Source organism: Hyperolius riggenbachi, chromosome 12 (assembly GCF_040937935.1).
Source record: "Hyperolius riggenbachi isolate aHypRig1 chromosome 12, aHypRig1.pri, whole genome shotgun sequence".
Lineage (NCBI taxonomy): Eukaryota > Metazoa > Chordata > Amphibia > Anura > Hyperoliidae > Hyperolius > Hyperolius riggenbachi.
In genome coordinates this window covers 11,760,757-11,904,935 of record NC_090657.1, presented here as the reverse complement: position 1 = coordinate 11,904,935, position 144,179 = coordinate 11,760,757, and the positions used below count along the sequence as shown (strand labels likewise).

The window sequence follows — 144,179 nt, the reverse complement described above, 5'->3', positions numbered from 1 at the left end:
TGGTATAGCATGGGGGGGAGGGGTGTTACTTAATTGAAGTAGAAGGGTGAGATTGTTTGTTAGATGGTTAATAATTACTTAAATATTCTTTCAATTAGGCTGTATGACACTTACAGTGGGATGCGAAAGTTTAGGCAACCTGTTAATCATCATGATTTTCCTATATAAATCTTTGGTTGTTAATGATAAAAAATGTCAGTTAAATACATCATATAGGAGACACAGACAGTGATATTTGAGAAGTGAAATTAAGTTTATTGGATTTACAGAAAGTGCGCAATAATTGTTTAAACAATATTAGGCAGGTGCATAAATTTGGGCACCACAAAAAAGAAATGAAATCAATATTTAGTAGATCCTCCTTTTGCTGAAATTACAGCCTCTAAACGCTTCCTGTGGGTTCCAATGAGAGTCTGGATTCTGGCTGAAGGTATTTTGGACCATTCCTCTTTACAAAACCTCTCTAGTTCATTCATGCTTGATGGCTTCTGAGCATGGACCGCTCTCTTTAACTCACACCACAGATTTTCAATTATATTCAGGTTTGGGGACTGAGATGGCCATTCCAGAACGTTGTACTTGTTCCTCTGCATGAATGCCTTAGTGGATTTTGAGCAGTGTTTAGGGTCGTTGTCTTGTTGAAAGATGCAACCCCGGCGCAGCTTCAGCTTTGTCACTGATTCCTGGACATTGGTCTCCAGAATCTACCAATACTGAGTGGAATCCATGCACCCCTCAACTTTGACACGATTCCCAGTCCCTGCACTGGTCACACAGCCCCACAGCATGATGGAACACCACCATATTTTACTGTAGGTAGCGGGTGTTTTTCTTGGAATGCTGTGTACTTTTTCACAGGGGGCACTGGAACCAACGCGAGGGACGCCAGGGAGAGGAAGTAGAAAGAGGTTGCAGGATCCCAGAAGGTGAATTACTGCGCTATGCCCGCTTTCCCCCACTGCTGCGCCTATACCTAGATAACCTACAGTATACTGGAGGCAACTATACTGGCTACCTATACTGTAGGCACCTACCTAGCTAACCTATACTGGGGGCAACTTTACTGGCTACCTATACTGCGAGCAACTATACTGGCTACCTATACTGGGGGCAACTATACTGGCTACCTATACTGGAGGCACCTACCTGCCTAACCTATACTGGGGCTAACTATACTGGCTACCTATACTGGGGGCAACTATACTTGCTACCTATACTGGAGGCCATATTCTGTATACAGGGAAAAAGAAATGATGATGATATCCTCTCAGGTGTGCCACAACACCTACATAGACTTTATACTAGTAAAAAGGATATATGTAGCAAAAGACTGAAGAAACTTGAAGAGTTTATATGCAAAAATACAAAAGATTTTTATTGAAGACAACACTTGTGCAAAAATATGTATAAAAAGTATCCATCAGGGAACATTTTCCATAGCAGAGAATGGCAAAAATGCATCAGTTGTTAACATCAAGATTAGTGCAGTTGTGCAAATTGAGGCGACAACGTCGACTTGTTTCGGGATAGACCCTTCATCAGGCCTCCAAAAATAGAGACAAATCTGTATAGTTAACACATGTTCTTAATAAATATCTGGACAACATCAAGCCAGGATTAACCACTCATCCAATTTTCAGACACAGGAACCGCACAAGGCAGGAGCTGGAGAGGAATGGCCATTGGCCACTGCACTAATCTTGATGTTAACAACTGATGCATTTTTGCCATTCTCTGCTATGGAAAATGTTCCCTGATGGATACTTTTTATACATATTTTTGCACAAGTGTTGTCTTCAATAAAAATCCTTTGTATTTTTGCATATAAACTCTTCAAGTTTCTTCAGTCTTTTGCTACATATATCCTTTTTACTAGTATAATACCTATACTGGAGGCACCTACCTGCCTAACCTATACTGGGGGCAACTATACTGGCTACCTATACTGTAGGCAACTATACTAGCGAACCTAAACTGTAAGCAACTATACTGGCTACCTCTACTGTAGACACCTACCTAGCTAACCTATACTTGGGGCAACTATACTGGCTACCTGTATTGGAGACACCTACATAGCTAACCTTTACTGGAGGCAACTATACTGGCTACCTATACTGGAGACACCTACCTACCTAACCTATACTAACCTATACTGGGGGCAACTATACTGGCTACCTATACTGGAGGCAACTATACTAGCTAACCTTAACTGGGGGCAACTATACTGGCTACCTCTACTGTAGACACCTACCTAGCTAACCTATACTTGGGGCAACTATACTGGCTACCTGTATTGGAGACACCTACCTAGCTAACCTATACTGGAGGCAACTATACTGGCTACCTATACTGGAGGCACCTACATAGCTAACCTATACTGGAGGCAAGTATACTGGCTACCTATACTGGAGGCACCTACCTAGCTAACCTATACTGGAGGCAACTATACTGGCTACCTAGACTGGAGGCACCTACCTAGCTAACCTATACTGGGGGCCACTATACTGACTACCTATACTGGGAGCAACTATACTGGCTTCCTATACTGGGGGCAACTATACTGGCTACCTATACTAGAGGCAACTATACTAGCTAACCTAAACTGGGGGCAACTATACTGGCTACCTCTACTGGAGACACCTACCTAGCTAGCCTATACTTGGGGCAACTATACTGGCTACCTATACTGAAGGCACCTACCAACCTAACCTATACTGGAGGCAACTATACTGGCTACCTATACTGGGGGCAACTATACTGGCTACCTATACTGGAGGCACCTACCTACCTAACCTATACTGGGGGCAACTATACTGGCTACCAATACTGGAGGCAACTATACTAGCTAACCTAAACTGGGGGCAACTATACTGGCTACCTATACTGAAGGCACCTACCAACCTAACCTATACTGGAGGCAACTATACTGGCTACCTCTACTGTAGACACCTACCTAGCTAATCTATACTGGAGGCAACTATACTGGCTACCTGTATTGGAGACACCTACCTAGCTAACCTATACTGGAGGCAGTAGCGTTCCTACCTAAGGGCGCAGGGGGGCGGGGCGCACCGGGTACCAGTCAGCCAGGGGGGTGTCGCCACGACCCCCCTACACCTGACTAAGGAGGGGAAGAGCAGCGCTAGGAGGAGGGGTGACAGCAGGGATAGCAGCGGGGAGGGGGAAATATCCCCCCCTCCCTCACCTGGGTCCCCTCCTTCTGCCTATCTTCTCCCCCCAAAAATGCGGGCAGCGGGCCGGTGGCAGTGAGCAGGCGAGCGCGGAGTATATACTCACGTTACTTCCGCGTATCAGCCTGGAACGCTGCGTCACCGTCACGTGCCTCTTCTGCGCCTCCAATCATTGGAGGCGCAGTAGAGGCACGTGACGGCGACGCAGCGTTCCAGGCTGATACGCGGAAGTAACGTGAGTATACTCCGCGCTCGCCTGCTCGCTGCCCACTGCCCACTGCCACCGGCCCGCTGCCCGCATTTTTGGGGGGAGAAGAGAGGCAGAAGGAGGGGACCCAGGTGAGGGAGGGGGGGATATTTCCCCCTCCCCGCCGCTATCCCTGCTGTCACCCCTCCTTCTAGCTACACGGGGGGGGGGGAGGAGCACTATACTACCTAAACTGGGGGCCACTATACTAGCCGGGGGCCACTATACTGGGGGCAGCTAAACGGGGGGGGCACTATACTAGCTACACTGGGGGCATCTATGGGGGCCACTATATTACCTATACTGGGGGGGGGGGCACCATACCAGCTACAATGGAGGCAACTATACTATCTAAACTGTGGACCACTATACTAGCTATACTGGGGCAACTATGGGGGCCACTATACTAGCTATACTGGAGGGCAGCTGTACGGGGGCCACTATACAAACTACACTGGGGGCAGCAACACTACCTACATTGGGGGCAGCAGCTGTGCTGCCTATCCTGGGGGCAACTATACTAGCTATATTGGGGCAACTATACTACCTTCACTGGGGGCAACTAGCTACCTATACTGGGGGCAACTGCTAGCTACCTATACTGGGGGCAGTGGCGGCACGGGGGGGGGGGTGCTTTGGGTGCTGAAGCACCCCTTAAAATTCTCCAAGCACCCCCCAGCGTGAACTGACTTTCGGCATCTAATAGACGCCGTATCAGTTCACCGCAGCGGCAGAGCAGGGCTATAGTAAAATGTCCGAAGCCCTGCTCTGGAGACTTTGGGAGTTGCTGGCTGCAGAGGATCGTGGGAGCTGCGCACTGGACGGAGGCCGAAACAGGAGCTCTGCTGCAGGCGAGTAAATGTTTTTTTTTTTTTCTTTTTAATTTATATTAGCAGCCAGGGGTAGCATTTATGTTCTGGCCAGGTCTGCTACACGATTGAAGTGTTTTCTGGACAGGTCTGCCACACGATTGCATGTATTTTCTGGGCAAATCTGCCGACGTGATTGAACGTATTCTCTGGGCAAATCTGCCGACATGATTGCATGTATTTTCTGGGCAAATCTGCCGACATGATTGAACGTATTCTCTGGGCAAATCTGCAGACATGATTGAACGTATTCTCTGGGCAAATCTGCCGACATGATTGAACGTATTCTCTGGGCAAATCTGCAGACATGATTGAACGTATTCTCTGGGCAAATCTGCCGACATGATTGAACGTATTCTCTGGGCAAATCTGCCGACATGATTGAACGTATTCTCTGGGCAAATCTGCCGACATGATTGAACGTATTCCCTGGGCAAATCTGCCGACATGATTGAACGTATTCTCTGGGCAAATCTGCCGACATGATTGAACGTATTCTCTGGGCAAATCTGCCGACATGATTGAACGTATTCTCTGGGCAAATCTGCCGACATGATTGAACGTATTCTCTGGGCAAATCTGCCAACATGATTGAACGTATTCTCTGGGCAAATCTGCCGACATGATTGCATGTATTTTCTGGGCAAATCTGCCGACATGATTGCATGTATTTTCTGGGCAAATCTGCCGACATGATTGCATGTATTTTCTGGGCAAATCTGCCGACATGATTGAACGTATTCTCTGGGCAAATCTGCAGACATGATTGAACGTATTCTCTGGGCAAATCTGCAGACATGATTGAACGTATTCTCTGGGCAAATCTGCACACATTACGTGTATTTTCACCCGGGTTCACGGCAAATTACAGTTAGCTCCGCCCTCATCCGGTCATGGCCACGCCCATTTTTGTTATAGCGCCACCCATTTTTTGCCTCTTTACTTTTTTGGGGGGTGGGGGGTGTGTGTCTTATAATACCCAGCACCGGGTGTCAAATGCCCTAGGTACGCCACTGACTGGAGGCAACTATACTGGCTACCTATACTGGAGGCACCTACCTAGCTAACCTATACTGGAGGCAACTATACTGGCTACATATACTGGAGGCACCTACCTAGCTAACCTATACTGGGAGCAACTATACTGGCTACCTATACTGGAGGCACCTACCTACCCATGGATGCAACTATACTAGCTACCTGTACTGGATACACCTACCTAGCTAACCTATACTTGGGGCACGTATACTGGCTACCAATATTGGAGGCAACCACCTGGCTAACATATACTGGTAAATGGTGGAGGGCACAGGGGTGGGGTGGGGTGGCTAGTGGGCAGGCACAGCAGCCAGTGGGTGGGCCTAGGGAGGAGGGGAAGGACTGGTGATGTGTGAGGGGCCCCAAAATTTCGGATGGCGTCCCTGTTCCCATCTCTCTGTGCCTCTATAGGAAACATTCATCCCACCCCAGTAGTAGAACTAGTGGGTGACCATTAGAGAGGAACCACACATCCTGACTGCATCCAGTAAGAAGGCAGCCCAGAGTATCTAGCCCTGAAGCATTTGAAGTAGTTGCCTGTTAGTGGTAACTAGGAAATTGTGGTTATATACACCATGTGAGATCATCGGGGCACTCATGGCTGTGGAACACCGAGGCTCAGGCTGAAGCGCAAGCTTTCTGGTTCTCGGCAGACCACTGACGTCACTGGAGCGCAGCCTGGTGCTCAGCTCCCGCCGCTGTAAACATTAGCCATGTGCGTGTGTTTTGCGTGTCAGCTGACCTGCTGACACGCTGGTATGTCATTGGTTACTTTCGATTCTGTTTGTTTGTGATTGGTGAGTCCTTGTATTTAAGCATGTGAGCGCCCCCAGACATCGCCTGTGATAGCATTTAGCTTTTGGCTCATTGCTGGGTATGCACTCACAAACTATTTGATTCCTGTTGCTGACTCTGCTTTGTATCTTGACCATGCTTGACTCCAGATTGATTCCCTGTTGCCGACTCTGCTTTGTATCCTGACCACGCTTTATTGGTATACCCGTTGCGGACTCTGCTATTGTACCTGGACTTTGCCTGTCTCCTGCCTGGATTGACCTCTGCCTGGATAAGTACTTGAATGAACGCTGCCTGGACTGACATCTGGCTAGTACTGACCATACTATCTCTTATGTGCCTGGACTGTGTAACCATTCTGCCTGCTTGCAGTCATCTGACTCTCATCTGGATTGCCTCATCCTCCAGGGCTCAGGTGACTATTATACTTGAATACTGGGTAATAAGTTTGGCGCTTTATAAATACAATAAATAAATAAATAAATAATAAATAAATACTGTGTCTTGTATTATCATTATTGGTTCTGTTCGGTGAATACTATCTGTCAGTATGTATGTTACATCTACCTGCAGGGTTATTGTAGTTCTGTGTTAAGCTGGCCACTAACGGTCCAATTTCTAGCGAAAAATCATTCGAGCGATCAGAAATTCTGACCGGATTGGTTGTAAATAATCTCCATTGGTGGACACAATCGATTATGAACGAGTGAAAAAAATGTTGCCCGAATGAATTCTCGTCGAACGAAAATTTGTATTTTCTTTTTTTTATAAAGACGAAGTTTATTGATGTGCATGAAATATACATATTACCAACATCAGATATTGTTAAAATTAGCTAGTGCAGAATAGCAGAAAAAAATTGACATTGCATCGAATAAGCACATCAAATAAGGAAATTGTAGAATATAATAGGCTAAATATAGCCTACAGAACAAGACAAAACAAAAGAACACAACACTTAAATCTCATGTGCGGTCAAACCTGTAAACAACTTTCCTTCCCTCTCCGCCCTCTCCAGGTGAATTTCCGAATAACATCCTGTAGTCCTGTTGATAAAATTCCTAACGTTGTCCCCTATATGTTAACCAAGCATCCCAGATTTTGTTAAAGCGGTCCATGTTTTCAACGCCTATGTAGAAAACCCGGTCTGTTAGTGCAATTAAATCTAGGCGATGTTTTACCGTGTCAATGTCAAGAGTAGGTGCTTTCCATTTAAAGGCAATGGTCCACTGCCCTGCACAAATTAAATATCTAAAAAAGGTCAGACGTGGGCCTGCAACTAATCCATCAGAAATGTATAAGAGAGCCTGGGAGGGACCTAGTATAATATGGGTTTTATAAATTTCAAAGAATAGGGTGCTGATACTGGACCAAAATTGCGCTGCTATTGGACACTCCCAAAAAATGTGATATAGTGTACCTGGCCCGCCACATCCACGGAAGCAAGTAGGGGATACCTGTGGATATATAGTATGCAACCGCGCAGGGGTGAAATACCATCTCAATAATAATTTTACCGGGGTATCCTTCAGAATATTGGATTTCACTACTTTTGAAACCGCCTCCCAACAGGAAGACCATTGGGAAGGGGTTAAGGTATAATTCAGGTCTTGCTCCCAGGCCCTCATATATGGCAATTTTTCGTTATCCTCTGTCCCTCTTGATAAAAGGGCATATAAAATTGATATAGTTCCTTTATGTCTAGCTGGATTGAAGTATAAATTTTCAAAGGTAGAAGGTTCCCAAGGTGGGGGAGTAGGAAATTGAGATTTATAAAAGTGTTTGATCTGGCAATAACGAAAGGCCTCTCTTAAAGGGGCATCAAAAGTATACCTTAAATGTTGAAATGGGACAAACGCATTGCCAGACCAAAAGCGGGAGGCTGTTATTAAGCCTTTTTCCATCCACCAGGCAAATTGAGAAGAGTTTTGAAACGCTGGAGCAAACCTGGGGTTACCCAAAAAGGATAATTTAGCAGGTAGAGACTTGATTAACTTAAACTTATAAGCAATGTCAGACCATAATTTAGCAAGCGAGGCCACAATCCTATTGAGTTTAACCAGAGAAGATATATCCCGACTGGTCACTACAGTGATCAAATGAGAAAGAAAATAAGGGCGGACAGCCACTGCTTCAAAATTCCACCAAAGTGGAGGGGAAATAGTAGTGCCCCAGTCTAGAATTTGATTTAGTTTAGCAGCAAGATAATAGTGCCATAAATTGGGTAGGCCTATGCCTCCCTGCGTGGGATGTCTATATAAAATTTGAGCCCTGACTCTGGCTGGCTTTGCATTCCAAATATATTTGTTAATCTGAGATTGCATAGGGGTTATGATTTTTTTGGGAAAGGTAAGGGGTAGCATACGGAATAAATAAAGAATTTTAGGAAGTATAATCATTTTACAGGCTAAGCTACGTCCCAACCAAGAGACCTTGTAATGGGACCAGTTTTTTAATAACGTGTTTAAAGAGCGAAATAGGGGGGGATAATTAGCTGCAAAAAGATTACTATATAATGGTGTAAGCAGAACACCCAAATATTTAAATGTCTTGCTGCACCATTTAAAATCAAAGTTTGCCTCCAGTAATTTTATAGTGTGTGGCAGTAGATTAATTGGCATGGCAGTTGATTTGGAAGTATTAACATAAAGTCCTGAAAAGGACGCAAATGTATTGAGTAGGGAAAATAGATTAGGGAGAGTAGTGACCAGCCGGGTTAAAAATAGGAGTGCATCGTCCGCATAGAGCACTAATTTGCAATTGTCATGACCGTATCCTGCAATATCAGGGTGTTGCCGGATCGCCTCTGCCAGTGGCTCAAGTGCAAGGGCAAAAAGCAGAGGCGATAGAGGGCAGCCCTGCCTTGTACCACGTTTGAGAGTTATGTTTGCAGAGGAGGCTCCAGGTATACGAATGATTGTAGTGGGGTCATTATACATAGAAAGGATTGCTGTGAGGAAAGGACCTGAGAAACCAAAGCGTTGTAAAGTTTTGGATAAATACTGCCAGCCCACCGAGTCGAAAGCCTTGCTGATGTCGAGCCCTAACATCAGCAGTCTATTATTATTTAACTCTGCGTCTTGAATTATATCGACTGCAAGCCTCACATTATCTGATCCCTGTCTTCCTGGAATAAAACCTGTTTGGTTATTCCCAACAAGGTAACCCACAATGAAACCCAGCCGCACAGCCAGGATCTTGGCAAAGATCTTAATGTCATTATTTAATATAGATATGGGGCGAAATCCTGCTGGGGTAGTGTGATCAGCCCCTGGTTTAGGGAGAAGAGTAAGAGAAGCTTCAAGCATCTCAGGGGGAAATTTACATCCTTTGAGAATATTATTAAAAAGGCTAGTAAGGGGGATAGATAGGAGATCTGAGAATTTTTTATAATATTGAGGGGAAAAGCCATCAGGTCCTGGCGCTGTGGAGGATTTGAGAGATTTTATAGTAGACTGAACTTCAGACATAGTAATGGGGGCATTTAACATATCTAATTGTTCATTGGATAATGTAGGGAGATTAAGTTGATCCAGCCAAGATCCAAGAGCAACCGAGTCAAAACCAGGAGACTGTCCCAGTAATCTAGAGTAGTAGTCCTCAAATATTTTTATCACACCAGAGGGCAATGTTTCCACAGCACCTTTTTTATTTCGTAGCTTATAGGTATGCGGGGGTTTGTAATATTCAGTGAGTTTACGGGCGAACTGAGTGGAGGGATTGTTTCCCTTTAGGAGGAATCTAGCTTTAGAAAATTTTAAGGCCTTCATATGTGTGGAGTTTAAAACTGTGTCCAACTCTGTCCTTTTAAGAGTAATAAGTTGTAGGATATCTGGATCAGGATTAGGAAAATGTCGTTTATAAAGAGCATCCAATTCTTTGGACAGGGACAAAATTTTAGCAGATCTTTGCTTTTTGGCCTGAATCGCCTTGTGGATAAGAACCCCTCTAATGACCGGTTTATGGGCAACCCAGCGTAGTGCTGGGGGAGTATTTCCTTCGTCATTAAATAGGAAGTACTCCTCTAAAGCACTGGCTACTTCGAGTCTACTTGCATGGTCGGCAATCAAGGAGTCATTTAATCTCCAATGTTTAAGCTGAAAGGGTAAACCAAATCCTTTGAGTGTGGAAGAGACCATGTGGTGATCTGACCAGGCGCAGGTGATGATATCCGAGGCAATTGAATTAGAAGCAATGATAGGGGAGAGGAAAATGTAATCAAGACGAGCATAGGATTGTCGCGGATGGGAGAAGAAAGTGTATTGCCGGCATCCTATATTATGTGCTCTCCAGACATCAATCACCCGCGCTCTGGCCAAAATCCCCGTCAGCCTTCTAGGAAAGCTATGTGCAAAAGGAGAGAGTGTGGAGCGGTCTAGGACTGGATTTGCTACAGAGTTAAAGTCGCCTGCTATTATCATATGAGGGGAATTAAATTTCTCAATTAGTGGGGCGAGTTTTTTAAGGAATTCAGTTTGTGAAGCATTTGGTGCATAGCAATTAATTAGTGTAACTAACTTGCCATCTAGTGTGCCTTTGAGGACTAAAACTCTCCCTTCAGGGTCTTTATAAGAGTCAAGCAAATTAAAGGAGACATAATTTGCAAAAAAAATTGCTACCCCTCTGGCCTTTCTACTAAATGTGGAGAAGTATCCCCTACGATATCTCTTATCAAAGTAAGCAGGGATTCTGTTATGCACAAAATGTGTTTCTTGTAGAAATAATAGAGAAGCATGCTCCTGAGCATAGTTATGAAAGGCTTTACGCCTCTTTACAGGATTATTTAGTCCTCTAACATTATGAGTAATGATTTTCAAATCAGAGGACATCATTCTGAAAGCATGTGTAGATACCCTGGGGAGCAAAGAGGGGAGGAAGCAGGCAGGACCGCACAAAATATACAAACTCAAATATAATCAAACACATGAAACAAAAGGCTAAACAAAACTACTAACAATAAAATTACTCTCTGGGCTATATGCCCTTTAATAACCACCTGACCACTTGCCCAGGAACCCTCAGTGGGAAAAATTGCTCACTGAGGGGGGGGGGGGGGGGGAGAGAAAACGCAGAGGCAGGCAGTCCAAGACAGGGAGATAATCTATCTACACCCGTCAAGGGCTGAATGCGTCAGATATGTAGCGAGGAGCTACAAAAATACTGGGACTGGGATTTCGCTAAGGAACTCCCGCCCAAGGATATCTAAATAGTACAGGAGAGGGGGAAATTGGAAAAACTACCTGAACCCCAAAAGCCGGAACCTGATAAGAAAAACATACCTATGAGTAGTGAACATTTATAATTCTTAACACATGCTATATATAGAACTGTTGTATTCTGGATTTTATCCTTATAAAGGAGAGAAAAGAGACCCAAAAACGACCTATTGATGTGCCTGTAGGGAGAAAAAGTGGTTAGATTTCAGCCTGCATGATGTACCAGGAGCAACAGCAGGAGATATAATGCGTAAGAATGTCAGAGCTGCAAAAATTCCAGTAACAAATAGGCCAAGCCATGAGCCTCTAGCCTAATACAGCATAAGTGCAGACCTTCTTTCAAAGGTAAAAGTGGAACAGGACGGGCTGTAAGCCTATATCAGAAAGGTCTTGTGATTGGAAATCCAGAGGATCAATTAGGAACATAATGGACCAGCGGAGCAAAGCATAAGAGTGTTAGTCCTCGGGTCTAGGGGAAGGACGAGAGGCCTTCGGTCTAGTGTCCAACCAGTCACGGACTTCCTTTGGAGTGGTAAAAAAGAGAGTTTGACCATCGGCGACCACACGCAACTTAGCAGGGTAGATCATGGCATAAGGGAGGGCAGAGTCACGTAATGCCCGCTTCACATTAGCAAATTGAGCTCGTTGTTTTTGTACTTCAATGGAGAAGTCTGGGTAAAATGAAAGTTTCGAGTTTTCATAAGAAACTTCACCCATTTCCCGGGCAGCACGGAGAACCGTATCTCTATCTCTGTAATTAAGTAATTTAAATATAAAGGTGCGGGCCGGGGCGCCTGGGTTGGGCATTTTTGCAGGGATTCTGTGGGCCCTCTCGATCACAAAAACAGATGAGAAGCGATCCCGCCCAAACAAATCAATAAGCAACTTCTCAGCGAAGTCTTCCGCGGATGTTCCCTCCGCCCTCTCAGGGAGCCCCACTAACCGTATGTTGGACCGCCGATTGCGGTTTTCTAAGTCCTCTTGTCTGGTTTTAATTACGCTGATATCACTGCGGACCTCTTTGACCGCTGGTGGGAGAGGCCGGACGTCATCTTCTAGTGTACTAATGCGGGCCTCGGCTTCTCCCACGCGTGCACGCAGGTTTTGTAAGTCGTGACGCAGAAGAGAGACATCGGTCTTAACTTCATCCAGGGTTGATGAAATAGATGTTAGGCTGCCCTGACATGTAGTAATGGCTTCCATAATCTGTTGCAGGGTAGGCCCAGAGGCTGGCGTCTCCTCCTCGGTGATCTCGTCATCATGGCCTGCGCGCTTGAATTGCCGGAGCTTCGCAGCAACCTCGGCCGCTTTGTCCCCGGTTTTCCCTTTGGTGTTTCTGGTATCCATCTGGTCCAGGGGAGCTTATAGAGCAAGTCCACCACTTCACAGACCGGAGCTGGGTGGGTAGTTAGTAGAAAATCGGATTCTTTAGGATGTTTCGGCGGGAGCTCAGAGCAAACACGTCCGCTCTACATGACTTCCGGCCACGCCCCCCCGAAAATTTGTATTTTCTTGGTGGTCGTGATAGATAGGAAGCAATGATTGGTTAGTTGATGGTGTAGTGAACGATTTTTCGTCCGATCTGAATTTCTGATCGCTCGAACGATTTTTCGCTAGAAATTGGACCGTTAGTGGCCAGCTTTAGGTAGGAGTTTGTGCAGGTATTATGGGCTGGGCTAGAGGTCAGTTATTTGGGCATACAGCCTGACCTATAGTCATTGACCAGACAAGCCTGACACACCACTCCTCTAACACATGATTCATAAATGTGATAAAACACCAGATCTGGCTTATGGGGGTGTCAGATAAATCAAGCTTCTAGTGGCAGTGGTCAAAATTATCCTGGCTGTTCACTCTGACACTTGTGCACACCGGCCTTGGATGAAGTTTGGCATACACCCTGCAAAACGGTCGTAAGGCTGTGCACCCTCCGGCACCCACAGCTGCCTCCCCACCACCCAGGTATAGCATGGATTGTTTCTTGCATTGAAGTTATTTTCTATCTGCAATTGCCACGATTCAAACCACTTGCATTGTCTACACACTGCACTGTTGTTTTTGTACCAATTTTTGCTATTATTAAGACTATAGTGCCAGACTGTTCCTGCCTCCTGGATCTTTTGCATTCACTTTGCTATTTTTGTCTTGAGCACATCGTTTGTACCGGGTGATATCATTGACAAGCACCCCTTTTTGGTACTATCCATCTGTCAATCACAACAAAAGCCCGAGTGCCTGCCAGCTCTCTCGATACAAATGCATGTCAAAATTACACAGGCACTGAGAAGCTAAAAAGCAGAACACAACTGCCACTGAATCATTTCTGGAGGTTGTGGGACGCTTGTCATGTGACAGCAAAACGCGGATCACTGTTTGTTCAGCAGCATTAACATAAAGGCCCCGATCCCTCCAACCAATAGGTGAGTAGTGTGATGCTACTACAACACATAGTTACATAGTTACATAGTTACATAGTTATTTTGGTTGAAAAAAGACATACGTCCATCGAGTTCAACCAGTACAAAGTACAACACCAGCCTGCTCCCTCACATATCCCTGTTGATCCAGAGGAAGGCGAAAAAACCCTTACAAGGCATGGTCCAATTAGCCCCTAAAGGGAAAAATTCCTTCCCGACTCCAGATGGCAATCAGATAAAATCCCTGGATCAACATCATTAGGCATTTCCTAGTAATTATAGCCATGGATGTCTTTCAACGCAAGGAAAGCATCTAAGCCCCCTTTAAATGCAGGTATAGAGTTTGCCATAACGACTTCCTGTGGCAATGCATTCCACATCTTAATCACTCTTACTGTAAAAAACCCTTTCCTAAATAAATGGCTAAAACGTTTTTCCTCCATGCGCAGATCATGTCCTCTAGTCCTTTGAGAAGGCCTAGGGACAAAAAGCTCATCCGCCAAGGTATTATATTGCCCTCTGATGTATTTATACATGTTAATTAGATCCCCTCTAAGGCGTCTTTTCTCTAGACTAAATAAACCCAGTTTATCTAACCTTTCTTGGTAAGTGAGACCTTCCATCCCACGTATCACTTTTGTTGCTCATCTCTGCACCTGCTCTAAAACTGCAATATCTTTTTTGTAATGTGGTGCCCAGAACTGAATTCCATATTCCAGATGTGGCCTTACTAGAGAGTTAAACAGGGGCAATATTATGCTAGCATCTCGAGTTTTTATTTCCCTTTTAATGCATCCCAAAATTTTGTTAGCTTTAGCTGCAGCGGCTTGGCATTGAGTACGATTATTTAACTTGTTGTCAATGAGTACTCCTAAGTCCTTCTCCAAGTTTGATGTCCCCAACTGTATCCCATTTATTTTGTATGGTGCTAGACCATTAGTACGTCCAAAATGCATGACTTTACATTTGTCAACATTGAATTTCATCTGCCATGTATGTGCCCATATAGCCATCCTATCCAGATCCTGTTGCAATATGACACTATCTTCCTGAGAGTTAATGATTCTGCACAATTTTGTATCATCTGCAAAAATAGCAACATTGCTCACTACTGCATCTACTAGGTCATTAATAAATAAATTGAAGAGCACTGGACCCAGAACAGACCCCTGTGGGACCCCACTGCTAACAGTCTCCCATTTTGAGTATGATCCATTGACCACAACTCTTTGTTTTCTGTCCATTAGCCAGTTCCCTATCCATGAACACACACTCTTCCCCAGTCCTTGCATCCTCAACTTTTGCACCAGACTTTTGTGGGGAACAGTGTCGAAGGCCTTTGCAAAGTCCAAGTATATCACATCTACAGCATTCCCAATATCCATATTAGCATTCACTACCTCATAAAAGCTGAGCATGTTTGTCAAACAGGACCTGTCTTTAGTAAACCCATGTTGATGCTGAGAAATAAGATTATTTTCTACTATGAAGTCATGTATAGTATCTCTTAGTAACCCCTCAAATAGTTTGCATACAACTGATGTTAAACTTACAGGTCTATAATTTCCTGGATCAGATTTTTTGCCCTTCTTAAATAATGGGAAAACGTGGGCTGTACGCCAATCCACTGGGACTCTGCCAGTTGCAAGAGAGTCACAAAAGATAAGATAAAGGGGTTTATCTATAACTGAACTTAATTCCCTTAGGACCCGAGGATGCATGCCATCCGGGCCAGGTGCCTTGTCTATTTGTAATTTATTTAGTCTTGCCTTCACTTCTTCCTGCGTTAAGTATTTAATATTACAGTTAGAAGATTGAGACTCTTCCGCCTCTGTAGTTTGCAACAGTGCTGTTTCTTTTGACAGAAGACAGAAGCAAAGAAAGCATTTAATAACTCTGCCTTACCTTGGTCATCCACCATTGAGTTCCCATCCTCATCCTTTAGGAGTCCTATACAGTCAACCTTTCTTTTTTTAGAGTTAATGTACTTGTAAAACTTTTTTGGGTTAGATTTGATATCCTTAGCGATTTGTTTTTCAGCTTCAATCTTTGCCTGCCTAATTTCTTTTTTACAATTTTTATTGCACTCCTTATAATTGCTTAGTGCAGCCTCGGTCCCCTCCTGTTTTAAAGAGACTCCGTAACAAAAATTGCATCCTGTTTTTTATCATCCTACAAGTTCCAAAAGCTATTCTAATGTGTTCTGGCTAACTGCAGCACTTTATACTATCACTGTCTCTGTAATAAATCAACTTATCTCTCTCTTGTCAGACTTGTCAGCCTGTGTCTGGAAGGCTGCCAAGTTCTTCAGTGTTGTGGTTCTGCTATGAACTCACCTTTCCAGGCCCCTCTCTGCACACTGCCTGTGTGTTATTTAGATTAGAGCAGCTTCTCTCTTCTCGCTTATCTTTTACAAGCTGGATAAATCGTCCTCTGAGCTGGCTGGGCTTTCACATACTGAGGAATTACAAACAAGGGCAAAGCTGTTTGCAGGAAGAAAAGAGCAGCCTGAAACTTCAGTGCATGGGGGAAAGAAACACACAAATTATCTCTTGAGATTCAAAAGGAAGGGTGTATACAGCCTGCTTGTGTATGGATGTATTTTCTATGTGTGGACATACTGTACATCAACCTACTTCCTGTTTTGGTGGCCATTTTGTTTGTTTATAAACAAACTTTTTAAAACTGTTTTTAACCACTTTTAATGCGGCGAGGAGCGGCGAAATTGTGACAGAGGGTAATAGGAGATGTCCCCTAACGCACTGGTATGTTTACTTTTGAGCGATTTTAACAATACAGATTCTCTTTAAGACCTTATAGGCATTCTTTTTCCTCTTCATTTTATCTTTAACCTTTCTATTCATCCATAGAGGCCTTTTTTTATTCCTAGACATTTTGTTTCCATATGGGATATACATACTACAGTATTGATTGAGTATAAGTTTAAAAGCTTGCCATTTCCCTTCAGTGTCTTCCCCTTGTAGTACATTATCCCAGTTCACCAAACTTAGTGCCTGCCTAATTTGAGTGAACTTTGCTTTTCTAAAGTTCATAGTTTTAGTGGTCCCGCTGCCCCTTGGCCTATCAGTCACCAGCTCAAACGTTATCATGTTGTGATCACTATTTCCCAAATGTTCTTGAACCTGCACATTTGATACATTATCTGGTCTATTAGAAATGATCAGATCCAGTAACGCATTCCCCCTAGCAGGGATTAAAAATCTTGTAAAAGATATGACAAATGCTTAAAGTACCCTTGAACTTGCTTTAATGTTTTTTCTATTTGTTGTGCTGTGACATAAGTCATAGCACCTTCCTCCCCATCCAGCAACCCCCGTGTCCCCCGTTCTGCTCAGCTGAAATATTCGACTTGAGCAAAATGTCGATGATGGGTGGGGAGGAAGTGTCAGTACTTCCTCTTCTCTCCCCATCCTCAAGAATGCCCCCTCCACTCGCTGCTAATGGTTCCTATATGCACAGCGCGCTGGGGAGCTGCGCTGTGTGCAGTCATATTGACACTTCCTTCCAGTCCATTATCGAGCTCTGCATTACGGCTGAGCAGAGCAGAGGACAGAAGGCGCTAAAAGGCTCCCCTTCATATGCCAAAGCACCACAAATAAAAAAGTATTAAAACATTTCATTAAAAAAAAAAGCGGTCAGGGGTACTTTAAGTAAAGGCAGGGGTGCAGCTAAGGTTTTGGTGGCCCCAAGCAGTCCATAACTTGAGACCCCCATCCATGGCAAAAAATGGATATCCACACCTCAAAACAAAGTGGTGTACGTAGCGCGCCGAGGAGTGGGCGTGACAAAAACATGATGTGCGTGGAGCCAAATACTAGCAATTTCTTGGCTAAATTGCACCCAGGTTGAGAACGTAAAATGCGCCCCCAACGTGTGGACAGGTATAGGTCCCCTCAGTATAGGTAGCCCATATAGTTGCCCCAGTATAGGTTAGATAGGTAAATTCTCCCATATAGGTTAGATAGTTAGGTGCCTCCAGTATAGGTTAGATAGGTAGGTGCCTCCAATATAGGTAGCCAGTATATTTACCCCAGTATAGGTTATTATTATTAATAATTAGATTTATATAGCGCCAACATATTACGCAGCGCTGTACAATAAATAGGGTTACAGACAATGATAACAGGGGTGACAGCACAATACAGGTAATAGACAATAGATACAACAATACAGGTAATAGCAAAAATTTACACAACACAATGCAGATAGTAGTACAATGCCAGATCATACACTGGAGTGGTAGTGGTAAACATTACAAGTTCCAAATTCGGGGTAAAGTGCAAACAGTCAAGTATGATACACAAGGGGAGAGGGCCCTGCCAAAGGCTTACAATCTAGAGGGAGGGGCTGGTGACACAAAAGGAAGGGGTGCAGCAAGAAGTTATTAGCAGAAAGGATTAGGGCAGTGTTGAGTTGATGTAGGCCTCCTTGAAGAAGTCAGTTTTGAGTGCTTTTTTGAAGGTGTTGAAGGTGGGAGCGAGCCTGATGGGCAGTGGGAGAGAGTTCCACAGGATGGGGGCAGCTCTAGTGGAGTCCTGCAGTCGTGCATGGGAGTGCAAGATGTGTGGGGGGGTTAAGAGGAGGTTGTTGGAGGAGCGAAGTGGGCGGCCAGGTGTATATCTGCTGACCAGGTCAGATGTAGGTTGGGCAGGACTTGTGTATGGATTTGTAGGCCAAACATAGGATCTTGAAGCTAATTCTGAAGTGAATTGGAAGCCAATGAAGGGATTTGCGTAGGGGAGTCGTGGAGACAGAGCGGTGGGAGGAGTAGATGAGTCTGGCTGCTGCGTTCATGATGGATTGTAGGGGGGGGGGGGGGCTATGCGGTTTTGAGGGAGGCCTGACAGGAGGGAGTTGCAGTAGTCCAGGCGGGAGATGATGAGGGCATGGACAAGGAGTTTGGCAGTGTCTGGGGTCAGGAAAGGCCAGATCTTGGAGATGTTGCGTAAGTGGAAATAGCAGGCTCTAGCTACGGTTTGGATGTGGGGAGTGAAGGAGAGGGCTGAGTCCAGGGTGACACCCAGGCAGCGGGCTTGTGTGGTTGGATGAATGATTGTGCCATTGACAGTGATGTAGAGGTCAGTGGGAGGTGAGGCAGTATGGGGTGGGAAGATTAGGAGTTCAGTCTTATCCAGGTTTAATTTTAGGAACCTGGCAGACATCCAGGATGAAATAGCCGAGAGGCCAGAGGATACCTTCTCCATGGTGGTGGTGGAGAGGTCAGTGGTATGGAGGTAAATCTGGGTGTCATCTGCATATAGGTGATAGTTGAAACCCAGAGAGGAGATGAGTTTTCCGATGGAGGCGGTGTAAATAGAGAACAGCAGGGGACCAAGAACAGAGCCTTGGGGGACCCCAACTGAAAGTGGGATGGAGGTTGAGGAGGAACCATTGAAGGAGGTCTTGAAGAAGCGATTTGAGAGGTAGGAGGAGAACCATGCTAGGGCAAGGTCTTAGATACCCACAGATTGCAGGGACTGGAGTAGCAGGGAGTGGTCAACAGTGTCGAATGCTGATGAGAGGTCTAGGAGGTTAGATAGGCATCTGCCCGCTCCCCCCGCTGCTGCGCACAACCTCTTGCCGCTTCGCCGGAACGAGCCCCCCCACAGTGTGAGGCCCCAAGCGGGGGCGTGCCTTGCCTGTATGCTGGCGGCGCCCCTGGAGGTGAATATGTAGAGAAATAATCAGAAGCTACAGTGCATCTAAAATAACATAAACAACATTTTTCCTTGATTGATTAAGTAAACTGAGCAACTGTAAACTAAACTATAGTCAGTAGAATCTCATAGTAAACTCTGTTATAGTAAATCTGTGGCTGAGTAAACTCATTCCTCATGTCCCAGCCATGCTCCTGTATAAATGTACAATGGGAGAAAACTTCTGATAATCTTCAGATTTAGTAAACTAATTGGCCAGGTCCTTTGAAGTTTACTATACAGAGTGTATCCATCTCCCGCTACTTGCCATTGAAGTTTACTATAAAGATTTCTACTGTAAAACAAGCTTCCCCCTGTGAGGCCTGGAGATGTAATAACTTTAATAGACTACATCTTCTGGCATACATGTAAGGGTCCATTCACATTAGGGCGATTCCCGCTAATTGCCAAAGCGCTAGTGCTATTCTACCCTATGGCAGTGTTCTCTGCCACGATTGGCGCCGATCGCAAACGCATTACCAGGAGCATTTTTGGAGCGATTCTGGAGCAATCGCGATACAGTGCTTATCTCACAGAGAGGTCCTTTTCACCAGTTACACTGTGTTTACACACATTGTAATGACATTGGAATGTAAACAAAGATACTGTTATCTACAGTTTGGATGCGGATTTGAAGATGAATAGCAGGACAAAGTGCTTTGTTTAACCATTTCAGTGATGTTCTGCTAAAAAGAATTTCTGGGATAGTAGCTTTCAAGCTGTGAGGAATCTTTTAGAGCAAAGTAGAAATGCTGGCTTTCAGAGCACTTTAAGGCAAGGTAGTATTGCTTTGTAGAGTTTAACTACTTTGCCCTCCTGGACATACTAGCTACGCCCAGGAGGCCATGTGCGCGTCCGCGCGCTCCCGCGGCCGATCGCGCGTGTGCACGCGCGCTCCCGGCCACGGTTCGTTAGCTTGGCAATCAGTGAATCGGGCTATGGTACCCGATCACTGATTCCTCTCCCCCGCTGAAAAAGTGACAGCTTCTCTCGAAAGCTGCGCTTTTTCTGGCTGTAACGTCCCCCATACGTCGCTCTAAGCGTATGTTACGCTTAGAGTGACGTCATGTAAACAAACTCATGGCCGCCATCTTGTGGCCAAAAAGTAAAACTACAACTAAAAGTGAAAAAAATAAAACTCAAGACACATTTACATTATAAAACTATGGCTTACATCCCACCCTCTCAAAAATACCCAAATAAAATGTTTAATACAAAAACAAAAAAAAACATTACAATAAAAAAAAGAACATTTAAATATTTACCTAAGGGTCTAAACTTTTTAAATATCAATGTAAAGATGAAATATTTCTAATTTTTTTTTATTTTAAACTTGTAAATAGTGATAGATGCAAAACGGAAAAAATGCACCTTTATTTCCAAATAAAATATTGTCGCCATACATTGTGATAGGGACATAATTTTAACGGTGTAATAACCGGGACATATGGGCAAATACAATACATGAGTTTTAATTATGGAGGCATGTATTATTTTAAAACTATAATGGCTGAAAACTGAGAAATAATGAATTTTTTCCGTTTTTTTCTTATTCTTCCTGTTAAAATGCATTTACAGTAAAGTGGCTCTTAGCAAAATGTACCCCCCCAAAGAAAGCCTAATTGGTGGCGGAAAAAACAAGATATAGATCAGTTCATTGTGATAAGTAGTGATAAAGTTATAGGCTAATGAATGGGAGGTGAAAATTGCTTGGATGCATAAAGTGAAAACGACTGAAGGCTGAAGTGGTTAAAGATCATCTCTTTCTCTCTGATCATTGTTATGTCCACTACATATTTAGCTGCTAAAAACATAAAAAACAATTGTAGAACTAATTGTCAGTATTCACTATCTAAATAATAAAAAAATGAACATAAAAGAAAAAAAACAAAAAAAACCTGTCCATTACCTGTTACACAAAATCAGCTCGACTGATCTTTTGAAGACGGAAAGTGCAGGCTTATGTGGAGATGAAAGGCCTACTGTAAATGCGCTGGAAAGTGCTTCTAATGCAAAGCCATTGTGCACTAATGACAGCGACATGTTAAATGTCTCCTCTGAAGCCGGAGCAAAGTGACCTAATGACAGAAATATTGTTCTCATCTCTCTAGGGAATATGACACACAGGGCCGTGAAGAAATCACATTTATGTATTTATGAAGACTTGACGATTGTTAGGGATCACTAGAGGAAATAGCGATTTGTTTCCATTAAGCATTGTGCTCGCCGTAGATTGACGCCCCCTCTTGGGGTAGTAATTGACCCTGAGGGCAATGTGTCCTAGATAAGTGTGAGGGATTACTAGGAAGATGTCATTTGAATGTCATTAACTGGAGTGCAGCACAATATGGAGTACTGTGGCGGGACAGAGAGTGTGAAATACTAAACAAGCCAGGAGAAACACAGCATATACAAGCAAGGAATAGTTGCTAGAATGCGACACAGGGAGGAAGGTAATGTGTGCTATTGCCCTTTGGGACAGGCCAGGGTCAGTATGAAGCAAGTAAGATCATCTGTAAGATCCTCTTTACAGGGAGCAAAGCTGCTGTTTGTCCCAAATTAAAAAAAAACAAACAGAAAATGCAAGCAAGTCTTTAAGAAAACAAAAATCTAACACCTTCTTTGTCAGTCCATCAAAGTCACTGAGTGTATGAGCCTTTTATTTTTACCTAAGCACCAGACTTGGGGAGAACACCAAATTCAAAAGTGGATTTTTTATAAATGGCAGCGCAAAAGACGGAAATCTGGGACATATATAAATAGCATCAATGACTTTTCCTGCAACTGCCACAAACGCTCTAATATTGGCAAAGCAACAGAGGCAATGGTAATAAACACACAAACTTAAAGGAATGGTCCAAGCAATTAAAAAAAAATCCACTTACCTGGGGCTTCCTCCAGCCTGTGGCAGCCGTCCTGTGCCCTCGCCGCATCTCCGGAGGCTCCCGGTCTTCCCCGCTGGTGCAGCCAACCTGGCCAGGTCGGGTTCCGGGTCTGCTTCTTCTGCACTCCAGCGCGCGGGTCACGTGGTCCCTCCGGTGTCATCAGGACGGTACTGCGCAGGCACAGAACTACTGCTACTACTGTGCAGTACCGTCCTGATGAGCCGAGAACAATTTTCACCTTTCAGCGCTGCCCACCCATTTAGCAATAGCTCTATCACTACTTTTAAAGTATGTATATATTGTTGGGGTTTTATTGTTTGTTTTTTTTTGTTTTTGTTAGAACAAATTAGGCTTTTTGTGTGTGATTTTTTTCCCTAGTAATTACTTCTCTATGTATTTTAAAGAGTAAAATAAGTATAAAAAGTATTATTTCTCCATTATAGTTCTCCATTCTCTCCTATAGTTTTAACCCCCTTGCACCGGCGTAACAATAGGGGATGCGACCCCTGCCCCCGCGGGGGGGGGGGGGGGGGGCGGAACCCCCCTAGGGCCCGCTTGGGGCCGTTTTGGGGGGCAGGAGGGGTCGCAGCATAAGAGAGCGTGGCATTCCCCCCTCCCCCCTCACCTCGGGCTCTCCTTTCAGCTCTCCCCCTCCTGCAATCTTAAGTGACAGCGGGCAGCAGCAGCGGCGGCTCCACCGATCTGTGGCGACGCTCTCCTCTTATGCTGCGACCCCTCCTGCCCCCCAAAAGTCCCTGAGCGGGCCCTGGGGGAGGGGACGGATTTTTTTTTTGCAGGGGGGTCGGGGAGTTCTAGTTACGCCCCTGCCCCCTTGACATTATGATTCTTTCTGGATTTAGGGTCTAAAAGTGGTACAATTCATTTGCACCCTTTCAGACCCTAAAACCTGGAAAAAATCATGCTGCTAGGGAGATCAGCAGCAGTTCTGCAATCACTTACCTCCCTGGCTCCATGGCTGCAATTATGCCTCCATCCTCCGGGTGGCGCAGCAACTCTAAAGTGAGATTGCCGGATGTCGTCAAGAGGAAGCAGAGGCTCGAAGGAGCTGAAGAAAAATGGCGGCCGATGTCGGGATCCCCTGGGTGGTATGTAGAAACGCCCGCTGCGTGCATTGCCCTGCACACAGCCTCCAGCGACTACCCTGAGCACAGGTCGGGATTACCGCTCTGAGCTGTAGTTTTCCACCCCGACCCTAGCTACCGCCAAGGAGGTTAAAATAAACAGTGCTACTGTAGATAAAATCCAAAATTTCATTTTATTCTAGTTATTAGAATATTTAAATTATGCACACAGTATGCATGCACAGCAGAGGGCTCACGTCCCTGTTGCCTAGTGATGTGTATACAGTTGATCCTCCAGGCAGCAGAAGTGTCAGACACGTCTTCAGCTTCTCCAGAGAGGAGAAATACCGACTAACAGCTTGTACAATTTAGCTAACTGACTTGGGGGTTGATTCACTTTGTAGGACAAGATTCCTGCACTTTGTTCCAATATGCTGCCTGTCAAGTGACAGGCAGCCTATTGGGCCAATCAAATCTCATCCTACAAAGTCACTGGACCTGGCAGGGTCCAGAATGGGACAATTGGAGCAGCTGTTCGTTTTGGGGGAGCGCAAGTATGTTAGTAGCGCATGCTACAGCAGTAACGTGCCTACTTTGAAAATGTTACTTGCGCTGCCACACTGAGCTGCGCTGCTTGAGCCGTGTAGCTTAGTGACTCAACTCCTACTGATTTGTATGTGAGCCAGATGCAGCCATCAAAAGAGCCACATCTGGCTCCCGATCCATAGGTACCGTACCCCTGACCTAGGCCTCGATTCATCATTGTAACGATTGTGGAATTATCTCCGTGGTCAGCGCACAGGATGCGCACTGACACTGCGGAAATCCTCCACAAGCGTATAATCTGAGAGAACCCAGCTATGGTGCTATGCACCTGTAGATGGAAATTCCCACTGGCAGATGGAGCTGTGGAGTGCACAGGAACGCAGCCTCTGCACTGCCACAGATGCCAGATGGGAATTGTACGAGTTGAAGCAATGCAGGGCAAGATAGCCCTTAAAGAGAGAGAGCACAGAGACAGAATGTATGTGTGTCCACCAATCTAGTCGCCACCCGGCGACGGTGAACACACAGTAGCGGAAACGAAGTGGGAACGCAATCGCAAGAGTGGCGATTGCCAAATAGTGACACAAGACCGAATTAGACAGAGCACAAGTGTAGTAAGAAAGACATAGCAAATAACAAAGATCAGAACATCGAGGAAAATAAAAAACACTAGCTAAACGCGAACACCGCACTCATTCGCAACAGCGAACGCGTTTAAGACACAATCACCGCGCGTTAGGCACCCAGTGATAAGCGTGCCACCCTAACTAACCAATGTAACACAAACACGAAATAGAGAGCGCGAACGCTTGCTAAAGGGTTACCTCACCGAGCCTACAGCGAGCGTTCGTACCAGACAAGACAGACAGAAGGAGTAGCCAGTAGCAACCGCAGCTCTGGCCTACACTCCCAGACAGAGTACAGAAGGAACCACCGCCACTACCGCTAGAGTCGGTGTTGATCTAGACAGACAGAACGATTTCCTGTCGACTGCCGCTGGCGACAAGACAATCGCTCCAAGATATGGACTAGAATGATCCACCGCCACTAACACTAGGGCAAAAGCGATCTAAGTTCAAGACAGAACGATTAACTATCGCCAACCGCTGGCGACCGTGCAATCGCACAGACAAGACAAGACAGAATAGGCAGTACAAATTATACACAAACTGACTGCACTAAATAGGAATGCAAAGACCACTCCCCAAGAATTAACTACACTAAGATAGCAATGGTTGACACTCCAGGTGAGATTAGCAGGAACAAACCTCTATGACCAGCAAGGAATTCTGGGAGCAAAAGGTATTTATACTGCAAGCCATCAAGGGAAGGAGCTAAGCAATTTGCATGACAAGTGTATGCAAATTCCTCACCCTCAGAGCAACTCTGTAACTTGCAAAGTGAAGACAGGTATCTTTTCCAGAGACCTGCAGTACTCAAACTTACAAAATGGTCAAAAAGCTGTCTGTCTGTGCAGACAGCAGAGCGGATCATTACAATCATTCTCTTTGAGATAACTTTTTCCAGTTTGTTAAATTACCGAATTCGAAGTTTTTCGATTTCTAGTTGTATTCATCAAGGTTTTTCCGCATTCGGTGTGAATTCGATAAAATATTGATAACAATTCGGTAACCATTCGGTAATGTGTCGATATTTCCATTTTACAGCGGTAATTTAACACAAGGCCATAAGATTCCCGTGGAATTGTGGGTAAAAGGCAGTCCTTTAAACACTACATAGCAACATTCTGAATAGGGCTTAACACCTGGACCAGGGTTCTGGAAGTGGCTTGGGACAATCCCACAATTTTGCCCGCTACGGCTTGATAGGAACCTTTTCTGAAAAATATAGTGCAGCTAGCAAATTACCCTGGCACTGCCTGTGTTCTCTTACAAGATGATTCAAGAGAAATGCAGATGTCCTGGTATAGCAAATAAATCTATTCTCTTGCAAATTGATATGGTTCTAGACCTTATTATTGCCCTTCTGTGCCTTTGAATCACTCTCAGCTGACACATAACCACTTCAAATGGCTCCATCTTCTCTGTCAGCAATGATCTGACAGCAATAACGAGAGAGCAGTGAAGGAGATAACTAATCCTAAATGTAACGCTAAACCACGCCACCCACTTTCATTTTCATGAATTGCACTTTCTTCCGTTTTAACGCATCACTAACGAATGATTACCGAATGCTCGCTAACAGCTGTAGATAAATTTGATGAATCCTGAAATCAACTTAACGAATTCGGTATTTTACCGAACTGTCATTAACCAATTCGATAAGTCTTGATGAATCGAGGCCAAAGTCCATTCTAGACACAATTTCTCAGGTAGTGAACTCTAGGGAAGACTGTTTGAAAGCAAATCTCTATCCCACCTTATCCGTACCAGAAACAGAGCGTTCATGCAAGCGGCCTGTGGCAGAGGCCGTTAATTCACCCTTGGCGCCGCCTCTGGCTGCAGCACTCCACATCCTGTTCCATCATTCTGATACTTCCTCTTTCATGGCTGGAAGGAGGAAGTATTGAAGTGATGAAACACAATGTGAAGTGCTGAGACAAGGGTGACTTAGCCCCCGGTCACACGGCTCGCAAGGAAATACAGGGCCACAATCAGACATGTCTGGCCCCATACCGGTCAAACCTACTGGGCCCCTCTTACTACCCTCTACCACCACAACACAAATCCAAGTGTATGCCTGAAACGCAGAGGGTTATGTTGCTATAATGCTGGGGGAAGGAGGAGCGATGGAGCAGCACTCGAGGAAAGTTACATGGTGAGAGGGGTGAGTGATGAAGAACAAATCCCTCGGCCTGCGCTCAGCCTAATAGATCCCCCTGGATGATTGCTGGTTGTTGAGGGGTGATCGGGGCCTGCTGTATACATGCTGATTTCTTCTTGGGCTGCCTCTGCCAAGAATCTAGGATGTGTTCGGTGACCCCTGACCCTGAGAGATCCTGATCATCTTGGCCGAACGTTAGGCTGGAGTGTATGAGTAACTATACATTCTATAGTTCTGATTAGAGTACAAAGGGTAAACACAAAGGGACCTTGTGCCAAGAAAAGAAAGAGATAATCATAATACTTTTCCACTCCATCCAAAATTAAATAAGTCAAAACCGTCTGTTTGCCCCCTTCTGTGCCTCCGCTTGTCACCCATCTGTGCCTCCTCCTCTGTACCTCTGTTTTTTCCCCTATGTGGTTCCGTTTTGTCCCCCCTGTGGCACCATTTTGTCCCCTCTGTGACTCCATTGTGTCCCCTCCGTGCCTTCGTTTTGTCCCCCCCCACCCCGTGCCTTCGTTTTGTCCCCCCATATGTGCCTCGGTTTGCCCCCCTCTCCAAGCAGCAGAGCCAGACTCACCTTTCAGCCCGAGTCCAACGCTGTCCATCTAGCCAGCCACTCTGCCCCCTGCTCCCTCTAGCATACAGCACCGCTTCCTGTATGTCATGTGACATACAGGAAATGATGCTGTGCAGAAGAGCCGGAAGGTGATGGAGAGAGGAGGACAGATAGCATTGGACTCGGTTCGGAGGCGAGTCCAGCCCTGCAGCTGCTATGGGGACACTCGCCAGCACTTGTGGAAAGTTTGAAGCCGCTTCTTTAAACTTCTCCATACGCAGAAATTATGTCATCGATACGGGATCGGGCCATTCATATCAGTGGGTCATTCGTAAGTCGGGTGTTCTTAAAGCGGATCCGAGATGAAAAACTAACTATAACAAGTAACTTGTCTATATATCTTATCTAAAGTTTAGATGCTTTAAGGCCCATACAAACGTCCCATCGTTTGGAAAAATCTGACGTCTGTATGGGCCTTTACACAGCAAATCTAGCTGCAAACAGTTTTAATAGAATATGATTATTTCTTCCTGTGATACAATGACAGCGGCCATGTTGTTTGTAAACATTACACAGAGGCAGGCGTATCTGTATCTTGAGCCATCAGCCTAATCCTCTCTCCTCCTCCCTCCTCCCCTCTGCCTCTGAAATCTCTGGCTAGTAACACCTCCCCCTCCTCCTGCCCACACTGAGCTCCCATGAGCCCTTGCTACTGCCAAGGCTCTCTGAACCTGTGGGCGTGGGCTGGCTTATTTAGTTTATAGGGAATTCGAGTATTAAAACAAAAACAAAAAAGTATTTGGCTTGAGGAATGCCCTATAAACAATAGGAAAGGAACACAATTATGCAATGTGTAAAAGTTCACCTCGGATCCACTTTAAGTCGGGGACTACCAGTACCATTGCTACTACACTTACAGTTGTGTTCAAAATTATTCAACCCCCAATGCTGTAAAGGGTTTTAGGGAATTTAGTGTACATTTGTAATTGTGTTCAGAATGAAATCTTACAAGGACTTTTTAAAGAACCAAATGCAAATAAAATGACATCAATTGTTTTTGTAATACAGTATTAAATGTTTTTTTTTTGGTGTGATTTCTTTAGTGACACAATTATTCAACCCCTTAACCTATTTTGGTTTCTGGACGTAGAAACTACGTCCAGAAACCATGTGCGCTACCGCGCGCCCCCGCGGCCGATCGCGCGCATGCACGCGCACTACCGGCCGCGGATTCGGTAGTCAGGGAATCAATATATCGGGCTATGAAGCCCGATTACTGATTCCTCTCCCCCGCTGAAAAAGCGACAGCTTCTCTTGGAAGCTGCGCCTTTTCTGGCCGTTCCCTTCCTGAAGCGCCACTCTAAGCGTGTGTTACGCTTAGAGTGACGTCATGTAAACAAACTCATGGCCGCCATCTTGTGGCCAAAAAGTAAAACTACACCTGAAAATGAAAATAAATTAAAATCAACACACATTTACATTATAAATCTATTGTTTACCCCCCACCCTCCCAAAACTACCCAAATAAAATGTTTACTACAAATAAAAAAAAATCATTACAATAAAAAAAAAAAAAAACATGTAAATATTTACCTAAGGGTCTAAACTTTTTAGATATCAATGTAAAGATGAAATATTTCTATATTTTTTTTATTTTAAACTTGTTAATAGTGATAGATGCAAAATGGAAAAAATGCACCTTTATTTCCAAATAAAATATTGTCGCCATACATTGTGATAGGGACATAATTTTAACGGTGTAATAACCGGGACATATGGGCATATACAATACGTGAGTTTTAATTATGGAGGCATGTATTATTTTAAAACTATAATGGCTGAAAACTGAGAAATAATGAATTTTTCCATTTTTTTCTTATTCTTCCTGTTAAAATGCGTTTACAGTAAAGTGGCTCTTAGCAAAATGTACCCCCCAAAGAAAGCCTAATTGGTGGCGGAAAAAACAAGATATAGATCAGTTCATTGTGATAAGTAGTGATAAAGTTATAGGCTAATGAATGGGAGGTGAACATTTCTCTCGTGAAAACCATGGAACCTGAATGGGTTAAAGACTACCACTCTTAAAGAGACACTGAAGCGAAAAAAAAATGATGATATTATGATTTGTATGTGTAGTACAGCTAAGAAATAAAACATTAAGATCAGATATATCAGTCTAATTGTTTCCAGTACAGGAAGAGTTAAGAAACTCTAGTTGTTATCTCTATGCAAAAAAGCCATAAGCTCTACGACTTTCAAAGTCGTGGAGAGGACTGTTTTCTGACTTTTATTATCTCAACTGTAAGTGAACTAATTACTTTTTATCTGCCAGAGGAGAGGTCATTAGTTCACAGACTGCTCTGAAAGAATCATTTTGAATGCTGAATGTTGTGTAATCTGCACATATTATAGAATGATGCAATGTTAGAAAAAACACTGTATACATGAAAATAAAAATATGAGAATATTTTCTTTGCTGCTAATCTTCTAGTAATTATTCATAGTACACAACCAATTCACTATATCATATATTTTTTTTCGCTTCAGTGTCTCTTTAAGAACAGAGGTTCATTCAAGTGTTTTTGATCAAGTGTTTTCTGCGAGGAAACCTTTGGAGATGTAATCACAGAGGATTGTGCAAGCAAAGGAGAAGAGTTTTGAACAGTTCTCACAAATAATGGTGTATTGTCTGTCTAATTTACAGATTGGGAGGTCTTTGAGTTTGCAGTGAATGCTGTGTGAGGATTGTGAGATAGTGTCCTCAGCTACCCCTTCCCTATACTAAATGTGTGCGAGCTCGGAAAGATAGTGTGTATGTTTCAGCAAAACATGATGAGAAAGCTGGAATTTGTTACTAGCTGTCGTTGGATGATCCAGGAAATTTAAAGTGCAGCCATACCTCCCAACTTTCTCGGATACAAAAGAGGGATACCTTTAGACACGCCCCTACGCACCTTTAGCTCTGCTCCCAACACGCCCCTAATCACTCATACCCAGGGCCGGTTTTGTACTCTTTACCACCCAAGGCCACTGTCACCAGCCGCCCCCCTTCGGTATAGGTAGCGAGATGACCCCTCCCCTCCAGTATAGGTAGCCTCATGACTCCAATAATCCCTCCCCCCCCCCCTTTCAGTATAGGTAGCCAGCTCACCTTCACACAGCAGCAGCCATCAGTGTCACTCATTTCTCCACTCCTCTCCAGTGCAGAAGCTTCCTCTTCCTTTCCGTCTCCAATGCTGCCCAAGTCCATAGCCGCCAGCCACAATGCAAACGTGCACAGAGAGCAAGGTGGCTGCTGCACAGGCGGCTAGCACCAGAGTACCGCGGTCAGGTGCTCGCCTGATCTCCCTGCATTGCAGCATTTCCAAGCTTGCAAATGCTGCACCAGTTTAGCCTCCTGTTTGGTGCCCTTGCTCCTGTGGGGCCTTAGACCATGGCCCCCACCTGGAACAGAATTCTCTTTATTTACTATATAACATTCACTGAAATCAAAATGTGGCCAGTACAATACATGTGTTATGTAAGTAGATCAAGTATTAATCTACATATATACAGTATGTGTTTTTTTTCCCTGGCATAGTATGGCTAATCCTACTGCTTTAATTGCAGACAGATAGTGATCCGCAGGTTCTAGTGGCAGGTAGGTAGTGACAGGCAGCCAGTAGTGACAGGTAGGTAGTGACAGGCAGCCAGCAGCGCGGCGCGGCAAAAAATAGGCGTGGCCATGACATTGTATGGGCGGAGCTAACGTAATGATGTAACAGCGAGGCATAAGACAAACGAGACTTTGCATCATGGGTGTGCAGAAACTGTGTGATGCTAATAGTATACCGTAAACACAAAGCAGCAAACATAGCCATCTATGACCATTAAATAATAAATGCAGTAACAGTTACCCCGGACACCAGAAAATAAACGCAATGGGCAACATGTCAGCACAAAATAAACGCAATGCGGGCAACATGTCAGTACAAAATAAATGCAATGCGGGCAAACATGTCAGTACAAAATAAACACAATGCGGGCAAACATGTCAGTACAAAATAAACTCAATGCGGGCAAACATTTCACCAGAAAATTAACGCAATGCGGGCAAACATTTCACCAGAAAATAAACGCAATGCGGGCAAACATTTCACCAGAAAATTTACGCAATGCGGGCAAACATTTCACCAGAAAATTAACCTCCTGGGCGATAATCCCGAGCTGAGCTCGGGGTATATCGCGCACATGAGGATTTCTTAGGCCCTGGTGGGCCGATTTGCATAATTTTTTTTTGTTACACGCAGCTAGCACTTTGTTAGCTGCGCGTAACTTCCGATCTCCACCGCTCCGCCGCTACCCGCCGTGCCGCGCAGCCCCCCCGACCCCTTGCGCAGCCTGGCCAATCAGTGCCAGGCAGCGCTGAGGGGTGGATCGTGACTCCCTCTGACGTCATCCCGCCTCGTCGCCATGGCGAACGGGGAAGCCCAGCAGGAAATCCTGTTCTGAATGGGATTTCCTGCTTACTCTGATCGCCGAAGGTGATCGGAGTGGGTGGGGGGATGCCGCTGCGCAGCGGCTATCATGTAGCGAGCCCAGGGCTCGCTACATGATTTAAAAAAGAAAATTTAAAAAAAAAGTGCTGCGCCCCCTCCTGGGCGATGCAATTGTATCGCCCAGAGGGTTAACGCAATGCGGGTAAACATTTCACCAGAAAATAAACGCAATGCGGGCAAACATTTCACCAGAAAAGAAACGCAATGCGGGCAAACATTTCACCAGAAAATGAACGCAATGCAAGCAAACATTTCACCAGAAAATAAACGCAATGCGGGCAAACATTTCACCAGAAAAGAAACGCAATGCGGTCAAACATTTCACCAGAAAAGAAACGCAATGCGGGCAAACATTTCACCAGAAAAGAAACGCAATGCGGGCAAACATTTCACCTGGAAAATAAACGCAATGCGGGCAAACATTTCACCAGAAAAGAAACGCAATGCGGTCAAACATTTCACCAGAAAAGAAACGCAATGCGGGCAAACATTTCACCAGAAAAGAAACGCAATGCGGACAAACATTTCATCTGGAAAAGAAAGCATTTACTCACCTGGCAGAAGTCTCCGGCCTCTGGTGCGCTGCTCCCGGGACCATCTTGCTGCTGGTCTTCTCTCCCGCGCTGATAGGGCTACGGCAAGATGGCGCCCGAAGCCCTGTACTGGAGACACAAATAGTCTCCAGTACAGGGCTCCAGCAGCCATCTTGCCGTAGCCCTGCTCGCCTGCCGGTGTCGGAACACCGGAAGACAGGCTGGAGCGGGGCTGCGGGCAATGAACTGGCACGGCGTCTATAGACACCGCTGCCAGTTCATGAGTATAGAGTGGCCAGAGTCCCGAGGCCGGGACGTCCCGCTGCTGAAAGCGGGACGTTTCCCGGGACCTCATGCTGCCTGGGACAGCGGACCCCGAATCCGGGACGCGTCCCGGGCAATCCGGGACGTCTGGTCACTCTACCTTAGGCCACAGTAATTCTTCAGTCATTGGATTAGTATTTCATGATCCACAGTATCAAATGCTGCTGACAAGTCAAGAAGAATCAGAATTGAGCAATCACCCTTGCAGTAAGTAGATCATTCATTACTCGGACTAATGCCGTTTCAGTGCTGTGCCTTTTCCTGAATCCTGACTGAAAAGTATCAAAGATGTTGTTATCTGTAAGCCTGGCTTCCAGCTGGTTGGCGACTACTTTCTCGATAACTTTTGATAGGAATGGTAAGTTCGCCACAGGTCTGTAGTTGGTTACAGAATCAGGATCTAGTGATGGTTTCTTCAAGAGGGGTTTTATGATCGCTTTCTTTAGTTCTTCTGGGAAAAGTCCACTTTGCAAGGAGCACTGAGTGATTTTGTGAAGTGCTGGCCTGATCAGCTCTGGGCACTGCATTAAGGATCCAGTTGGGCCAGGATCCAGGTCGCAGGTAGTGGGGCGGAGACTTTGAATGAGAATTCCAAAATTTTCTTCACTCAGAGTGTCAAAGACTTGCCATGGTGGTACGGTAGTAGGCATATGCAACGTCCAGTGGTCAATTGATGTTGTTGGTGTAATGCTGGCAGGGATGGCAGACACCTTGTTTGAGAAGAAGGCAGAGAATTCTTCACACCTTTCCCTGGAGTATGTGGTTGGGGCTTTTAGGCAGGAAGGATTGCAGAGTGATTCCACTGTGTGGAAGAGTTGAGCAGCTCTGTTGTTGGCTGTAGATATTTTGTGCGAGATAAAGTCAGATTTTTTCTTGGTTATTGCTTGTTGCTATTGTCTGAGGTGTTGAATTAGGCTAGATTTGTGCTCCTCAGACCCTGATTTACGCCACTGTCTTTCAAGTCTGCGCCCTTTCTTTTTTAGATCCATGATGGTTTTGTCAAACCAATTAGCTTTCTGCTTTTTGGTTGCTGATTTGGTGCGCCATGGGGCAATACTGTCCAGTGTTTCATATATCGTGTTGTTGTACTGGGTTACTAGAGTGTTTGGGTCCATTTGACTGTGGAGCAGATTTGTAAAATCCAGGTTGGCAGTTATCCTCTCCGGTGTTAATTTACTCAGGGGACGGATTTTGTTTCTTTAGGGAGCTGCTTGATAGGGTGATGTTCAATAGTAAACTGTATTATGTGATGGTCTAAGCACACCACTGGGGTTACTGTTATGTTACTAATGTCCATTCCAAGGTGGAACAGTAAGTCTAGCGTATGCCCTCCTCTGTGGGTAGCAGATTTTACAACTTGTGTGAAGCCTAGTCCACCCATGAGACTTATTAGTTCATTTGCATCTTGTGATCGAGTGTTATCAGCCCAGACGTTGAAGTCACCAAGGATGATCCATCTCGGATACGGCAGAGTCAGCATGGCCAGGTAGGTAGGCCAGGTAGGTAGTGACAGGCAGCCAGTAGTGACAGGTAGGTAGTGACAGGCAGCCAGCAGTGGCAGGTAGGCAGTGACAGGCAGCCAGCAGTGGCAGGTAGGTAGTGACAGGCAGCCAGCAGTGGCAGGTAGGTATTGACAGGCAGCCAGCAGTGGCAGGTAGGCAGTGACAGGAAGCCATCAGTGGCAGGTAGGTAGTGACAGGCAGCCAGCAGTGGCAGGTAGGTAGTGACAGGCAGCCAGCAGTGGCAGGTAGGTAGTGACAGGCAGCCAGCAGTGGCAGGTAGGCAGTGACAGGCAGCCAGCAGTGGCAGGTAGGTCATGACAGGCAGCCAGCAGTGGCAGGTAGGTCATGACAGGCAGCCAGCAGTGGCAGGTAGGTAGTGACAGGCAGCCAGCAGTGGCAGGTAGGCCGTGACAGGCAGCCAGCAGTGGCAGGTAGGTCGTGACAGGCAGCCAGCAGTGGCAGGTAGGCAGTGACAGGCAGCCAGCAGTGGCAGGTAGGCAGTGACAGGCAGCCAGCAGTGGCAGATAGGTAGTGACAGGAAGCCAGCAGTGACAGGTAGGTAGGGACAGGCAGCCAGCAGTGGCAGGTAGGTAGTGACAGGCAGCCAGCAGTGACAGGTAGGTAGTGACAGGAAGCCAGCAGTGGCAGGTAGGTAGTGACAGGCAGCCAGCAGTGGCAGGTAGGTAGTGACAGGCAGCCAGCAGTGGCAGGTATGTAGTGACAGGCAGCCAGCAGTGACAGGTAGGTAATGACAGGCAGCCAGCAGTGGCAGGTAGGTAGTGACAGGCAGTAGGCAGTGACAGATAGGTAGTGACAGGCAGCCAGCAGTGACAGGTAGGTAGTGACAGGAAGCCAGCAGTGGCAGGTAGGCAGTGACAGGCAGCCAGCAGTGGCAGGTAGGCAGTGACAGGCAGCCAGCAGTGGCAGGTAGGTAGTGACAGGCAGCCAGCAGTGGCAGGTAGGTAGTGACAGGCAGACAGCAGTGGCAGGTAGGTAGTGACAGGCAGCCAGCAGTGACAGGTAGGTAGTGACAGGCAGCCAGCAGTGGCAGGTATGTAGTGACAGGCAGCCAGCAGTGACAGGTAGGTAGTGACAGGCAGCCAGCAGTGGCAGGTAGGTAGTGACAGGCAGCCAGCAGTGACAGGTAGGTAGTGACAGGCAGCCAGCAGTGGCAGGTAGGTAGTGACAGGCAGCCAGCAGTGACAGGTAGGTAGTGACAGGCAGCCAGCAGTGGCAGGTAGGTAGTGACAGGCATCCAGCAGTGGCAGGTAGGCAGTGACAGGCAGCCAGCAGTGGCAGGTATGTAGTGACAGGCAGCCAGCAGTGACAGGTAGGTAGTGACAGGCAGCCAGCAGTGGCAGGTAGGTAGTGACAGGCAGCCAGCAGTGACAGGTAGGTAGTGACAGGCAGCCAGCAGTGGCAGGTAGGTAGTGACAGGCAGCCAGCAGTGGCTGATAGGTAGTGACAGGCAGCCAGCAGTGGCAGGTAGGCAGTGACAGGCAGCCAGCAGTGGCAGGTAGGCAGTGACAGGCAGCCAGCAGTGGCAGGTAGGTAGTGACAGGCAGCCAGCAGTGGCAGGTAGGTAGTGACAGGCAGACAGCAGTGGCAGGTAGGTAGTGACAGGCAGCCAGCAGTGACAGGTAGGTAGTGACAGGCAGCCAGCAGTGGCAGGTATGTAGTGACAGGCAGCCAGCAGTGACAGGTAGGTAGTGACAGGAAGCCAGCAGTGACAGGTAGGTAGTGACAGGCAGCCAGCAGTGGCAGGTAGGTCGTGACAGGCAGCCAGCAGTGACAGGTAGGTAGTGACAGGCAGCCAGCAGTGGCAGGTAGGTAGTGACAGGAAGCCAGCAGTGACAGGTAGGTAGTGACAGGCAGCCAGCAGTGGCAGGTAGGTAGTGACAGGCAGCCAGTAGTGGCAGGTAGGTAGTGACAGGCAGCCAGCAGTGGCAGGTAGGTAGTGACAGGCAGCCAGCAGTGGCAGGTAGGTAGTGACAGGCAGCCAGCAGTGGCAGGTAGGTAGTGACAGGCAGCCAGCAGTGGCAGGTAGGTAGTGACAGGCAGCCAGTAGTGACAGGTAGGTAGTGACAGGCAGCCAGTAGTGGCAGGTAGGTAGTGACAGGCAGCCAGCAGTGGCAGGTAGGTAGTGACAGGCAGCCAGTAGTGACAGGTAGGTAGTGACAGGCAGCCAGTAGTGACAGGTAGGTAGTGACAGGCAGCCAGCAGTGGCAGGTAGGTAGTGACAGGCAGCCAGCAGTGGCAGGTAGGTAGTGACAGGCAGCCAGTAGTGACAGGTAGGTCGTGACAGGCAGCCAGCAGTGACAGGTAGGTAGTGACAGGCAGCCAGCAGTGACAGGTAGGTAGTGACAGGAAGCCAGCAGTGACAGGTAGGTAGTGACAGGCAGCCAGCAGTGGCAGGTAGGTAGTGACAGGCAGCCAGCAGTGACAGGTAGGTAGTGACAGGCAGCCAGTAGTGGCAGGTAGGTAGTGACAGGCAGCCAGCAGTGACAGGTAGGTAGTGACAGGCAGCCAGCAGTGGCAGGTAGGTAGTGACAGGCAGCCAGCAGTGACAGGTAGGTAGTGACAGGCAGCCAGCAGTAGCAGGTAGGTAGTGACAGGCAGCCAGCAGTGGCAGGTAGGTAGTGACAGGCAGCCAGTAGTGACAGGTAGGTAGTGACAGGCAGCCAGCAGTGGCAGGTAGGTAGTGACAGGCAGCCAGCAGTGGCAGGTAGGTAGTGACAGGCAGCCAGTAGTGACAGGTAGGTAGTGACAGGCAGCCAGCAGTGGCAGGTAGGTAGTGACAGGCAGCCAGCAGTTACAGGTAGGTAGTGACAGGCAGCCAGTAGTGACAGGTAGGTTGTGACAGGCAGCCAGCAGTGGCAGGTAGGTCGTGACAGGCAGCCAGTAGTGGCAGGTAGGTCGTGACAGGCAGCCAGTAGTGACAGGTAGTTGGAACAACCAGTGAGAGATACTGCGGGTAACAAGTGGGTGAGAGAGTGCCAGGTTGTGGTGTGTGCTCACAGTGACAGCACAGCTGCAGTGGGTGGTAATGTATGGTGTGTGTGTGCTGCTTTCTCCTACCCCTCTCTGCTGGCTCTCCTCTTCCTACTCTGTTCCAGGCTGCCCTCCTCAGCTTCCCTCCAGCCTCCTAAGCTCAGCAATGCAGGACAGCAACATCTATGTCTGGCAGCAGGGGTGAGCCTGGGGTGCCTGGCACCTGGGTGCAAGATTTCCTCTGGCGCCTATGGGAGTGGTTAAATTAACCGCACCCAACCACATAACCACACCCATGTCCTGCCTAATCACACCCACACCTTCCACCTCTTTACGCATGCATGTGATACCCATTCCTACCCCTCTTCCATGGGCTTGCTCCTGGCTGGCTTTGGCTGCCTGCGAGTCTGCTAGTCTCTGGACTGACTCAGGTTGAGAGGCTCTGCGAGTGCGACGCAGTCACACACTGCGTATTTATGGCTGCCTGCGGCCACCCTACTCTCGCTCGCTGTCGTCGGCTCCTCCCCCGCCAAGCCCAAGCGCGTGGTGGGCTGCCTGTATCCTTCCCATTGCGCCGCACAGCCTGCCAGTGTTGCCAACCTTTCACGTTATTTTTTACTGACAAATACCTAAAAAATTTACTGCCAAAAGATTATTTTTACTGACAAAATTTTCCCACTAAATGCACATAAGAGACAGCATTTCACCAGTAAATGCACATAATGACAGACAGCCTTTCATCAGTAAATGCACATAATGAGAGACCGCTTTTCACCAGTAAATGCACATAATAAGAGACAGCTTTTCACCAGTAAATGCACATAATAAGAGACAGCTTTTCACCAGCAAATGCACATAAGAGACCGCTATTCACCAGTAAATGCACATAACAAGAGACAGCTTTTCACCAGCAAATGCACATAATAAGAGTCAGCATTTCACCAGTAAATGCACATAATGACAAACAGTCAGTGTCCCCAGTATATGTAGCCAGCCTGGACCCCCTTTAGGTAGTGAGTGACAGGGACCCCTTTAGGTAGTGTGTGACAAGGACCCCGTTTAGGTAGTGAGTGACAGGGACCCCCTTTAGGTAGTGAGTGACAGGGACCCCTTTAGGCAGTGAGTGACAGGGACCCCTTTAGGTAGTGAGTGACAGGGACCCCTTTAGGCAGTGAGTGACAGGGACCCCTTTAGGTAGTGAGTGACAGGGACCCCTTTAGGCAGTGAGTGACAGGGACCCCTTTAGGTAGTGAGTGACAGGGAGCCCTTTAGGTAGTGAGTGACAGGGACCCCTTTAGGCAGTGAGTGACAGGGACCCCTTTAGGTAGTGTGTGACAAGGACCCCGTTTAGGTAGTGAGTGACAGGGACCCCCTTTAGGTAGTGAGTGACAGGGACCCCTTTAGGCAGTGAGTGACAGGGACCCCTTTAGGTAGTGAGTGACAGGGACCCCTTTAGGCAGTGAGTGACAGGGACCCCTTTAGGTAGTGAGTGAAAGGGACCCCTTTAGGCAGTGAGTGACAGGGACCCCTTTAGGTAGTGAGTGACAGGGAGCCCTTTAGGTAGTGAGTGACAGGGACCCCTTTAGGCAGTGAGTGACAGGGACCCCTTTAGGTAGTGAGTGACAGGGAGCCCTTTAGGTAGTGAGTGACAGGAACCCCTTTAGGTAGTGAGTGACAGGGACCCCCCCTGTAGCCGCCACTCCCCCCTCACCTTGCAGTGTCAGACCTCAGGATCAGCGGGCGACCCGACCAGTAAGAGCGGGCGCCGGACGCACCCGCTCTATATGCGGAAGTGATGTCACTTCCGCATATCAGTGCAGTGTGCTAGGTCCTAGCGCCCGCACTATTGGTCGCTGCCTGATCAAGGTCTGACGTGCTAAAGGGGGGGAGGGAGCGGCGGCTAGAGGGGGGGAGCGGCGACCAGAGGGGGGGAGCGGCGGTCGGGTGGCGCCTGTCAGAGACAGGCGCCTGGGTGCAATGCACCCGCAGCACCCGCCGAGGCGCGGCCCTGGCTGGCGGGAGAGGTGCAGCTACCTACAATCGTCCTCACTGCTGCCACCTGCTGTCCATATAGTGTAGAGCCTTCCTCCAGCCTCCTGTGCTCAGCACAGCCATCCTCACTGCTGCCACCTGTTGTCCATACATTGTAGAGCCAGCCAGCATCTGATTGGCTGCATGGAAGATCTACACACTATACCAGTGGTCTAAGGCCCGCAGGCTGAATGCGGCCCCCTGAGGCTTTTTTACCAGCCCTCCACACACAAAATGTGCTGGCACCACATTTCCACATGGAAGCCAGCAAGAAGTAATTCGCTGGCTTCCAATCCAATTCCGCATCAGGTGACACTGCTGTCCAATTGTATGCCAGGTTGTCACCGGGGTATGCTTCACTGTCTGGTGCGCAAAAACATTGTGGTAGTGGTGGTGTTGGGTGGTTAGAGGTAATATAAAAGCAGTATGTGTGCTGACGTGTGTGTAGGGATGGATAATTTGCAGTCCTTGCAATTACTGGGGAAAGGGAGTTGTTCTGGGGGACTTCTGAAAATACACTATGTATTTTGAACACTGATTGCTTTGCGTGTGGGGGATGGTGTTTCAGGCGCTGTTTACACTACCTAGGTTCAATGTAATGTTTTTCTACATCATTTTATGTATACTCCGGCCCCCCGGCAGTCTGAAGTATGACTAAAAAAGTTTGGGGACCCCTGCACTATACTAAGGCAGGGGTCACACTTGTCTTTCAGTTTTCTACACTTTTCAGAAAACTGAAAGACAAGTGTCTCACAGCAGCTAATGTATTTTGCATTTTTCGCCTGCGCAGCACTCTCCCGGTGGCAGGAGCGCGATGGGCCAATATGCCCGCTTTCTCCACCTGCTGGAGGCTGTTGCATTGTGTGCTATGCTGTCGTCCCTCTTCCCCTCTCCATAGAAACAGTAAACACTGCTCAGCTGTATACAAACAGCGTTCATTACCTGTAGTGTCACTGTAACGATGAGTTTTACAGGCAACACTTAATGAAAGTAAGTATGCACCTCAACTGTCTTGCCTAATGCCAGTGTGTGAAGGTACAGGGGGTTGCATTTTGGCATTCCAGCCTCTGGTGCTTAAGGATCATATCCAGGTCCTGCTTAAAGAGAACCTGTAACAAAAAAAAAGTTCCCCCGGGCCTGGGGGGTACTCACCTCGGTAGGTGGAAGCCTCATGGTCCCAATGAGGCTCCCCCCTCCCCTGTAGCTGCAGGCAGTCCAGCGCTGGCTCCCCCAAAGTGTCCCGGAATCCTCCCTCGACAAGCCTGACAAGCACTGATATATTTACCTTTCCTGGCTCCAGCGGGGGGGCGCTGTTGCTGCTCTCCGCACGGAGATAGGCGAAAATAGCCGATCTCTGTCGGGTCCGCTCTACTACACAGGGGCAGGAGACTTGCAGGAGACTTGTACCTGCGCAGTAGAGCGGCCTGACAGCGTTCGGCTATTTCCGCCTATCTCCGAGCGGAGAGCCGATCCTGCGCCTGCACTGGAGCCAGGAAGGTAAATATTTACATCCCCGCTGTTCGGGGAGCTTAATCGCCGCTGCCGCCGTGGGACTGAGAAGGACGGGGGAAGCCTCAATAGGATCTGGAGGCTTCCCCCACCCGAGGTGAGTACCCCCCAGGGGGAGGTTTTCTCATTACAGGTTTTCTTTAATATGCCTGACTTTCTCCCCATCCACTCCTCAGCGCTCTCCATAAGTCCATCACTTTTCAGATCTTTTAGGAACCTAGTAACACAGGAGCCAGCCGTCCAATCCGGCAGATCTCAGGAAACAGTCAGCAGACCCAGCCATTTAGATAGAACCAGGGAAAAGCAACAGCCAGCTGCCTCCATATCTGAGTGTGAGGCAATGCCATTTGACCTTGTTGTATGTAGAATTGAAACTGAACCAAGTAAAATTATTTAAAATGAACACATGATGTACCTAATAAATATTATATACTTACCTCGCCGTCAGTTGCTATCAGAAGCTCACCATTTTCTTCTTACGCTTCCATCCACAACATTTTGTCAGAACTGAAATATATTAATTGCTGTCAGTTTTATATCAGTTGCTGTCAGTTATAACTGAAAGGACAACTGATAAGCAAGGTAATATCCATGTTTCCCTATGACTCAAGGAGGCAATATTACAGTTTAACAGTGTGCTGACCAGTAAGCTGTTATGTGCTAATGGCCATTTTTAGAATGGAGGACGAAGAACTCCATTGATCGCTGTGGACAAATGGGACGCAGGAGAGGAGAAAGTGATTGATGAGTACACTACACAGAAGGTAAGTATGACCTGTGTATGTTCATTGTGACTTTTTCAGCTCAGGTTTGCTTTAAAGGACCACCATCGCAAAAAAACAGTAGGCAGTTAAAATGTGAGGCGACAGGTTTTGGGCCAGTCCATCTCCTCATGGGGGATTGTCAGGGTTTTCATTGTTTTCAATAGCATTTCCTGAACAGCAGTTTAACTGCCAAAATAGTAAGATACCAGCCAGCCTCCCGACTCACTTGCACACTATTTTGTCAGTTAGACTTTGCAACTGCTGTTCAGGAAATGCTGTTGTAAACAAAGAAAACCCTGAGAATCCCCCATGAGGAGATGGACTGGCCCAAAACCTGTCGGTTCTGTCAGATTTTAACTGCTTTTCGCGAATGTGGTCCTTTAAGACCTCTTCAGTACTGTGATTTAAACAAATATATAAAAATGTGTTTCTGTTTTCTGCAGTAAATCTTCAGACTTCTTGAGACTATTTGAAAAACAAAAACAAACCCCGCCTACCTTTTAGGCCACCCCCCCAACCGGTATTTTTCCACCCAAGGGCTATCATTCATAAAGCATTTCCGCATGCGGAAATGCTTAAAACAGCTGCCTTTACCGAACACTCGGCAAAGTCAGCATTCATAAAGGCTCTTTCCGCATGAAAATTGACACTACCGAGCAGAGGGATAAATCACCGCCTTGTGCGGTGATTATCGGAACAAATGTAGCAAAATGTTAATTCATGAAGATCACCGCAAGCGGTGTGAGGTCGGGAAGTACCGCTCCCTCTGATGTGGCGATAACAATGTAAGTGAATGGAGACACACAGACCTCCCAGGCAGCTGCAGCAGAGCGGAACACGGAGAAATGTATCAACTCGGCAGCTTCCGTGTCTCCGCAAGCCTACCGCCTGCCTACCGCCAGCCTAGTTCGGGGAATCTCCGCACTGCTACCGCACATGGATACATTTTTATGAATGCCCACCCAGAAGTCTAAAATACCGGCATCAGTGTTTTCCCGCATTGATTCCCCTTACCGACAGTTCCTTTATGAATGATAGCCAAAGTTGGGGACCCTACTGCACCAGTGTAAAGCCTCATCTACATGGTACAATTTTCTGTCAGATCGGATCTATTAGACAGATCTATTAGATAATTTCCAACCGGTTCAATCGGATTGCGTTAGATTTTGCAATAGATTTTGGATACTTATCACAGAAAACTCTATCACACAATTGATATGAAACAATTTGGACGTCCATAAACGATGGAAAATTGTACCGTGTAGATGAGGCTTAAAAGGACCCTAAGGCCTTGTTCACATTGCGTTCGGCTCGTGTTTTTGTCCGCAGTGGCTACTTTCCCACTTTTTTTAACCGTTTTCTGGCGATTTTCTGCGCGTTCGCTTGTATTTTGTCATTGTGTTTGCAGAGTGCGTCCCTCTGTTGATCCGGGAAAAAAATACAATGTATTTTTTTTTTCAAATGCTCACGCATTTTGCGTTTTTCCTATACCTTCCATTGAGGCAAATTGCCTCAAAAATGGCCCAAGCGCCGCTTTTCAAAGCGGATCGCAAACTTACCGCTCTGATATGAACTCTCTCATAGAGAATCATTGCACAAGTGCTTTCAGGGTGATTTTGAAAATCGCCCACACTTAAAATTTTACAAAAACGCCTATAATGTGAACAAGGCCTGACTAAACAAGTACAGCTGATACTAAAGAGGCACTTCAATCTTTAAGGAGAAACTTCAGCCTAAACAAACATACTGTCATTAAGTTACATTAGTTATGTTAATTAGAATAGATAGGTAATATAATCTCTTACCCACCCTGTTTTAAAAGAACAGGCAAATGTTTGATTTCATGAGGGCAGCCATCTTTTTGGTTGAAAGGAGGTGACAGGGAGCATGAGACACAGTTACAACTGTCCTGTGTGCTGATCACCCCTCCCAGTTGCTAGGCAATGTGAACAACATAGGAAATCCCATCGTGCTTTGCACAGCATCAGGGTAAAAAAGCCCTGGCAGTTTTCTTTGATGGGTGGAGCTTAGCTAAAAATGATGCGTTGGTAAGAAAAACAAAGTTCTGATGCTGTGAACCTGTTAAAGAAACACCAGGACTTTTCAGTGCTGCTGAGTATATTTTTAGTCCGGAGGTTCACTTTTTTAAGCCTAGAGTTTTAAACAAAATAATTCAGAGAGATCCAGAACAGCCCTGTTTATTGGTATTTTCTATAGGAAACGTTGTCTTTTTGGTGTATGATCACTCCAGGCTGACTTGAAGCCCTTGGGCAGGATTACAATGAACTGTTTACTGAAAGTGCTTTGATTGGCAAAAGTCCCACAGCGCTGGCGGAAGTATGGACTCGCCGGACGCACCGCGCATGCGCAGCTTCTAGCAGAGGCCAGGACTACACAGCGCGGCGACGTCACAAGCAGCCGTTACGTTGTGTCGAGCTCCAGAAGGCTGTTTCCGTTTGGAAAAATGAACATTCCCGTCACGGCCCGCGCTCTGCCCTCCACCGGCCATCACTCCGGCGAACAACAGCCATAGCCGCCGCACGGGACCCGCGGTCATTGCCAGGGCAACTGGTGACTGGAAAAAAGAGCTTTACGCAGCACGCATGCGCAGCTGGGACCTGTTTCTCGTTGCCTACCTGAGGTTAGTCACTGCGCATGCGTAGCGTTTCCCCGCTTCCCCTTCAGTGTGGAGAAAAGCCAAAGAAAGCTTCGTGCGCATGCGCAGTACCGCCTTACGCATCGGGCATGCGCAGTACGGCTCTGCAGGGTTTCTGTCTTGGCCAGCTAGTGAGCCTGTGATTGGTTTGCCACTTTGTGAAGTAGCCCCGGCCATAAGCAGCAGTGGGGGCAATAAGGAGAGGTCCTTTGGGGGGAGGGCAGGAAGCAGCCGAGTTTCTTCCATTGGGGGGCCCCTGGGAACCTAAGGGGGAGGGGCCAGGAACCAGGAACTGACAGCTGATGTTATACTTGGAAGGAGCACTTCCTGTGGTTTGGGGGTGATCAGCCCTGTGTAATAATACTGTCTCTAAGCAGAGGGATTGTGTGTGAGTAGTTTATGTTTTTCTTGTGTGTGGCTGTGTCTCTGTAAATTATCATGTTTTATATGTAAAAAAACGTTTCACCCCCTGTGTGGGGAGTACTCACTGATGATGCCTCATATATATGTTCACTGGAGGTGTGGGGTGGGAATGTGATCATGTCTGTACATGTACATTGTTACCCATATGTCCAGCAACTATCTGAACTGTAACAGCATCACAGCTGATGGCTTACAAAATGTAATGCTAAACAGAATATGTTATTGTTATTATTTAGTATTTATATAGCGCCGACATAATACGCATCGCTGTACAGAGTATATTATCTTGTCACTAACTGTCCCTCAGAGGGGCTCACAATCTAATCCCTACTATAACCATATGTCTATATATGTATCGTGTAGTGCATGTATCATAGTCTAGGGCCAATTCACTTATCTGTATGTTTTTGGGATGTGGGAGGAAACCTAAGTGAGTACATTTGAAATCGGCGCCGGTAGACTTGGGCGCAGGATACAGCCGTTATATGGCTGATCCTGCTTCTGCACAAGTCTGGGCCGTTTTAATTACTATTCCCCCTCCAGGCCATGGATAGTGGGGGAATGAAATAATTCGGCTTCCAGCGATTGCTGGAGGCCGAATTATTGTGTTTTTTAACCTGCTGAGCGGTCTGGACGAGCTCAGCTCGTCCAGTACCGCCGGAGCCTGCCGCTCAGGCCCTGCTGGGCCGATTTGGCTCAAATAAAAAGCAGCACACGCAGCCGGCACTTTGCCAGCCGCGTGTGCTGCCTGATCGCCGCTGCAGTGCGGCGATCCGCCGCATGCAGCGGCGAAAGAGGGTCCCCCCAGCCGCCTGAGCCCAGCGTAGCCGGAACAAAAAGTTCCGGCCAGCGCTAAGGGCTGGATCGGAGGCGGCTGACGTCAGGACGACGGCTGACGTCCATGATGTCACTCCGCTCGTCGCCATGGCGACGAGGTAAGCGAAACACGGAAGGCCGCTCATTGCGGCATTCCGTGTTACTTCTGGCCGCCGGAGGCGATCGGAAGAACGCCTCCGGAGCGCCCTCTAGTGGGCTTTCATGCAGCCAACTTTCAGTTGGCTGCACGAAATAGTTTTTTTTTTATTAAAAAAAAAAACCCTCCCGCAGCCTCCCTGGCGATTTTAATAGAACGCCAGGCAGGTTAAGCAACTTCAGCACCGTCTTCTGACGGAGCCGACGTTACTCACTGAGCACTGCAATGGACTGATTCCCATTATAGTCTATGGCGGCGCTGGCTGCGCCCAAATCTAGCAGCGCCGAAAAGCACTGCTCCGAACCTGAGTACCCAGAGGAAACCCACGCAGACACTGGGAGTACATACAAACTCCTTGCAGATGTTGACCTGGCTGGGATTCAAATTGGGGACCCAGCGCTACAAGGCGAGCGCGCTAATCACTACGTCACCGTGCTGCCCTACGTCATGTCTGTACACGTCAAAGGGGTATATTACCCATATGTCCAGCAACTATCTGAACTGTAACAGCATCACAGCCGATGTTACAAAATGTAAAACTAGGCCCCGTTCACATTGCACGCGTTCCCGTCCGCGTTTCAGGAACGCGTGCGGGAGGCCGACACGCACGACATCAGACAGTGCATAGAGTGCACTGTCTGATGTTCACACTGCATGCGTTCCGGACCTGTGCGGTCCGGGAACGAATGCTGCACGCGTTTCCTAGCAAAACGCGCGGCTGTCCCATTCACTTTCAGTGAATGGGATCAGCCACGCAACGCACAGAGACGCACATGATGTGCGTTCCTGTGCGTTGTGTTCTGAACGGAACGCGCCTGCGTTCTGTGATGTGAACGGGGCCTAAACAGAATATATGGGATGCCCTTTAAATTGTACAGCTTTGTACACAGTTCAGCATAGCTCCCAACTGTCCCTCTTTTGGAGGGACAGTCCCTCTTTGGGAGCCCTGTCCCTCTGTCCTTCTTTCCTCCTCATTTGTCCCTCTTTCAGAACTTTTGGCCCTCTTTCTATGTAAATATTTGTATTTCTCTACTGAAAAATGAGTATGATTGACTCTAAACTTTATTCCCATCCTTTAAGGCCTCTTTAAGTGTGACGTTAAAGTCGCACATTAGAAAATGTTCCAACGCAGACTAACGCACAGCAGTACTAAGTCTGTGCGACATTCACAGTGCACACGTTGCGTTTGTGTGCAACGTGTAGCGTTATTAGAAAGTGCTGCATGCTGTGCGTTATACACGTTATTAGCTGCGTTGAACTGTTTGCACATGCTCAGTAATGACCTGAAAACATACTTTTCATTGCCTGTATGCTCTACTGTATGCAATGACAACAGGGCATGAAGTTGTGCTGCGACTTTTTTGGACCGCTAAGTTGTAATTTGTGTTGCGTCCTTAACGTCGCATCCAAACGCCCCGTCTTACTGTGAAAGCGGCCTAAATTGATATTTCTAATTTTCAAATGTTAACATGAAGGAAAATGAATCGGGATAGAAAGGACCAGTGTCATTTGAGATATAAAACAACAAATTTTTCTTATGAAATCTTTATGGTATTTATGACTATGGGTGAATTGGGGGCGTAATCGGGGTGTGTGGCAGGGGCGTGGCTTAGGTGTCCTTTCTCATCTCAAAAAGTTGGGAGGTATGGTTCAGTGTCGCATTATTCATGCAGTGAAGAACAAGTACAGTGTTCTCCCCAGAATTTTTTTCCAGCCGGGTGGCATGAAAAAGTAGCCGGGTGGGCCAATATGAGAAATGCAGAGCCGGTTCTTCTGTGCGCAACCCTGCTTATAGTATAGGAGGGGGTGAGCCGATGACAGCCGGGTGCTCACCAAAACTAGCCGGGTGGAGCACCCAGCTAAAAGAGCCTGGGGAGAACACCGAAGTAAACTGTCAAGCATGTATATTTTGGTTGCTAGGAACCAAGATTTCCAAGGGCTGTCCTGGAACATTTTTACTAGGTAATCTTATTGGGGAACTCGAATAGCTGCTGGATAATTTATCTGCAGATCCTAAATCGGGAAAGCTGAAAGTTCTGGGGCAGCCACTGTAAATTCTGGTTCCTGACAATCTGGAAAGGCCATTTAACGGGACTCCTTTTTTGCTGACCTTCGTTTATATCTCAGTTTTGTAAGAAAATTGTGGGATTGACACAGTAGCCTGAGCGCTGGTTCACACTGAGGGCGATTACGTTGCACTTGCCTATCGGCAAAGCGCTAGTACAGTGTTGCCCTATGTTGTTGTTCTCACAGCAGGGTTTTGATTTTTTTCAATACTGAAATCTTTCTGTGTTTGTACCATTTTTTTATTTTTTTTTTAGAGCAATTCTACTTAAAGGAAAATACTCTGATAATCGCTTTGCACAATTGCTTAGTGATTGCATTTTGCAGTGTGGAATAAGCCTGAGGAGCCAGTGACAAGGGTCACACTATTGTAACTGGTGTCATATTGTGTTGCAGCAACTGAGTTCTGTACATGTAATTCTGACATACATTTGTTTCCCCGCTGCATTGCTGTGTCTCTGGCCTGGCTACATGGCACTAAGGATGAGAAAGCAGTAGGACATTCCAGTAGACTTTGGGCGCTAGTTTCGGGGACCCGCGGCCTCTTCCTGCTTACAATATTCTGGATGCGACCACTAGCTTGTAAGAAATAGGGGACCTGGCAAGAAATTTTTTTTTTCAAGGTATGAGCACTAAAATGCAACTAAAAGAGAGAGGGCAGAGCAACTGATCAGTTAAATGTATGCCTGTTATCCCAGATCAGTGTAAACCTAGCCTTAAAGGGACTCCGAGCACATCTCATGGGCATGCCTTTAAGCCAGGCGACTTACAACAAAGTTGTGCTATGACCCCTCTGGAGGAGCCTTTTGCAATGGCCATGCGTGTCACTTCCTCTTCCTGCTTCATTCAGTGATGCACTTCTCTAACAGAGAAGACAGGGGTGACCCGGAAGTTATAACCTAGCCAACATGGCAGCTGCGATTTTTAAATTGAAATCGAACAGAAACTATTTGTGTAGAATGGCGATCAATGAAAGAGGAGAGCACAAGCTACAGAAAGGTATGCATCTTTAAGTACTTTGCAGTACTGATTTGAGTCTTAAAGGCATGCCCATGAGAGGTGCTCGGAGTCCCTTTTAAAGGGAACCTGTACTGAAAAAAAATAAGTTACGGTACTTACCAGAGGCTTCTTGATAAATCAGGAGCCCACTCTTCCTTGCCAGGGTGCCTCTGATCGTATCCGACAAGAGCTTGTCAGATATGTTTCCATGGCCCTGTTTCCTGCCATGTACAAGCGAGGCCGTACTGCACATGCACGAGTATGGCCATGCATGCGGAGTAAGATGAAGCTGCTCTTCCATGAGCGGATCCATGCTAGAGCAGTACAGCTGTGCTTGTTGACAGGAGGAGCATGGCTATGAGCAGGAAGACGGTCCCGGTCAGTGGCGGTGGGTTGTGGAGGGCATAGGAATTTTCTGGAACATCCAGCGGCTTCCGTCTACTTAGGTCAAGTTATGGTTTGCTTTCTTTATTTCTAGTGCAGGTTTTGCGTCTTCAGTGATTAGACATTGTGTAAGCAGGGCCTTGGTAGGAGCATGTCTGAGAATGGGTCACAGGAAGGCTTCTAAAAAATGGTGATCAGAGCCCCTGGCTGCAAGACCTTGGGGGGTGGAAAGAATAATATAAATCTATGTGAGGGGAGGTAAAGGTTTCTATAGGTCTGTAGTGAACAAGAAGTGATCAATCAGGAGGTTTTAAGAGGCACCTGAAGTGAGCTGGATATGAAGGCGGCCATGTGTATTTCCTTTCAGTCCTGCTGATACTGTCTCTAATATGTTCAGCCATAGACCCGGAACAAGCATGCAGATCAGATGTTTGAGGCCTGGTGCACGCCGAGCGGTTTTTGTAGCGTTTTCCAAACCGCTGCCGCATGTGAAACCGCTTGGCTAATGTATCTCAATGGGATGATGCCCACCGGCGGTGTGAGTTTTTTTTTCTTTAGCAAACCACAAACGTGGGTCCTGCAGCACTTTTGCGGTTTGCAGAAGCGTTTCTGCCTCAATGTAAAGTATCGGAAAGTGGAAAACTGCTCTGAAAAACACTAGATCAGAGCGGTTTTCCAGGCGTTGTTGTTACAGTAGCTTTTCAGTAACAGCTTTACTGTAACAATATATGAAATCTACTACACAAAAACGCTAGGCATGTTTAGAAAACCAGGGCTGTGGAGTCTGAGTCGGGGCAATTTTGGGGAGTTGGAGTCGGAGTCGTGGTTTCATAAACTGAGTCGGAGTCGGGTGATTTTTTTTTTTGTACAAAATCCACAGCCCTGTTAAATATTAGACTAAGGAGTCGGGGCCGGGGCCATTTTGGTTACCCGGAGTCGGAGTCATGGTTTCATAAACTGAGGAGTCGGAAGATTTTTTGTACCGACTCCACAGCTCTGTAGAAAACCTCTCTGCACATGCCTAGAATCGCTCTGAAATCTGCTTCAAAAACCTCTAGCGTTTTGAGGATCTGCTAGAGGTTTTGGTGTGCACTGGGCCTGACTGAGGTCTGGCTGGATTTGATGCAAGCTTGTTTCAGGTGTGTCATTCAGACAGTACTGTAGCATGAAAGATCAGCCGATCGCCAGGCAACTCATATTGTTTGGTAGAACAGCGAGGAGAACGCCAGCGCATACCACTAAGGCTGCATCTGAAATGACCACCAGCTCAGTGTGTAGCACCTATATAGACTTTCTACACACTTCGCATTCAATTCAGATGCAAATCATATGCAAATCTGATACTACTTATCATGCAAACAGGAAACTCAGGAGGAGGGGCTGGGAGCAGCTAACCTGACAGTTACATAGTTACAAAGTTGAGGAAAGGTGGGGGGAAAGGTTGCGCATCCCTAAACACATGTTGCAATTGAATGGCTAATCGCACAGGCATACACCGCCTCTGCCAGACTGAAAAATGCATGCCCTGCATCCAAGACAAAGTGCTAACATTTATTAAACTAGGAGGTACTTTAGCTTCCAATATGGTTTGCATGCAAAGTATATTATACTAGACACTTGCGCCACGGTGAGGCAGACCTCCGGGCAAGTGACCTAACCTAAATTTAAAACCTCGGGAGCAGCTAAGCAGAAAAAAATGTGTAACTTACATTTGGTAGAACAGCGAGGAGAACGCCAGCGCATACCACTAAGGTCTGCCTCACCGTGGCGCAAGTGTCTAGTATAATATACTTTGCATGCAAACCATATTGGAAGCTAAAGTACCTCCTAGTTTAATAAATGTTAGCACTTTGTCTTGGATGCAGGGCATGCATTTTTCAGTCTAATAGAGGCGGTGTATGCCTGTGCGATTAACCATTCAATTGCAGCATGTGTTTAGGGATGCTCAACCTTTCCCCCCACCTTTCCTCAACTCATATTGTTTGTTAAGAAGGGAATAAATATGGCAACTTCCATATCCCTTTCACTTCATGTGTCTTTATCACTTTTTGCCTCAGGTAGGGCTGGCAAAGTGGCATCAACCAGCATTATTCCTTCTAAATGTTTCAATGACTTTACCTACCTTAGATTCTAGATTGATATTTGCTTGATATTTTTGTTTTAGGATGATAAAGATTGATAGTCTTCTATTACGGTAATTGTTTTGGATGTGAAAAATATTGGCTCCATCTAGAATATTGTGCATTTTCTTGGCGATCAATGGGTTGTCTATTCTTATGGGTTACATTTGTGGAAAGTCCCTTTGAGGTGGGCTGCTCCAAAAAAGAAAAAAGTCCAGCAGTTTCCTCCATGCGCTTTTTAGAGTTTTCTTAAATGATTTTAATGGCAGCCATACATGGTACAATAAAAACGTTCAATTGTCCCATTTATTCGATCTAAATAATCGAATAAAAGTTGACTTTTTTTTTTTCGATCAAGAAATTCGAACGATTATCCCGTTTTTCCGAGAAAAATCAGATTGGACATGCTGGAAAAATCTTTATATTCGATCTAACGGAATAATCAAACTAAATTATCTAATTGAAAAAAATGAAAAATTGTACCATATATGGCCACCTTAAGCGCACTGAAATTGCTGCTTACTGGAATTTTTGCGCTTTTACTGCTAAATGTATCTTCACCATTGCACTCAAAGGTGAATTCTGTCAATTTTATGTAAACTGATGTAAAAAGGGTAGTGATTTCGGATGCAGCGCTTCCATCTCACCTCAAAACTTCTCTGAAAAAGAATGCTGGGGTCACACAGTCTGGTAGACGTGACTAGTTAGACTAGACTTGGCGTACCTACTTCTGAATATGCTTCTGTTCTTGTTATTGCAGATACTGAAGCCTCATTTTGGAATCGGACCCACCTATCTTTCGGCTGATAGAGTGGTTGTTGTGGATTTTTTTTTTGTTGGATTAACAGGTGAGTAACCCTACAGGGATTCTATTTTTTTTTTTTCTTTTTTTTTCATAGGTTTTATGTTTTCTTTCAAACGGATCAGTATCTTACATTGTGCGTCAGTTTTTCACCTGGTTTCTCGTTCTGTTTGTTACCTGCTCAGCATGGTCCCCAATGCTCTTGCTTTCCGTTCAGGTCCCTGCTCACTGGAAATGCTGGTCTGCTGATCCTGAGGTCCCAGCAGAAGCATCACAGGCTCTCATTGGTTTGCAATAAACCAATGGGAGTCGTCGCTTCCCAGAGAGAATTTTCATTGGTCCACTCTTTGGTGAGTCAATGACCATCCTCCCTGTGGAAGGACTGTTCCCATTGGTTTGTTGCAGCCAGTGAGATCCTGAGATGCTTCTGCTGGTGGGCCTGAAAGATAAATCGAATTTAAATCGAAATCGTGATCACCAAGCTCACAATTTTGGAATCGTCAAAGTGGCAATTTCTGCTATGATGTTAGTTTCACCTGGTAGAAGTTTGATGAGGGAAGTTTGAAGAAGCGGCTTTGAACTTCCCCCAAGTCTCAGCGCGTGCAGCCCGCAGCATCGGCAGCGTTGGACATACCTTCTGACAGGAGTCGAATCCTTTCCATCCCCTCTCGCCGTCTTCCAGCTCTTGTGCACGGCATACTTCCTAGTTCCTGTATGTCACATGACAAACAGGAAGTATGCCGTGCATTAGAGCCTGCAGGAGGCTAAGTGGATAAATGGCCATCACTGGACTCACCGTCCAGCACTGCTGCAGCTTGGGGGATAGAAGGAGCACAGAGAGACACAGTGCGGGCACAGAGAAAGACACAGAGGGGGCACAGTGAGACAGAGGGTGCACAAGGAGAGAAAGGGGGACAGAGAGGCACAGAGGCAAATAAAGCTTGATTTGAAGGAAATCATAAATCGAATCAAAATTGTGATTTCGGACAGAAATCGCTCAATTCAATTTTTTTCCTAAAATCGTTCAGGCCTATCTGCTGGGGCCTCAGGAACCGGTATACCAGCATTTGGTTGCAGGGATCCAATTGGGTGTCAGCAAGTGAGTATCTTGCGAAATGCATGTGACAAGCAGCCTAGTGAGAACCAACACCATTGGTTCTCATAGACTAACATTGATTCCGTTGTCCAATCAATCTGGAAAAATAATGTGGGACCCAAACTTGCTTATCAGAACGACGGATACGTTATGAATGGAGTGGTGTGAATGGATACTATTGCTTGATCGGTTCGTATCCGATCTGGTCTGTTGCGCTCCGCTAATTAAGATGATTATTTATGTAATTGTAAAAAGAACCTTATCCTCATGGCAAATCCTGTGTATTTTATTTTTGCTGAGAAAAGTGCAATTCATTGAGGCAGGGGTCACACTTGTCTTTCAGTTTTCTACACTTTTCAGAAAACTGCAAGACAAGTGTGACCCCTGCCTTACAGCAGTTAATGTGATTTATAGAGAAAACTGACAAAATGTGCAGGATGTCAGTTTTTTTTTTCTCTGCGCGCTAAATCTGCATTAAAGTGCTTGAGCAAGCGCCGGTCTGGCGTGAAACGGCTGTAGTGCTGTCCTTTCACCTCCCTGGTCACCCGAACCTGAGCACCCCACAACTCCACCAATCATGCAGGTTTCATCTGTCCATGTTTGACTGATATGTTTGTATTGTCTTCTGGCATGAAGAGGAAAGGAAAGTGAGTTAAAGTGACAGTGCCCGGTCTGCCTCGATGTACAGTTATCCTCTTTAAGTAGGCCTAGGCGGCTGATAATGACCGCCTCAGTTGTGCATATGGCAGCCAGCGAACCTCAACCCACGAGCAATACGCCCGGTGGATGTATTCGCATGACGTCAGTCCTACTCAAGCCTGCAAAATTGAGGCAGGGCTTCTTGGTGTGCGCCGCGTAGCTTCTGAGTCTGGCGCGGCTGTAACAGACTTTATGCTGTGTGATACTCCTCTTGTATTGCCTGAGGAAGCGGGAATATACCTGCGAAACGCATTGCCTGTTTAACTTGGAGTATGTGAATACATTTTTATTGCCAATAATCGACAGCTTTGTGTCGGTTTTGGGGATGGTGAGTCCACCACCGCCTCCAAAACATTTTAAACATTTTTAGCAATTTTTATCCTTTTGGCGACTCTGTTCATTTTCTACAATACCAGAGTCCACCCCGGATGGAGGGGTGACTATAACCTTATTTCCCAATCTACAGAGAGCGACATCTTAGTACTGAGCGGGGACGGGCTTAATCTCACCGCCTGCATTTACAGTGGTTGCCTGCGCGGTAACCCTGGTTTCTGAGTATACTTACATCTTAATATTTCACCCTACTCCAATACATATTACACTATACTGGGCTCTCGGTTTCACCCCCTTGTTTTACATTCTCTCTCCGAGTTGCTATGACCGGCAGGTTGGCTGCGCAGCAGTATTTTTAGAATTTTTTGTTGTTGTGTTTTTTTTTTTTTTTTAAATCATGTGGCTAGCCTAGGCGATGAACGGAATGACGTAATCAACGTCGTGACATCATAGGGAGTCCCAGTCCACCCCTCAGTGCTGCCTGGCACTGATTGTCCAGGCTGTGCACGGGGTATGGGGGGGCTTGTTATGCGGCAAGCGGCAGCGATCAACCCCAACACGCAGCTAGCACAGTGCTAGCTGTGTTTTTTTTTTTTTTTTTTTTTTTTTTTTTTAAATTACGAAAATCAGCCCACTAGGGCCTGAGCGGTGCCTTGTGGCGGTTATGGACGAGCTGAGCTCGTCCATACCGCCAAGGAGGTTAACGCTGCCCGGGAAAGAGCCATGTACGCTGCAAAATGCCTACCATTACCAGGTAGATTCTGCTCAGAGAGGACATCTAATGCCGGGTTTGATATGGAAGCTCTTACAATGGAACTTCAGGCATTGGCCTCAATTCACTAAGCTTAACTCTTCTGAGCTGTTTTACAGTTATCACCATGGTGATCTAATTGTGATAACTGTAAAACAGCTCAGAAGAGTTATTAAAGACAGGAGTTAAGCTTAGTGAATTGAGGCCATTGTCTTTTTGATAAATGTGTACTCCTGAGTACAGGTGCTGAGCTATCGGAGTATTGCACTTTGAGCTTACTGTCAGTTTTGTCTGGCTGCAAATAGTATTGTTCTATTATTATATAAAGCCTAGTGCAGCACTGATCTGTGTTGGTTCCTCTTTTATGGCCAAAATGAAATTCCCCCTTTTAAGGCCTTTTATTTGGTATTGTTGATTATGCAAATTAAGTTTTTTTTTTTAAAGCACACCGGACCCAAGACAAAGCTGTTAGCTAAGCATAGAGGCCTGTACATGCTAGAGCCACATACCTCTGTGCGTTGTCCGTTCTCCTTGTTCCTCCTGGTCTCTGAAATCACTCCTTGAAAAATGTGATTTATTGACTTAAAGAGAACCAGAGGTGTGTTTGTCAAATCTTAATAGGGCACAGAGGCAAGTTTTGTGTACACATCAATAGAAGGACACAGAGGCGTGTCATTGTGCACAGAACATGTCTCTGTGTCCTATTAAGATTTGACAAACACACCTAGGGTTCTCTTTAAAGTGGATCAGAGAGAAACTTTTACTCATTGCATAATTGTGTTCCTTTCATATAGTTTATAGGGCATTCCTCAAGCCAAATACTTTTTTTTTTTTTTTTATTTTGTTTTAATACTCTAATTCCTTATAAACTAAACAAGCCTCGTCCACAGCTTTTCAGAGAGCCCTGGCACTCAGTCCCAGGTAGCAAGGGCTTATGGGAGCTCAGTCTGGGCAGGAGGAGGAGGTTACTAGCCAGAGATTTCAGAGGCAGAGGGGAGGAGGGAGTGAATTTTTCCCCTGGCTGAGAGCTGAGGATGCTATCAGCTTGCCTCAGTGTAGTGTGACAAACAGAACATGGCTGCCCTCACTGTATCACAGCAATAAATCATAAACTTTGGAAGCTGTATGCAGCTAGATATGCTGTGTAATCTATCTAACCTTTAGATAAGATATATAGACAAGTTACTTGTTATGGTTACGTTTTTCATCTCGGACCCGCTTTAAGTCACATTTTCAGAAAAGAAAAGGCTGTAATGTTTCCACCCATATCCTCCCCTTTTCCTCCTATTAAGGGGAGTGTATGGGGTGGGGAAGAGGAGGAAAAGGGGAGGGCAATAGGAGGGAACATCGCAGCAAGCCCGCCTCTTCCTGTCTGAAAAATGTGACTTTAGCCACAAGTCAATGCAGAGGTATGTGGATCCAGCATGAACAGAATATAACCGTACTGGGGAACTCCGATATCTTGTGGTGCTTGAAAGTACCTGTAACTGCAGTAAGGCCTGGTTCACACACACATCTGCACATTTCCAGTCCAGTACTGTCCTGTCAGTTTTGCATCAGTTTTCTATCGGTTTAACCCAGGTTTGTGGAGTCGGAGTTGGAGTCGGAGTCGCATGATTTTTGTAAAAAATCCACAGCCCTGTTAAGTATTAGACTAAAGAGTCTGAGCAATTTTGGGTACCCGGAGTCCGAGTCGTGGTTTCAGAAACTGAGGAGTTGGAGTCGGAAGATTTTTGTACCGACTCCACAGCCCTGTTTGTATGTGAACACAGCCATTGAAACATAGAAAACTGACAGGACTGGACTAGTTGTGTCTCTAGCCTAAAGACGGTGCATTCTGCTGCCATGGATGGGGGGTAGTGATGGCACACATTGGGGTTAGGAGGAGATCAATGCTTTAGGCCAAATCTCTTGGCCAAGAAACCTCTAGCTTGTATACCAAGCCTTAGATCCAAACCTTTGGAGTGATGGGTCATGTATATACAAGTCCCTGAGAGGTGACCTCTCACTTTTGCAGTAGTGTAACCATGTAAATTCAGATTATTGCAAATGCTTACTTCATGGACAGTGTTTTTTAAAGCGAATCTGTACTGTCTGATTTGTATAATAAAAAACATACCAATCGAGTCAACTGTGATCTCCTTGGTCCCTCTTAGCTATTTCCACCGCGAACCTGGCATTTAATCGCCAGTTTTAGGCAGTGTTTACAAACAAAAAACATGGCCGCTAACCAGGAAGTGATGTTTGTGTATCTATATACCATGTTACAGTATACTACCTGTTTTTATTACATTGTGAATTATCTGCACTCCAGTCTGGGATTAGCATGTGACAGGCCAGCAGCTCCCTCCCCCCCTCAGCCTCACAAACTCAGAAAACTGAGAGCAGAGACCCGTCTGTGATGGATAAACAAAATGCACACACGGAGCCTACAGGGGCGTGGAGGGGGTGTGCATAACTTCTCCCTATCACAGCAGAGGCAGTGCATTCCTCTCTCGGTCAACAAAGCTTGAAAAAGGAAAGAAGATTAGATATATTAGAGACAGTGCAACTAGAAAAGGCTGCAGTAAGCCAGACCACATTAGAACAGGTATAGGAACTTATAGGATAGAAGAAATAAGGCTGAACATTTTGTTACAGAGTCTCTTTAAATTGCAACTGTATCTTTTGTCTTTTACTGCAGTAGGAAAAAGTAGCTGGTGCCAGGCTTTTCATATCCCAGGATGGGCTGGGTGGGCCGGAGATGACCATCTGGAAGCTACCACACAGGGAGATATCTTGAACAGCAAATGCATTACCTCTGGCTGGGGATCAGCTACTGGGCAGGGCAGCAGAATAGTCATATACCGCCATGCTTCATGATTTGATATTCAGCCTTTGGTACCACTCGAAGCCATTTTCATGGCTCCTCCATAGCTGTTTATTAGAGGACATTGGCCTCAATTCACTAAGCTTATCTCCTGTCTTCAATAACTCTTCTAGAGTTGTTACCATGGCGATAAGGCATGTAGTATTCAGGAAACATTTTACCTCAGGCAAGCCTAAAGTTAACTCTTCTGTCTTTAAGTTAACTCTTTAATCCTTAAAATACCTCCAGAGTTAGACAGGCTGTTCATTAACTGCATGTGAAAATAACTACAGAGGAGGTAACTTAACTACAAAGGAGGTAACTTAACTACAGAAGAGGTAACGAAAGGAATGAAGAGATAAGATAACTCTCTTACTGTGTGGAGGTAAGTTTTCTCTTGCCTTATTATCTCCAGCATGATCTTCGTGAATTGAGGCCATTGTCAGAACCAAGCAGCAAGATCCTGGTGATTGTCACAGGGGAGCCCTGTACTATTTCCATGCAGTAAGGCTGCGTTCCCACTTGAGCTGAGAATGGACTTTTTTTTTTTTGTGTCCGTTCTCTGATCATTACAAAACTGACAGGAAACTGCTCCTGTTTTGTAATTAGGAGCCGTTTACACTTGTCAGTCTGCAATGGATCCATCAGATCCGTTGCGGTAAGCGATCTGCACTTTTGTGCCATCCGCGATAATCCCAGACTGGCAGATGCATTCTCCCATATAGCCTATGGGGATAATGCATCTGCCCCGGGCTCCAGCTGGACCACAGCGGAGTGGACACTACACTGTGTGCTCCTGCTGGCTGCATGTGGGAATGAAGCCTTAGGGAGTTAGAGACTCTGTAACAAAATGTTCAGCCTTATTTCTTGTATCCTATAAGTTCCTACACCTGTTCTAATGTGGTCTGGATTACTGCAGCCTTTTCTAGTTACACTGTCTCTGTAATATATCTAATCTCTTTTTTTGTCAAGCTTTGTCGACCCAGAGAGGAATGTGCAGCCTTTGCTGTGATAGGGAGAAGTTATGCACGCCCCCTCCAGGCTCTGTGTGTGTGCTTTGTTTACTCCTCACAGGCAGAGCTCTCTGAGGGGGGGGAAGGGAGCTTCCTGTCTCATGCTGAGAACTGTGAGAATCCCAGACTGAAGTGCAGATAATGCTCTATGTAATAAAAACTTGTAGTATACTGTAACATGAGATATATATATATATATATATATATATATATATATATATATATATATATATATATATATATATATATATATATATATATATATATATATATATATGTGTGTATGTGTATGTGTATATGTGTATGTGTATATATGTATGTGTATGTGTGTATATATATGTATGTATGTGTGTATATATATATATATATGTATGTATATATATATGTATATGTATATATATATGTATATATATATGTATATATATATGTATATATATATGTATATATATATATATATGTATATATATATATATATATATATATATATATATATATATATATATATATATATATATATATATATATATATATATATATATATATATATATATATATATATATATATATATATATATAATCACTTCCTGGTTAGCGGCCATGTTATTTGTTTGTAAACACTGCTTAAAGAGACTCTGTAACAAAAATTGCATCCTGTTTTTTTATCATCCTACAAGTTCCAAAAGCTATTCTAATGTGTTCTGGCTTACTGCAGCACTTTGTACTATCACCATCTCTGTAATAAATCAACTTATCTCTCTCTTGTCAGACTTGTCAGCCTGTGTCTGGAAGGCTGCCAAGTTCTTCAGTGTTGTGGTTCTGCTATGAACTCCCCCTTCCAGGCCCCTCTCTGCACACTGCCTGTGTTTTTTATTTAGATTAGAGCAGCTTCTCTCTTCTCTCTTATCTTTTACAAGCTGGATAAATCTTCCTCTGAGCTGGCTGGGCTTTCACATAGTGAGGAATTACAGACAAGGGCAAAGTTGTTTGCAGGAAGAAAAGAGCAGCCTGAAACTTCAGTGCATGAGAGATGCAGGGGGGGAAAGAAACACACACATGATCTCTTGAGATTCAAAAGGAAGGCTGTATACAGCCTGCTTGTGTATGGATGTATTTTCTATGTGTGGACATACTGTACATCAACCTACTTCCTGTTTTGGTGGCCATTTTGTTTGTTTATAAACAAACTTTTAAAAACTGTTTTTAACCACTTTTAATGCGGCGGGGAGCGGCGAAATTGTGACAGAGGGTAATAGGAGATGTCCCCTAACGCACTGGTATGTTTACTTTTGTGTGATTTTAACAATACAGATTCTCTTTAAAACTGGAGATTAAAAGCCAGGATCGTGGTGGGGAGTGTCGGAAACGGCAAAGAGGGGCCTAGGAGAACATAGTGAATAGAATGGTATGCTTTTTATCGTAAGAATTTGAGAGTACAGATTCTCTTTAATGTAATGAGAGCAACACATTCACATATGCTTACATACCTGAATCCTGATCTAGCTCCCATTTTACTCATTGCTCTTTGGTGAGCTGGCTATTCCTATTTGATGCTGTAGATGTGATTTCTCTGCCGTTTCTATGGTTTATTACACTTTTCTTTTCTTTGTCTTCCCAGGAGAAGGCCCGTCAGGGCTTCTTTCTCCGCTTAACTAAAGCTACCAAACTGGCGATGTCACGAGTACCAAGTCCCCCTCCCCCGGCTGAGATGTCCACTGGCCCCGTGGCTGAAAGCTGGTGTTACACGCAGGTAAGGGTCACTGGGGCTTCTGGCAACTATTGTTTTTGATGCTTTGGTGGGTCCCTGTTTGGTGTACAGTGTGCAGTTATTCTCTACATGTCATGTGTTTTCTCTCCCGACAGATAAAAGTTGTCAAGTTCTCCTACATGTGGACTATAAATAACTTCAGTTTTTGCCGGGAGGAAATGGGGGAGGTGATCAAGAGCTCCACCTTTTCCTCTGGAGCCAATGACAAACTGAAATGGTGAGTACCGCGTACCCCTGCCACACTCACTTGCTGGGGAGCTTGTTGCGCCTATGCAGTACTAATGCGCAGGTGCAGGACTCTCCCAACACAGTAGCATGGATCGAGGGGGGGGAGGCCCTAGAGCTGCGCAGCCGCACTAACGTGTATGCGGACTGCGCAGCCGCGGCCAGCTCCGGCGGCCATCTTAGGAGAGGAAGGGGAGCCTGACCCCGTCCGTGGGGTCGGGAGCGGCACGGGGGGCTATCACACTGCTGGGACCCGGCGTAACTGCACGGAGGGCGCGGGTGGCGTCCTCCGTGCATTTAAAAGTGATTAAGGTACTTCTCTTTTTTTTACCTATTTGGGCTCTTAAGTCCTTTAACTGTTTCATTGTGATGCCGAAAGTGACTTCACTTCTGCCCTCTATTTACCATAATACACACACCTTACCCTATCTGAAATAGGAAGCTTTCTGTTATTTTCATGCTGAGATAAGTTCGTTACTGCAGCTAAAAACACTACTCTCGCTGCACAGTTCCTGCAGTTAGGTAAAGGCAACCAGACCAGGAAAAAGGGGACATATAGGGACCTATTTTAGGAAAAAAAAGTTTACATATATTTTTGGAGCTCTAAATTACTTTCTGGAAATGTTTTTATTTTGGGATGTATTACTTCATTTAAAAAAGAACCAGAGATGAAGAAGAAATGGATTTATACATACCTGGGGCTTCCTCCAGCTCCCACGGCGCCGTCCTCCGCTGCCTCTGTCTGCCGGTACTGCGTCCCGTCATTTCCGGGCCAGTCGACGCAATCACAGTGCGCTCCCTCTGTACTACGCAGACGCATGCGTACAGGAGCCGGAGGGAGCCCTTGTGGATGCGGAAGACTGGTCGCATCCGGCGGAAGTGACGGGACCAGGTACCGGCGATAGAGGCAGGAGAGGACGTTGTCTGTGAAAACCCAAGTCTTAGAGGGGAAAAAGTCCCACAGCCAATAGAAACCCAGCTGAAAAGGTGAAACACCTCCCACAGTGTACGCCTAAATGAAATTCAGTCTACCGATTCACACTCTTGTGGGTAATGACGACGTCACAAGTAGCGTATGCCTGATTTGCATATGCTGATAGTAAAGGCTGGATATCTCAACACTCATAGCTCCTACACACTCCAAATTTTGAGGGTAAGGAGCACACGCACACACACACTACCCCTGTGCTAATTTACAGCCGCACTGGTTCACAATATGGCGTTGATGCACCCTAACTCTGGAACCAGCAGGACTGGGGGGCTGAACTTTGGCCCAGATGTAGTTCTGGGAAGGGGGGGGGGGTGGTCTCAAACTGTACTTGACTAGTTGTAAACCTTTTCTATGATCACCAGGTGCCTCCGTGTAAATCCTAAAGGCTTGGATGAAGAGAGTAAGGACTATTTGTCACTCTACCTGCTGCTGGTCAGCTGTCCAAAGAGCGAGGTGCGGGCCAAATTCAAATTCTCCATCCTCAATGCCAAAGGCGAAGAAACCAAGGCAATGGGTGAGTGCTTGCTGAAGACTACTGATCTATGCTGCTCTCTTCCCTATCCCAGCATTTCACACTCCTTTTGTCTTGTCTTTCAGAGAGCCAGCGAGCTTACCGCTTTGTTCAGGGAAAAGACTGGGGCTTCAAGAAATTCATCCGTAGAGACTTCCTGCTTGATGAAGCCAATGGCCTCCTCCCTGACGATAAGCTGACCCTCTTCTGCGAGGTATGTACACGCAGCAAAGAGATCTGCCCGCCATCCTCACTTCCTGTCTCTGGGACCGCCAGTCTTCATGTTAAAGCCACAGAGCTCGGTGATGGTTCAAGGGACAGGAAACGAGAAAATCTCATCTATGGAGACGCAGACAGTGATATAAAGAAAGTTTCTAATGTGTTTCCAAAAAAAACCAAACCATTGAACAATGCACACCCCTCCTTCCTGGTGATTTGCATTCTGGCAAGTTCCTCACTTCTTAAAATCATTGGGAATGGATATAAAAAAATAATAATAAAATATGAGAGTTGCTTAAAGTGAACCAGAGAGGAAGCACCCTCATGTATTTTACGATATATCAGTGGGGACATTAGAGAAAACACCTACCCTGCTCTCGGTTTCATCCTTCACTGCTCAGCCTGCTTGTTATCAGCCCTGATGAAGTCCCCGACTGAGCATTCAGTCTGGCTTTGCTCAGGAATCATTATAGCCAAGTCTGTCTTCTCTGATGTGTTTTCAAGCCTGCTCCCTTCTGGTTCTGCTATAATGACTCGGCTATAATGATTCCTGTGACTGAATGCTCAGTCGGGGATTTTATCAGGGCTGGTAACAAGCAGGCTGAGCAGTGAAGGATGAAACAGAGAGCAGGGTAGGTGTTTTCTCTAATGTTCCCACTGATATATATGGTAAAATACATGAGGGTGCTTCATCTCTGGTTCACTTTAATGAGAGGGAAAGCTCTGGGTCCTATAGCTCCTTCCTGCTCCTCTCCCAGTGCCCGTTCTAGTGCTGTTTCCCTGTAGCAGTATTCAACCAATTTTGTCAAATACTGCTCTATCTGCTGCCGAAGGAGGCTTTAGATGTCTTCGAGAGTCAGACGAGCTGCTCCACATGGCGTGAGCGCCCTCTCAGCGGTATGGAGCCGCCTGTCTTCTTCCGAAGTCCTCCACAGGGGATTTAAACTGGGGAGCCAGCGCATAACGAAGGGCTCTATAAGACCCAGAGCCTTCCCTCTCCATAGGTAAGTACATGTTTGTTTTTTTTAAAGGGACTCCGAGCAGTGCAGAAACTATGAAAAGATGCATTCGATTTTGAAGCTCTCTTTCTCCTCTTTCCAACGATATATAAACCGCCGCCCTACGCCTTTTAGTTTTCGCTGTATTAGAAAATAGCGAAAACTAAAAGGCGTAGGGCGGCGGTTTATGTGTCGTTGGAAAGAGGAGAAAGAGAGCTTCAAAACGGTATGCATCTTTCCATAGTTTCTGCACTGCTCGGAGTCCCTTTAAAGGGACACTTAAGTAAAAAAAAATATGAGTTTTACTCACCTGGGGCTTCCAATAGCCCCCTGCAGCTGTCCGGTGCCCTCGCCGTGTCCCTCCGATCCTCCTGGCCCCGCCGGCAGCCACTTCCTGTTTCGGTGACAGGAGCTGACAGGCTGGGGACGCGAGTGATTCTTCGCGTTCCTGACCACAATAGTGCCATCTATGCTGCTATAGCATATATCATATACCATATAGCAGCATAGAGGGTGCTAATGTGTCTGGGAATGCGAAGAATCACTCGCGTCCCCAGCCTGTCAGCTCCTGTCACCGAAACAGGAAGTGGCTGCTGGCGAGGCCAGGAGGATCGGAGGAAGACAGCGAGGGCACCGGACAGCTGCAGGGGGCTATTGGAAGCCCTAGGTGAGTAAAACTCCTTTTTTTTTTTTTAAGTGTCCCTTTAAGTACGATTCCGAATGACTTGAACTTCTTCTGCCTGCTCCCTACACTGAAATGGTCATACTCAAACACGTATACTATAGTACTGTCTTCATTCGGTCAAAATGCACAATCTGCAGGGATTCATTATGTAACAGCTTGCGCAGGAAGCATAGTTCTCACCAATGCAAGCATAGCTCTCACCAGTTAATGCAGGGGACAGTACTGACAGTGTGCTCCAGTGTTCTCCCCAGGCTCTTTTAGCCGGGTGCTGCGCCCGGCTAGTTTCGGTGAGCACCCGGCTGCCATCGGCTCCCTTCCTCCTTTGCTGTATTCTGAGTTGCACACAGAAGCACCGGCCCTGCATTCCCTCATCTTTCCCCACCCGGGTACTTTTTCATGCCACCCGGCTACTATTTTATGCCACCCGGCTGGAAAAAAATTCTGGGGAGAACACTGCGCCCCTCTATCCTATATTTCTGTACAGCCTGGATGATACTGTAGTATTGCAGCCATGCACAAGCAAGTCACAGATGACAGGCAATTCCCTCAGTAATCAGGGAGCAGCTTACACAGGAAGCAGAGGTCTCACCGGCTAATGCAGGTACAGTATTGATAGTGTGCTCCTCTGCCCACATGTCTGTGCAGCCTGGATGATGCTGTAGCATTGCAGCCATGCACAAGCAAGTCACAGATGACAGGCAGTTCCTTTAGTAATCAGGGAGCAGCTTACACAGGAAGCAGCGGTCTCACCAGTTGCTGCTTTTGAGGTAATTTACGCAGACACAGAATAGTGTGCGGATAGCAAGCAGGCTATAAATGGCTGCCAGCCCACTCACTGACCACGGCTCATGGGTCTCTGACTGACGTATGAGGCATGTGCCCCGCCCACTTTCCACTATAGCCAGACACTTAATACTGAAAGGGCTAAAAAGAAGTTTGCTATAACAGAAATTGTATTATATCAGAGTTTACTATAACCGGCATTATTGCCATATACTTATTATGGTGCCGGCCCGGGACCTGGACACTTGGTTTACTATATCAGAGTTTACTATATCAGAGTTTTCTATAACTAGATTATACTATATAAATTTCATCCTTGTCTCTTATTCGTATTTTCAATTTCAGGGCAGAAATTTTAACTCTGAAGTGCACAGCTATGTCAGTGTGTCCTAAAATCTTATTCATTCAGCTACCACACAGAGAAATAATGACCTTTTGAGCTTTTCATCACAATCCTGTTATCAGTAGTGTGTGTTTAGCTAGATACAAATGTTTTAGCTTCTAATGACTTTTCAGAAGCTGCGGCAATTCCACTTCTCTGACTGGAGACAAAGTGCTAGTTTTACTAACCCATGCAATGAACAAAAAAAATGTCAACACAGGCAGGTTCTTAGTAGGGTTGGTATAATACCCATGTTTACCTCATCGTATGTTAATTTAGGTCAAATGGCTGTCATGATAGATGATTATTATGCATTTATACCAATTATTTATTGTATTTATAAAGCGCCAACAAAGCACGCAGCGCTACCATTGTTAAAGGGAACCTAAACTGAGAAGGATATGGATTTTTCCTCTTAAAATAATCCCAGTTGCCCGACTCTCCTGCTGCTCCTGTGTCTCTTATGCTTTCAGCCACAGCCCCTGAACAAGCATGCAGCAGATCAGGTGCTCTGACTGAAGTCAGACTGGATTAGCTGCATGCTTGTTTCAGGTGTGTAATTCAGCCACTACTGCAGCCAAAGAGATCAGCAGGTATGGGCAGGCAACTGGTGTTGTTTAAAAGGAAACCTCTATATCTCTCAGTTTAGATTCCCTTTAAAGAGAACCCGAGGTGGGTTTGAAGAATATTATCTGCATACAGATGCTGGATCTGCCTATACAGCCCAGCCTCTGTTGCTATCCCAAACCCCCCTAAGTTCCCCCTGCACTCTGCAATCATTCATAAATCACAGCCACGCTGCTGACAAACAGCTTGTCAGAGCTGGCTGTGTTTATCTCTATAGTGTCAGTCTGCTGCTCTCCCCGCCTCCTGCAGAACTCCAGTCCCCGCCTGCATCCCTTCCCTCCCTGCTGATTGGAGGGAAGGGACGGGGGCAGGGACCGGAGCTATGCAGGAGGCGGGGGAGCAGCTGAGACTGACACTACAGATGTAAATACAGCCTCACAGCACGGCTGTGATTTATGAGGAATTGCAGAGTGCAGGGGGACCTTAGGGGGGTTTGGGATAGCAACAGAGGCTGGGCTGGATAGGCAGATCCAGCCTCTGTATTCAGATAACATTCTTTAAACACACCTCGGGTTCCCTTTAAGTATTGTATAATATCAGGGGTTGCATTTAGAGTAATGCGATCTAACCTATATCTTTATTATCCTCTTCCATCTTCCTCAGGTCAGTGTTGTTCAAGATTCTGTGAACATTTCTGGGCAGAACACTATGAATATGGTGAAAGTGCCGGAATGCCGGCTCGCGGATGAGCTCGGAGGATTATGGGAGAACTCCCGCTTCACGGACTGCTGCCTGTGTGTCGCTGGGCAGGAATTCAAGGCCCACAAAGCCATCCTTGCAGGTCTGTTTATGTTGTTTAGTGGTGTGAGTCTATGTATGGGCTTGTGGCAGATTTATAGGCCCGAGCCGTCACTCAATACTGCTTGTAAATCCAGGCTGCTGTTGGTTGTCTGCCACAGTTCAGGCAGTTTGTATACGGATTACGTAGAACATTAATGTAAGCTATTATGCATAACTGCGTGTCTAGGTGATGGGAAAACTTCATGCTTGTGGTTATAAATCTTTACCTATTCCTCTGCAACATACAGCTGCCTGCTTACACCCAGACAGTCTGAGGTGCTAACTCTGCAGTCACATGGGCTTGTAGAGGTTAGAGTAAGGGCCCTTTTCCACTGAAAATCGCTCAGACATCATAACCCCCACCCCCCCCCCCCCCCCCAGCAGGCTATTCTGCTGATCCCTTTAACTGCAGCAGTGTCTGAATTACACCAGAAACAAGCATGCGCCTAATCTGGTCAGATCTGACAATGTCAAACGCCTGATCTGCTGCATGCTTGTTCAGGGTCTGTGGCTGAAAGTATTAGAGGCAGATGATCAGCAGGACAGCCAGGCAACTGGTATTGCTTAAAATTAAATGAATATTGGAGCCTCCATATACCTCTCACTCCAGGGTTCCTGGGAGTGCAATATCCCACCTGCTGCTAATCTGTAATTGCTGCAATGGTGGTCACGGCTGGCCATGTGTCCTCTACCTAAGTAGGTGGCGCCTGCCAGTGCTGCCAATCACAAGCTCCCCTTCACTCTCGTACACTGTGCACATTTCAGGTGGCATCATTGTTCTGCAGAGAAATGCAATGTAGGGCTAGTAATGTGCTTTTGTTCTTTTATACATAGGATGCCAGCAGTTTTTTAGTTTTATGTTAAAACTACATTTTTAACACCGATTTTATAAATGGGCCTCTAAATTGTATAGTGTCTAAATTGTGTAGTGTAAGAGAGCCATTTTTAGACACTTACAGCCCACAGTAACGATCTGTCTTATTACATTAAACTTACTCAACACTAGAGGTCACTGTTGGGAGACGTGCTGCTCACATACAGAGCCTAACACAGAACTTGGCTCAATGTCCTCTAGTGGCCAATTTAAATAATTTACTCACTGACTGCACACCACACATTCTAGATACAGTGGATTCCCTTTTAAAGAGACTCCGTAACAAAAATTGCATCCTGTTTTTTATCATCCTACAAGTTCCAAAAGCTATTCCAAAAGCTACTGTGTTCTGGCTTACTGCAGCACTTTGTACTATCACAGTCTCTGTAATAAATCAATGTATCTTTCCCTTGTCAGACTTGTCAGCCTGTGTCTGGAAGGCTGCCAAGTTCTTCAGTGTTGTGGTTCTGCTATGCACTCCCCCCTCAGGGGGGAAAGAAACACACAAATGATCTCTTGAGATTCAAAAGGAAGGCTGTATAAAGCCTGCTTGTGTATGGATGTATTTTCTATGTGTGGACATGCTGTACATCAACCTACTTCCTGTTTTGGTGGCCATTTTGTTTGTTTATAAACAAACTTTTTAAAGCTGTTTTTAACCACTTTTAATGCGGCGGGGAGCGGCGAAATTGTGACAGAGGGGAATAGGAGATGTCCCCTAACGCACTGGTATGTTTACTTTTGTGCGATTTTAACAATACAGATTCTCTTTAAAGAGCAGGGTGTGCTTAGAGATAGTGGAAAACTATCTTTTCAGTCTTGATCAGAGTAAAAAATGACCTGTAGACCAATGTGTTAGACTTCCTGCTATGTTAACAATACTCAACAGTTTCTTCATAGGAAAAATCAACCATTCTTTTATTATCTTTAAAGTGTAGCTTTATTTTCCTCTGTATAAAAACAATCCTTTTCAAATCCTCTCTGTATGCTAACATTCTGTATTGCGCTGCTCTGGAACTCTGCATGTGTTATACTGCAATAGCTGCTTAGTGTTGCTGACAGATGTTGTGGAGATAGGAGTGCTTATGCCAGACGACTTGTGTGTATGCCCTGCAGTTTCCTTCACCCCATGTCATTAGTGTGTTGTTGCAGTATAATGGGTTAGTCTGTAGGGGTACATAGAGATGTGTGAACATTTTGCTTACTGTTTTGTGAGGACTTCTGAACCAATGATAGAAACATAAACAAAACCCTATATTGTTTGTATGGTTTCCAGCAAGTTTACTGGAACGTTTTAGCTATATATATATATATATATATATATATATATATATATATATATATATATATATATATATATATATATATATATATATATATATATATATATATATATATATATATATATATATATATTACATCTGGTGCTTTTAACTGCACAGCCTGTCTCTGTACTTATCTGTCAGACCTAATGTAATACCATAAATAAAACCTGATGATAATAGAACTTTTCCAGTTAAAATATAGAGTTTGGGATATACTCGCCGTATAAGACTATCCCTCTTCCAACGCACACCAAATAAAAAAAAAACAAAGAAAAAAACATCATGTACTGGTGCTGTGTATGAACAGATACTGGTGGTACCCAGTATATAACAGTATACAGGCGATTGACTGGTTGGATTGGTCATCTCCCCTTGTCTTCCTGTTTATCAGAGTGGTATGAAAGAATACATGGAGCTGTGCCCATAAAACACGCCTCTTTCACACCTCTGGCCCCGCCCTTGTATCCTATTTACCTCCTTCTCTGCCTCTCAGATCTCGCACATGTGCGCCTGCACCGCTTCACTACAGTCCTCAGCAGCCAGATCTGAAAGGCGGTAACAGGATAGGATCTCACACATGTGCGCCTGCGCCGCTTCACTACAGTCCTCAGCAGCGAGATCTGAGAGGCGGTAACAGGATAGGATCTCGCACATGTGCGCCTGCACCGCTTCACTACAGTCCTCAGCAGCGAGATCTGAGAGGCGGTAACAGGATAGGATCTCGCACATGTGCGCCTGCGCCGCTTCACTACAGTCCTCAGCAGCCAGATCTGAAAGGCGGTAACAGGATAGGATCTCACACATGTGCGCCTGCGCCGCTTCACTACAGTCCTCAGCAGCGAGATCTGAGAGGCGGTAACAGGATAGGATCTCACACATGTGTGCCTGCGCCGCTTCACTACAGTCCTCAGCAGCGAGATCTGAGAGGCGGTAACAGGATAGGATCTCACACATGTGCGCCTGCACCGCTTCACTACAGTCCTCAGCAGCGAGATCTGAGAGGCCGTAACAGGATAGGATCTCACACATGTGCGCCTGCACCGCTTCACTACAGTCCTCAGCAGCGAGATCTGAGAGGTCAGGGCCGGTTTAAGCAACAATGGGGCCCCAGGGCAAAATAAACCTGGGGGGGCCCCCAACAGATACCCCAGAACAAAAATCGTCATTAAGGGACCTTTTTCGCAGCTGTTATAGTCAAGGTGTGAAGCCCCAATCGGTTGGACTCCACATTCTGGCTACCCCAGCCTGCATGGGGGACAAGGGGTTAAAAAGTTTCCGGAGGGGCGACTCTTTCTTTTGATACATGTAAAATTACACTACCGTTAGGTTTGCTACTAAAAGTGACATTTACCGCATTTAAAAGTATACTTTTTTCCTTCGAAACTTTAAAATCGATTTTCTCAAACTATAAGGTCTTTTTGAAAAATTGTTTTTTCCTCTTATTTCCAATGATCTCCATAACATATCCTGCAAATCTAAGGTTTCTAGCATTTAAGGTGGATTTGCTATTAACCATTAAAGTCGGCTGGGTTTTAAATGTGTATTTTTTTTCCTTTGAAACTTTAAAATCGATTTTCTCAAACTATAAGGTCGATTTGAATTTTTTTTTCCCTTTGTAGCCACTGGGGGACCCCTACAAGCTCTGGGGCAATTGCCCCTTTTGCCTCTATGGTAGCGCCGGCCCTGTGAGAGGCCGTAACAGGATGGGGTGTATCACCCGGCATCATTGACACCCGGCGTATAAGACGATCCCTGGGTTTTCAGAAGATTTTCAAGGTTAAAAAGTATTTTTATACTCCAGAATATACAGTAATACTTTGCTACAGAAAGAGAGTTTGTGGGATAGTCAAACTTTTGCTTTCAATGAGCAGAAGGACAGATGGGGGTCCCTTCTTGTGATCTGTCACCTTTTAATCATTTTAAGTTAGTCATATACTGGATATGTTAATCTAACAGTTGCCTCTGCATCATCACATAACAAGTAAAAGATCATGTGTAGTGCCTGAAGAGACAAACGGGCACTATCGGGTTATTAAGTGGTGGTTTTTTTTTTTTTAATTTTAAAGCACTCCCAAACTGGAAAGTTAACTTTTCTTCACCTTGGGTTTCACCCAGCCTCCCATGGTCTTTGAGGTCCCTCAGTGTCTTCTGAGTCCTCAGCTTTGTGCTACTGTCACCCCTCATACCATTCTCTGACCTGGCTAGGTCTTTGCTACGGCTCGCATGCATTCCTGTCCTAGCGACTCCTCAGTTGCACACTGGTGGGCTGAAGCTTCCTGTGGTTTGCAAAGAATTGTAACAGTGTATGTGCAGAATGGAACTGAGGAGGCATGCCCTGCAGCTGCTACCCAGCCGGGTCAGAGATGAAAATGGGGGGCGATGGCCGCACAACAGAGTGGACCTAGACGACACCAAAGCCTTGAGGGCTAAAGTCAACTTTTTTTTTTTTCATCCAGTTCAGGTGTGCTTTAAAAAGCAACCACAGATGATCTAAATATACCATCTTTTCCCTAATGGTCAGGTGTTACCATTTATTGTGAAATATATTATCTGCAGCTGAAAATCCTGCATTCAAATCTTCAGCACATGATCAGGAGCAGTTGAATGTAGTTTATTATGAAGCTTTTGAGAGGGGGTGGTTCCTGCGGCTGGGTCTGCTTGGATTGTATCATGCTACTGTTCAGACTGCAAGGAGACAAGCATAGGTTAAACTCTTTAAGTGGATTGCAGCCTATAGCACAGTAGTGTTCTCCCCGGGCGGCATGAAAAAGTAGCCGGGCGGGGCTTGATGAGAGAATGCTGGGCCGGTGCTTCTGTGCGCAACTCTGCTTACAGTATAGGAGGAGGTGAGTCGATGACAGCCGGGTGCTCACCAAAACTAGCCGGGTGGCGCACCAAGCTAAAAGAGCCTTGGGAGAACACTGCACAGTCTGATGTGCAGGAAGTAGTCAGATACTTTGAAATTGATTTATTTGATATCACATACTTCATCAGCTTGAGTCCCTTAGTAGCAAAACCAGCTCTGCCACTGAGGGCCTACAGAGCGCTAAGAAATATTTTGTGCCCAGATTGAGGCTCTAAGTATCCTCACACGCACACAATGTAGCGATGCGACGCCATGGACAATATAAACGCATCAAAACATGATGTAGTTATATTTCAATGGCGCTTTCACACTTGCATGTTTTGCTGTGTGACGCATTCCGCAGTGCATTACCGAGCGATGCCTGCGGTTCTAGATGTAGTGCAAGCATGTCTGTGCACTGTATGCTGCTCTGTATAGGTGTCCATGCATTAAAAATGTGCAATGCAACACTTTCCATCATTGTTGCAATTCCTTATTTCTGGATCCCCAAAACGGCTGTGATGCAAGTCAGGAGGTTGTGTTCACTACTTTACAGATAGGCCTAGTGCACACCAGAGCGGTTCGGCTGCGTTTTTCGATCCGCTTGCGGATGTGGAAACGCTAGGGTAATGTATTTCAATGGGGTGGTGCACACCAGAGCGGGAGGCGTTTTGCAGAAACGCATACTCCCGGGCTGCTGCAGATTTTGGATTGCGGAGGCGTTTCTGCCTCCAATGTAAAGTATAGGAAAAACGCAAACCGCTCTGAAAAACGGCAGTTCAGAGCAGTTTTGCAGGCATTTTTGTTATAGAAGCTGTTCAGTAACAGCTTTTACTGTAACAATGTATGAAATCTACTACACCAAAAACACTTCACAAAACCGCAAAATGCTAGGTGAAACGCTACAGAAAAAAAAAAAAGCGTTTCAAAATCTGCTAGCATTTTGCGGATCTGCTAGCGGGTTTTGGTGTGCACCATGCCAGAATGATAGAACTGACTAGCACAAGTAGAGCTGTAATGATTAACTTCTTATGCAAGTGAATGGGACTCCTGATCGCCACCTTATGGCCTACAGAGTACTGAAGTTTCAGTGTCGGCTCACCAGGGAAAACCGCTGCCTCTTATAAAAAGTGGCAAGAAAAATAGTTACTCCTGCCAGCAATGCAGCACAGCGCTGCTGAACATAGGCACTATTCTTGCATGTGCATCGTTCGCAAAAATCAGACGTGTGTTTGGGCCTTAATCCTCCTGCTTTTCAGAAAGCACCTTTTGTTGTGGACACTGGATGGAGATGTTGTAACCTGAATTTGTGCTTTGATTGTGTTGGGATAAAATGCCTCGCTTCATCCCTGGATGTTCTATCTCAGAGCTTGGAATAAACACTGCTGCTTATTCTTCCCTCTAGAGGTTAAAGCTGAGTTGGCAGCATCTAATTACCAAGCTGGCCATAGACATGATGCATTAGTCTGCAGATGGTAGGCTGGCAAACACCTATGGCCAGCCTACCATCTGTAAACGACCCCATAGACATTTGCGAGCATTGTATGCAGAAACAGTGCGGCGCGTGCTACAGCAGGACCCGCTGGCATTGTTACAGCCAATAAAGTTTGGCAAGATAGCGGTGACTGGCGTTGTGACATTAACATGAATCTACAATACTAACCTCACTCGTGCAGAATAATCAGTCTCCAGCCTATCGGGTTTTTAGCCGAGGAGGATCCTTTGTTTAGGAAACAAAATATTATTCTAGCAGCAGATGGTTGACTGAAATTGCTGATAGCTGTTTCATTTGATCAGAGTATTTAGGTCTATACTTGATATATGCAAATAAACGCTTTTTTGGGGAGAATTGCACTTGGCCCATCCTCTTCTACGTTCTGTGTTTCAGCTATTGGCTAGGACAGCTGCACTATATTTTTATAGGCCAGTAGTAAAGCCCTGTACACTTGTACAGGAAATGTCACCCAAATGGATCAGGACTCGATGCCTTGGATGACAGTTTGGCACAGAATTCTGTACCAACTGGCTAGCAACACATTCTGTTGCTATGGTTTGGGGGGATGGGTGAGGTTGATGAGGGCCGAAGGTGTAATACATGACTGTCATAGTTTGGTACTGCCAGCAACCTGTTGAAAACTCCAAAGAGTGATTTGCACTGCGGAAAAAATAAATCAGTGGATCAGCCCTGCCACCTCTCTATCACCTGCATACGGCGAGAATGAAGACAAGAGCCGCTATGATCTTGCGTAACTCCGGGCAACCGGTTCTTTGAGCTCCTCCCATTATAGGACCACCCCCTCTAGAACCACCAGGCGCAGGTGTACCTTTCCTCATGCGGTCCTCCTGCTGAACTCTGCCTAACCACCCCCCAGCCCCGTACTGCTGCCTGCCCAGTATATTTCTCACAATGTTGCAAATAATTGTCTGCACGCATGTTTGTAAACATCTATTGCTGTTTTTTGTTTAGCAATGCTCGGCTGTTCTGTTTGCCAATGCCATGTGTACCGCAATCAATTCCGGGGACGGCAACCCTTTGTACTCGGCGAATAAAGCTTGATTCTGAGTAGGAGAACACTGACAGTCTGCTTGGCAGATTGCTTTCAGATGCATCGAGGAGGATCAGGGCAGTGTACACACATTAGATCCCTTGTGATTTGTGCATTGCAGATTGATCTGGCACTGTATACTTTTATGTCATTTAATATATAATCCGCTATTTTAAAGCAGTAGGATCAGCCATACTATGCCAGGGAAAAAAACACATATATAAGTAGATAAATACTTGATCTACTTACATAACACATGTATTATACTGTCCACGTTTTGTTTTCTGTGAATGTTATATAGTAAATGAAGAGAATTCTGTTCCTGGTGGGGGCCATGTCTTTATAGTGCTGGATAGTGTAATGGTTAAGGGCTCTGCCTCTGACACAGGAGACCTGAGTTCAAATCTCGGCTCTGCCTGTTCAGTAAGCCAACACCTATTTCAGTAAGGAGTTTCTTGGGCAAGTCTCCTTAACACTGCTACTGCCTACTGAGTGCGCTCTAGTGGCTGCCTCGCAAGCGCTTTGAGTCCGACAGGAGAAAGGCGCTATACAAATACTGCCATTGTGCCCACAGTTTGTGACTAAATCCTGATGTCATTTCTGCCCTTTACTTTTTTTTTTCTTTTCTCCTCCAATCGCTGAGTCACCTCAGCCTTGCTTGTAAACACAAGTGAGCAGGGGATCATGTTTCAGATAGGCAGCTAGGCAGGGTAATAAATAGAAGAGGAGGAATATATTATAGATAAAAAGAACCCCCAGCATGCAACTGTTTGGCACTGACTATTAAAGGGCCAGTGCTCCTAAAGTATGTGATAACTCCAAACCATTACAGCAGAAAAAGTTTTGAATGCAGGGTTAGCATCTTTATCACTTAATACACTCAGACCAGTTGTTGTTGAAATTTGATTTTTATGGTGACAATCCCGCTTTAATTTGATAGGCCCAGTTCCAATCTATGCATACATTTGCATCAAATTAGCTGAGGTGGTATAATACACAGCCTCGCTGCCAGTTAGCTGCCATAGGATACACAGCCTCGCTGCCATAGGATACTCTGCAGGGCTGCAGTAAATGTGTTTGCATTGTGGGGGAGGCAGCAGCGGGTACAACTCCTCTTCAGTGGCCTAGGCATGAGTATCTTTCTGCCAGAGTCCTGAAGGCAGAACCCAGCGGGCCGATCAGCTTGTCTGCACTATAAATAAACATCCGTTCTGCTTCTGCTGACCCTGTAACACCATTGCAGTGATTTTGGATGCTTTATGCGACGCTTGCTTTGCCATTTTGAAAATAAGTGTATTGACTGTAGCGTCAGTAGATATTACTGTCATCCCTGTAGCAGTTGGCTGGTGTTGCACATCAATACGTTATGGAAATTCTGTCTATTTTATGCTACAAACACTTTTCTTCTTGCTTATGATTTTCCCAGGGACATCTGTCAGCACAATACATAATTGTGTTTCTCCCTGCTTGGTACAGCAGAGCTGATTGAAAAAGCTGTAGGGAAGATTAGTCTGGGTGGCTTAGGGGAACTAATCAGATCCCGTCTCCCATTTGGAAGCTTCTTGCTAAGTCTGGTTGCTATTGGTAACATAGAGGAAGAGTTTTATTTTCCCTGGAGTTTGATAGCCATGTCAGTGAAGCATAGGTTGTGTAATGAATGCAGATTAGCTACCGTACATAAAAGAGTAAATTGTGCCTTTCTTTGGAAGGACTTCTGAAGTGAGGGATATGGAGGCTTCCATATTCTGTTGTCTGGCCGTCCTGCTGATCTCACTGGCTTTAGTAGTGTCTAAATCACACACCTGAAACTTGCTGCAAATTCAGTCAAACTTGAGTAAAAATTTGATCTGCATCCTTGTTCAGGGTCTGTGGCCAATTGTATTAGAGACAGAGGATCAGTAGGACAGCCAGGTAATGTGCATTCTTTAAAGGGAAATAAATGCTTCTGTATTATTTCTAACTTCCTTTACATGTACTCTGCTTTCTGCTAGTGTAACGTTCCCCATGCTAACACTTGGATTTATTCAGATGGGTATATTGAAAACTGATCCATAGATGTACTTTAATACGGCCATTTATTGTAAATGTTTGTCCTTGCTGTTTAAAGGATACCCGAAGTGACATGTGATATGATGAGATACACATGTGTATGTACAGTGCCTTGCACACAAATAACTAGGCTGTGTTCCTTTTTTTTTCTTTCTCTGTCTGAAAGAGTTGAATATAGTATGTAAGTGACTGACTCAGTCCTGACTCAGACAGGAAGTGACTACAGTGTGACCCTCACTGATAAGAAATTCCAACTATAAAACCCTTTCCTAGCAGAAAATGGCTCCTGAGAGCAGGAAAGCGATAAAAAGGGGAATTTCTTATCAGTGAGGGTCACACTGTAGTCACTTCCTGTCTGAGTCGGGACTGAGTCAGCCACTTACATTCCTGATATTTAACTCTTTCAAGCAGAGAAAGAAAAAAAGGAACACAGCCTAGTTATTAGTGTGCTTGGCACTGTACATACACATGTCTAACTCATCATGTCACTTCGGGTATCCTTTAAGTCCCATGGAACTCATGGATTTCTGTCCTCTTTCACGAGTACCTTTTTGGCCAAGAATCTCGCTTTAGTTCTGATGTCCGCCTAGGTGTCTTAAGGCGACCATACACTGGTCGATTTGCCATCAGATCGACCAACAGATAGATCCCTCTCTGATCGAATCTGATCAGAGAGGGATCGTATGGCTGCCTTTACTGCAGATTGTGAATAAATTTCATGCTGAAAACAATTCACAATCTGTGGAGCTGCGGCCGCCCCCCTGCATATATTACCTGATCCGGCCAGGGCGAGTCCCCCGGTCTCCGCTGGCTCTTCTCCGCTCTGGGCTCCAGGGCTACAGCTTCACTGAACTTCCTGTCTGGGGAAGTTTAAACAGTAGAGGGCGCTCTACTGCTTAAACTTCCTGTCCGGACAGGAAGAAGTGAAGCTTGCCGGAGCTCAGCGGGAAAGGAGCAGCGGGGACACGCGCCGGCGGAGCAGGTAATGTATTTGTCGGGCATTTGAACGCCACTATCGACGAACTCCCAACCTGCCGGCGATCGAGCGAAATCGTCCACATGGGCGGATCGATCATTTGGTCAGCGATTTCGATCACGGTGATCTAATCTGCTGTATATCGGTGGGAAAATCGTTAGGTGTATGGGCCCCTTTAATGATCTGGCTAGCCAACTATTGGTAGCATAGTCCATTGTCCACCTCCTTGCTCCGCCCATGGAAGCCACTCCATAGCTTGTCATTGTTCACTTCTTTCCTCTTGGTGACACCTGAGGTGCAGTAAAGGTGCCCATACACTCGTCAGATTGGCAGCAGATAGATAAGAAATGCATCTGATGATCTATCTGATGCGTTTTTAGAACATTTTTTACCAGGATAGAATTCCAATAGATTTCAGTTTGAAATCTATTGAAATTTGATCTGATGGCATTTTCTTGCCATCAGATCTCCATTAAGGCCAATGCAAACTGATAAGCAATCTCATCAGATCGACCTAAATTTTCCACCCTGCCAGTTCAATGGAAATCGATCGAAATCGGCCATCGATCGGTCGATTGGCCAACCGATTTGCAAACTATCAATCGATCGATTGATCGGTCGGCCAGAAAATCGGCTGAGTGTATGGGCCCCTTAAGGTGTCAGACAAACAGGAAGTGTACAAAATTCTCTGACAAAAAAATACAGGCAACACTTAACCTCCCTGGCGGTAAGCCCGAGCTGAGCTCGGGCTATGCAGCGCAGGAGGATTTCTCAGGCTCTGTTGGGACGATTCGCCCCATTCAAAGTGCTGTGCGCGCAGCCAGCACTTTGCTAGCCGCGCGCACAGCTTGATCGCCGCCGCTCTGCAGCGATCGCCCGCACGCAGCAGCGAAAGAGGGTCCCCCCGCCAGAGCCCTGCGCTGCCCGGACCAATGAGTTCCAGGCAGCGCTATGGGCTGGACCGGGTGCGCCTGACGTCAGGACGTCGGCTGACGTCCATGACGTCATTCCGATCGTCGCCATGGCGACAGGAGAAGCCAAACAGGGGAACGCGTTATATACGCGCTCCCCTGTTTGCTATTAGTGCCGGCGACGATCGCACTAGAGGGACACATGCGCCCTCTAGTGGTGTTTCATGTAGCTACCACTCTGGTAGCTTTACATGAAACAAAAATTTTTTTTTAAAAAAAAGGATTTTTGCCCATTTGGCAAAAAAAATTAACCGCCAGGGAGGTTAATAAATCGCACTTTTCCATTCTATCCAACTGGGGAGAAATCATCTTTGCCTTTAGTTGGACATTAAAATAATGATGATTTTTATCATCCCTGATGCCTACTGGGATTACACTTAAAGACCTGATAATGCAAATATCCCAGAGTCCTTTGCTGCAGGCAGCCTTTGAGTACTGTTGCCCTGGGCAGTGTGTCACACCAGGGAAGAATGTATTGCAAACGCCTTGTTTATCACATTAAAGGTTGCAATGCTCCTGGGCACGCCTGCAAACAGATCTAAGTACCTGCCGAGCTCTCAGCGGGCCTCTTTACACCTGGTTTATTTAGCAGTCCTAGCTTTACTTTGTAAAGGCGCGTACACACGCCTGACTGCAGCCAACGACGGGTCTGTCGGCACCTCCCGCTGGCCAGGGTTAGGGTTAGTTATGTTCTTCTGAGAGGTATTCCTGCCATCCCTTGTGATGCCATTTTATTAATTGGACCATCTCCCATAGTATATTATGTAGAAATATACCAGAACTAAGTCCAAAGACTTTTGGACTTTTGTTTGTTTGGGCAGCACGGTGGCGTAGTGGTTAGCGCTCTCGCCTTGCAGCGCTGGGTCCCCGGTTCGATTCCCAGCCAGGTCAACATCTGCAAGGAGTTTGTATGTTCTCCCCGTGTCTGCATGGGTTTCCTCCGGGCACTCTAGTTTCCTCCCACATCCCAAAAAACATACAGATAAGTTAATTGGCCCTAGACTACGATACATTACACCAGTGTTCCCCCAACCCTGTCCTCAAGGCCCACCGACAGTGCATGTTTTGCTGAAATCCACAGAGGTAGTTAATCAGCTCTGCTGAGATATTAATTACCCCACCTGTGCAAGTTTGTGGTTTTCTGCAAGACATGTACTGTTGGTGGGCCTGGAAGACAGGGTTGGGGAACTCTGCTTTACACAATACATAAATGGACATATGACTATGGTAGGGACTAGATTGTGAGCTCCTCTGAGGGACAGTTAGTGACAAGAGAATACGGCGCTGCGGAAGATGTCGGCGCTATATAAATACTAAACAATAGACTCAGCACCACAACGAAAAAAAAAACAATTAACGGTACTTATCCGTTAGCCGGGCGCATCCGACAGGTGGCGCTGTTGTAGCGCATTTCATTCATGCTTAGTTAACGTAGTGCTGTGTGAGTGGAAGCGCCGCAGGTGGCGCTAATTACATTGATGCGGCACATAACAATACAGTGTTAATGGGAACTAATATGTATTTCAAGTGGCCAGAACTGTTACTTAATGGAATTAAAATGAAGGCGGCGGCAATGTAACAGATGAAGCCGCCGCCTTCGTCTGTTCTTCGTCTTCTTCTCCCACTTTGCCCTCCTCTGGCTTCTATACAATGCTGGCAGCCTGCGGGGACATGCGTCTCCCCCCAGAGTCGTTCGTCGCGGAAGGGAATCCTGTTTTTCTTGCGACGAACGACTCTGGGGGGAGACGCGTGTCCCCCCCCCAGCTGCCAGCATTGTATAGAAGCCAGAGGAGGGCAAAGGGGGAGAAGAAGACGAAGAACAGACGAAGGCGGCGGCTTCATCTGTTACATTGCCGCCGCCTTCATTTTAATTCCATTAAGTGACCAGGCCACTTGAAATACATATTAGTTCCCATTAACATCGTTATTATGTGCCGTATCAATGTAATTAGCGCCACCTGCGGCGCTTCCATTCACACAGCACTACGTTAACTAAGCATGAATGAAATGCGCTACAACAGCGCCACCTGCCGGATGCGCCCGGCTAACGGATAAGTACCATATTAACTGTGAATAATGAAGCAGCATTATTGTTATTATTTAGTATTAATATAGCACTGGCATCTTCTGCAGCACTGTGCAGCAAATCTTGTCTTGTCCCTTAGAGGGGCTCACAATATAATCCGTACTATAGTCCTATGTCTATATTGTGTAGTTTATGCATCGTGTAGTGTATGTATCATAGTCTAGGCCAGTTGTAGGGGGGTGCCAATTAACTTATCTGTATGTTTTTGGGATATGGGAGGAAACCAGAGTGCCCGGAGGAAACGCGGAGACACGTGGAGGACATACAAACTCCGTGCAAATAGTTCCCTGGCTGGGATTCGTACTTGGGACCTAGCGCTGCAAGGCGAGAGTGTTATCCACTACGTCACCACAAACGCTGTAAAAACAGGAGATTTGCATGCAGCCGGCGCCACCATAGGCCGCTATAGCAGCGCTCAGTGAGCAATTTGTGCACCGTCAAAAGACAGCACAATTTACTAAAAAAACATTGTAATTCGGCTACCAGCAATAGCTAGCAGCCGAATTACATCTTTCCCCCACTATACTTGGTGGCCTGGAGGGGGAATAGTAATGAATGCCAGCAGGACTTGTGCAGGAGCAGGGTAAGCCATTTATTGGCTTTATCCTGCACCCAGATCTCCCGGCGGCTGAATAATGGGTACGCACGCCACCATGCTGCCGTGCTTCACCTCCAGTTAACAATCTTCCTCCCAACTGCTTATAGACTCTATAGTTATCCTATATGCCTTTGACCCCAAGTAATGTCTTAGAGATCATATTTCAGCAGCACTGAACGGCCATCAGCCAATCAGTAAGGAGCAGGAATGTGGGAGGAGAGATGACATGCTTCCCTCTTTGTCTTCTGCGATGGTGAGAATAGAGCCAGTCTGACCGAGATCAGATTTATTTCAGCAGAAACATTTCTGATTAGATTGGGGAGCTTGCACTGCATGATGAGGTTCCAGGCTGCACAATGAACACAGAGCAGTGGGGAAAATGGAATTTGATTTTGTGGCTGACCATCCCTCTTTAACATTGAGTACTCAGTAGATCAAATTAAAGGTGTGTTGCCCAATCTGTCCTCTTTTCTTTGAGGGTGGTGTTACAGTAAACCATGTTATATCATGAGTGGCATCTGTTGCCATTCGCGGCATGGTTTACGACTTCTGTCTTGTCTCAGTGAAACACGATTTAATGTTAATGGCCAGATGGGTCATGTGGGGCAGCCATGCAAGTCACATGATGCTTATATGTGCCTCATCACCATGACAATCCATTCCCAGAACCACCTGCAGCCGACCCGACCTGCACAGCACTGGGTATATTGGCCATACACGTTGGAGCAATCTCAGTTATGGAAATCCACAAGGAAGAGGATGTGCAAACAAGTTAAAACATTGTTACTCAGTTTGGGTGAACTTTATAAACAAAATAAGACTGTGATGTTCCAGTAATATCTTATTTAGGATCATTCCCGTGGATATGACTGTTTCTTGTAGAAGATTATGTTTACACTTCAGAATAGACCTGGACCCAGAACTTCATCTCTGCTCTAAATATACGCAACAGTATAATAACCTTTTAAAGTGAATCCGAGATAAACTTTTACTCATTGCATAATTGTGTTCCTTTCCTATAGTTTATAGGGCATTCCTCAAACCAAATACTTTTTTTGATTTGTTTTAATGCTCTATTTCCCTATAAACTAAACAAGCCTCGCCCACAGCTCTTTTTGTGCCTTGGCACTGTAGCAAGGGCTTATGGGAGCTCAGTCTGGGTAGGAGGAGGAGGTTACTAGCCAGAGATTTCAGAGGCAGAGGGGAGGAGGGAGGAGGAGAGGGGAGTGAATTTACACACAGGCAAGCTGATAGCATCTCCAGCCCTCAGCATGTGACAAACAGAACATGGCTGCCCTAATTGTATCACAGGAATAAATATTCATACACTTTTGAAGCTGTTTGCAGCTAGATTTGCTGTGTAAACCATCTAAACTTTAGATAAGATATATAGATAATTTACTTGTTATAGTTAGTTTTTCATCTTGGATCCGCTTTACAGAAAAACATTTATTTGTTACAGCTGATAAAAAATCCTGCAGTGTCTACTTCCTGCTTTCATGGACATATTGTTAACATCTTGTGTTTAAAAATGAGCTGCTCTCCCATGGCAGAGGAGATTTCTGAGCTGACACTGCTGAGGGATCAAATTATGGTGGTGATTAGTCACAGATGAGGGAGAATTAGACAAGCTAAACTCTCTAAATACACACAGGGTGCATTTCTCTGTTTTCCTTCTGTCCTGTGCATGAGTTGAGGTCCACTGTTAAGTAATGGTTTGCTGTGGACATAGAGGTTACATGTGCAGGAGTCAGTGCTGTATTGGGGGGCAGACTCAGGAGGGCATACATAAGACCAATGACTGCAGTGTATCATTATAAAAGTAAAAAAAACAGGGCTCTAGCCACTTTCATGGTAAACTGTGTTTAGCAGAATTACTATGATATAAATATTAAATAACAATTTCAGCACGAAAGCGGTTTTGAGACATGATTCCGACCAATTAGTCTGCATCAGGCACAAGTGATATGACTACAAAGTGTGACTTGTATTTTGAGCGATCTCCCACAATGCTTTGCCTCATGTCACCCTGCCTCACGTTTGATAGGCTAGCAGCTGATATCCTTTCAATTAAATCTTCACAGTGCTAAATAATTCCTCTGTTTTAAGGGTACAAAGCGCCAGATTAACTGGAAGTTATGCCAGCGTGGCTGAAGATCCGCTGCCTCGCGCTTTTACATTCCCAGTCTAAAGTCGGCTAATGTCGCCAATTGTTTATTGCGAGTCATAAATTATAGGCTTAGAATGAGAAGGTGTGGATTGCAGGAAGGGGGAGGAGTGGAGCTTGTGGGGGGGACGCTTGGCGTTTTGTCACTTGGAACGAAGAGCAGAGTTCAGAGTAAAGCCGCACACAGACATCAGATGATAGCCGCCCAATCCAACGGTTTATGCATGATTTCTGCAGAGAACGTCCCTTGAGTTCCAGGCCCAGCTATGGCAATCAGCTGTGTTAGATGTTCCTGGCTGATCACTATGGTACTCTCCCAGTCTAAAGCCAGGATGCCTGCTGGCTCTTTCCCTCTCCATAGCAATCAGCATTTCAGTGTGGCCAGCCCAGCTGACCTTAGTGCCTGGAATCTTCCACATGTTAAAACACACACTGTTTTTTTTACAAATTCCGTTTGACCAATCAGAAACAAAACGTTAAGTTTTTTGTAAGAAATGAGACTTCAGTCTTTAAAGGGGAACTGAAGTAAGAGGTATACAGAGGCTGCCATATTTATTTCCTTTTAATCAATACCAGTTGCCTGGCAGCCCTGCTGGTCTATTTCTCTGCAGTAGTATCTGAATAACACCAGAAACAAGCATGCAGCTAGTCTTGTCAGATCTGACTTTAAAGTCTGAAACACCTGATCTGCTGCATGCTTGTTCAGGGGCTATAGCTAATAGCATTAGAGGCAGAGGATCAGCAGGGCTGCCAGGCAACTGGTATTGCTTAAAAGGAAACAAACATGACAGCCTCTGTATACCTCTTACTTCAGTTCCCCTTTAATGTTTCTGCTTTTTAAAGAGACACTGAAGCGAAAAAAAAATTATTATAATAAATTGGTTGTGTAGTACGGATAATTACTAGAAGATTAGTAGCAAAGAAAATATTCTCATTTTTATTTTCAGTTATATAGTGGTATTTTTTTATAACCTTGCATCATTCTGTAATTGAAGTTTACACACACGACTCAGTTTTCTAAATGATTTTAGAGAGCAGTCTTGTGAACTTCTGACCTCTCCTCTGGAGAGAAAAAAAAAATACAGTGCCAAGCTTCAGAAGACAGAGCTCTCTAAGACTTTGAAAGTCGTGGAGCTCAATGGCTTTTTTTGCATAGGGTTTCTTAACCCTTCCTGTACTGGAAACAATATGAGACTCCCATCTTTGCTCCTAACGTTTTTTTTTTTTCTTAGCTTTACTACACATCATTATATCATAATTATTTTTTTGCTTCAGTGTCTTTTAAAATCTGGTCATGTGACCTAAAGCCATTGATGGCAGAATGTGCTGCTTAAGGACCGTTGTCGTGAACATTTTTAAAAGTTAAAATACTTGTTTTTTTTGTTTTTGTTTTTTTTTTGTTTTCAAACCAAACATTTATACGTACCTGGGGCTTCCTTCAGGCTGTGGGCTTCCTCGCTGTCTCCCTGGGCTGCTCCGATCCAACGCTGGCTGTCCCGGTATATTGCTCCAGTCGCTCACTCCTGAGAGTGTGACAAGGGCCGCTTATGCGTGACAGAAGCAATATATCGGGACGGCAGCGGTGGGTGAGGGTGTCCCGGGGAGATGGTGAGGTAGCCCACTGCCTGAAGCGGGCTGGAGGAAACCCCTGGTAAGTATAAATGCTTCCTTTTTGTATTTCACCCGGGTACCCTTTCAGTACTTATCTCCCAGAGTAAAATGCACTTTAAATTGAATTATTATTGTTCTCCTATGTTGCTGTTCGTAACAGTAGACAGTACAAATCTGATCTGACAGGATTTGGACTTGTCCATCACCTCATGGCGAAATCTTAATATTTATTTTATACGTTACAAAAGCGCTCCCAGGAAAGGATCTATACAAAGATGTTGGCTGGCCTCCCCACTCACTTGCTCACTCTTTTGGGCAGTTGGACCAAGTAACTGCTGTTCAGTAAAGAAAACCCTGAGAATCTACCATGAGGAAATTTTGAATGAATTTTATAATGTTTCACAATAGTGTTCCTCAGTATAAAATGTACATGAACTCTGCAGGGATTTTTTTTTTTTTTTTTTTTTTTTTTTAGAATAAGCAGTATTCATACATCCGAAGCATAATTGGCTTCCCACCATTACTTTCTCGCCACCTGTGTGTGTACTTTGCCTGCATCCCTTTGTGGAGAACACATCTTACTGTAATGTAGTCTGGCACCTCTTCTTCTTACATTGGGCGTCACATGGGTCATACTTAAAGGGGCACTATGGCGAAAAATTTAAGCTATGTGCAAACATAGACAAATAAGTAGTATGTTTTTCACAGAGTAAAATGAGACATAAATGACGTTTCTCCCATGTTGCTGTCACTTACAGTAGGTAGTCGAAATCTGACAGAAGTGACAGGTTTTGGACTTGTCCATCTCTTCATAGGGGATTCTCAGGGATTTATTTATTTTCAAAAGCACTTAGTGAATGGCAGTTGCTCCGTCCAACTGCCAAACAACTGTGTAGCGAGCAGGGAGGCTGGCCAGCATCATTGTTTAAATCCTTTTTAGGGAATATCTTTATATAAAGAATAAAAACCTTGCTGAGAATCCTCTATGAAGATATAGACCAGTCCAAAATCTGTCGGTAATGTCAGATTTCTACTACCTACTGTAAGTGACAACAACATAGGAGAAAAGTAATTTATGGCTCATTTTACTCTGGAAAAAAACATACTTCTTATTTGCCTATGTTTGCACATATTTTAAATTTTACAATTTTTCGCCGTAGTGCCCCTTTAACTGACCTTAACCATGGGCTGCACCCACCGGAGAGAAACTGAGACCTGCAATGCACTTTGAAAAATGTATTTGTTGCATTAAACAGATGTTCTGTCTACTACTTTGTTCCTATGTACTTTCACTGGCCACTTTATAAACTGAATAAGCTATTAGAATTCCATTCTGAGTTTTTGGTGTTCAAGGACAACTGAAGTGAGAAGTATATGGAGGCTGCCATATTTATTTCCTTTTATACAATACTAGTTCCCTGGCACCCTTGGTGAGCTATTTGGCTGCAGCAGTGTCTGACATTGTTGTCAGATCTGACAAGACTAGCTGCATGTTTGTTTCTGATGTGATTCAAACCCCTGATCTGCTGCATGCTTGTTCGGGGTCTATGGCTAAAAGTATTAGAGGCAGAGGATCAGCAGGGCTGCCAGGCAATGTGCACTGATTAAGGATATAAATATGACATCCATATCCCTCTCGCTTCAATTGCCCTTTAAAAGCATGCCGGTTCTTGTGCAGCTCTCATCCTACACAGTTTACTCATCTGTCATGTTCAGCAAGTCTAATGAAGAGGTTAATTATTAACAACAATATGGTGCCAGCCTCGTTGGCACTTCCTATGCTTCATAGATTGCCAGGGCTGAGGGGGCTGGCACCGCTGCGGGATCAGAGTGTTGGGAGATGCTGCACTGAGATGAAGCGAGTTTCCTGGGCACAAAAAAGCTGAAGTCATCTGGCCATTCCTATCGTGTGTTAAAGAGAACCCGAGGTGTGTTTAAAGAATGTTATCTGCATACAGAGGCTGGATCTGCCTATACAGCCCAGCCTCTGTTGCTATCCCAAACCCCACTAAGGTCCCCCTGCACTCTGCAATCCCTCATAAATCACAGCCATGCTGTGAGGCTGTGTTTACATCTGTAGTGTCAGTCTCAGCTGCTCCCCCGCCTCCTGCATAGCTCCGGTCCCTGCCCCCGTCCCTTCCCTCCAATCAGCAGGGAGGAAAGGGATGCAGGCGGGGACTGGAGTTCTGCAGGAGGCGGGGAGAGCAGCAGACTGACACTATAGAGATAAACACAGCCAGCTCTGACAAGCTGTTTGCAGAGTGCAGGGGGACCTTAGGGGGGTTTGGGATAGCAACAGAGGCTGGGCTGTATAGGTAGATCCAGCCTCTGTATGCAGATAATATTCTTCAAACCCACCCCGGGTTCTCTTTAAGAGACACAGGAAGGGCAGCATAGTCTGAACAGAGCAGTGTACCCGTGGCAAACTTAAGGTTCAAAAACAGATACTTGCCAAAGAAGGAAGCCTCTGGGTCCTGCAGAGGCTTCACACATCCACACTTAAACACGTTAAAGGATACCCAAGGTGACATGTGACATGATGAGATAGACATGCAGTGCCTAGCACACAAATAACTATGCTGTGTTCCTTTTTTTTTCTTTCTCTGCCTGAAAGAGTTAAATATCAGGCATGTAAGTGGCTGACTCAGTCCTGACTCAGACAGGAAGTGACTACAGTGTGACCCTCACTGATAAGAAATTCCAACTATAAAACACTTTCCTAGCAGAAAATGGCTTCTGAGAGCAAGAAAGAGGGCTATGGAGTGGGTACAAAAATCATCGGACTACGACGTCACAGTTTATGAAACCTCCGACTCCAGGTACCCAAAAACTGCTCCAACTCCGACTCTGCAGCCCTGCACACAAGTGGGTGGTCTCTGCAGTATTCCATCCACCACACACTTGAGAATCCTCAAAGGCAACTGAGGACTGGAGCTTAACTTGACATATCTGCCCTAATAAACTGGCATCTAAATACCATGGCAGTGTTGTGACTATCCGCACACAAGAGCAGTTAATGCAGTTTATGGAACAAGTGGGAAAGATGCAGTTAAATGACTGCTTTGTGTTTGAATCAACCCTCTGAGTTTTGTCCTGCTTTATGTAACAGGTCCACTTTTTGAAAGTGTACCTGTGGCGAAACCTGCAAGAAAAAATAAAAAAGATCCTTTCCTAGGTAGATAGAAGCCTCTGGATAGTCCAGAGCAGTGATGGCTAACCTTGGCACTCCAGCTGTGGTGGAACTACAAGTCCCATGAGACATTGCAATACTCTGACAGCTCTAAGCATAACTAGGGGAGGCAGAGGTATGCTGGGATTTGTAGTTTTGTCACAGCTGAAGTGCCAAGGTTAGCCATCACTGGTCCAGAGGGTTCCCGTGTCCTCCTCAGCCCCACCACTGCAGTGTTCTCCCCAGATTTTTTTCCGGCTGGGTGGCATGAAAAAGTAGCCGGGTGGTGAGCACCCAAAAGAAATCTGGGTGGGTGCGACTCTGCTTACAGTATAGGAGGATAAGGAGGTGAGCTGATGACAACCGGGTACTCACCAAAATTAGCCGGATGGAGCACCCAGTTAAAAAGGCCTGGGGAGAACACTATATTGGCGTTCACGGACCCCCCAAACATGCTACAAGTGCGTGTCTGATAAGTTAGCAGTGGGCCACGCTTCCTGCCTTCTACAAGTGTTGGCCGTACCTTGAGCTGGAGCCGCTTGTGCGTCAGTGTCTCCTTGCTACTGTGCAGGCGCAACCAGAGTTGCACAGGCACAGTATAGCCTCGCTCCTACAGGCAGAGTTCAGTGGGGAAACACACTAGCACTAGATGCGGTTGGCAGTATGGCCCTACACCACTGGTACTACTGAAACGTGCTTGCTAGGACATACATCCATTTAACGAGAAAAAGCAGCACTGAATCAGACAAAAGACAGTACCTTTATTGTGGCTCACGGGGGTACAGACAAGTGGTATGCAATGGGGGTGGGAAGCCCGACAGCTGTTTCGTGTGGATACGCTTCTTCAGAGGCTAACATGTATGTGTTAGCCTCTGAAGAAGTGTATCCACGCGAAACGGCTGTCGGGCTCCCCACTGCATACCACTGTCTGTACCCCCGTGAACCACAATAAAGGTACTGTCTTTTGTCTGATTCAGTGCTGCTTTTTTTTCACGTTCATACAGAAAGGGCCCTTTTCCACTAGCATTTGCGCTAAACGCTAGCGATTGCGATTCAGCAAAGTACTTATTTTTTCCCGTCGATTGCGATTTTGCTATGCACTGCAGATCAAAATCGTGGCAATCGCTCCACGACGATTGCGCTTTTGTAAAAATCGAATCGTGGTAGTGGAAATTGCGTACTGCGATTCCTATGTTTAACAAACCCTAGCAATTTGCGATTTTGCGATTCAGCAATCGCTGAAGTGGAAAAGGGACAAAGAGGATTGCAACTGGGAGCTTTCAGAGGGTCCCGGGAAGTGGCAGTTGGGGCCAGAGGGACACAAGAATTCCCTCTACCTAGGTAAGTATGTTTTCTTGCAGGTGTCACCTCAGGTTTACACTGTTGTCTCCAGTTTTGTAGAATGTGTGGATGCTTAGTTGTGTATCTTAGTCTGAAAATTCATTTTAATTTTGTTCCCAGACGCTGTATAATGTTGCACCTGTGTATCGGCGCTTTTTGCCGTAAAAACCTTTTCCTTGAAACGTCTAGCAATTTGCAGCTGGTGCCAGCGGCGTTTTATTGAGGAAATTAGAGTGAAATGTGGGCATGCATCTAATTAGCATATTATGCAAGGCAGGTACCGACAGAACAGGTTGGATGAGGCGCGTTCAAATTGTTGCTAATTGTAGCAACTTTTCCTTTTCCTATTTTTTTGTTATTTTTGTTTTGTTTCAGTTGATGTAATTTGTCATTCTGCTTCTCTTGAGCAGATACTGGCAGGATGCTGCCTATTCCCTACACGTATTTTAGTAGGACCTAAAAGTGAAAATCTAAGGGCTGATATTTGTGAGTTACTGATACTGTAATAACCTACAACCAACGAAATAAGTGTATGCTAGTGATTGGCTAGGTAGTGGTATCTGCAGTCCTGCGTACCTCCTCCATGCTTCTGGTTGTCTAGGTAGTGGTATCTGCAGTCCTGCATACCTCCTCCATGCCAGTGGTTGTCTAGGTAGTGGTGTCTGCAGTCTTGCGTACCTCCTCCATGCCGGTGATTGTCTAGGTAGTGGTATCTGCAGTCCTGCATACCTCCTCCATGCTAGTGGTTGTCTAGGTAGTGGTATCTGCAGTCCTGCGTACCTCCTCCATGCTAGTGATTGTCTAGGTAGTGGTATCTGCGGTCCTGCGTACCTCTTCCATGCTAGTGATTGTCTAGGTAGTGGTATCTGAAGTCCTGCGTAGCTCCTCCATGCTAGTGGTTGTCTGGGTAGTGGTGTCTGCAGTCCTGCGTACCTCCTCCATGCCAGTGGCTGTCTAGGTAGTGGTATCTTCAGTACTGCATACCTCCTCCATGCCGGTGATTGTCTAGGTAGTGGTATCTGAAGTCCTGCATACCTCCTCCATGCTAGTGGTTGTCTAGGTAGTGGTATCTGCAGTCCCGCGTAACTCCTCCCATTCCAGTGATTGGCTAGGTAGTGGTGTCTGCAGTCCTGCCTACCTCCTCCATGCCGCTGATTGTCTAGGTAGTGGTATCTGCAGTCCTGCCTACCTCCTCCATGCCGCTGATTGTCTAGGTAGTGGTATCTGCAGTCCTGCGTACCTCCTCCATTCCAGTGATTGTCTAGGTAGTGGTATCTGCAGTCCTGCGTACCTCTTCCATGCTAGTGATTGTCTAGGTAGTGATATCTGCAGTCCTGCGTACCTCCTCCATGCTAGTGATTGTCTAGGTAGTGGTATCTGCAGTCCTGCGTACCTCCTCCATTCCAGTGATTGTCTAGGTAGTGGTATCTGCAGTCCTGCGTACCTCTTCCATGCTAGTGATTGGCTAGGTAGTGGTATCTGCAGTCCCGCGTACCTCCTCCATTCCAGTGATTGGCTAGGTAGTGGTGTCTGCAGTCCTGCGTACCTCCTCCATTCCAGTGATTGTCTAGGTAGTGGTATCTGCAGTCCTGCGTACCTTCTCCATGCCGCTGATTGTCTAGGTAGTGGTATCTGCAGTCCTGCGTACCTCCTCCATTCCAGTGATTGGCTAGGTAGTGGTATCTGCAGTCCTGCGTACCTCCTCCATTCCAGTGATTGGCTAGGTAGTGGTGTCTGCAGTCCTGCGTACCTCCTCCATGCCAGTGGTTGTCTAGGTAGTGGTATCTACAGTCCTGCGTACCTTCTCCATGCCACTGATTGTCTAGGTAGTGGTATCAGCAGTCCTGAGTTAATAAAACTTAAGGTTAAAATCTGTTAAAATAGAAAGGCGTGGTGGCTTACCTCAAATGAAGACCCAATCAAATGATTAATGACTTGTAATGCACTGACAGCGCGTTTCCTAGCACTGCGCCCACTTCCTCAGGCCAAATGCAACTGCCTGAACAGTGCTCTGGGCAAGATACAGATGCCTTTTTGGCTCGGAGCACTGTTTAGGCACTTTTATTTGGCCTGAAGAAGTGGACGCAGCCTATGAAACGCATTGCCAGTGCATATTAAAATCTATTAATCGTTTAATTGTGCCTTCATTTGAGGTGAGCCACCTTACCTTTTCTATTTTAACTGGTCTTAACTTTGTTTTTTCATACCCTGGGTGCCTCTTTTCCCCTTGTGCTGTTGTACCCTACATTGCAGGGGAATATCGCTTGGGCCTTATGTGGCCTAGCCATCTCTAAGCCCATCCCATTGTTTGTTTTTTATTACACCAAGCGTGCGACCATACCCAGCTTGCCTGGTCACCAGAGTGGAGTCGGGTTTATAAACCTCCACCTGCCTTCAGCGGTTGGTTTCTTGTGTGTAGACAATTTGCCTTCTACTTCCCTTTATTCCTATTGTGAGTTACTGCACCCTCTGGGCTCCGTTGTCTCTGTTTATTATGACCTGTGGGACACATGGAGGCTGACCTTCTTTATTTCTTTTTAAACAATGCACATTACCTGACTGTTCTGACGATTCTCTGCCTCTAAAGGTCCGTACACATGCCGGACTGGAGGCAACGACGGGTCCGTCGTCGCCTCCCGCTGGGTGGGCGTTCCAACGACGGTCCGGCGTGTGTACTCACTGTCGGCGGACTGATACGGCTGCTTCTGAGCGATCCGCCTGGCGGTGTGTGATTCAGACACTACTGCGGCCAAAGAGATCAGCAGGACAGCCAGGCAATATGGCAGCCTCCATATGTCTCTCACCTCAGGTTCCTGTTTAAGTATGCCTGGTGCAAACCAGGGCTGAGGAGTCGGCGCAACTTTGCGTACTTTTGAGTCTGAGTCGGAGGTTTCGGAGATTTTTGTACCAACTCCACAGCCCTGGTAAGTATTAGACTCAGGAGTCGAGGAGTCAGAGCAGTTTTGGGTACCTGGAGTCGGTGGTTTCATAAAACTGAGTGAGGTGTTTTTTGTAGCAGACCTGGCACAAACATTGTTAAAGCGGATCCGGGATGAAAAACTATAACTTGTCTATATATCGTATCTAAAGTTTAGATAGTTTACACAGCATATCTAGCTGCAAACAGCTTCAAACGTTTATGATTATTTCTTCCTGTGATACAATGAGGGCAGCCATGTTCTGTTTGTCACATTGTCACAGGCTGAGGGCTGGAGATGCTATCAGCTTGCCTGTGTGTAAATTCAGTCCCCTCTCCTCCTCCCCTCTGCCTCTGAAATCTCTGGCTAGTAACCTCCTCCTCCTCCTGCCCAGACTGAGCTCCCATAAGCCCTTGCTACAGTGCCAAGGCTCTCTGGAGAAGCTGTGGGCGAGGCTTGTTTAGTTTATAGGGAATTCGAGTATTAAAACAAAGTATTTGGCTTGAGGAATGCCCTATAAACTACATGAAAGGAACACAATTATGCAAGGAGTAAAAGTTTATCTCAGATCCACTTTAAAGGAGACCTGTAGTGGGAGGTATATGGAGGCTGCCATATTTATTTCCTTTTAAACAATACCAGTTGCCTGGCAGCCATGCTGGTCTATTTGGCTGAAGAAGTGTCTGAATCACACCAGAAACAAGCATGCAGCTAATCTTGTCATATCTGTCAAAATTGTCAAACACCTGATCTGCTGCATGCTTGTTCAGGGCCTATGGCTGAAAGTATTAGAGGAGGAGGATCAGCAGGATGGCCAGGGAACTGGTATTGCTTAAATAGAGACAAATATGGCAGCCTCCTTCTCACTACGGTTAATTTTTAATATTTAGCAGAGATGTCTGCAGAGTAGGCTAAAATTGTGAATTCTCTCTTTTCTCTGCACAGTGCTGACACCCCCAGCAATATGGCCGTTCCCCAGCAGTGATTATGTGAAATAAGTGACAGTGGAAATAATATTATCAGCATGTCTGTTACTCCAAAATGAAAGCTATTGTCAATGCTTGTGAAGTCTGTGTTAAGTAAAGGTTTGGCTAGTAGTACAGTACTGCTTGTGAAGAGAGTGACCGAGTCCAGCCGAGCTCTATAGACTGAGCACAGAGGTTTTGCTAGAGAGCAGGAGGCTGACAAGGTGCCCCTCATGGAGATCAGTGGTCCCCAGCCGTCACTGGGGTGGAGAGGGTACCTCTTGCCCTCATTACATGAAAGGACTCTTTAGCGTCAGATCTCTATTGGAGATTTTCTATACATCAGTGGCGAGTGCTGCATTCATCTTTTTTGGATCTTCATCTTCTTATTTCTTGGTAATACTTGAAAGCGTTGCGCAGGTTTGTGCGGCAGGTTTTCCCAGCGGCCTTGTATTATTAAGGTCTGTAGATGTTGCATCATTTTGCCTTGGCGGTGCAGCTGAAATGTCAGCTTCTTCTCATGTTAATAAATACAAATAAGCAGAGAAATACAGTTCTCGGGGACTTCAGAGGAATCTTACTCCTCGGCGTAGGAAAAAATAAAGCAACTGCTTTTATGATCATTGCCGAAGGAAGCTTTCAAACCGTCCTGTGTCACGCTGTATTTGGAGGGAATTTGGACCTTGTTGCTCATAGCAACCGCGCATTTTCTAATTGAACTGCTAATTCATATGGTGAGGGCGGAGCCTGGTGGTTTGTGCTTTACGGTGCTGCTTACAGTGTGCACTGCCGGTGTTGCTTTTGAGATGATTTTTTAGCTTTAGTCATTGTGGTACATTTTCAATATTCACCTCCCTAGCGTTAAAGTGGATGCGAGATAAACTTTTACTCATTGCATCATTGTGTTCCTTTTATATAGTTTATAGGGCATTCCTTAAGTCAAATACTTTTTTTGTTTTGTTTTAATACTCTAATTCCCTATAAACTAAACAAGTCTCCCCACAGCTCCTTCTGTGCCTTGGCACTGTAGCAAGGGCTTATGGGAGCTCAGTCTGGGCAGGAGGAAGAGGAGGTTACTAGCCAGAGATATCAGAGGCAGAGGGGAGGAGGAGAGGGGCGTGAATTTGTCACAGGCAGAGAGCTGGAGATGCTATCAGCTTTGCCTGTGTGTAATGTGTACAAACATGGCTGCTGTCATTGTATCACAGGAATAAATAATCATAAACTATTGACGCTGTTTGCAGCTAGATTTGCTGCATAAACTATGTAAATTTAGATAAGATATATAGTCAAGTTACTTATTAGTTTTTCATCTCGGATCTGCTTTAAAGCGGAATATAACCCTGCATTTCAACTTTGCTCTAAAACATTATTTACAGTATATTATATGCAACCAGCATTTTTTTTTTTTTTTTTTTTTTTTTTTACTAGACCAGCATTGAAAGGGTTACACAGTGCTTTAAAGTTCCTGGAGATTTCTGCAGACTCATCCGAAGCTGACATAGATACATTTTGTTTACATAAATGTATCGAAATGTTGAATGCGACTCACTCTCTCTGACTGAGAAGGAGCTGGAGGACAGCCAAAGAGTGTGTAACATTTCTCAATAGATACATTTAACTAAATAGAATGTAACAATCTGAACTTCTGCATATCTCTCCACAGAACTTTAAACCTCTGTGTTTAACCCTTCCAATGCTGGTCTAGTAAAAAAAAAAAATGTTTGCATATAAAATTGCATTTCAACTTGGGTCAGGCTCGTCCAGTAATAACAATTACTGACCTGCAGCACCGCTGGCGTGCGGGATTCCTCATTACTACCTCGCGGCTTCCCTGATCGTGTATACCCGTCTTCTTCTCGGCGAGCCTCAGCGGCAATCTCCTCTTTCGTCGCTATCATGTCCCCCGACATTTCCTTCTCATGTTGCTGCATGCGCCCCCTGGTGTTGGGCAGCCGCAGAGTCATCAAATCAGGAGGGAAATTCAATGTTTGTTTTGTATTGGATCCAATGTACGCATGCTTGTGGACAGCTTGCAAAACCGCAACTTGTCTGCAAAAATGCTTACAATATTAAAGAAACCCTTAAAAAAAAAACATTGTACTGCTTTTGGTACAAAAATTGCAGGGAAATTTTAATGTGATACTGAGCACCTTTTTTAAAAAACAAAATTTGCACTTACCTGGAGCTTCCGTCAGCCCACCTTCGCCAGCGTCCTCCTGGCTCCTCTCCCGGTCCCGCTGGCGGCTCCGTTAATCGGCGACTTCGACCTGACGTCGTCGCTTTAGACCCCGCTGCGTTCAGCAAATTTTAGTTTTTAAAAGCAGCTCAGTATCACTTCAACGTCAGGGTGGTTTAGCCTCATACACATACCTTTTACCTGCAGGAATCGGGATTCGATCTCTCTGGCAACAGTTAATTGTTGAGCTCTGTACAGAGGCGTCACTAGCCTAGAGGCCAGCGACATGTCTATTCCAATGAAGCAGGAGGAAGGGACAACACAGCACATAATGGAGTGGGTTCCAGAGGGTCGGCTGAGTATGAGAACAACGCGCTCTGGGGTCAGTCGGATGTCCCTAAATATTCAGCATGCCACAGCCTGTGTGATCCAGGAATCCTGCAGTCTGGACAGGTTTCCTATATAAATTGTCTTTGCAACAATCACCTGTGTCCCATCCGATCGTAGTAAGGATTGCTTATTGGTTAGTGAAGTAGTATTTATGGCATTGAAGAAAATCAGAAGTGTATATGCTACAGAAATTGTGCAGGCTCCATTATACACACTTTTTAGCAACCCTAGCTGTGGTCTGATATGACACAGGTAAGGGATGCATCTTTTATACGATTTTTAAATAATGCAAACTGCTCTTCTCACTTTAGTAAATTAGGGCTATAAAACCTTTCAGCTTTTTCACAATGGTGCAATGTGGCGGCTGTATTGCAATCCAGCGTACCGCTCTTCAATGTACTACATGTGCAACGACCACCTGAGCAGTGTTGCGGATGCGTTGCGGTAGAATGGGTTGGTAATGTACTGTATGCAGTGCATTACCGCTGCATGTGTGCATTAACAGTAAAGCATACTTTTCATTGACTGTATGCTTCACTGTAACCGAGGCAACGTGCAGCTAGCGTAAGGCGCCACTTTACCAATCCATTGTATTGCGTTCCTGCGGTCACAGGAAAGGCAGCTACGGCACTAGAGGTGGCCAGAGTCATGTTTTTGTGAGCCAGCAGTGTCACCGCAATGGGTTTTGATTAGTAAGTGCATGCTTGTAAGGTGCGTTGCAAATTAGCTATTTCCTTGTGGTGTAATGTTTTTCGTTTTCTCTTTTTTTGCTTGTGTAAGCATAGAGCTGGAATCTGCATTGGTAAGCAAAGCTCGTTTGGTCTTTTACAGATGATCCATGAGATGCGCATTTTTCTTTTCCCACCTTGATGCAATTTTAGCTGCAGTTTTGTATGTAACTCAACCAAGTGGTAGATATGCTTGTTTGGCCCGTTTTTTTTAAGCTGCAAATGTATGCAGCTGGAGAATGAACCAATCAAATCCTACAAAGGTACAATTTGATTGAGCTGTTTTCAAGCTGTGTAAATTTTACATTCAAATTTAGCAGAATACTGCATCAACTCCCATCTGTACCGGGGGCCGTGTGATCTGAATAGTCAGGATTACATTTGTTTGTAAAGTACAACTCCCAACTGTACAGGGGGTCGTGTGATCTGAATAGTCAGGATTACATTTGTTTGTAAACTACAACTCCCATCTGTACCGGGGGTCGTGTGATCTGAATAGTCAGGATTACATTTGTTTGTAAACTACAACTCCCATCTGTACCGGGGGTCGTGTGATCTGAATAGTCAGGATTACATATGTTTGTAAACTACAACTCCCATCTGTACCGGGGGCCGTGTGATCTGAATAGTCAGGATTACATATGTTTGTAAACTACAACTCCCATCTGTACCGGGGGCCGTGTGATCTGAATAGTCAGGATTACATTTGTTTGTAAAGTACAACTCCCATCTGTACAGGGGGTCGTGTGATCTGAATAGTCAGGATTACATATGTTTGTAAAGTACAACTCCCATCTGTACCGGGGGTCGTGTGATCTGAATAGTCAGGATTACATATGTTTGTAAACTACAACTCCCATCTGTACCGGGGGCCGTGTGATCTGAATAGTCAGGATTACATTTGTTTGTAAAGTACAACTCCCATCTGTACAGGGGGTCGTGTGATCTGAATAGTCAGGATTACATATGTTTGTAAAGTACAACTCCCATCTGTACCGGGGGGTCGTGTGATCTGAATAGTCAGGATTACATTTGTTTGTAAACTACAACTCCCATCTGTACAGGGGGTCGTGTGATCTGAATAGTCAGGATTACATATGTTTGTAAAGTACAACTCCCATCTGTACAGGGGGTCGTGTGATCTGAATAGTCAGGATTACATTTGTTTGTAAAGTACAACTCCCATCTGTACAGGGGTCATGTGATCTGAATAGTCAGGATTACATTTGTTTGTAAAGTACAACTCCCATCTGTACAGGGGGCCGTGTGATCTGAATAGTCAGGATTACATTTGTTTGTAAAGTACAACTCCCATCTGTACAGGGGGCCGTGTGATCTGAATAGTCAGGATTACATTTGTTTGTAAACTACAACTCCCATCTGTACAGGGGGTCATGTGATCTGAATAGTCAGGATTACATTTGTTTGTAAACTACAACTCCCATCTGTACCGGGGGTCGTGTGATCTGAATAGTCAGGATGACATTTGTTTGTAAAGTACAACTCCCATCTGTACAGGGGGCCGTGTGATCTGAATAGTCAGGATTACATTTGTTTGTAAACTACAACTCCCATCTGTACAGGGGGCCGTGTGATCTGAATAGTCAGGATTACATTTGTTTGTAAAGTACAACTCCCATCTGTACCGGGGGTCGTGTGATCTGAATAGTCAGGATTACATTTGTTTGTAAACTACAACTCCCATCTGTACAGGGGGTCATGTGATCTGAATAGTCAGGATTACATTTGTTTGTAAACTACAACTCCCATCTGTACCGGGGGTCGTGTGATCTGAATACTCAGGATTACATTTGTTTGTAAACTACAACTCCCATCTGTACAGGGGGTCGTGTGATCTGAATAGTCAGGATTACATTTGTTTGTAAACTACAACTCCCATCTGTACCGGGGGTCGTGTGATCTGAATAGTCAGGATTACATTTGTTTGTAAAGTACAACTCCCATCTGTACCGGGGGTCGTGTGATCTGAATAGTCAGGATTACATATGTTTGTAAACTACAACTCCCATCTGTACAGGGGGCCGTGTGATCTGAATAGTCAGGATTACATATGTTTGTAAAGTACAACTCCCATCTGTACCGGGGGTCGTGTGATCTGAATAGTCAGGATTACATATGTTTGTAAAGTACAACTCCCATCTGTACCGGGGGTCGTGTGATCTGAATAGTCAGGATTACATATGTTTGTAAACTACAACTCCCATCTGTACCGGGGGTCGTGTGATCTGAATAGTCAGGATTACATTTGTTTGTAAAGTACAACTCCCATCTGTACCGGGGGTCGTGTGATCTGAATAGTCAGGATTACATATGTTTGTAAAGTACAACTCCCATCTGTACCGGGGGTCGTGTGATCTGAATAGTCAGGATTACATATGTTTGTAAACTACAACTCCCATCTGTACAGGGGGTCGTGTGATCTGAATAGTCAGGATTACATTTGTTTGTAAAGTACAACTCCCATCTGTACCGGGGGTCGTGTGATCTGAATAGTCAGGATTACATATGTTTGTAAAGTACAACTCCCATCTGTACCGGGGGTCGTGTGATCTGAATAGTCAGGATTACATATGTTTGTAAACTACAACTCCCATCTGTACAGGGGGCCGTGTGATCTGAATAGTCAGGATTACATTTGTTTGTAAACTACAACTCCCATCTGTACCGGGGGTCGTGTGATCTGAATAGTCAGGATTACATTTGTTTGTAAACTACAACTCCCATCTGTACAGGGGGTCGTGTGATCTGAATAGTCAGGATTACATTTGTTTGTAAACTACAACTCCCATCTGTACAGGGGGCCGTGTGATCTGAATAGTCAGGATTACATTTGTTTGTAAACTACAACTCCCATCTGTACCGGGGGTCGTGTGATCTGAATAGTCAGGATTACATTTGTTTGTAAACTACAACCCCCATCTGTACAGGGGGCCGTGTGATCTGAATAGTCAGGATTACATTTGTTTGTAAACTACAACTCCCATCTGTACAGGGGTCATGTGATCTGAATAGTCAGGATTACATATGTTGGTTAACTACAACTCCCATCTGTACAGGGGGCCGTGTGATCTGAATAGTCAGGATTACATATGTTTGTAAAGTACAACTCCCATCTGTACAGGGGGCCGTGTGATCTGAATAGTCAGGATTACATTTGTTTGTAAACTACAACTCCCATCTGTACAGGGGGTCGTGTGATCTGAATAGTCAGGATTACATTTGTTTGTAAACTACAACTCCCATCTGTACAGGGGGTCGTGTGATCTGAATAGTCAGGATTACATATGTTTGTAAACTACAACTCCCATCTGTACAGGGGGCCGTGTGATCTGAATAGTCAGGATTACATTTGTTTGTAAACTACAACTCCCATCTGTACAGGGGTCATGTGATCTGAATAGTCAGGATTACATTTGTTTGTAAACTACAACTCCCATCTGTACAGGGGGGTCGTGTGATCTGAATAGTCAGGATTACATATGTTTGTAAAGTACAACTCCCATCTGTACAGGGGGTCATGTGATCTGAATAGTCAGGATTACATTTGTTTGTAAACTACAACTCCCATCTGTACAGGGGTCATGTGATCTGAATAGTCAGGATTACATTTGTTTGTAAACTACAACTCCCATCTGTACCGGGGGTCGTGTGATCTGAATAGTCAGGATTACATTTGTTTGTAAACTACAACTCCCATCTGTACCGGGGGTCGTGTGATCTGAATAGTCAGGATTACATTTGTTTGTAAACTACAACTCCCATCTGTACAGGGGGTCGTGTGATCTGAATAGTCAGGATTACATATGTTTGTAAAGTACAACTCCCATCTGTACCGGGGGTCGTGTGATCTGATTAGTCAGGATTACATTTGTTTGTAAACTACAACTCCCATCTGTACAGGGGGCCGTGTGATCTGAATAGTCAGGATTACATTTGTTTGTAAACTACAACTCCCATCTGTACAGGGGGCCGTGTGATCTGAATAGTCAGGATTACATTTGTTTGTAAACTACAACTCCCATCTGTACAGGGGTCGTGTGATCTGAATAGTCAGGATTACATTTGTTTGTAAACTACAACTCCCATCTGTACAGGGGGCCGTGTGATCTGAATAGTCAGGATTACATTTGTTTGTAAACTACAACTCCCATCTGTACAGGGGGTCATGTGATCTGAATAGTCAGGATTACATTTGTTTGTAAACTACAACTCCCATCTGTACCGGGGGTCGTGTGATCTGAATAGTCAGGATTACATTTGTTTGTAAACTACAACTCCCATCTGTACAGGGGGGCCGTGTGATCTGAATAGTCAGGATTACATTTGTTTGTAAAGTACAACTCCCATCTGTACAGGGGCCGTGTGATCTGAATAGTCAGGATTACATTTGTTTGTAAACTACAACTCCCATCTGTACAGGGGGTCATGTGATCTGAATAGTCAGGATTACATTTGTTTGTAAACTACAACTCCCATCTGTACCGGGGGTCGTGTGATCTGAATAGTCAGGATTACATATGTTTGTAAAGTACAACTCCCAACTGTACAGGGGTCATGTGATCTGAATAGTCAGGATTACATTTGTTTGTAAACTACAACTCCCATCTGTACAGGGGGCCGTGTGATCTGAATAGTTAGGATTACATTTGTTTGTAAACTACAACTCCCATCTGTACGGGGGGGGGGGGGGGGGGGGGGGTGGGGGGGGGGGGGGGGGGTGGGCCGTGTGATCTGAATAGTCAGGATTACATTTGTTTGTAAACTACAACTCCCATCTCTTTGTGCCAGGCTGAAAGACCCCATGTTCATTTTTAACCTGTGTTGCCCTGACTGGTGGATAAGAGTGTACAATGTCTCTAAAGGGGCCCATACACTGGTCGATTTCAGCAATCGATCAATCGATTCTATAGAATCCAATCGGTCTGAAATCGATTCTTTCAAATCTATCAATCAATCGATTTGTGGCTGATTTCGATGGATGTGATCTATTTGACAGGATGGAAAATCTAGGTGGATCTGCTGCTGGCAGCAGATCGATGGCCCATACAGTTGCATTGGATCTAATGGTCCAATAATGCATTTACATAGATTTCCAATAGATTTCATTCTGAAATTTATTGGAAATCTGTTCCTAGTGTGTGGCACACATCAGATAGATTCCTGTCAGATTGAACTTCACAGGCATCTGCCAGAAATGTATCTGATGGTCGAATGTGCTTCAAATCTATAGGTGGCCATATACTTTTAAAGTATGAAAACACATTGGGGAATCTTCCTACTAAGAGATTATTTGCTTGAGATTGTGTATGGTGATAATCGAGCATTTGAGCATGCTATATTTATTTCCTTTCGATCAATAACAGTTGACTGGCAGTCCTGCTGCTCTTTGACTGCAGTAGTGTCTGAATCACACACCTGAAACAAGCATGCAGCTACCATATTTTTCGGAATATAAGACGCCCCGGACTATAAGACTCACTTACAATTAGAATACAAAAAACTGAAAAAATATAAACTAAACCTGGTGCGCCATGGTCCAGGGGTATCTTGTAGATGTTCTCCTACCAATTATTGTGTTACTGTTGTACCTTTTTGTGACCGCTTCTGTCCCCCTCTGTCTCCTTCTGTGTCCTCTATTGTTTCCTTATCCATGACCTTGTTTGTCCCGCTCTGTCATAGTTTTTGTTACCATGACCCCTTTTTTTTTTTTTTGTCTCCTTGTGCTCATTTGTCCCCCTGGGTCTTTTTTCGTCCCGCTCTCCTCTCCCTCACTGTTCCCCTAGTGCCAGCTTCTGCTGATCCCGTCATTACACATGACCAGCACTAGGGAACACTGAGAGAGAGGAGAGGTCTCTGATCACCGCAGGAGCCGATGGATCAGGTGAGACGCACTGCCGCTGCTTTTAACTATGCAGAGGGGGGCACTGGAGACACAAAGGAGGGCACTGGGACAATCCAGGCAGTACCCAACCTTGCAGCAGGTCAGTGGTTTGCATGAGCGGGCTGTAAGTTGGAGACTCCTTATATTTGGAATATAAGACAGTGCCTTTTTCTCCCGATTTTGTGTATCTAATTTTCCGAGAAATACAGTAAGTTTGTCAGAAACATGCTCTGTATGCTTGTTCATGGGCTGTTGCTAAAAGTTGAGGCAGAGGATCAGCAGGGCTGCCAGGCAACTGGCATTGTTTAAAATGAAAAATGGAAACCTCATTATCCCTCTCGTTTCAGGTTCCCTCTCATGCAGAATTAACCACTTCCGGGTTTCGGGTGGTATTGCTGATCTGTGCTGCGGGGGCTCTTCAGCCCGCAGCACAGATCAGATAGCAGGCAGGGCGATCAGACTCTTCCCCCCCCCTTTTTTTTCCCCACTAGGGGGATGTCCTGCTGGGGGTGGTCTGATAGCCGCCGGCTGTTTGCGCTTGCGGGGGGGCTCTTCAAAGCCCCCCTCCGCAGCGCTTTCTGGCCTCCTTCCCCTTCCCTCCCTCTCCCTCCCCCTGTGACTTCAGCCTATCAGATGCCGGCGACCCCGGCCAATCAGAGGCCGGGGATCGCCGATCTCCTCTACGTCGCTGCTGCGCAGCAGCGCCGTATGTATGTAAACAGCGGGGAAGATCTTCCCCGTGTGTTTACATTTACCCTACGAGCCGCGATTGGAGGCTCGCAGGGTGTTCACGGAGACACCCTCCGTGAACGGACATGGAACGTAAACCACTTCAGGATTCAGGGGCGTACGCAGAATCCTGAAGTGGTTAAAGGGGGACTTCAGCCTAAACAAACATACTGTCATTAAGTTAAATTAGTTATGTTAAAATAGATAGGTAGTATAATCTCATACCCACCCTGTTTTAAAAGAACAGGCAAATGTTTGTGATTTCATGGGGGCAGCCATCTTTTTCATGGGGGCAGCCTTTTATTTGGTTGAAAGGAGGTGACAGGGAGCATGAGACAGTTCCAACTGTCCTGTGCCCTGATCACCCCTCCCAGCTGCACACACTAGGCTTCAAATCTCAAATTCAAAAGGAAAAAAAAATTGCACCAAAACAGGAGATTAACATCAGAAATCCCATCATGCTTTGCACAGCATCAGGGGAAAAATGCCTGGGCAGTTTTCTTCTGTGTAGCTAAAAATGAGGCTTGGATAAGAAAAACCAAGTTCTGATGCTGTGAAACTGTTAAAGAAACACCAGGCCTTTTCAGTGCTGCTGAGTAGCTTTTTAGTCTGAAGGTTCACTTTAAACAAAATTTTTTTGCGGCTTTAACCACTTAAAGGAAACTTACAATAAACTAAAAAAAATATCCACTTACCTGGGGCTTCCTCCATCCCGTGGCAGCTGTCCTGTGCCCACACCGCTGCTCCGGAGGCTCCCGGTCTTCTCTTCGCCAGGTTGGGCTCCGGGTCGGCCTCTTCTGCGCTCCACGACGCGGATGAAAATTTCATCCAGATATGCTGCGCGCTCTCCCGCCGCCGGCCGTTAGCCCAGCGATCCAATGAATGGGATTATAGATCCCATCCATTGATCAAAGCCCCCCGCAGAAAAACCGACAGCCTCTTATCAGACTCTGGTTTTTCTGAGTTAAAAAGAGGTTTCCCGTCCTCTTAATGCTTCCTGGAAGCGTACGCTTCCAGGACTTTTTGACTGTGGCCATCTTGTGGCCAAATAGTAAAAATACACCCACATACATTTTTATTAAATAAATACTTTTTTTACATTTAAAATTAGCTGTTAACCTCCCACACCAAAAATTACCCAAATACATTTTTTTAATAAAAAAAAAATTACAATAAAAAAAATCATAAATAGTTAAGGGTCTGAACTTTTTAAATATGCATGTCAGAGTATATTAGTTTTTTTTTTTTTTTTTTTTTTTTTTTTTAATTATGGGCTTGTATATAGTGATGGATGCAAACTGAAAAAATGCACCTTTATTTCCAAATAAAATATCGGCACCATACATTGTGATAGGGACATAATTTAAATGGTGTAATAAGCGGGACAAATGGGCAAATAAAATACATGAGTTTTAATTACAGTAGCATGTATTAATTTCAAACTATAATGGCCAAAAACTGAGAAATTATTTTTTTTCCATTTCTTTCTTAATATTCCTGTTAAAATGGATTCAGAATAAATTAATTCTTAGCAAAATGTATCACCTAAAGAAAGCCTAATTGGTGGCGGAAAAAACAAGATATAGATTAATTCATTGTGATGAGTAGTGATAAAGTTATTGGCAAATGAATGGGAGGTAAAAGATGCTCAGATGCAAAAAATAAACAACCCTGTGGACTTAACCTCCCTGCCGTTATAAAAAATTGCTGCGCATGGCAGGGAGGGTGTTTTTTGTCATTTTTTTTTTTTAGCATGTAGCTAGCCTAGCGCTAGCTACATGCTTCCCCCCCCTCCCTGCGGCGTCCCCCCAAATGTGCCGATCGCCGCCGGCGCATATACCCATCCGGAAATCCCGTTCTGAACGGGATTTCCAGGAGGGCTTCCCCCGTCGCCATGGCGACGGGCGCGATGACGTCACCGACGTCGTGACGTCAGAGGGAGTCCCGAACCACCCCTCGACGCTGCCTGGCACTGATTGGCCAGGCAGCGCACGGGTCTCGGGGGGGGGCACTGTCTGTTGCGGCGAATCGGCGCGGAGCGGCGGCGATCGTAAGTTACACGCAGCTAGCAAAGTGCTAGCTGCGTGTAACAAAAAAAAAATATGCAAATCGGCCCAGCAGGGCCTGAGGAATCCTCCTCGGCAGGTTACCCCGAGCTGAGCTCGGGATAACCGGCAGGGAGGTTAAAGGGATACTGTAGGGGGGTCGGGGGAAAATGAGCTGAACTTACCCGGGGCTTCTTATGGTCCCCCGCAGACATCCTGTGTTGGCGCAGCCACTCACCGATGCTCCGGCCCCGCCTCCAGTTCACTTCTGGAATTTCTGACTTTAAAGTCTGAAAACCACTGTGCCTGCGTTGCCGTGTCCTCGCTCCCGCTGATGTCACCAGGAGTGTACTGCGCAGACACAGACCATACTGGGCCTGCGCAGTGCGCTCTTGACGACATCAGCGGGATCGAGGACACGGCAACGCAGGCGCAGTGGTTTTCCGACTTTAAAGTCTGAAATTCCAGAAGTGAACCGGAGGCGGGGCCGGAGCATCGGTGAGTGGCTGCGCCAACACAGGATGTCTGCGGGGGACCGTTAGAAGCCCGGGTAAGTTCAACTCATTTTCCCCTGACCCCCCTACAGTATCCCTTTAAGTGGTTAAAATCAAATTCCACCTTCACTTTCTTCAATTAGTCAACATTTTTTTTCATTTTTTTTTTAAGCTTCATCCTTTTGCAGCCCTATTTAGCAATTTGTGAAGGCGGATGATAATCTGTATTTACTACTCCACGTCACAGCGGGGCAAACCTTCTGGCTGGAGTTCCTAGTAGATCATTTAATTGCCGGTGCGTTATATCGCTGTCCCCATTCACCTGAATTGCAATGCCAGCCTTTCTGATGCCCCCATTCATTGCATTGAAAGAAGCTATGTACACAGACTGATAGCAATGCATGCAGCGCAGCACCTCAGTGGAAATGACAGACCTTGCTTTATGTACGGTGTGTGATGTTATCAGACCATGTATCAGGACCATGTGAGGCGTATTGTACTGCACACACAAGCCCTTATCCTCCAAGCTAGATCTGAGTATTCTAGACTGTATGCTTGTGGGGCTCGGAGGTCCCAAGGCACATAGAGGAACTGAGTGTAGTGTAAATGAGGGAGACTGCTATTCAGGGCAGCTGTTGGATACATTTGTTGGTCTAACATCCCTGGCGTTCTGATTATTTACAGATTTTAGTGTCTGAAAGCGGTGCAATTTTTTCACGCACTTTTAGACCCTAAGAATCTTACCCGATAGATCTGCTAAAACCCCGCTCATTACACGCCTCCCATGGATCCAACTCGGGGTTACCGCTATGAGCTGCGGATTATTGACCCGAGCCTGACTCTGGATTACCGCTAAGGAGGTTAAAGTGAACCAGAGATGAAGCACCCTCATGTATTTTACCATATATATTAGTGGGAACATTAGAGAAAACGCCTACGCTGCTCTTTGTTTCATTCTTCACTGCTCAGCTTGCTTCTAATCAGCCCTGATGATCCCTGACCGAGCATTCAGTCTGGCTTTGCTCAGGAATCATTATAGCTGAGTCAATATAGCCGAGCCAGAAGGGGGCAGGCTTGGGCTTGAAAAGACATCACAGAAGACAGACTCCGCTATAATGATTCCAGAGCAAAGCCAGACTGAATGCTCAGTCGGGGATTTTATCAGGGCTGATAACAAGCAGGCTGAGCAGTGAAGAATGAAACCAAGAGCAGCGTAGGTGTTTTCTCTAATGTTCCCACTGATATATATGGTAAAATACATGAGGGTGCTTTCGTCTCTGGTTCACTTTAACTACTTTGGCCTCCTGGACGTACTAGCTACGCCCAGGAGGCCATGTGCGCGTCCGCGCGCTCCCGCGGCCGATCGCGCGTGTGCACGCGTGCTCCCGGCCACGGTTTGTTAGCCTGGCAATCAGTGAATCGGCTATGGTGCCCGATCACTGATTCCTCTCCCCCGCTGAAAAAGCGACAGCTTCTCTCGGAAGCTTCGCTTTTTCTGGCTGTAACGTCCCCCATGCGTCGCTCTAAGCGTCTGTTACGCTTAGAGTGACGTCATGTAAACAAACTCATGGCCGCCATCTTGTGGCCAAAAAGTAAAACTACAACTAAAAGTGAAAAAAATAAAACTCAAGACACATTTACATTATAAAACTATGGTTTACATACCACCCTCCCAAAAATACCCAAATAAAATGTTTATTACAAAAAACAAAAAAAACCATTACAATAAAAAAAACCACTTGTAAATATTTACCTAAGGGTCTAAACTTTTTAAATATCAATGTAAAGATGAAATATTTCTAATTTTTTTTTATTTTAAACTTGTAAATAGTGATAGATGCAAAACGGAAAAAATGCACTTTTATTTCCAAATAAAATATTGTCGCCATACATTGTGATAGGGACATAATTTTAACGGTGTAATAACCGGGACATATGGGCAAATACAATACGTGAGTTTTAATTATGGAGGCATGTATTATTTTAAAACTATAATGGCTGAAAACTGAGAAATAATGATTTTTCTCCGTTTTTTTTTCTTCTTCTTCCTGTTAAAATGCATTTACAGTAAAGTGGCTCTTAGCAAAATGTACCCCCCAAAGAAAGCCTAATTGGTGGCGGAAAAAACAAGATATAGATCAGTTCATTGTGATAAGTAGTGATAAAGTTATAGGCTAATGAATGGGAGGTGAACATTGCTCAGATGCATAAAGTGAAAACGACTGAAGGCTGAACTGGTTAAAGAGGAACTTTAACCTAGGATTGAACTTTATCCCAGTCAGTAGCTGATGCCCACGGTGGGATGTCAGGGCCATGGTACTGACCGTTTCCTGTCTGTGAACCTTGTTGCTTTATGGGAAATGATGGGTTTTTACAACTGCCAAGCAAGCAGTGCATAGAACTCTCAATAAACGAACATTTGGTACAGATCACTCGGCAGAACTACTGAGCATGCGCAGTAGAGCCCGGCGGACGTCCGATGACGTCAGAGCGCCGGCGTGGGACGCAGAAGTGCCAGGAAATGGAGCGCAGAAGAGCCCGACCTGGCAGCCGGCCTGGCCAGGTCGGGTCGGCCACCGGAGACCAGCGGGAGCCTGCGGAGCGGCGGCGAGGGCACCTCCTGCCTGCCACGGGCTGGAGGAAGCCCCAGGTAAGTGGAAATTGATTTTTATTTTTTACCCACCCTCCCTGAACCTTCCCTTTAAGAATAAGGGCCATGCTGAGAATCCCCCATGAAGAGATGGACTAGCCCAAACCTGTCGGTAATGTCAGATTTCTACTAACTGTAAGTGACAGCAACATAGGAGAAAAGTAATTTATGGCTCATTTTACTCTGGGAGACATGTACTTCTTATTTGTATGCATTTTAAATTCTAAGATTTTCGTGACCGTTCCTCTTTAAGCTTGAAGGTCACATCGTAAACCGTACAAAGCCCAGTCGTACCCTAATGGCCACACGTTTCCTCTGACCTGCATTCTCTGTATTCTCTCTGTGAAATCTATTTTCAATCTACTTCTAGAGAAATCCGGTTAAGATACCTTTGACATCAACATTATGATGAGATATGAGCTCTATTACAACCTAACCCTCCAAATTCCATTACAGCGGGTCTGTCGGTGTGCCTGGGGCAGCTGCCCTCTCTGCCCCTGTATTAGCATGTCCCTGATAAGGTTCCAGCAGGGAGTCTTGCTAGGACCAGACAGCTGAGCGCTGAGTATCCCACAGAGAGGAAGTGTGCGGGGAAAGCTGCTCGCATGTTTATGAATCACTCTGAAGGTACAGCGCTCTGTGCCAGCTACTATTTCTGGCCTGTGGAAATTCCAAATTTCTCTCTGTTTATTATTCCACAGTGCGGACCACTGAATCATCCGCAACCACTCTTAAAGTAGGCTGGTTAGCTTAAAGGAAGGGCACAAAAAAGTAAAATGTGTACAGTTAAAGGGGCACTATAGTGAAAAATGGTAATATTTAAAAAATGTGCAAACATATACAAATAAGAAGTATGGTTTTTCCAGAGTAAAATGAGCCATAAATTACTTTTCTCCTATGTTGCTGTCACTTACAGTAGGGAGTAGAAATCTGACAGAAGCGACAGGTTTTGGAATAGTTCATCTCTTCATAGGGGATTCTCAGGGATTTATTTAATTTCAAAAGCACTTAGTGAATGGCAGTTGCTCTGTCCAACTGCCAAAAAACTGTGTAGCGAGCAGGGAAGCTGGCCAGCATCATTGTTTAAATCCCTTTTTAGAGAATATCTTTATAAAGAATAAAAGCCTTGCTGAGAATCCCCTCTGAAGAGATGGACTAGTCCAAAACCTGTCACTTCTGTCAGATTTCTACTACCTACTGTAAGTGACAGCAACCTAGAAGAAAAGTAATGTATGGCTCATTTTTCTCTGGAAAAAAACGTACTTCTTATTTGTCAATGTATGCACATATTTTAATTTCAAAATGTTTCGCCATAGTGCCCCTTTAATGCATTGTAGGTGATGCCAGTTCATGTTTATGCCATACAGGATAATTCTAGGTCAGGTGGGCACAAGTCAACATTAATTGAAGGCCCCTTACATGTAAATGTTATAGGGACTGTCAAGTTGTTGTGACCACTGCAGTCCCTGACCGGGATGTAGGAAGGGGGACCCCTGAGGAGATGAGTCCCCAGGCTGCTCGAGCCCTGCTTTGATATGAATGCGCTCTTAAAGAGAACCCGAGGTGGGTTTGAAGAATATTATCTGCATACAGAGGATGGATCTGCGTATACAACCCAGCCTCTGTTGCTATCCCAAACCCCCCTAAGGTCCCCCTGCACTCTGCAATCCCTCATAAATCACAGCCACGCTGCTGACAAACAGCTTGTCAGAGCTGGCTGTGTTTATCTCTATAGTGTCAGTCTGCTGCTCTCCCCGCCTCCTGCAGAACTCCAGTCCCCGCCTGCATCCCTTCCCTCCCTGCTGATTTTAGGGAAGGGACGGGGGCAGGGACCGGAGCTATGCAGGAGGTGGGGGAGCAGCTGAGACTGACACTACAGATGTAAACACAGCCTCACAGCACGGCTGTGATTTATGAGGGATTGCAGAGTGCAGGGGGACCTTAGTGGGGTTTGGGATAGCAACAGAGGCTGGGCTGTATAGGCAGATCCAGCCTCTGTATGCAGATAACATTCTTTAAACACACCTCGGGTTCTCTTTAAGGCCCGTATCTGAATCACAAATTTGTCCGCGATTCTTCCGATGACCGCCGCTATTTTTTTTTTTAACGATTATTGATCGTTTCCACAATCTCTTGACGTGGGTACAGGCGCTTGATTAGGCAAACGCCGCTTTGCAACACAAGGCAATGACAACAGTCGCAGCGGATCGGATCTTTAAGAACACCGACTCCCGCACAAAGAGCCGCAATTATATCATAAGTGTTTTATTTTGCTTCAGATTTGCTTTAAAGAGACTCTGTATAAAAAGAAAACAAAACAAAAATCCCCTCTGGGGGATACTTGCCTCGTGAGGGGAAAGCCTCAGGGTCCCAATGAGGCTCCCCCCTGAAACCACCTCAACAAGGCTTGACAAGTTCTGCACCTGCGCGTAAATATTTACCTCCCGCGATCCAGTGCAGGCACAGTAGCGGCTCTTAGTTCGGGCTAAGGCGGAAATACCGTATATATTCAAATACAAGTTGACCTCGTGTATAGGTCGACTTCAAAATTCAACCCTCTTAAGCTGGAATTTGTATCGACTCAAGTATAAGTCTACCCAGCAAAGCTAATGGCTGCACTTGGGGCTCAGGAGGGGTTAATGACTGCACTGCATACAGTATTGCAGCCATTAACTCCTCCTGTCCCTTAAGTGCAGCCAATACCTCCTCCAGACCCCCAAGTGCTGCAATTATTCACTCCCTTTTATGCAGCACAGTATTTCCCCCCCCCCCCCCAGCCCCTTTCCTTGTTAATTGTTGTGGCCAGGACGGTCAGACCTGTGTTTTCGTGGCATTTCCTTTCCTCAAAGTATCACCACTGGGTAAATTGCTGCAAATTGGAAAGTTGCTATTAGTACACACATTACTCAGTGTGCTCAGTGTTGTCCATGACTCGTGTATAAGCCGACCACTATACTTTTATTTAGGGAGTTGGACCTACATTTCTAGACTTATACTCGAGTATATACAGTAGCAGAGCCCGATCGTATCCGCTCTGCTGCGCAGGCACAAAGAACTTGCGTCTGCGCAGTACAGCGGATACAATAGGGCTCGCCTAATTAAGCCTTACCCGAACAAAGAGCTGCTACTGTGCTTGCGCGGTAGGTAAATATTTACATCGCCGCTTTTAGAAAGGGTCGCAGCGCTAGATTGCCGGGGCGGAGGAGGACGGGGGAAGCCTTGTTACGATCCTGATGCCTCCCCTCCTAAGGTAAAGTATCCCCCAGAGGAGGTTTTTTTAGATACAAGTTTTCTTTACAACGTTGTGCTCATGCCCTCCTCTCCTGTCCATAGGAGACCAGATGCCGGGCATCAGAGCCCTCATGGCATCTGCCTGTGGCATGAAAACAGGTGATCAGTCCATATAATACAGCACAGATACCTTCAGCTTCCGTCACTGCTGTCATGTGGCAGTGTTGTGTTGTATTTATCCCTTACATCAGGGGTCCCCAAACGTTTTGGGTCGAGGGACGGGTCAACATACTTCAGACTGCTGGGGGGGGCGGTGTATACATAAAATTAATGTCTTTGCGGGCCAGACAGTGAAGCATACCCAGGTGACAACCTGCAGTCCAATTGGACAGCAGTGTCACCTGATGTGGAATGTGATTGGAAATCAGCAAATTACTGCTTTCTGGCTTCCATGTGGATGGGTGGTGCCAGCACTGCTATGCTATATGCGGACCACCAATATTTAAAGATGTAGCTGACCGCATCTATAAGTAATACATTTTGTGTGTGGGGGGCCAGTAAAAAAGCCTCAGGGGGTCACATTCGGCCCGCGGGCCTTAGTTTGAGGACCACTGCCTTAGATGAATCTTTCCCTTTTAGCGGACTCTTTAGCCTGACCTAGCATTCTGAGCGATAGGAATGGAGCTAACCTTTTCCGTATCTATACATCAGACCACATTAAATATTCAATCTCTAATATTAAATCCAGTAAGCTGTAGAGAAATTTTAAAAGGAAGTATTCTAATTAAGAATTCCAGGCAAAGATATGAAACGCCCTTTTAGGTCACTGACGTGTTTCTGCAATGGTTCTGACGTCACTTTCCAGCACAGCCCAAGTTACCCAATATCTGCACCCTTTACTGATCCGCAGGCCGGATTGCAGAGAAGGAAGCGGAATATTAAAGCATGAGTCCGGCCACAGGAATTGGATGGTACCGGTTCCATTGTGGCAGGGTGAAATGTGGTTATTAAAGTGTATAGATAAAATATTTTCTGTATTAAAACAGGATTGTCAGCCATTAAATCAAATTCCATTTACCCACTGCTCTGTTTATTATGCAGTCTACATCCTGACCCTGCATTGCACGCATTCCAATCTAATCATAAATGTTTCTGCTGTAATAAATATTATATTAGCTTGGCTCTATTTGGTACATTGCCAAGGAAAGGGAAGCGTGTTATGACCCATCCCACATTCCTGCTCCACACTAATTGGCTGAGGGCAGTTCAGTGGGAAGCTGCTGAAATACGATCTATGCTGCGCTCACATGTGTTTGCAAAGCAAGTTAGATATGACCGTACAGTTTGTAGGAGAAAAAGAGTAAGGGGGGAAATGACACCAGGATTGGCTTCAGTCAGAGGCAGCAAAGATGGAAAATACCTGAAACTGTTTTCTCTTTATTTACTATATAACATTCCCTAAAATCAAAAACGTGGACAATAAATGTTATGTAAGTAGAACAAATCTTTACTTAGGTAGTTGTATTCTTTTCCTGGGATAGTATGGCTGTCCCTGCTGCTTTAACCCCGCCACACTCTTGTCAAATTATAGCCTGATTTGTCAAACCGAACAATCCCTTTCGGATTGGAATTTCTATCTGATAGTGCTCAATTCCTTCCCTGAAGGACAAGCTCTGTTTTCATAGATTTTAGCAGATCTCTGTTGAACATTCAACGAACTGCAATTGTACTGCTCAGTGCAGTACAGAGCTACTGTTGGAGCAATGGATGACTGCTACATGTCCTCTTTGGGCTCCCATTTTCAGCACAGCTAGTCTTAGAAATATAGACATTAAAGAGAAACTCCAACCTAGAAATGAACTTTATCCCAATCAGTAGCTGATACCCCCTTTTACATGAAAATATGATGATTTTCACAAACAGACCATCAGGGGGCGCTGTGTGACTGATTTTGTGCTGAAACCCCTCCCACAAGAAGCTCTGAGTACCGCGGTACTCTGGGCAAACTGCCACAATATAACAATGTTCACAGACAGGAAATGGCTGTTTACAGCTGTCTCTAACAGCCAAAACAGCTAGAAACAGCTACATAACCTGCCCACAGTAACAATGTCACCATGTGATACATGTCAGAATGTGAATCTGGGAGAGGAAAGATTTTACAATGAGCAAACACTGACTAAATCATTTATACATAATTATGGTAAAAAATGAAGCACTTTTTTTTACTACATTATTTTCACTGGAGTTCCTCTTTAACGTAATCCTAAAGAGGAGTAGTAATGAAAATAACACAATTCATACAATTGCTTATTATTTACAATATATATAGATGTATAATTCAATCAGTATGACGTCCGGTTCACAGACAGGAAACTGTCAGAACCATGGTCCTGACATCACACAGTGGGAGGGGTTTCACCACAATATCAGCCATACAGCGCCCCCTGATGATCCGTTTGTGAAAAGGAATAGATTTCTCATGTAAAAGGGGGTATCAGCTACTGATTGGGATGAAGTTCAATTCTTGGTCACGGTTTTGAAAGGTCAGATTTCATGCTGAAGTCTATTGGAAATCAATGTGCAGTGAGGGAGTGGACAATAGATCCCTCTCTGATCAGATTCGATCAGAAAGGATCTAACCAAAGGTGGCCACACACGATACAATAAAATGATTGATTTTACAGCAATTGCATAAATAAGATCGGATTTTCTTAAAAATCTAAAGCTTTTTTTTTTTTTTTTCATTCGAGCAAGAAATCCAATCGGATTTCCCGTTTTTATTCGATAAAATTTGATCGGGAGTGTTGGACTTTTCTGATCAATTTTTATGAAAATTGAATGGTGTGTGGTAGATTGTCAGTTTATTAACCTCCTTAGCGGTAACCCCGAGCTGAGCTCGGGGTAACCCGCCGCGGAGGATATCTCAGCCCCTGGTGGGGCGATTTCTGATCTGCAAAGTGCTGTACGCGCAGCTAGCACTTTGCTAGCGGCGCGTCCAGCTCGATCGCCGACGCTCTGCGGCGATCGTCCGCACACAGCGGCGGAAGAGGCCCCCGCCAGAGCCCTGCGCAGCCCGGACCAATCAGTCCCGGGCAGCACAAAGAGCTGGATCGGATGGGTCTGACGTCAGGACGTCGGCTGACGTCCATGACTTCATTCCGATCGTAGCCATGGCGACAGGAGAAGCCAAACAGGAGATCGCGTTCTATACGCGATCTTCTGTTTACTTTTGTGGCCGGCGGCGATCAGACTAGAGGGACACATTCGCCCTCTAGTGGTGTTTTATGTAGCTACCACTCAGGTAGCTACATGAAACAAACAAATTTAAAAAAAGTGCGATGCAGCCTCCTTGGCGGAAAAATTGAACCGCCAAGGAGGTTAATGGTCCATCTGGCCATGCAGCGAGTGATCTATGGCCACCTTAAGTTACATTGGCTACATGGTACCTGAGATTTGCACAGCAATGGACTGTGTTCAAAGTGGAGCTGTCAGCCATACTTCCTTTGAAAAAAACACAAATATAGAAGTAGAGAAAAACTTGCTCTACTGCATTGCACTGTTATATATGTTCACATTTTGATTTTAGTGGTTTTTCTATAGTGCATAAGAGAAAATACGTCTTAGGATTTTCCATTTTGACTGTGTGTATCTTGAATCCAATCCTGACATAATTTCCTCCCTTACTCTGTCTGTGTATCATTGCACCCCCCCCCCCCCCCTCCCAGTCTTCAGACATTCCCACCCAGATCTGAAGTAGAAAGTGCATTGAGAAATATTGGCCAATCAGGAGCAGAGGTGTGGGAGGGGAAACCAGCTTCATGTGGAGGGGTTAATTAAATAAACAAAAACAGACACTTACCTGAGGCTTCTATCGCCCCCCCCCCCCCTGCAGCTGTCATGTTCGTGCCGTCCTCCTATGATCCTTGGTTCCCGCTACAGGTCCCGGTCTAATATTCGTCTAACTAGACTAATAATGCGTCATCGGGAGCTTACTGCGGCGGCGCAATACAAAGTTTTCTTGTACTGTGCCTGCAAAGCTCCCGATGACGTGGAACTGAGGACGTGCACGGCCGCGCAGCGGCAGTCTAATTAGACGCCTGATTGGACTGGCGGTGGTGAACAGAGGATTGTAGGAGGACGGCAAGGGACATTACAGCTGCAGGGGGGGGCGGGGGGGGGATAGAAGCCTCAGGTAAGTGTCAGTTTTTGTTTATTTAACCAGTCCACAGAAACCCTTTAAGTCTGAGGAGAAAGTAAAGTAGAAAAAAAAGAAAACCCAGCATGCACTGCAACTTCCTTTGTGCGGCAGACGTGAGTGATTTTTAACGTTTGGATTGCCTGGTTAGCATCCTTATTACTTGTTTACCAGATAAAAATAATGAATTGATTTTATGCCCGACATTTACACTTTAAGGAGAAACCATAACCAAGGATTGCACTTCATCCCAATCAGTAGCTGATACCCCCTTTCCCATGAGAAATCTTCTCCTTTTCTCAAACGGAGCATCAGGGGGCGCTGTATGGCAGATATTGTGGTGAAACCCCTCCTTACAGTGTGATGTCGGGACCATGGTTCTGACCTCACACTGTGGGAGCCTTGTTGAATTGTGGGAAATAACAGCTGTTTCCAACTGCCATAAAAGCGAGCAGCATCTCCTTCCACTGACATCACCTGCCAGCAGTAGAACTGTCACCATGTCAGAATGTAAATCGGGGAGAGGAAACCATTCAAAACTGCCCACGGTTTGTGGTGTTCCTGTCTTGAGGTCTAATGACTCCTGGTAACATTTGCCATTTTATAGTTCCTGATATTTTTATTTGTGCAGAAAGTTTCAGCCTGACAAAGTCTTATAAATGCTGCAGTTTGTGTCACACAGTTCCTGCAGCTCTGCTACATCCCTTCTAACTTAATTAACACCTCCTCTAAACAAGTAAACAGCAGGGTAGGCTTATGGCAATGGTTTCACAGCCGCTCTGAAAGTGACACTAGCAGAGACAAGCACAATGCTCATCATTAAAACGGACATGCAAATAATCTGAAATAACTTCTGCAGTCTGAGAGCGAAGTTTGGGATTATTCATGTAATAGTGAGGTACGTTTGCATCTTTGCAAGGGGATTGCCGCCAGGTATCAGAAATGCAATTTGTCATACTTTCTAATTACGCTTCGCAACACATGTTTCTGTTTCTCCCCCATTGCTCTCTTAATCCTAACCAATCCCCATAATTAAAATCCCCTTCCTAATGAGCTCTAATTCAGGTTTGTGTGTGGGAGTTTTTTTTTTTTTTATACGTATTGTATATACTTGAATGTAAGCCAACTCCAATATTTGACCCTCTTAATTCTCAGCTGCCTAAGGGCCAGGCCGTTTTACATGTCGGGTGGCAGGCAGCCGGATTCCCACTATAGATAGCTGGGCATGGTGTCCCCCTGTACTGCCAGGTGTCCCCCCGTATTTCCAGCAGCCTTTACACACCTCCCAGGCTCCAGCGATGAGCAGCTCTAGCTCCCTCCGCTCTGGCCAGCATCCTCGCTCGCACTGATGCTAAGTTCCAGGTCGCGGCTTAATGACCTAATCAAGCCGGGACCTGACACTTGAGGCAGAGCCAGCGGGGATGCCAGCCAGAGCGGAGGGAAGCGAGGATCGCCAGGGAAACTGCAGGAAGGTGAGTGGATCCTCTTCTTTCCCCACCAACCGTCGCTGCTCTAATTGTGATCAATGCGATCCGCCGGCGATCGTAGTGATCACGTGATCAGGAGCCAATCGTGATGCCTCCTCATCACTGAGGGGAGATGTCAGCTGTCATATGACAGCTTAATCTCCCCTCTCGGGTTCACACGATTACATCTGGAGCGGAAGCAGCAGGCGGCGTAAATCCTACACCGCATCATAGTTAGAAAGCCACAAGTGCAGAGTAGGATTTACATTACACGGTCCCCAGGAGGTTACAGGGTACCTGAGAGGAGGGGAAACAAAGGTTTTTGTTTTATACATGCCTGAGGCTTCCACCAGCCCCCTTCAGGTTGAACGTTCCCTCGTCGTCCTCCTCAGCTGTCTGGATCCTCTGCTATGGGTTCCGGTAATTTTATATGTAGAATACTTTTTTGGGGCTCATTTCAGGTTTACTTTAAACTGGAATTTTTTATTGACTCAAGTATAAGTCTACCCAGCAAAGTTAAGAGCTGTGCTTGGGGACCAGGAGGGATTAGTGGCTGCACTGCATACAGTATTACAGCAATTAAAGGGAATGTCCAAGCTATAAAAAATAAAAAAATGTACTTACCCGGAGCTTCTTACAGCCCCTTGCAGCTGACATGTCTCACATTGCAGCTCCGCTCTCAGCCGCCAGCCTGGGGTCCCCGCCCGTGCAAAGGTAGTCCTCTACTGGACCTGCGCGAGCGGCGCTGTCCATCAAGTCCACCTTGTCCAGTGGGTACTGCGCAGGTGCAGAACTACTGCACAATACACTCCGGACAACGTGAACTTGGTTGACAGCGGTGCTCGTGCAGGTCCAGTAGAGGACGTCCTCGCGAGGTCGTCCTCTGCACCGGCGGGGACCCCGGGGCCGGCAGCTGCTGTGATTCAGCCACTACTGCAGCTAAAGAGATCAGCAGGACTGCCAGGCATCTGGTATTGTTTAAAAGGAAACCTCCATATCCCTCCCAGTTTAGGTTCCCTTTAACTCCTGCAGCCATTATCTCCTCCCCATCATTAGTAAGCACTACAGCCTGATATCTTTCCCCCGCCCTTTCCTTTATTTACTGGGCCTTTCCTTTTATCAAGAGTTTCACTTACCAGGTGACACTTTTTACCACTGGGTAAATTGGTGCCAATGGGAATGTCACGAATAGTTCATACATTACGCAGTTTTTTTGAGTGGAAAGAGTATATAAAGGATGAGTGTAAATCTTTCTGCATAGCAAAGCAGGAGCTGGCTCAGAAACAGACTAAGATACCCAAGGTCAAATGATAGGCTTGCCTGAAATGGTGAGTTGTTGGGTGACTACAATGAGGGTCACACTGTAGTCACTTCCTGTCTGAGTCGGGACTGAGTCAGCCACTTGCATACCTGATATTTAACTCTTTCAGGCAGAGAAAGAAAAAAAGGAACACAGCTTAGTTATTAGTGTGCTAGGCACTGTACATACACACGTCTATCTCCTCATGTCACATGTCACTTCGGGTATCCTTTAAACCAACCCTGAATACAGTTTGTTTTTAATACCTATATTTTAGTTAAATTTTAGTTCTAAGACCAGAACAAACATGAAAAAAATGGAAAACCAGTATCTTTTATTTCTAGGAATATGTAGTGATCGGCTGCAGAATGCGTATTATCCCGCGGCCTCCTGTTTAAATGTCCCGCTGCACTATCGGTTCCTGTCTGCTGGGTGCGGATGGGAGGGAGAGAAGCCAGTTATCCACTGATGTGGATTCCAAGCAAGGGAACCAATAATTTAGCAGCTCTGGATGACAGCCAGTGCAAAGCCTCAGTCTGGCTCTACACACGCACCTAATAAGAATCATCTATTTGGCTCCGGGCAAAGCATCAGCCTTCTGCTTTTCTTAATATAGCTGTACATAGACACGGTCGGCCAAGTAGAACTGCACCTATGTTAATTAGCTTAGTCAGTGAATTGAATGTGTAATGGATGATAAGCATGAGATCATTTATGTTTTCCCCTCTTTTCCAGCACGATCTCCAGTGTTCAGCGCAATGTTTGAGCATGAAATGGAGGAAAGTAAGAAGGTACAGTAAAGTTGTTTTTGTTTTTTTATATATATAGTGCTGTTTTTATATATATATATATATATATATATATATATATATATATATATATATATATATATATATATATATATATATATATATATATATATATATATATATATATATATAGTGCGTTCTGGTAAGGCTGTTGCCTTTGATGTAGGATTTGAGCCTTTGACCATTGTTCAAATTCCGTCTGAAGCCAGTACGTAAAACAGTAAGGAGTCTTTGGCGTGGCAGGTCTGCTGTAACTAATCTTATATCTGTCAGCCTGGCTCTATTCTGGTACATTGCCGGGGACAGGGAAGCTTATCTCCCCTCCCACATTCCTGCTCCTCACTGATTGGCTGAGGGCAGTTCAGTGTGACACGAAGCAGAGAAGGGATATTCACCTCACCCCACTGCAGAAGCTGCTGAAGTATGATCTATGCTGTGCTCTTTTTGTGTTTACAAAGCAAGCTAGACATGGCAGTGCAGTTTTATTACAGAGGTAAGTGTTGAAAGAGGTTGGCAATGCATACACTATTTCAGGCGGGAAGGGAAAAAAAAAGTATGACATCAGGATTCGTTTCAGTCAGGGGCAATAAAGACGCAATAAAGATGGAAAATGCCTGGAACAGATTTTTTTCTTTGCTTACTATACAATATTCACCGAAATCAAAATGTGGACAGTACAATACATTTGTTATGCAAGTAGAAAAAGTATTTATATACTTATATATGTTAGTTTTTTTTCCTGGGACAGTATGGCTGTTTCTGCAGCTTTATATAATACACCTTTCCTGGCTATCCTGCTGATCTTTTGCCAATACTTTTAGCCGTAGACACTGAACAAGCACGCAGGTCAGGTGTTTGACTTGCACTTGCGGCATGTTTGTTTCAGGTGTGTGATTCAGATGCATGAAAAATCAGCAGAATGCCAGGCAACTGGTATTGTTTAAAAGGAAATAAATATGGCAGCCTCCATATACCTGTCAGGCCAGTAGTAATATTATTACAGCTGAGTATTTTTTTTTATGGGAGGTCAGAAGGGCTTAGGAATACATGAAGATCCCAGGACAGCCATAGTGACTGATCCGTGTACAGACAAGTCTAGCATAAGACCTTTGGAGATGTTGCTAAATAGGTAGTTATCAGATACTTTGTGACTGATGGGTGATGTCCCTAATATAACAGGTCCTCTTGATGGAAACATGCATCACACAAGTGTTCCCTTTTTTTCATCTTAGAATCGCGTGGAGATAAAGGACGTGGAACCGGATGTCTTTAAGGAAATGATGTGCTTTATATACACCGGAAAGGCATCCAACTTAGACAAGATGGCTGACGACCTGCTGGCGGCAGCCGATAAGGTAAGAGCATTAGCAGGCAGCGCTGGAGATGCTGAGATGTACAGTACTTATATCTACAGAAGGGTAAGCAAATCTCTGCATGTGGCCAGTCAGCAGACTGCAGCTGCTTGCTTGACACAGAAGCAATACAAGCTGTTCTGTAAAGGCTGGTTGGGATGCATTATGGATTTTTACAGACAAGGGGCACAAGAACTTAGATGATATTTGTTGCTGTCCTCAACCAAGTGGCAATGGGGTCGTTAGTGTTCCTACAAGCGCTTAGGGCAGCGGTTTGGTACTTATTTTTATTTTAATCTCCTAGTTACAGTAATTTTCTTTTTTCAAAGTACATTTAAAGTGGTCTGAAAGCCAACATTTCTACTTTGTTCTAAAAGAATCCTCACAACTTGAAAGCTACTATCCCAGAATTTATTTTTAGCAGAACGTCACTAAAATGGTTAAACAAAAGCACTTTGTCCTGCTATTCAGCTTCAATCCACATCCAAACTGGAGATAACAGTACCTTTGTTTACATTCCAATGTTGTTACAATGTGTGTAAACACAGTGTAGCAAGTTAAAAGGAACTATCTGTGAAGCTCTCTCTGCTTCAGACACACACACACACAGTTCAGAATAGCTCATTAGAAGATGTTAAAGTGAACCAGAGACGAAGCACCCTTGTGTATTTTACCAAAGAAATCAGTGGGAACATTAGAGAAAACATTTACCCTGCTCTCTGTTCCATCCTCACTGCTAAAAGTGTCTGTTATCTAGCTGAGATAAGAATCCCGGACTGAGCATTGAGTCTGGCTTTGCTATAATGACTCAGCTATAATGATTCCTGAGCAAAGCCAGCAGGGGGCAGGCTTGGACTTGAAGACAGCAAAGAACACAGTCTCAGCTATAATTATTCTGTAGCAAAGCTAGACCGACTGCTTAGTCGGGATTCTTATCTTAGAGGTGATAACAGGCAAATTAAACAGAGAACAATGTAACAAAGAGCAGATTAGGTGTTTACTGTCATGTTCCCACTGATTTATAAGGTAAAATACATGAGGTTGCTTCATCTCTGGTTCTCTTTAATATATAATAAGCAGTTTGAATAAAATGCAATGACAGCTTTTAGGGCAATATAAACTACACTTTGGAAATTTGTAATTTGTAAACAGACAATATTACGTGTGCACAAAAGCAAATATAACTGTATGAATAATACAAAGTAGGAAAACACATTTTATTGAATGTTATGTCGGAGTGTCAGACCACTTTAATGGAGCATTTTTAGTGTAATTATCCTCAAAAACCCAACAGTAGATTTTGCAAAAACAGAAACTACCTTCTCCCCCACTTCATACAGTAGAGTAGATCCTAAGTGACTGCTATCTGCCTGCTTACACCTCATCAGCCTGTAAACCTATCAAAAAGACATCCATCTAACTAATAAATATGAGTACTGTCATTAAAAAAAAAAAAAAAAGCATCATTTATTGGGGATGTATCAAAAAAAGTTAAACAATTAAAAAAACCACAGCAAGATGGAAATGGGGTATACACTGTACTAACCTCACAATGTTTCACATAATGAGCATAGATACAGCAATGAAATAATATGCATACAACCAATGTTCCCTGGGTAATTTCACAATCCAAAAGCAGGCTGAGCAATAGTTACAAATAAGAGTAAACCAATCCCTAGTCCAATAATGACAAAAATAAAGAAAGAGAAACCTGATTACCCAGAGGCTCCCGCTGCCCTAGTGCCCCAAGTCCAGTCTTTGGGGTCATGAGGAAGCGCATTTAGCATGCCCAAGTTACAAACCCCACGTGCCCACATTGGCCATCTTCTGACTGAAACACGACAACTACGGCCTCCATACATGTAGAGTGTGCATACGGTGCGCGCTGGAGGAAAATATGTGTGACAGTGGCTTCAATATACCTAACTTTAATAAACATTATTTGGGGGCCAATAAGGTGATGTATATACACTTTTGTGTGTGTGCATATATACAGTATTCAGTTTAGGCCAAAATTATTAAAGGGGCACTATGGCGAAAAATTGTAACATTTAAAATATGTGCAAACCTAGACAAATAAGAAGTACATTTGTTTCAAGAGTAAAATGAGCCATAAATGACTTTTCTCCTATGTTGCTGTCACTTACAGTAGGTAGTAGAAGTAGAAATCTGACAGAAGTGACAGGTTTTGGACTAGTCCATCTCTTCATAGGGGATTCTGAGCAAGGCTTTTATTCTTAATATAAATATATATATATATATATATATATATATATATATATATATATATATATATATATATATATATATATATATATATATATATATATATATATATATATATATATATATATATATATATATTCCCTAAAAAGTATTTATACAATGATGCTGGACAGCTTCCCTGCTCGCTACACAGTTTTTTGGCAGTTGGACGGAGCAACTGCCATTCTCTAAGTGCTTGTTAAAATAAATAAATAAATCCCTGAGAATCCCCTATGAAGAGATTGACTAGTCCAAAACCTGTCACTTCTGTCAGATTTCTACTGCCAACTGTAAGTGACAGCAACACGGGAGAAAAGTAATTTATGGTTCATTTTACTCTGGAAAAAAATGTACTTATTTTTATATGTTTGCACATATTTTAAATGTTACAATTTTTTGCCATAGTGCCCCTTTAACCCCCCAGGAATTATGGATCATTTTCCTAAACTTCTTCCCAATGTTTGCAGCATTGACTGTATAATCAAACATTCACCAGTGCTGTATAGTAAAAAAAAAAAAGTCTTGATAGTTACCCATAACCTCCAAGTCTCTGTGAAAGAGAGAGAGACCCGGAGCCCAATGGTGCAGCATCGATAGACAAAGGGATGTAAGCACATGTGTATAAGTATTCTACTCACAAGGGTATGTTGCAAAACTTGTAACCTCCGTCTGAGCCTGTGGGAATAAAACCGTCCCCGCTCCATGTACCGGGTCTGTTGGTGCAGATGCTGGTCCGTCGCTCTCCTGGATTAGTTGTGAGGACTACAGGTCCTCGGGACTAAAAAAAAAAACCTATGGAGTATGAACTATGCTAAAAAACACTGGTGGAGGTGCCCTTGATATACTACCAGATGTTGTATATTTGTTGATATTTGAGAATCCTAATTTCTTAGGATAAACCATTATTTCATATAAAAGTAATGTTTGTTCATGCATGGTAGACACTGTGTAGACCACGCCTGAACTCAGATCGTGACCACAAGTTCTACAGGCACTTGTATTGACCTGAGGAAGCGGGCCAAGACCCGTGAAATGTGTTGTCTACAGTGCATGATTAAACATTCCTTTTTCCATCCATTTGTCCTTCTGAGAAGGTAAGAAATTACGCTTCTCAAATATACGAAATTATAGTAGGATCATGTTTTCGAGCGCCTCCTCCAGTGGTTTTTTTAGTGTTTACCAGTGCTATTTGGTAGCTTGTAGTACATTTACACACTTGGGGAACAGCGGCAATGCGTAAGACACGACAGACTCGGCCAATTCCTGAGCATGAAATTGATCAGGAATCGGCTTGAGGTGTATGGGCATCAGACAGATCTCTCTCTAATCAGATTGGATCAGAGAGAAGTTTGTCTCTTGGTCTAATCTGCCCATCATCGCTAGATGTATGGCTACCTTTTTAAAGGATACCAGAGCAGGAAAAAAAAAAACATGGAGAACTCCCCCGGCTCTCTCTGCCCCCACATTGTGCTTGAAGGCACCCCAGGATCTGCTTCTAAGTTGCCGGAGTGACTGCGCAGGTGCTGGCCAGGCTGCCAGTGGCCAGGAGCGCATGCGTATGACATCATGCGCAGTGCACTCCCGTCCATAGCCAGCCTGGCATGCGTAATCATTCCAGCGGCTTAGAAGAAGATAGAAGCATTAGGCATTGGCACTGGTGACGGTAAACAGTATGCCTGCTCCCAGTTAGCTTTTATTTCTTTTTTTTTTTTCATTTCATTTTTTTTTCAGCTATCCTTTAAAGAGACTCCGTAACAAAAATTGCATCCTGTTTTTTATCATCCTACAAGTTCCAAAAGCTATTCTAATGTGTTCTGGCTTACTGCAGCACTTTCTGCTATCACAGTCTCTGTAATAAATCAACTTATCTCTCTCTTGTCAGACTTGTCAGCCTGTGTCTGGAAGGCTGCCAAGTTCTTCAGTGTTGTGGTTCTGTGATGCATCTCCCCCCTCCAGGCCCCTCTCTGCACACTGCCTGTGTATTATTTAGATTAGAGCAGCTTCTCTCTTCTCTCTTATCTTTTACAAACTGGATAAATCCTCCTCTGAGCTGGCTGGGCTTTCACATACTGAGGAATTACATACAGGCAGAGCTGTCTGCACTCTGCAGGAAGAAACAGCCTGACACTTCAGTGGAAGATAGCTGCAGGGGGAAAGAAACACACAAATGATCTCTTGAGATTAAAAAGAAAGGCTGTATACAGCCTGCTTGTGTATGGATGTATTTTCTATGTGTGGACATACTATACATTAACCTACTTCCTGTTTTGGTGGCCATTTTGTTTGTTTATAAACAAACTTTTTAAAACTGTTTTTAACCACTTTTAATGCGGCGAGGAGCGGCGAAATTGTGACAGAGGGTAATAGATGTCCCCTAACGCACTGGTATGTTTACTTTTGTGCGATTTTAACAATACAGATTCTCTTTAAAGGATACCCGAAGTGACATGATGAGATAGACATGTATACAGTGGTATGAAAAACTATTTGCCCCCTTCCTGATTTCTTATTCTTTTGCATGTTTGTCACACTTAAATGTTTCTGCTCATCAAAAACCATTAACTATTAGTCAAAGATAACATAATTGAACACAAAATGCAGTTTTAAATGAAGGTTTTTATTATTTAGTGAGAAAAAAAACTCAATCTGCATGACCCTGTGTGAAAAAGTGATTGCCCCCCTTGTTAAAAAATAACTTACCGTATTTTTCGGAATATAACACGCTCTGGAATATAAGACGCACCTAGGTTTAGAGGGCAAAAATCTGGGGGAAAAAATGTATACAGTATATACTAAACCTGGTAAAAGAACATTAAGGCTTGTCTCAATTTTGCTAAAAAAAATCTCAATGATTGCCAAGACTTTTGGGAAAATACCTTGTGGACCGACGAGACAAAAGTTGAACTTTTTGGAAGATGCGTGTACCGTTACATCTGGCATAGAAGTAACACAGCATTTCAGCAAACGAACATCATACCAACAGTAAAATATGGTGGTGGTTGTGTGATGGTCTGGGGTTGTTTTGTTGCTTCAGGACCTGGAAGGCTTGCTGTGATAGATGGAACCATGAATTCTACTGTCTACCAAAAAATCCTGAAGGAGAATGTCCAGCCATCTGTTTGTCAACTCAAGCTGAAGCGATCTTGGGTGCTGCAGCAGGACAATGACCCAAAACACACCAGCAAATCCACCTCTGAATGGCTGAAGAAAAACAAAATGAAGACTTTCGAGTAGCCTAGTCAAAGTCCTGACCTGAATCCTATTGAGATGTTGTGGCATGACCTTAAAAAGGTGGTTCATGCTAGAAAACCCTCAAATAAAGCTGAATTACAACAATTCTGCAAAGATGAGTGGGCCAAAATTCCTCCAGAGCGCTGTAAAAGACTCCTTGCAAGTTATCGCAAACGCTTGATTGCAGTTATTGCTGCTAAGGGTGGCCCAACCAGTTATTAGGTTCAGGGGGCAATTTCTTTTTCACACAGGGCCATGTAGATTTTTGAGGTTTTTTTTTTCTCACTAAATAATAAAAACGATCATTTAAAACTGCATTTTGTGTTCGATTATGTTATCTTTGACTAATAGTTAACGGTTTTTGATGAGCAGAAACATTTAAGTGTGACAAACATGCAAAAGAATAAGAAATCAGGAAGGGGGCAAATAGTTTTTCACACCACTGTATGTACAGTGCCTAGCACACAAATAACACTGCTGTGTTCCTTTTTTTCTTTCTCTGCCTGAAAGGGTTAAATATCAGGTATGTAAGTGGCTGGTGGCTGACTCAGACAGGAAGTGACTATAGTGTGACCCTCACTGATAAGAAATTTCCCTTTTTACCTCATTCCTGCTCTCCAAAGCCATTTTTTGCTGTAGTCACTTCCTGTCTGAGTCAGGACTGAGTCAGCCACTTACATACCTAATATTTAACTCTTTCAGGCAGAGAAAGAAAAAAGTAACACAGCCTAGTTATTTGTGTGCTAGGCACTGTACATACACATGTCTATCGCATCATGTCACATGTCACTTTGGGTGTCCTTCAGGGCTCGTTTCCACTATAGCGTTGTCCGCATGCGGATTCGCACAGCCAATACAAGTGGATGGGCCTGTTTCCACTTGTGCGTTGTGTGGACCGTTTTTGTGTGCGGGGAAAATCTGCACGGCAGAGCCGTCAGAATTCGATCCCCGCACACCGCTAAGCGAATCGCATACAATGTATTTAATAGGGAAATCGCATGCGGTTTTGGCAAGCGGTTTTCCCCGCGATTTCACATGCGATTTCGCATAGGAAGTAATGTTAATTTACACAGGCAGTGACATGGTTAAAATCGCATACCTACTACCCTATGCGAAATCGCATGCAAAATCGCGGGGAAAACGCATGAAAAATCACAACCGCATGCGATTTCCTCCGCTGTGTTTTCCCGACCTTTCCGCAACGCTATAGTGGAAACGGGCCCTTAACCACTTTATCCCCGGCGGTACAAATTTCTCCGTCCCTTTTTTTCCCTCCTAAAAAACCAGGGACGGAGAAATCCGTACCTTCCGCGCTACCGCCGCTCGTGCGCGTGCACCCGCCGCTCGTGAACGCCGCCGCCCGCTTGCCCGGAGATCAATGAACGGGAAAATCCATTCCCGTTCGTTGATCTAAGCCCCCGCAATGATCTGCTGCTTCTTTCAGAAACAGCGAGATCATTGTGAGTCTCCCAGCCTCCTACTGCTTCCTGTAAGCGTCCTTCCGGTCGCTTACAGGTCACATGTAAACATACTCACTGTGGCCATCTTGTGTCCAAATAGTAAACTACACCCTAATGCATTTTACACATACAAATAAATTGTTTTACATAATAAATTAACTCATTACCTCCCACACTCCCCAATTTTTTTTTTTTTTTGTAATTTAAAAAAAAATATATATATACAATAAAAAAAAAAACATGAATAGTTACCTTAGGGACTGAACTTTTTAAATATTTATGTCAAGAGGGTATAACACTGTTACTTTATAAACTACGGGCTTGTAATTAGGGGTGGACGCAAAACTGAAAAAAACGCACCTTTATTTCCAAATAAAATATTGGGGCCAAACGTTGTGATAGGGACATAATTTAAACGGTTTTATAATCGGGAATAATACGCAAATACATTTCATGGGTTTTAATTACAGTAGCATGCATTTTTTAAAAACTATAATGGCCGAAAACTGAAAAATAATAAATTTTTCCCCACATTTTTCCTATTTCCCCATTAAAACACATTTAGAATAAAATAATTCTTGGCATAATGTCCCACCTAAAGAAAGCCTAATTGGTGGCGGAAAAAACAAGATCTAGTTCATTTCATTGCGATAAGTAATAATAAAGTTATAGACGAATGAATGGAAGGAGCGCTGAAAGGTGAAAATTGCTCTGGTGGTCAGGGGGTAAAACCCCTCAGTGGTGAAGTGGTTAAAGTACTTGCAGACATCACAAGGTCCTGAAATTCACCTTGATTTTGTTGTATTTTGTGATGCAACTAATGTCCAAGTTACTCCTCTGCTTATTATTTTGCTCATGAAATCGGGCCTATTGAGCTGGATAGTGACGCCGATTATATTTAAATAAACTGGTTTCCTTCTCTTATTTTGAGTCACTGTGATGAAAGCAGAGATGACACAGCTGAAATGTTTATGAGGCATTTAGTCCTCCCACCCCAAAGCACAGTGACATTTTCCAATCCGTCTGGTAATCTGGCAGGACTGTGCTATTTAATCGTGTTTGCAGTCAAAGGGATTGAGGTAGTTGGTCAATGACTATTTAGTCATTGACAGCGCTGCGTAATATGTTGGCGCTTTATAAATGCAATAAATAATAATAATAATAATAATAATAGTGGCCTCTGAATGAAAAGCACAAATGAGTTTGTTATCCTCATTATTTCACTATGATAAATCCTTCAGATTTTCCACAACCCGCTCCTTCCTGCTTCACACCCCAGTATTTAAAGTGGACCCAAATTAAAAATACAAAAGATCAGAAATAAAATCTATTTTCTAAATTATAATAATAAATAGCAGACTTTTTTCAGCTGCATGATGACAAATATAAAATATTTTACATTGGAGGAACCCCTCCTTCCTTTCATATTGCTGGGACGGAATCCGGCAGACTGGTGGAGGAGATAAAAAAAACAAAAACGCAGGCTGCTACTGATGTCACAGGGGAGGTGATCTCAGCTTGTGTGAGATTTCACGTAGACGGCGCCCCTGTGAGGGAGGGGAGCTGATGACAAACACACCCATGATCTAATACCTCCTACTAAGCTCAGAAGTAATGGCTGCCCCCTGTATAACCCTAGTTATGAGAAGAGAAGGGTGAAAAGCATGCACTGAAATGCTCATAGGCTTGAAGGAGTGTTTTTTTTATCTTTGTATGTGTCAGTGGTGTAACTAAATATTTTGAATTAAAAAAATGTTTTTGGTTTGGGTCCGCTTTAAATAGCAGATGTTGAAATTTAGAAAAAATAAGTGTACTGTATACACTCGCGTATAAGCTGAATTTTAGCCAGCACAAAATATGTGCTGAAAAGTCACCCCCTTGCCTTATATGCGAGTAACCCCACATTGGAAACAGACAGTTCATTAACCATTTCTGCCGCCCGGACGTGAAGCTCACGTCCGGGCGGCTGCTCTGCTTAGGCGCGCTCCTGCGGGCGTGCCCCCGTGCCGTCCCCCGGTAGCCCTGGGATCAATGAATGGGAACATGGATCCTGATCACCGATCTGTGTCCCCAGCAGAAAAACCGAAGCGCTCTTACAAGAGGCTTCAGTCTTTCTGCATGTAAAATTTTCTGCATCCCCCTTGTGCTTCCGCTTAGCGAGAAGTACAAGGAGGGGAAAGAAAACTCAAGGTGGTCATCTTGTGACCAAATAGTAAAACTATATCTACATATTTTTTACATTACAATTTACACATATAATAATACAAATTATGTTTTAATTTCTCACACCAAAATCTTACCCAAATAAAAATTTTAATGGTGAAAAAAATTAGTTAAAAATAAGACATAAATGGTTACCTGAGGGTCTGAACTTTTTAAATATGCATTTGAAGGGGGTATACTGCAAACATTTTTAAAAAATTATAAGCTTGTAAATAGTGATGGACGCAAAACGGAAAAAGTGCACCTTTATTTCCAAATAAAATATTGTCAGCAGGAAGTGCATCTGATTGGCCAATTCCAAGCTGCATGCAAATCCTATGCAGCCCGGAACTGAACCAATCCAAGTCAGCAGGAAGTGCATCTGATTGGCCCAATTCCAAGCTGCATACAGTTTGCAGTAAATGTGCATGCGAGCTACAGTTATTGGTATCTTATTGAGCATGTGTATTGGAGATCCATGCAATACGCTGGAGATGTCTTATGTCAGTTGTAAAAGTTGTGGGTTTTTGGGAAAGGAACTTCAAGGCTTCTAACCCCTCCTCCAAAACGGAAATGGCAGAGCCTTGCGCTCCTTATCTGCTCGGAATAGGATGGAGGATGAGGAGAAAGACAGATTCTGTGCAAAATTATATACAAAAGCTAAAGTGCTGCAGCAGGACTATTCCATTTATTCTCGGTATATAAAAAGTGCTTCATGCAGCATGGGAGGGATCATGTTTAATACTGGCATGCAGAGCTAGAGGTTGTTTTAAATTCTTATTTGAAGACATTGTTTCCCCTTATAGATACCCAAGTTTATCCAGATCGCTTAGGGCCCTGTTTTACACTGAAAATCGCTGTAAAATCTCTGTTTTTTTGCAGCAATTTGGGTTTGCAATTCTCATTCAAGGAGTGATGCTTGTTCCCTGAACAAGAAATGCAATCGCAGCAAATTTTTACCACAATTTTCAGTATGAAACAGACTGCTTTTTACACTTATTTACTGCTATTTATCTGCTCTCCACTAGGCTGCTAGGCCAGTGCTGGGTCTGATCCTGGGCTGCTGCTATTTCTCTGCTCTCCACTAGGCTGCTATGTCAGCGCTGTGTCTGATCCTGGGCTGCTACTGCGATTTCTCTGCTCTCCACTAGGCTACTATGTCAGTGCTGAGTCTGATCCTGTGCTGCTGCTGCTACTGCGATTTCTCTGCTCTCCACTAGGCTGCTATGTCAGTGCTGTGTCTGATTCTGTGCTGCTGCTGTTGCGATTTCTCTGCTCTACACTAGGTTACTATGCTGATGCTGTGTCTGATCCTCCTATGTATACAGTATTGTAGTATGCTACTGATATTAAAGGTTTGATATGTCAGAACTCATAGCTCCTATACTCTCCAAATTTTGAGGGTAGGGAGCCAAATTGCTGCCCCCCAGTCCCGCTGGTTCCTGAAATGGGTATTACGAAGCTCTCTTGTGAGCCACTGGGGCTGTAATTTGGTGGTTCAAGTGGTTCCCTCCTCACCCCCAGAATTTGGAGTCTGTAGAAGCTATAAGTGCTCAGATATCCAGTCTTTGATATCAGAAAATGCAAACCAGGAATGGGCTGTATGTGATATTACCCACAAGGCTTTGCATCAGTATGCCATATTTTAATTGTATTTACACTGTAGGAGGGGTTTTACCTTTTCAGCTGGATTTCCATTGGCTGCAGGACTTTTACCCCTCTAACAACTCTGTTTTCCCTGACAAACCTACCATCAGCTTCACACTGGTGGTGAGTTCATTTTCACCTTACAGTTTCTCTTTTTAAAGAAAACCTGTAACTAAAAATAGTTCCCTTGGGGGATACTCACCTCGGGTTGGGGAAGCCTCCGGATCCTATCGAGGCTACCCCCGTCATCCTGTGTCCCACAGCGGGAGCCAGCGCTGGACTGTCTGCAGCTACAGGGGAGGTGTTTTTTCAGTACAGAGTCTCTTTAAAGCTCTTCCAGTGCTGCAAATAAGAGATACGTTATACCCAGAGATGCCAATTTCTAGTTGCTCCAACCAGTTTCATTTTTTTACTGTCATGGGTGGTCGTCTGATGACAGCAGAGAGCCAAACCGGTTGGTTATGGTAACCAATGTTTTGAGCACTGTCTACAGGAGGATTTTTTCATGACTTCCTACAGCACTCATTAAAAGAGGAGGAAGCTTTGGTTGATTGCGATCGCTGAGGATATTTGGACCATTACCTTGTCTATCTGTGGAATAGAGCACCTTGGCTGCGGCTTGTCTGAGGGCCAGATTTATCAAAGCATTACCGACGTTTTTTTTCTTCTAAACCAGCAGAGGAACTGTTCTGCATGATGGCAAGAAACTTCTCAAATCCTATGTAATAGCAGCAGCTTAGCGTGGATTTCTAGAGCTGCACTACAGTTAAGAAAAGTACAAATCAATCCCTAAACTGGCGCAGAATAAGAAGTGCTTCATAGCAGTTCTCCAGATAGTGCAGCAGTGCAGGCTAGACATGATTTGTGAAGGGCTCCTCCCCCCTCACTCAGAGCCTGCTGACAGCAGATGTGCTGGTTACCTCTGCATCAGTAACTCCCCTCACACACTGCACTGCCTGAGAGACTCCTCCCTTGCTCCTATTCCTAACAGTTTAAGAAGGAATCTGCACTATTTAGTGCTTTCTTAGAATGTTCTGTACGGATTTCTAAACTCCTACTAATATTTTGTCTCAGACACTCTTGATAGATGTGCCTGTACTCCTACTCCTTACAGTGCAGTACAGTGACTACCTTGCCTCTTACAACAGTACTGCATACCTCGAAATTGCGTGCACACACTGCCATGATCTTTGGTATGTTAGACAAGAAGCCATAACATAGAGTAGTTAAGTGGTCTACCTGCCTCAAATTATTGGCGTCTCCGTGTCACTTACCAAGCAAGTTGATTGATCCTACGGCGAAGAGCAATAAAGCGTGAGGCGTTGGGCCTTTGACATGCTACTAAGATGCCACAGCGGTTATAAATACGAGGAGGGATCGTAAAAGGAAATGTAATTCAACTACAGACAGGTTTAGCTGCCGTGTCAATAATGGAACAAAGTTGTAGTAATTACAGCTCTTTGAGGAAAAGACTTTCAGCCGTCTTAAGAAAGCCACAGGGATACGGCGTGCCCGCTATAAAGCAGAGATATATTTGAGGAGACAGTGATTAAATCGAACTAGACAAACATTTTTCTTGTACAGATCTTCTGAGAATGTGGCAAGTTTAAGCAAATCCCTTCCTGTAAAGCGCTGCTCTGCCATCTTCCTGAACATAAGCCAGCAAAAATGACCCTATGACTGACCTCCTGGGACATTTTATAACCATTATTGAATAGATTAGACACAAAAAGCGCGTTTAAAAAAAGCAAAGTCAATACGGGATTTTTTTCTGTGTTAATAAAGTTTTATACTTTTTACGGGTGTTTCGGTGTCTGGCTTCCACCCATAGCCTCGCCCCTAGCAGGAGAGGTCATAGGTGGTTCCATAGCTCCAGTCAAAGAAGCGTACAGTGGGATGCGAAAGTTTGGTCAACCTTGTTAATCGTCATGATTTTCCTATATAAATCGTTGGATATTACGATAAAAAATGTCAGTTAGATATATTCTATAGGAGACACACACAGTGATATTTGAGAAGTGAAATAAAGTTTATTGGATTTACAGAAAGTGTGGCAATAATTGTTTTAAACAAAATTAGGCAGGTGCATAAATGTGGGCAATGTGTCATTTTATGGACTCCAAAACCTTTAGAACTAATTATTGAAACTCAAGTTGGCTTGGTAAGCTCAGTGACCCCTGACCTACATACACAGGTGAATCCAATTATGAGAAAGAGTATTGAAGGGGTCAATTGTAAGTTTCCCTCCTTTTTTAATTTTCTCTGAAGAGTAGCAACATGGGGTCTCAAAACAACGCTCCAATGACCTGAAGACAAAGATTGTTCACCATCATGGTTTAGAGGAAGGATAGAGAAAGCTGTCTCAGAGATTTCAGCTGCCTGTTTCCACAGTTAGGAACATATTGGGGAAATGGAAAACCACAGGCTCAGTTTAAAGAGACTCTGAAGCGAGAATAAATCTCGCTTCAGAGCTCATAGTTAGCAGGGGCATGTGTGCCCCTGCTAAACCGCCGCTATCCCGCGGCTTAACGGGGGTCCCTTCACCCCCAAACCCACTCCCGCAAGACTTGGTCGCTCCTGGAGGCAGATCTAACGGCTGCAGCCCTGCCTCCAGTCGCGTCTATCAGCGGCGCATCGCCGCCTCTTCCCCGCCCCTCTCAGTGAAGGAAGACTGAGAGGGGTGGGGGAGAGGCGGAGATACGCGCTGACAGACGCGCGTCGGGCAGGGCTGTGGCGGATAGCCCTCCCCCAACCAGGAAGCGCTCCCCCGCTGCACCGAGGGGATTTGGGGGTAAAGGGACCCCCGTTTAGCGGCGCGATGGCAGTGGTTTAGCAGGGGCACACATGCCCCTGCTAACTATGAGGTCTGAAGCAAGATTTATTCTCGCTTCAGACTCTCTTTAAGTTAAGGCTCAAAGTGGCAAACCAAGAAAAATCTCAGAAGCGACGAATGGTGAGAACAGTCAGAGTCAACCCACAGACCAGCACCAAAGATCTACAACATCATCTTGCTGTAGATGGAGTCACTGTACATCGTTCAACCATTCGGCGCACTTTACACAAGGAGATGCTGTATGCGAGAGTGATGCAGAGGAAGCCTTTTCTCCACCCACAGCACAAACAGAGCCGCCTGAGGTATGCTAAAGCACATTTGGACAAGCCAGCTTCATTTTGGAATAAGGTGCTGTGGACTGATGAAACTAAAATTGAGTTATTTGGGCGTAACAAGGGGTGTTACGCATGGAGGAAAAAGAACACAGCATTCCAAGAAAAACACCTGCTACCTACAGTAAAATAAGGTGGTCGTTAAATCATGCAGTGGGGCTGTGTGGCCAGTGCAGGGACTGGGAATCTTGTCAAAGTTTAGGGACGCATGGATTCCACTCAGTATCAGCAGATTCTGGAGACCAATGTCCAGGAATCGGTGACAAAGCTGAAGCTGCCACGTGGCTGTATTTTTCAGCAAGACAACGGCCCTAGACACTGCTCAAAATCCACTAAGGCATTCATGCAGAGGAACAAGTACAACGTTCTGGAATGGCCATCTGATTCCCCAGACCTGAATAAAATTTGAAAATCTGTGGTGTGAGTTAAAGGGGTTCTGGGGGGGGGGGGGGGGGGGGGTGTTGAAAATAAAAACAGACACTTAACTGGGGCTTCTATCAGCCCCCTGTAGCAGTAATGTCCTACACCGTTGTCCTCCGATCCGCCGTTCGCCAGCCACGGTTCATCACGGCATGCTATCCGACTGCACGGCCATGGCCATGCGCCTGCTCGCTCCTGCGCGTCATCGGCATTTTACTGCACAGTACAAGAAAACTTCACACTGCGCGTGCGCAATAAGCTTCCGATGACGCGAACGGGAGCGCGCATTATAGCGAATAGAAGAATAATTGCCCAGTGCCGGCAGCTGGGAACGGCTGATCGGAGTAGGACGGCGCGGGACATTACAGCTACGGGGGCTGATAGACGCCCCAGGTAAGTGTCAGTTTTTATTTTCAACACCCCCCACAGAACCCCTTTAACGAGAGCTGGAAGCCATCAAACCTGAAAGAACTAGAGATGTTTTGTAAAGAGGAATGGTCCAAAATATCTTCAACCAGAATCCAGACTCTCATTGGAACCTACAGGATGTATTTAGAGGCTGCAATTTCTGCAAAAGGAAGATCTACTAAATATTGATTTTATTTCTTTGTGGTGCCCAAATTTATGCACCTGCCTAATTGTGTTAAAACTATTATTGCACACTTTCTGTAACTCCAATAAACTTCATTTCACTTCTTAAATATCACTGTGTGTGTCTCCTATATGATATATTTAACTGACATTTTTTTATCGTAACAACCAACGATTTATACAGGAAAATCACGAAGATGAACAATGTTGCCCAAACTTTCGCATCCCACTGTATATAAAACTTTATTTAAAAACAAAATCCACCTCCAAATTGCTGCAAAATCTGGAAAAAAAAACATTCAAATACAATTTTGTAGTTCTTGTATCTTTTTGTATTAGAGTGCAAATGCTTCCAAAATGCTGCATGTCCTGCGATTACCCCGATCGTTCTAGTGGGTTCCCCACCATTGACTTTAATTGGCAAAGGTTTTTTTGGGGGGAATTGCTGGCGATTGTCATGACCTGGGACCCAGAATGCTGACAAGGTTGGCCTTCAATAGACAAAGACAAAAGAGACAAATAACATTTATATTGCGCTTTTCTCCTGGCGGACTCAAAGCGCCAGAGCAGAGCAGCAGCCACTAGGGCGCGCTCTATTGGCAGTAGCAGTGTAAGGGAGACTTGCCAAAGGTCTCCTACTGAATTAGTGCTGGCTTACTGAACAGGCAGAGCCGAGATTTGAACCCTGGATATATTTCGTTTGATAAAGCGACTATTGTTTTATCTAACGTTTCTTTCGCTCTCCTCTACTTTTGGGGGACTTCAAACCGCCCCCTCCCCTGTGTTGCTGCTGTCGTGTTTAGATCTCCATTTATTGAGATCTACCTGAAGCCATTATCTACATGTGATATGCATATTCACTGAGCTGTTTTTCTGTTTTGATATTTTACACCTTGTTATGCCCTCAATGGGGTGCTTTGATCTACGGCTTTGTATTTGGTACAACTGGGTGAGGGCATGCAAGTATACCAAAATCACACAGCCATCCTACAGGAATATCACACCTTTTTTTCCCCTATGTGCTTGGCGTTTTGCTGTTTGAACAGGCCCTCACCACCCTCCCCCTCCCTGGTCTGAATAATGATTTCTTGTGGTGATCCATAGGAAAGAGTTTAGCGGCGGCCTCGGGCAGTAAAGCGCTTTATATTGCTCTGTGACATTTCAGCTGATTTATATTGCTATGTTAATGCTGATTGTCTAAACGCCGTATTGAGCCATGGAGAAAACTGGATCAGAGAGAGATCTATCAATTAAGGTCCTTCTCCATGCTTGATTATTCCACAGTACATGCCCCCTCCTCAGCAACAGTCTGCTATATGTTTTGTACCTGTATTTTTTTTACACTTTTCCCTGCAGTCTTGTAGCTGTTGCTGGTTCCTCTCCCTGGGGTCTAGTAAAGGAGTCCTACTGTTCTGGAAGATGTGGCCCTGCTGCCAATCGCCAAACTTCCTAATCGGGAAGTAGGTGTGTGGGCAAGCTACCACTGAACCACCTACTGTTGGAGGGAGTGCTTCTGGGTAGTGAAGAGTGCCGTTGTTTGGTCAATCGGCCTCCAAAATCGCTAGATGTATGACCACCTTTAGAGGTGGAGCACTAATCAGATGAAAGACCCTCCTCCACTTCTATCTTCCATCATCCATGCCAGCTAAGAAGGCAAGTTGATAAGAAGAATGACCGGCACCATCCAGTTTGTAATTATGCTCTTTTATTCATAGCATAGCATGACAGCCAGTAATTGCAATGTTTGTATGGCCGCATCGGGAGCGGCAGGTCTCCATGGTAACATTCACAGTGACGAGAGAGGCCAGCTTAGTCCAGCACTCCCGTCATTGGCTGTCGGCAAGTGGTGGGCGGATGTGGTGAGCTGACGCCATGGAGGTGGGCGGTGCCGGGAGCTAAGGGGGAATGTCGGCAGAGTGAGACAGCCGTGGCCTGAAGCGACCGACTGATTTAAAAATACAGGTAGAAGTGTGATCCTGACTTGACATCCAATAACATTTCAGCCATAAGGTTGCCCATCTGGTCCAGCGAGGCACGGACCTGTGTGATTGGTTCAGATAACGCTGTGTGTATGATTGGCTATTTGTTTACCATATCTGCTATATAAAGAGCGCTCATTTGTATTACCATGCAGCTAAGCTTGAGAAAGAAGCGATTAAGCTTCGAAACGTCAGTTACTTGCTGTCATGCTATCCTATCAATAAAAGAGCATGATTACAAACTGGATAGTGCAGGTCATTCTTCTTATCCACTGCTATGGATCTGTAGTGCTATCAGATCAGCCCGAGGCACATCTGAAGCTAATACAGAGAGGTGCTCCACTACCCCTTACTCAGAGCTAAGAAGGCAAGTAGCATGAGGCCATTACCCGCTTCACTGCATTTGCTTTTGTGCAGATTTTACCTGTTCTCGGGCTCCTTTGCTAAATGTAAGCGAACGTTCTATGTAAATAAGATAGAATACATTAACCTTGATAGAACAGCACCCATCAAGAAATGGATATTTTTCTCAGCCAGACCTTCTGCTTCCTCTCCACAGTACGCCCTGGAACGTCTGAAGGTGATGTGTGAAGAAGCGCTTTGCAGCAATTTGTCAGTGGAGAACGCTGCAGAGATCCTGATTTTGGCGGATTTACACAGCGCAGACCAGCTGAAAACACAAGCCGTGGACTTCATCAACTAGTGAGTGTCCTTTCACGGCAATCTGCCATCTTTATCCTGTCTCATGTCTGGGGAGTCTGTGTGGGTGTGATCATTTTAATGAAGAACCTCTGTCGGCATCAGTTGCCATCACTGTGCTTATTTTAAAGGGAAGGAATCGTCTTTCTTGACTCTTTAGTTATTAGTTTGCGTACTTTGCTAACCATAGGCTTTTAATTTTTCTCAGGAAAAAGTTACATATCGTAATTAAAACATGATTGTGAGCTCCACCTACTGGTTGGAGGCAAGAAGGTTGAGGGGGAGTATTGAGGAGACCTGGCGAAGGTCGTTCTTGAAAAAAACTCTTACACACTGGCAAACTAGGTAGTGTCAGAGACCACCAGTGGTCAGGTGTAGGAGCACCCCACGGATGACAGTAAAAAGGGGTAAAGAGGCGCCCGAAGTGAATAAAATGCATTAAAAGTAACTAAAATATAAATAAATGAGGTGGCTTACCTCAATGATGACACACCCATATAGGAATGGATATTTATTAGTGTAAAAAAAGCACAGGCAACGCGTTTCGTGGGAACTCGCCCACTTCCTCAGGGCAAATAAAGTGCCACTAAATACCGGTAGCCGGATTCAAGGCGCCTCTAGAGGGAGTTGGGGGAGTTTTTTTATAAGCACAAGAAGGTTCTTGTTTTACAGCTATGCAATAAATGTAAAGCCTATACCAGATATATTTTTATTATTATTTTTAAAACTATCCCATTCCTTACCTGCTAGGGAAATTGGGTGCGATCCATCCACCCTCCCCAAAGCCTACGCTTTCCTACCTTTTGTGGGGCTTCAAAGTCCTGTGACAATCCATCATTCTGCCAAACAATCCATGGAAACAAAGCACTTGCAGGCGGTTTGACTCAGACTTGCGCAGTCAAGGTGACTTCTCCTTCTCCCATGATCCCCTGCATCGCGTCCCAGGAACTCCTAATTACTCACACGTCTGCCCCAGCCAGCCCTGCTACATCACTCACAAAAGCCACGCCCCTGCCTCTCAAGTAGCAGGTCTCTGACTGCCATAACGCTCAGCAAATCAACTGTGAGAGGAAGGGAATGAGTGTTCTGAAGGCCATGCCTCCTCCCAGAGGTTACCATTTTATGGCTCAATGAGTGCAATACACCTCAGGAAGATAAGGGTACTGCAGCCAGAAGTTCTAGTATGATCTTATCTCAGGAATTACAGGACTTCAGGTGATTAATGGCGAGGGGGGGATATGGGGGAGGAGTGCTAGGGGGAAAGTGAGGAGTCTACGAGAAAAGTGTACATGGGCTCAGCGGGTGCAGCGAGGCTTACAGCATTAACTGGATATTTACTGGTACGTGTATTGCAGTGTTCTCCCCAGAATTTTTTTTCCAGCCGGGTGGCATGAAAAAGTAGCTGGGTGGGGCAAGATGAGAATACAGGGCCGATGCTTCTGTGCTCAACTCTGCTTACAGCATAGGTGGAGGTGAGCTGATAACAGCCGGGTGCTCACCAAAACTAGACGGGTGGAGCACCGGGATAAAAGATCCTGGGGAGAACACTGTATTGATCAATATGTAGGTGAGATTGTAATTTTCATATCTTTTTAGTAAAACTTTATTTGGCTGCAGGGCCAAATTTTTTCTGCCACTGGGGAAGTGTGCCCTCCCCACCCTGGCAGGGTATGCAGAGCGACGCAGGGAGTTTTTATAGTTACCTATTCCAAAATAGTGTCAGCAGTGCAGTGCCACCCTGGTGGTGGGAGAGGGTTAGTGGAATAGACTCTTCCATAACCCTTCTTCCACCACTGGGTGGTGCTGCACCGCTGACGTGTAATAACGTGATCAGAAGTCATAATTCCTGAGCAAAGCCAGACTGAATGCTCAGCTGGGGATTTTATCAGGGCTGGTAACAAGCAGGCTGAGCAGTGAAGGATGAAACAGAGAGCAGGGTAGGTGTTTTCTCTAATGTTCCCACTGATATATATATATGGCAAAATACATGAGGGTGCTTTGTCTCTGGTTCACTTTAAATACCATCCTCAAGAAGAAATAAATTGCTATCCTTTTTTTAATATTTTATCTACAGATTTGAACCAATGTATACATTTTTGGTATTTCCCATGAAGCTGTCACCTGTTGTATTACATTCTCACTCAAAGTATTTTTCTCTTCCTACAGCCACGCCTCCGATGTCATGGAAACATCTGGCTGGAAATCCATGGTGGTCTCCCATCCTCATCTTGTGGCAGAAGCTTACCGTTCCCTGGCCTCTGCCCAGTGCCCATTCCTGGGCCCGCCTCGCAAGCGTCTGAAGCAATCTTAATGAAGTTGTTTTATAGATTGTTCAACAACAAAATATGTCCTGGAGCCACTCTCGTCTTTTCCTCATCGCATGAGAGACACTGGTGGGGGAGGGAGTGAGAGCTGAGGATGACCTTGACCTCCCCCACGTTGTGTGTGTTGCCACCCTTCTCTCTTTTGCCACGTGGCTGGACTGAGCCTTCTGTCTCCCGTATCCTGTGAGGAGCAGGGAGCATAATAGACTTGCCCTCCTTGCAGGCGTGTCCCTGCCGGAACCTTAACCTTAATTTATCGGGGCGGAGAGAAGCTTCCGACTGTTGCACCCGTTTTCTCCCCTGGAGGACTTTTTGGAGTTCAGACGTTTCAAGGGCTGAGAGCTTTCCACAGCTATCCTCCGACCCCAACATGTATTTTTTTTTTCTTGTTGCTCCTCCTAGACGGTATAGGGGCTACAAATTGTGTTTATATACTCTGGGATGCATTTTAATTTCTCTTTAAGTTGTTTTCCGTTGAATTTTTTGCCCCATCTCAGATCTGTACAACCATAGTTCTTATTTTAATGTCCTTGGTTTTGTTTTTAAAGCTTTTTTCTTAACAGAGCCTTTTGTAAGGCATCCCACACCATCATAAATTGTCTTGTACTCAGCTGTGTGTGTGTTTGTGGCTGATGTGTCAAAACCTCTCCGTTTGGCCTAAATTGTAGCACCTGGTGACTTGCCATTAGTATAGGTCCTGGATGTGGTCCCTAATACACAAGATGTCAGGCTCTGGTACACCGAGCATTAAACAGAACTCACTGTAGAGTTTGGCTTGATATGTTTAATGTAGCATTTACCTCAATCCAATAAGCACCCAAAGCAGGCCTATCACAAATGTCCTACTTCTTATCAGCATGACCACATCCTATTCTATAGATCAGGTTTAAATTCAATTGATAGTATATCTATATCCAGTTTTGTTTACAGTGTACCAGAGATGTTTAAATAAGCAGCTTGTATACTCACCTGGGGCTTTCTCCAGCCCCATGTCCAATGTGGGCTCCATCGCCATCCTTCTGGGCCCCTCTGTTGTGTCCCCCGGTATATATCTGTTCCAGCCAGTCGTGGTTCACTGCGCACAGTGGCGGCTCAAGGAATTTTTTTTTGGGGGGGGGTGCTATGCAGGTGCTGGACAATTTTGAAGGGGGGCTAGGTGTTAAATGTTGGGAAGCATGGCCAAAAAAGAGGGGTGTGGCCATCAAAAGGGGCCTGGCCATCAAGAGGGGCTTGGTAAAGTGCTGGAGTATATTCCAGTGCAATATAAATACATAGGATATAAGAATATGGTCAGATTAGATTGTGAGCTCTTTCAAGAACCTGACTATGCACTCCGTAAAGTGCTTGATAAGATGTTACTGCTATGTAAATCTAGTATGGGCATTTTACCAACAGGATTTGAGTGTGAGCCAGGCCCAGTGGGCCTGGCTGGCCCTGGCAGCGCCGGCAGGCAATGATGATGACGCAGCAAAAGGGCCCCCCCCCCCGCCCGCCCGATGCCCACGCTGAACTGGGCCTCCCTCACTCACACAATGGGTCTAACTCTCCTCCGACTCCAGACCTCCCCACTCTCTGTCTCCAGTCCAGGCTCTGACTGACGGTCTCTCTCTCGCTGCTCAGCTCTTGTCTCCAGGCTCCCTCTCTCCTCATGCCCACGGCTCCGCCCTCACCACGCTGAGTGGCCGAGTGACATCACATCAGCGTGCGCTGCGCACGGAACGTCTGATGTCAATCGCTGCAGCGCACACAGCAAGGGGGAGCCTGAGCAGAGCACAGCAGCGAGAGTGGCGTGCTAGACCGGGCTGGGGCTGGGCTAGTGCCTGGGAAAAATGAAAGTAACAGAGCGGCGCTGTATGGAAAAAAAAAATTCAAATCAACGCCTGTTTTTTAGGGGGTGCTTGGAGTATTTTAGGGGGTGCTTCAGCACCCAAAGCACCCACCTGGCGCCGCCCCTGACTGCGCATGCCCCAACTGTTTGCACTCCCGTGGCCCAGGCCCATATGCTGAACGCTTCTGGTAAAGGGAGCGCATCACTGCCACGGATGCACGGTGAGCCATGACTGGCCGCGACTGAGCTATATACCGAGGGACACAGCAGAGGGGCCCAGGAGAACTGCAATGAAGCTCCCAGACAACATGGGGCTGGTAAGTATAAAAGCTGCTTATTTAAAGGGGCACTACAGTGAAATTTAGGCTATTGGGATTTCCCTAGTAGCATGTTTCTATTAGGAAGAGCAACACATATTAGATAGTGCTGTTGTGTATAAAGGTCATTTGAACAGGATAATATATAGCTTGGAGACAGATCCTGGAGTCTCTAACAAGGCAAGGGAAGGATATAGGCTGTGTTATAACAGCTAATATCTTTCTCCTCTCAGTCAGCAGCTCAAAGCCCGTCCTCCTAAAGCAAGTTCATTCAGCAATAAGTACTGTGCTTTGGGATGTTTTAGGTAAGTAGACAGGCTGCCTGTTTAACACCTTTCACAGCAGGAGGAGAATTGGCTTGCATTAGGATGAGCTTTCAGCTGACAGACAGGAGAGAGAGCTGTTGTCACACAGCCTAACTAAACACCGAGTACATAGCTTCCTCACCTTGGTGACGTCAGGGACTGTATATGAGCTATAAATCCTATCCAGGCAACCTTTTTATACAGCACTATGGGCCCTTTTCCACTAGAGGCGATTGCGATTGCTGAATCGCAAAATTGCAAATCGCTAGTGATTTTAAAATCGCTAGGGTTTGCTAAATAACATAGGAATCTCGATAGGTAATTTCCACTACCGCGATTCGATTTCTACAAAAGCGCAATCGCGCTGCAGAGCGATTTTTGCAGTGATTTTGCTATGCAATGCATAGCAAATCGCAATCGGCAAAAATTTAGACTTTGCTAAATCGCAATCTCTAGCATTTAGCGCAAACGCTAGCGGTTGCTAGTGGAAAAGGGCCCTATCTAAGTGTTCTTCCTAATAGAAACCTGCTACTAAGAAATTCTGAGTTGCCTACATTTCACCATAATGCCCCTTTAAACATCTCTGGTTCCCTTTTAAAGGGTACCTGTAACCATTTTTTCTTTTTATTCCTACCTCAGTAGGGATGGTCCACAGGATCCCCAGTCTCCTTACGTCCCAACTGTGCTGTGCTGGGACCTTCTGAATAATCTTAAACTCAAACTTCGCAGTATACCTGGAGTGGAGTGTGGCCGCGAAGATAAGGCGTTTCATGGAGGATCCTGGGGCTTTCCCCTACTGACACAACTCACCCTCCCCCCCCCCCCCCCCCCCCCCCGAAGTTACAGGTTTACTTTACAATCAGAGCGTAGCTTGCATTATTTTAACTTCTTTCTAAGATACTGCCATGTCGTTTCCCTTCATATTTACAGTATAAGCTGTCACTTTGTGCCTATGCTGATCGTAAAGTATCTGCAGTGTGTGCTGATCTTGGCTTCAATAATATGCTTCCAGATTGTTCCCAATGTTTGTACGGTTGTAAATTGACTTCTGTATTACCATTCCTTTAGTCTCCAAGTGCTGATGACCTCTGCAAAAAATAAATACAACAGCGATGACTTGTTTTAGCCACGTCAACAATGGCAGTGATAAGCTAAAGTTAAATTGCA

At 45.2% G+C, this 144,179-nt stretch overlaps 1 protein-coding gene across 2 annotated transcripts; it reads left to right on the top strand.

Moving 5' to 3' along the window:
• The first annotated feature begins 43,902 nt into the window (after positions 1–43,902).
• On the top strand, positions 43,903–141,172 carry SPOP (speckle type BTB/POZ protein). 2 transcript variants are annotated; one of them, XM_068264125.1, is made up of 11 exons: positions 43,903–44,179; positions 51,918–52,005; positions 60,315–60,446; positions 60,560–60,681; positions 62,043–62,194; positions 62,278–62,405; positions 66,489–66,666; positions 119,154–119,209; positions 120,460–120,582; positions 138,099–138,241; positions 140,405–141,172. In XM_068264125.1, exons 3-11 carry the CDS (start codon positions 60,369–60,371, stop codon positions 140,547–140,549), a joined length of 1,125 nt encoding a protein of 374 aa, XP_068120226.1. In that variant the 5' UTR covers positions 43,903–44,179; positions 51,918–52,005; positions 60,315–60,368; the 3' UTR covers positions 140,550–141,172. The 2 variants fall into 2 exon arrangements, with proteins under 2 accessions (XP_068120226.1, XP_068120227.1); XM_068264126.1 differs by lacking the exon at positions 43,903–44,179 and adding an exon at positions 44,290–44,582.
• Positions 141,173–144,179: the final 3,007 nt, after the last annotated feature.

Coding starts and splice junctions, on each gene's coding strand:
- SPOP (XM_068264125.1), top strand. CDS start 60,369: ATGTCACGAGTACCAAGTCCCCCTCCCCCGGCTGAGATGTCCACTGGC. Junction 120,583..138,098: donor TGCTGGCGGCAGCCGATAAG/GTAAGAGCATTA, acceptor TCCTCTCCACAG/TACGCCCTGGAACGTCTGAA. Junction 138,242..140,404: donor GCCGTGGACTTCATCAACTA/GTGAGTGTCCTT, acceptor CTCTTCCTACAG/CCACGCCTCCGATGTCATGG.